The sequence below is a fragment of the Schistocerca piceifrons genome, chromosome X (genome assembly GCF_021461385.2).
Source record: "Schistocerca piceifrons isolate TAMUIC-IGC-003096 chromosome X, iqSchPice1.1, whole genome shotgun sequence".
NCBI classification, from domain to species: Eukaryota; Metazoa; Arthropoda; class Insecta; order Orthoptera; family Acrididae; genus Schistocerca; species Schistocerca piceifrons.
Genome location: NC_060149.1, coordinates 198,685,463 through 198,829,641, shown reverse-complemented (window position 1 = coordinate 198,829,641; position 144,179 = coordinate 198,685,463). Strand labels below are relative to the sequence as shown.

Here is a 144,179-nt window from a genome sequence, read left to right as displayed (position 1 = left end):
TCGTATGTTACCTTTGTGGTCCTTACACAAAATGTATGTCGGTGGCAGAAGAATCCTTCTGCAGTCTGCTTCAAATGTTGATTCTGAATAATATTCCTTGAAAAGAACATCGCCTTCCCTCCAGAGATTCCGATTTGATTCACCTGGCGATTGTAATACCACTGCAGGAAGATAAAAATTATATTGATTAGCGACTCCATAGTGTCCTGTGCACTACGACCAGATAATGGGTATACTTGGAAGGAGAGACAGCATTGGTCGTATATTTTTGTTTATTATCGCAAAATCGATTTTCGGTCACTTAGTGACCATCTTCAGTGCTGTAATATATAACTTAAATTAGTAAGCACTGGTGTCAATAAGCTTACGGCGATCACATAGACTTATTGACACCAGTGCTTACTAATTTAAGTTATATATTACAGCACTGAAGATGGTCACTAAGTGACCGAAAATCGATTTTGCGATAATAAACAAAAATATACGACCAATGCTGTCTCTCCTTCCAAGATAAAAATTACTCACCATGCAAAAAGCGACTCTCATAATCAGTTTAAATAATTATTCAGTTTGATATCAATGACGTGCCGCCGGGCGGGTGGAGCGAGGACGAGAATGCCGCGCATATGATTCGCGAGTTGGAGTGGTAATCAGACGTTTTTCCGTTCCAGCGAGGTCTTTTAACTAAATTTAAATCTCCCAACTACATAGGGAGAAATGATCATCTTAATAAAATCTTCTATATAACCGAATTTATAAAGTGATACGAAGTATTAACCTGATATTTACCACTCCTCTGTGCTGCTATTTGGCCACCTTCAGAGACGTCATAGGTGACGAGGTATTTGACTACCTTAAGAGAGGCCTCCGGTGATAGAGCTTGCTCTTTGCATTCCATCACGAGCCAAAAATGAGTTTAATATTCTCGTCCTGCAGAATGTAACAGATATTAAGCTGATATAAACAGATTTTTTTTAACAGATGGGAGAACACTTGGAAGAAATATAGCCTATGCCATATTATGTAAAACATTCTCTGTTTTCCTGCGGCGACAATTGACGTGGTAAGAAAACCGGGGATGTTTAACATATCAGTGCCGTCGCGAAAGACTTCGTTCTCCTACGCCATACTATTGTACAGGATTTTCACACTAAGAACGATACTTAAGCGATGTGAAAACGCATGTCTCCTCTAGTTTCTTTTGTCTTTCAAAAAAATAACGTGCATAAAAGGCAGGACTCTACATTCCACGTGACAAATTCGAAGTGTATGGACAACAACATATCCGTCTTGGATTGGATAAAGAGGATTTTTTTAAACTGTGGAGTCTATATCGGGGGTGGAATTGCAGATACAGTTGCTTGTCTCGCAGTGTCTGCAGCCAGTGGCAGGCATGGTCACAGAGGCTTGACGACCGGGAGTCGCGGCTTAGCCTCTCGTGACCAACAGGTACAAAGGAAGGATCCGAATTCCACAATGTTATATAAATAGCCTCACAGATTTCAACTGGCAACGGGCCTTTGTGAGGTGAGGGAAGGGGGAAAACCCATGATGCCACAATTTCGAGCGCCGTCTAGTGGCGATAGTGCGAAGTAGGTCAGTTCATCTACATCTACATTTATTCTCCGCAAGGCACCCAACGGTGTGTGGCGGAGGGCACTTTACGTTCCACTGTCATTACCTCCCTTTCCTGTTCCAGTCGCGTATGGTTCGCGGGAAGAACGACTGCCGGAAAGCTTTCGTGCGCGCTCGAATCTCTCTATCTCTCTAATTTTACATTCGTGATCTCCTCGGCAGGTATAAAAAGGGGGAAGCAATATATTCGATACCTCATCCAGAAACGCACCCTCTCGAAACCTGGACAGCAAGCTACACCGCGATGCAGAGCGCCTCTCTTGCAGAGGATGCCACTTGAGTTTGCTAAACATCTCCATAAGGCTATCACGCTTACCAAATAACCCTGTGACGAAATGCGCCGCTCTTCTTTTGATCTTGTCTATCTCCTCTGTCAACCCGACCTGGTACGGATTCCACACTGGTGAGCAATACTCAAGTATAGGCCGAACGAGTGTTTTGTAAGCCACCTCCTTTGTTGATGGACAACATTTTCTAAGGACCCTCCCAATGAATCTCAACCTGGCACCCGCCTTACCAACAATTAATTTTATATGATCATTCCACTTCAAATCGTTCCGCACGCATACTCCCAGATATTTTACAGAAGTAACTGCTACCAGTGTTTGTTCCGCTATCATATAATCATACAATAAAGGATCCTTCTTTCTATGTATTCGCAATACATTAAATTTGTCTATGTTAAGGGTCAGTTGCCACTCCCTGCACCAAGTGCCTATCCGCTGCAGATCTTCCTGCATTTCGCTGCAATTTTCTAATGCTGCAACTTCTCTGTGTACTACAGCATCATCCGCGAAAAGCCGCATGGAACTTCCGAACCTATCTACTAGGTCATTTATATATATTGTGAAAAGCAATGGTCCCATAACTCTCCCCTGTGGTACACCAGAGGTTACTTTAATGTCTGTAGACGTCTCTCCATTGAGAACAACATGCTGTGTTCTGTTTGCTAAAAACTCTTCAATCCAGCCACACAGCTGGTCTGATATTCCGTAAGCTCTTACTTTGTTTATCAGGCGACAGTGCAGAACTGTATCGAACGCCTTCCGGAAGTCAAGGAAAATGACATCTACATGGGAGCCTGTATCTAATATTTTCTGGGTCTCATGAACAAATAAAGCGAGTTGGGTCTCACACGATCGCTGTTTCCGGAATCCATGTTGATTCCCACAGAGTAGATTCTGGGTTTCCAGAAATGACATGATATGCGAGCAAAATACATGTTCTAAAATTCTACAACAGATCAATGTCAGAGATATAGGCCTACAGTTTTACGCATCTGCTCGACGACCCTTCTTGAAAACTGGGACTACCTGTGCTCTTTTCCAATCATTTGGAACCTTCCGTTCCTCTAGAGACTTGTGGTACATGGCTGTTAGAAGGGGGCAAGTTCTTTCGCGTACTCTGTGTAGAATCGAATTGGTATCCCGTCATGTCCAGTGGACTTTCCTCTGTTGAGTGATTTCAGTTACTTTTCTATTCCTTGGACACTTACTTCTATGTCAGCCATTTTTTCGTTCGTGCGAGGATTTAGAGAACGAACTGCAGTGCGGTCTTCCTCTGTGAAACAGCTTTGGAAAAAGGTGTTTAGTATTTCAGCTTTACGCGTGTCATCCTCTGTTTCAATGCCATTATCATCCCAGAATGTCTGGATATGCTGTTTCGATCCACTTACTGATTTAACGTAAGACCAGATCTTCCTAGGGTTTTCTGTCAAGTCGGTACATAGAATTTTACTTTCGAATTCACTGAACGCTTCACGCATAGCCCTCCTTACGCTAACTTTGACATCGTTTAGCTTCTGTTTGTCTGAGAGGTTTTGGCTGCGTTTAAACTTGCAGTGAAGCCCTCTTTGCATTCGCAGTAGTTTCCTAATTTTGTTGTTGAACCACGGTGGGTTTTTTCCGTCCCTCACAGTTTTACTCGGCACGTACCTGTCTAAAACGCATTTTACGATTGCCTTGAACTTTTTCCATAAACACTCAACATTGTCAGTGTCGGAACAGAAATTTTCTTTTTGATCTGGTAGGTAGTCTCAAATCTGCTTCCTATTACTCTTGGTAAACAGATAAACCTTCTTCCCCTTTTTTATATTCCTATATACTTCCATATTCAGAGATGCTGCAGCGGCCTTATGCTCACTGATTCCCTGTTCTGCGCTTACAGAGTCGAAAAGTTCGGGTCTGTTTGTCATCAGTAGGTCCAAGATGTTGGTCTAGGGTTGTGGAAGAGGACAGATCGCACAATCCCATATGTTTGACTACTGGGAGAATCATTAGTTGTTCAGCATATTACTACTTCTGGTGTGCTGTCCACCACCCAATGTAGTACCTAAGAATAATATTACTTACCTGCCGGATTGGTGGCAATCGCCTCTCCCGCCACCAGACCCACGTCGGCTACCGCAGGTGGGGAGCAACCCTGCGGTAACCTGTCAGTGGTACTGGTAATGGTGTTTCTGCTCAAGAGCTGTCAGCAGTCCCAGCACTTGGCGCAGTGCAGTAATGGTGTTTCTCTTCAGAGCTGTCAGTGGACAGTGTAGGTGCAGTGCATGTTTGCGGTATGTTTAGATCTTTATCAGCAATGTTTCTGGACATTCATAGACACGGTTTTTCGCAATATGTTATTCCCACCGATCTGTAAGAGTGTAATTAGAGCAGGACATCTTCCCAACAATTTTGAAGCATTTTCCGCCAGGGTAACACCAGTTTTGGTGCTGTGTATTGAATCATGTCTGTAGTTAGGGTATAGACAAGTATTTCCCACAAAAAATTTGAATTTCGAGTGGTATTGTGAATTGTCACACACCTAGGCTGTAGGAATTTACCACCAATTTTAATCCCAAATCCGACGAAATAAATAATTTTTCAACAGGATAACACAAATAGTAAAGAAAATAAATTACTCAATGTCCTTCTGTACCAACAGTTCAGAAGGGACTGAGCGATATCCCAACAATTTCTATATGGGGGAGAAGAGCGTAGATGGGGGAGGGACTGAGCTTTTCCCACAAATTTCCAATAAGATAACGCCCAAAATAAAATAAAAAATTAACTACCCTATGTACTGTCACAGACTGAGTGATTTTTCCACCAATTCCAAGTGGGGAGGGGTGGAAGTGGAGGCAGAGGAGATGAAGTGGGGCAGGGAAGGTCGGGGTGAGGGAAGCCCATGATGTCATCCAGTAACATCATCAGTGTGATGGTGCCACAGCTACACCAGGGGACAGTGGTAAGGGAGGGCTGGGGATTTCTCAGAGGGTTAGGGGAGATGGGTCTGCCATCCTGAAACTGTCCCAGTAACCCCCTTACCCCACTATTCAGGCCTTCACTTCCTAAGTAACATGTTACTGATATAGACATAAAGGCCATCTGCGAAAGCAGTTTCATCAACTGGAGTGCTATTATTGCGATCGAGATGGTCATAAGGCATGAGAGTGCAGGAGCAGGAAGTAAGGAAACAGGAACTGAAAAAGCGTCCATTAAACGCAAATGGGAATGCATCATCTGTCGGAAAGCATTCCCAGTAGAACATAATACTAGACAGACGTATGCAGGGACAGAATACTGCTTATGAGGCTTAGTACTGGGTAAGAAACGTAAATTTTTAGTAGACACAGATGTCCACGTGTCAGTTGTTAATCTGGACCTCTCACACAGGAAGAGACTCGTGTCTTCACATTACAGGTGACAATTACGTTAGGTCATTAGGAAAACCGCAGCTCGACTTTAGCGCTGGAGCTAAAAGTTTTCATGAGCAAACGGAAGTATTGCCTCACGTTGGTGAAGGGCATTCTGCAATTCTCAGACTGTACTTCCTTGATAACCATCATACTAAAATCGATATTTTGTTGCATATAACTGAACTCAGAGGAACTTTACTTCCACTGGGGCCATCAACTACAAGTGAAGCAATATCACGAGATGCACAGATCATGAGGGGATTGCCAATTGCACTGTGAACACATATGCTAAGGATTGATTCCTACAATACTGTAAAGCCAGGTACAGGGAAGTTAGTTTGGTGTCTTGTAGATATCGATTTGCCACAAGAGGTATTGTATGTGGTGGAACCGCTAGAGAGTAATCCAGAATGGATAAAATGCATTGTTTTGTGCACAGAAGTGTGACATAAATTAGTAATATAAATGGTGAATTTATGGTTCCTGTTAGCAAAGATAATTTTGGCATGGATGAGATTAATCTGACAACGGGCCTAACGATTTCCACATTAAGTTTCTGGATGTGGAAGATACTAAAAGGTAATGTGGTGACCAAAGCTGTAAGCAATCTGTTAGTGTGTCTGCATTATGCAAAAAACTGGATCACTTACTAGTGAGTGATCATCAAGAGATGGAAGCTTAACTATGATAACTCGTGGATTTGTTTAATACAAATAGTCTATTACTAGCAACACATTTATTAACACATTACCATACACTGAGGTGACAAAAGTCATGGGACACCTCCCATTATCGAGTTGGACATCCTTTTGACTGACATAGCGCAGCGATTAGATGTGCCATGGACTCAACAAGTCGTGGGAAGTCCCCTGCAGATATACTGAGCCATGCTGCCTCTATAACCGTCCGTAATTACGAAAGTGTTGGCAATGCAGGATTCTTTGCATTAACTGGTCTCCCTATTATATACCATAAAAGTTCGATGGGATGCATTTTGGGCAGTCTGATGAACAAATCATTCACTCAAACTGTCCAGAATGCTCTTCAAACAAATAATTAACAATTTTGGCCTGATGACTTGGCGCATCGTCATCCATAAAAATTCCATTGTTGTTTGAGAACATGATGTCCATGAATGGCTGCAAATGGTCTCCAAGTAGCTGAACATAATCATTTCGACTCAATGATCGCTTCAGTTACACGTAAACACAGCCCACACACCTTTATGGTGCCACCACCAGCTTGCACAATGCCTTGTTGACAACTTGGTTCCATGGCTTTGTGGGGTCTGTACCACACTCAAACCATACCATCACGCTGGCCGGAGTGGCCGAGCGGTTCTAGGTGCTACAGTCTGGACCCGCGCGACCACTACAGCCACAGGTTCTAATCCTGCCTTGGGCATGAATGTGTGTGATGTCCTTAAGTTAGTTAGGTTTAACTAGTTCTATGTTCTAGGGGACTGATGACCTCAGAAGTTAAGTCCCATAGTGCTCAGAGCCATTTGAACCATTTTTAACCATACCATCAGGACTTACCAAGCGAATTCAGAACTCACCTCATCAGACCTTGGTTTTCCAGTCACCTATAGTCCAACTGATATGGTCTCGAGCCTATGAGTGGCACTGCAGGTGATGTCGTGCTGTTAGCAAAGGCATGTGCTTCAGTCGTCCGCTGCCATAGCTCATTAACGCCAAATTTCGCCACACTGTCCAAACAGTGTCTCACATTGATTTCGTCGTTAATTCACCCACTGCTGCTTGTCTGTTGGCACTGAAACCCTATGCAAACGCTGCTGCTCTCAGATGTTAAGTGAAGGCCATCAGCCCCTACATTGTCCATGGTCAGAGGTAATGCCTGAAATTTGGTATTCTCGACACGCTCTTGACACTGTGGATCTTGGAATATTGAGTTCCCCAACGCTTTCCAAAATGGAATCTCACATGCATCTAGCTCTAACTAACATTCCACATTCAATGTCTGTTAATTCTCGTTGTGTGGCCACAACCACATTAGCAACCTTTTTACATGAATCACTGGAATACCAGTGACAGCTCTGCCAATACACTGCCCTTTTATACCTCGTGCATGCGATACTACTGCCATGTGTATATGTGCATATCGCTATCCCATGACTCTCGTCACCTCAGTGTATACCCAAGGGTAACAATACACCAGTCTATAGAAAACCATACCACGTTCTAAGTCATCTGCAACCCAAGGGGGGGGGGGGGATAAGTATCTTCATTGTCACAAAAAAATCAACAGATGATACTAACAAGTATAGACACTACGATACAGAATGCAAAAGCGACTACTGACGCATATCACGTCTTTGTGAGGAAAAGATGAAATGCAGCCAATCATTTTCTGAAACTAATTGGCTGCATTTCACTTTTTCCTCTATAAGATTCCGTTCTACAGTTGCTGCATCCAGCGATGTTCAAGATTTTAAAGTATACTGCTCAACAAAAGTTTGGAATACTATCGTACAGTGTAGTCTACGATACTAGAGGTCTCATTGACCTAGGAACTTCATGCATTATCCAGTTAGAGATCATATACTGGACAGTGTTTACTGCTGGCCATTTGCCAGTCACGTAATCATACCGCTGCCGCAGTGGCACACCGCGAACAGTCCAGTTTCAACAATAGCTTCATTCAGGTTGTGTTCAGCACTGCAGTAACATGCCACGTAGAGGCATACAACGCATTGATAGAGTCAGGATAGTGGCTTTACTTTCAGCAGGTCATACATAGCAAGATGTTGCCGATTGGTTACATGTCACCCAAAGTGGGGTGTCTAAGGTCTGGAGAAAGTTCAGAGAGATGGGAAATGTGAACAACAGACCTCACAATAGTTGTCCTTGTATAATAACACCAATGCAGAATCGAACTATTGGCTCACAGGCGCCGATCATCAACTGCCAGAAATATTGGAAACGACTTCTCCTAGGCAACAGGTATTCGTATCTCAGACCAAACATGCATAGAAGATTGCATCAGAGTGGTCTTCATTCCAGAAGACCAATGAGAAGTTTTGCGTTGAACCAATGGAACCGTTCCAATCGAAGTACCTGGCCTCTTGCACATCAACAGCGGACCATAGCAGAATGGAGTAATGTCATGTTTGTTGACGAGACCAGGATTGATTTGTGGCTGAACATTATATGTGTTAGTGTTTGGAGAAGCGCTACATAACACCAGGAATGCCGATACATCCAGGAAGTCCATCCACTTGCAAGTGGAAGTGTAAGGTTCTGGGTGGGAATAATGATGGGACAGCAATTTGACTGGTCCGCAATACCTCCAGGAGGTTCTACAAACGATCGTAAGGCCCTACAGACCTGAAGTCGGCGACAACTTCATCCTGGTCGATGACAGTGCAAGGCTGCACAATACTCTAGCAATGTCTTGGTATCTTCAAAGATGCAACATCAACCGAATGCATTGGCCAGCACAGTCCACAGACATGAATGCAACTGAGCATGCATGTTGAAGGTGGCTGCTTTGTTTTGTAATGAATTTTGTAGCTAAGCAAAATCATTCTTTTTTCAGAAGGAATTACATTTACTTTGTTAATAAGGTATTGTACATATCTCAATGGCTGTACTGTAAAAAGTCACTGTAGTAAACTCCATGGTATGCCAAAATTTTGTTGAGGTGTGTATATCCCATCCCCAGTGTTAATGAGAGATTGGCAATTTAGGCTAATGTTGATATTTTTTAATGATGAATCTGAGAAATGGATATCATCTCAGAAGATAGGCCAAACAATGTCTTCATGGTACCATGGATCATTGTCAGTATTGTACAATCCCATTTGCACTCAAGACTAAACCAGCTTCATTTCAGAGCTTATTGGACTGATTACTTCATTGATTAAAGAGTGTATGGTCTACTTACTTGACATCAGAGTATTTTCGATAGGTATGGAGGAAGACACGAGCCATTTAGAAGTAATATTCAACAGATTACGAACAGCATGTCTGGCGCTCAGTTTGGATAACTGTGATTTTGCACTGACTGAAGTTAATTACCTCACACATATAATTAGTGGAGGTGTAAAAACTAATCCCAAATTAATATCAGCAGTATGTGACTTCATCCTTTCATTTGATGCCAGCAATGGTGTGATTAGTAGAATTTTGAGTGAAAATATAAATGGTAAAGAATACCCAGTGGCTTATGTGTCTTCACAACTAAACAAGGCAGAACAGAACTACACTACCGAAAAAGATATATTAACAACTATTTGTGGGATCACCTATTTTTGCTGGTATTTCTATGGGCAAAAATTTAAAGTGGTAAGACATCATGCATCGCTAAAATGGTTGTTGGGATGGAAAAATCCCTCTAGTAGACTGAAAAGATGAGCACTCTGACCAAATGAATTTCATTATGAAGTTATTCATAAACCAGGAAAGAGGCATACAAATGCTGGTCCTGAAAGTAGAAACATCACAGCCCAACAAGCATTAAGCAGAAGCGTGGCTGAATGCACAAGAATCTGATGAATGCTGTCAGGCATTCAAGTCACAGCCACAGTTTGTGATGCACGATGGATTGTTTTGCAGATTGAAAAGGTGTGGACCATGCCTGATGGTTCCCGTGGCTATCAGAAACATGTTTTACAACAAGTTCATGACCACATGTTAGGAGGTCATGGCAGTCACAGAACGTTGTAAAAAGGAGTTGCAGCGAAGTTCTGGTGGAGAACTAGGAGATGTTATGTGGAACAATATGTGAAAAACTGCATACATTGTGTGCAGAGGGTTGACCTTAGTTGTAACAAAATTCCATTACGAAGGTTATCAGTGATATCTAAACCTTTCAAACTAGTTGGGTTATGACCAGTTAATAGGACACCAGTAGAAGTAAGTATATACTAACGACAACAGACCATTTTTTCATAAGGCGTAGCAATGATCATCAAGCTAACACAGTAGCACAAGCCATGGTAAATAGCCGTATCTTTCAGTTTGGTGTACCAGATACCATAATTACTGATCAGCGTCAAGATTTCACATCAGATTTATCAAAGCGTTGTTTCGTTTCCTTCACATTCATCTTTACATCTGCAAGCAAATGGTTGAGCAGGGAGGGTGAATAGAACCACTTCTAGGTTGTTAAGCCAGTACGTTAATAGCCTAATAACGATCGGGATATGTATCTTGAATTCATAGCCTTGGCATACAACTCCAAAGTCCATACAAGTAGCAGTCTTTCGCCATACGAGGTGGTTTACAGCAGAAATATGTCATCTCCCTTTGATAAGACAAAGCCTGAACTTGCAAAATGTCCGTGTGAAGTCATGAAACGTCACGAACAAAGGGGGCAACATTTAGGCAAACTGTTGCAGTACAGAATTGGTCAGTGGGCTGTGCTAACAAACCCGTATACTGCTCAAGGTAAAAGTAAAAAGTTTTCAGCCAAGTACCACAGTCCATACCAAGTCACTGAAATGACTTTGCCAATGAATGTCAAATTACAATTGCCCACCGCTGCTAGCAATCACGTACAGTGGCTACATTCCTGCTGAGTCTTTCTGCAATATCGCAGAAGGAATATCCAGCTTCTCGCAGCTCTGTTACACGACCTCTTTCAAACTTAGTGAGGTGTGGAAAACGGCGTCTTCCCTGCTTTAAAGGCTGTCTTGACTAACATCCACTCACTACGTTCAATCTCAAAAGTAGCTAACACTCACGACTGTTACAGTGTGTAGTTACAGCAAACCTGATTTCCGTCCTCATAGTGGCGCCCCCAGCGCCTCTAATGCAACTGACACGAAATTTGAACAGACTTCACGTTTCAGATGCAGAAACACACCTACCAACTTCCGTTTATGTCGCACAACTCCTGCTTTGTGTTGAGACATTTTCTGTTAGAGTATTTAACATATTAACTCACACGTAACGTGCATAGACGTTTGATGCTGTTTTATACGTGTGAGTTAGATTCCTTAAAGACTTCGGGGTTTACTGGTGAACTGCTTACTGGTAAGAAGTCTACAAATCTGAGCGTTTACTGAAATTTCAGAATTGAACTGACATGAGTTTGAAGGAGAAACGGAAATTAGTCTTAGAAAGGCTGGCAGAAAAAGGAGCATCTCGGAAAGCTAGGTATGACAAAATTATTCCAGAAGGATAAGTGGTAAGAGATAGAATTCTAATTATAACACATGGGTAGTCATCAAAGATAATTGTCGAGCTAAAGATATTTTGTAAGACTTTCGATGGTCCACATTGGTTAGCAGTGTTACAGCGTAACCACAAGCGCCGGCACAAAGATAAAGAATGCAAGAGTAGAGAAGGCTGTGAGAAGATGTCGGCCAATGTTGTGCTCATTAGGACTGCACCACGATAGGGGCGGCCTCTACTCGAAGAAAATATAAATCCATAGAGAATGTAAATCCAAAGTTAAGTATTGTCAATCTTCTTTAATGTAATAAAAATTATTGCTTGTGTTGTTGTATAGCTATCTAAGAAGGCAGCATCCCTTAGGCACCCTGTAAGGCTGGTATTACACTATCAAATTTCTTTGTCAAAAATTTGACCAAAGATGTGATCAAATTTTCGTCAAATATATTTGACAAAGATCTTTGATGTGGCGCTAAAAAGGGGTATTACACTGTCATCACATTTTTCGTCAAAGTTCAAGATGGCTGACAACAACAACTTGTTATTAACCTCAATAGTTGCATGTACCACAATTGCACTGTGTGCACATGTGGAACAGAAGCGGGGGAAGAAAGGAAACATTCCTGGGTGAAGCTGTGGATTTTATGACACTATAAAAACATTCAACAAAACTTGTTATGTGAGCTTATAGTGCAGGACGTTAAGTCGTACATCAATTACTTAAAAATGGATGAGCATACATTTCTGTATGTGCTCAGTGAAGTGTATCCTCTTATCACAAAGCACAATACTCACTTAAGAACTGCTCTATCTGCAGAAGACAGGCTCACTGAAGCACTCTGATTCCTTGCTACAGGAGAGAGTTAGGTTAGGTTAGGTTAGGTCTCCAATCTTCTTAATCTATTTTTGTATTCAGGATACCTCACGTTGTAAAGCACCTCATCAGCTTCATACATCTCTATTAATTTTGTAGTTGTCGGTACACACCAATTGTATTTACCGGCAATGTTCATAAAAACACTACAGATGACAGAACGCTGCATGTTCCACATGGTAACATGTCACATTGCAGTGAACAGAAGACAAGCGACTTCTTTGATCAAATCTACAATGAGGCCCTAGATTTGATCAAATATTTGACATTTGACAAAGTTCCCTATTACACCATCAAATTTCTTTGACAAATAAATTTGATAGTGTAATACCTGCCTAAGAGATGAGTGGGCAGGACCCCACATTGGCGACGAGTTCTACACCAAACCCACTGCCTGGAGCCCACACAAAATTTCCTTCTTCTTCTTTTTTTTTTTGGCTGGACCCTTAATTCCCTCTTGTCTTTACTTTGCAGGGGCGTTTATTTGCTTTAACAATTTCTTGTCGTTTTTGCTAATCAGCGTTTTCAGGTGGGTGTTGCAGATATTTTCTTTGCTTTTGTCATTTTGCTTGCTTGCCTTGTCTGTTTGTTTGTTGCATTTGTCACTTCCAACATAACCAACCCACCTATGCCGCCCCCTGCTCAGGCACCAGAGCCGCAAGTGTTAGATGCCACACAGCTAATGCAGATGTTTCAGTTCCAGACACAGCAGATATCTACTCTACTCAACACAGTGCAGTATGCCCTGATAGCTGAATGCTCAGTGTGACGGGCTGCCATCCTAAGGGGCCCAGGTTCGATTCCTCAGGGACTGGGTGTTTTCTTCATCACCATTTCATCCCCATCCGGTATGCAGGTCGCCCAATATGGCGTCGAATGTAATAAGACCTGCACCAAGGCAGCCGGACCTGCCCCGTAAGGGGCCTCCCGGTCAATGACCGCAAACACTCATTTCCATTTCCAACATGGTGCAACAGCTACTGACCAACGCTGCACGCTCGATGGAACAAGCACCACCTACAGCTGCTATACCACCTTTTCAACAGTTTCACGAACAAGAGGAATGGCTTGAGTGGTTGTCACAGTTCAGGGTCCACCTACTAGCTCACAGCGCACCAGGTACTGTGAAACTTTCCAATCTATTATCAACAGTAGTAAGTGCCGTGTTTAGGCTCCTACAAAAACTGTTCCATAACGCCACTCTGAGTGAACTTGAGCATGAACAAGTTATCACTTTGTTAACTAACTATTACGGCCAACAAGTAAATGTGGTAGCAGCTCGGTATCAATTCTTTAATTGCAAAAAACGGTCAGAACACAGGCAACAAGAATTAAGTCTTGCCATCAGCGTTATTCACAGCACAAACGCCAGGACTGCCACTTCTGACAAACTCAGTGTTGCACTTGCGGTAGCAAAACGTGTGCAATCCGTATGTTTACAACGGAACAAACATAAGAATTCAGCCCACCCACAAAAATCTGGTCACAAGGCCCATGAAATATATTCCAAGTCTACAACAGGCATTAGTAAAAGTAGCAACCGTGCAGTTTCTTCGGTGACACACCAGTCAAACAACCTTTTGGTTCATTTACTTCATTGTGGGAAACGTGTGGAATTTCCGTTGGACATGGGTGCCTCTGCCACATTGATAAATCGTCACACATACGAACTGTTAGGCTCCCCTCGCCTGCCTAAAACTAGCACGCAACTGACGGCTTATAATGGACAAGACATTCCCGTTCTCGGAAAATGTACTTTGCCTGCCACGCATCGCTCACATATGCGAACAGTGACTTTTACAGTGCTACTCTCATGCGAGTGTGGAAACATATTTGGTCTTAATTCTTTCGATTTGTTTGGCTTTAACATTCAGGACAATGTGTTGTCAGTGTCTTCATTCAATGCAAAAGACAGTGCAGCTAGCTTGCTAAAGGAATTCCCAGAACTATTTTTTCTGAAGGTTTAGACAACACTAACAATTTTGTTGCACATATTACTCTGAAAGACAATGCTGAACCAAAATTTTTCCAGGCCAGAACTGTTCCCATTGCATTACGAGACAACGTTGCGGCTGAACTTAAGGAATTGGAAGGTAGGAGAGTTATTGCGCCCATACGAGCTAGTCAATTGGCAAGTCCACTGGTTTTGCTGCCCAAACCTTCAAGTCGCATTCACCTCTGTGCTGACTTCAAGTCTACAGTCAATCTGCAAACTGTCATTGATACTTATCCATTGCCACGCCCAGAGGATCTCATGTACAAAATAGGCACTGAACGCTACTTTACAAAAATTGATTTGTGCGACGTGTATCTTCAGATACTGCTCGATGAAGAATCTCAAAAAGTATGTGTAGTAAATACTCATTTGGGTTTGTTTTAATATTTGCGTTTGTCTTTTGGCAGTGCTTCCGCACCCGCCATTTTCCAATGGCATCTGGAACAGCTGACTGCACAAGTGCCAAACTGTTAAAACTCTTTGGACGATTTGTAGTAGCAGGTCGTACACCTGAAGAACATATTGCAAATTTGTGTGCTTTGTTTCGCATGTTATCTGATGCAGGACTGAAGTGTAGACTGGACAAGTGTAATTTTTTTAAGCCTGAGTTGCAGTATCTTAGGTCGTATCATAAAGAGTCAAGGTGTACATCCTCTCCAGTCGCATTTGTTAGCCATAAGAGATTTGTCTAGTACCTTCCGCCGCGGAAGTCGAACACGCGCCACAACAAATGGACGTGGTCAGCCCATAGAGGGCTCCGCCTCCACGGCGGCTATTCCGCACAGCGGCTCTCGCACAGCGAGGGCGCCACCGCTAAGCCACGTGCAGACAGCGGCCAATAGCCGCTCCCTCTGGTTTCGTATATAGGGACCCGCTCTGCCCTAGTCCAGGGCTCCGTCTTCTCCCCCCTTCTGTGCCTTTTGTACACGGCGGACATGCCGCCGCCGTCGCCCCCCGTCCACCTTCTCCAGTTTGCCGATGACACCGCCTTCCTTGCCATTGCCCCCACCCTGCAGCGCTCCCAACACCTTCTCCAATCCCATCTTCAGCAGTTCACCGCTTGGTGCAACCAGTGGTTGCTCAAGGTCAATCCCTCCAAAACCCAGGCGATCATTGTAGGCAAAACCACCCCTTGCTTCCGCCTCCTTGATTTCTATCTCACCATCTATGGCCGTCCTATCGCCCTCACTCCCACCCTTAAGTACCTTGGCGTCACCCTCGACCGTCGCCTCTCCTGGACTCCCCATCTCCGGACAATCCAAGCCAAGGCACACTCCCGACTCCATCTCCTCAAGCTCCTTTCCGGCTGTACGTGGGGTCTGGACCCCTCCACCATCCTCCACACCTATAAATCCCTCATCCACCCTATCCTTTGTTACGCCCATCCGCCCTGGATCTCCGCCCCCCTACCTTTTATAAATCACTACAAATCCTTGAACGCCATGCTCTCCGCCTCGCCTATCGCATCCGTCTCCCCTCCCCCACGTGGATCCTGTATGATCTCATCCCCTTCCCCCACCTCCTCCTTTTCCTTGAAAGGATACGGATCCTGTACACCTCCCGCAAACTCGATCCTCCTCATCTGCTTGTCTCACCCATCCTCTCCCACCCCCGCCCACTGCCGCACCTGTATTCCCACGTCCCACCCGGTCTCCATCACTCCACCCTCCTTACCCTCTCCCAAGGTGGCTTCCGCCAGCTCCCCCTACCTCATGATGTCCTCCTCCCCTCCATCTACCCCTCCTACCAACTTTGATCCTCCCTCCCTCTTCCTGTGTCTGTTCCTTTGGGCACTCTCCCTCCCTCCTCCCTTTCTCCCCACTCCTGCCCCAGGCCTCCCATCCCCTATCCCTCTACTCCTCCTCCCATCTCCTCAGCCATTGGCATCATTGTTCTCCTCTCTCCACCCTCTCCACCCCCCCTCACCCCTCTTGACAGGTCCCCGGACTCGCACACGCTACGTGGACTTTCGCGCGCCGGAGATCATCGCCATCAGTGTCTCGTGCGTGTGACGTCGTTTTGTGTTTTTAGTGTCCGCCGTCACGCTTCTACGTTCACTTGTGCCGTCGGATTCATCAGTGTTATGTGCGCCGTGCCAACGTGTTTTCAGTGTCGTTATCATCGAGTGTGAACGGCTCCGTGTTTTTTGTGTATCTGTGACCACTATTTTTTGCCCGTCACTATGTTAATTCTAATTCTCCCTTCTTGTACTGTTATTGTTAACACTATGGCTGAAGAGCGGCGTAGCATGCCGCTGACAGCCTACCTGATTGTTCAGGTATTCAAATAACAATAAAGGGAAAAAAAAACCCTAGTCCAGCCAGTGTGGTACTCGCTCTGGATTTCGTTTCTATCTCGGCGGTACTGCGTTCTGGTCGTTGCTCGTTAGCTCTTCCTTGTTGTGTCGCTCATAGTCGGTCGTGGTCGGTTGTTGTCAGTTGTCGTTGTTCTGTCGTCCGACTCGTCCTGTGTTTACCCGGTGGTGCGTGCTCCACCGCCGGCGGCTTCCCCGCCTGACGGCTCCAATCCGCAGCCCAAGTCGTTCCCGCTGTTGGTTGTGGTTGCTACAATTTGCCAGTTCCTTGTTATGTCACAGAACTGCAGCCAGTCCTAGGAAAAATGAACTACGAGGGCTATTCAGAAAGTAGGGAACGTTTTGGCATTACAAAAAAAAAACTAAGTAAAAAAACTAAGTACAAGAAATGCATTTTATGTACATCTGAAAGAGCAACTGCCATACTGCTTTTCCACATAGTCATAAAACACATTCACACACTTATCATAGCGATGTACAAGATTTGACATACATGACATAAAATTCATCCACCTGAGACTTCAGCCAGTGAGTCACACCTGCCTGGAGTTCCGCGTCGTCATCAAAGTGCTGCATTGCAAGCCAGTTCTTCATCTTGGGAAACAAGTGGAAGTCGTGTGATCCTCCGATTTCTCCATGCATATTTCATGACGAAATAAATAGCCTGGTGTGAGAGTACAAAGGACATTTCGGCAAACGACCTTATTGCCATCATCAGGTGTGCTGATGTACTGCCAAGGGACGGCAGGCGTGAGGTGTATATCAGATTTTCCCTTCCCCCTCCCTCGGGCGCTCTCACTGCGCCGGGATTCAACGCCCGACTTGTGGCACAGCGTCTGGGTGTTCCCTCATAGGTCCGCGCCCAGGGAAGTTTGCCGGCTACGTTTCGGAGGTTCCTCCCCCTGCCCTCGAAGTCAGTATATTCTGGGATATTTCTATCTTCTCCTTAATCCGGGTAATGGCTGGTTCCCAAGCTTGGTTAAGGGAATAGCCGCTGTCACGATTGAGTTCAGGTTTTCTTACTCTGATCTCTATACCTTCTTTGATGATACAATCCCAATATTACGAAGTCTGTGTTAGAACCTCGGTCTTGTCATAAACCATGCCGTGAAGTTCTGACAGCCAATGCTCGGCGATTGCAGACTTATTAGGCTATTGCAATCTCGTGTGCCACTGATGTTCACATCATTCTTACCCCTGATTTATGTAAACCAAGGTCGTCCTTAACACTGCGAAGAAGTGCTCTGGTTTTAGTTCATCTACATCTACATTTATACTCCGCAAGCCACCCAATGGTGTGTGGCGGAGGGCACTTTACGTTCCAATGTCATTACCTCCCTTTCCTGTTCCAGTCGCGTATGGTTCACAGGAAGAACGACTGCCGGAAAGCATCCGTGCGCGCTGAAATCTCTCTAATTTTACATTCGTGATCTCCTCGGGAGGTATAAGTAGGGGGAAGCAATATATTCGATACCTCATCCAGAAACGCACCCTCTAGAAACCTGGACAGCAAGTTACGTCACGATGCAGAGCGCCTCTCTTGCAGAGTCTGCCACTTGAGTTTGCTAAACATCTCCGTAAGGCTATCACGCTTACCATATAACCCTTTGACGAAACGCGCCGCTCTTCTTTGGATCTTCTCTACCTCCTCTGTCAACCCGACCTGGTACGGATCCCACACTGATGAGCAATACTCAAGTATAGGTCGAACGAGTATTTTGTAAGCCACCTCCTTTGTTGATGGACTACATTTTCTAAGGACTCGCCCAATGAAACTCGACCCGGCACCCGCCTTACCAACAATTAATTTTATATGATCATTCCACTTCAAATCGTTCCATACGCATACTCCCAGATATTTTACAGATGTAACTGCTACCAGTGTTTTTTCCGCTATCATACACTCCTGGAAATGGAAAAAAGAACACATTGACACCGGTGTGTCAGACCCACCATACTTGCTCCGGACACTGCGAGAGGGCTGTACAAGCAATGATCACACGCACGGCACAGCGGACACACCAGGAACCGCAGTGTTGGCCGTCGAATGGCGCTAGCTGCGCAGCATTTGTGCACCGCCGCCGTCAGTGTCAGCCAGTTTGCCGTGGCATACGGAGCTCCATCGCAGTCTTTAACACTGGTAGCATGCCGCGACAGCGTGGACGTGAACCGTATGTGCAGTTGACGGACTTTGAGCGAGGGCGTATAGTGGGCATGCGGGAGGCCGGGTGGACGTACCGCCGAATTGCTCAACACATGGGGCGTGAGGTCTCCACAGTACATCGATGTTGTCGCCAGTGGTCGGCGGAAGGTGCACGTGCCCGTCGACCTGGGACCGGACCGCAGCGACGCACGGATGCACGCCAAGACCGTAGGATCCTACGCAGTGCCGTAGGGGACCGCACCGCCACTTCCCAGCAAATTAGGGACACTGTTGCCCCTGGGGTATCAGCGAGGACCATTCGCAACCGTCTCCATGAAGCTGGGCTACGGTCCCGCGCATCGTTAGGCGGTCTTCCGCTCACGCCCCAACATCGTGCAGCCCGCCTCCAGTGGTGTCGCGACAGGCGTGAATGGAGGGACGAATGGAGACGTGTCGTCTTCAGCGATGAGAGTCGCTTCTGCCTTGGTGCCAATGATGGTCGTATGCGTGTTTGGCGCCGTGCAGGCGAGCGCTACAATCAGGACTGCATACGACCGAGGCACACAGGGCCAACACCCGGCATCATGGTGTGAGGAGCGATCTCCTACACTCGCCGTACACCACTGGTGATCGTCGAGGGGACACTGAATAGTGCACGGTACATCCAAACCGTCATCGAACCCATCGTTCTACCTTTCCTAGACCAGCAAGGGAACTTGCTGTTCCAACAGGACAATGCACGTCCGCATGTATCCCGTGCCACCCAACGTGCTCTAGAAGGTGTAAGTCAACTACCCTGGCCAGCAAGATCTCCGGATCTGTCCCCCATTGAGCATGTCTGGGACTGGATGAAGCGTCGTCTCACGCGGTCTGCACGTCCAGCACGATCGCTGGTCCAACTGAGGCGCCAGGTGGAAATGGCGTGGCAAGCCGTTCCACAGGACTACATCCAGCATCTCTACGATCGTCTCCATGGGAGAATAGCAACCTGCATTGCTGCGAAAGGTGGATATACACTGTACTAGTGCCTACATTGTGCATGCTCTGTTGCCTGTGTCTATGTGCCTGTGGTTCTGTCAGTGTGATCATGTGATGTATTTGACCCCAGGAATGTGTCAATAAAGTTTCCCCTTCCTGGGACAATGAATTCACGGTGTTCTTATTTCAATTTCCAGGAGTGTATAATCATACGACAAAGTATCCTTTCTATGTATGCGCAATACATTACATTTGTCTATGTTAAGGGTCAGTCGCCACTCCCTGTACCAAGTGCCTATCCGCTGCAGATCTTCCTGCATTTCGCTGCAATTTTCTAATGCTGCAACTTCTCTGTATACTACAGCATCATCCGCGAAAAACCGCATGGATTCAAATGGTTCAAATGGCTCTGAGCACCATGCGACTTAACTTCTGAGGTCATCAGTCGCCTAGAACTTAGAACTAATTAAACCTAACTAACCTAAGGACATCACACACATCCATGCCCGAGGCAGGATTCGAACCTGCGACCGTAGCGGTCACTCGGCTCCAGACTGTAGCGCCTAGAACCGCACGGCCACTCCGGCCGGCAAAACCGCATGGAACTTCCGACAGTGTCTACTATGTCATTTATATATATTGTGAAAAGCAATGGTCCCATAACACTCTCCTGTTGCACGCCAGAAGTTACTTTAAGGTCTGTAGACGTCTCTCCATTGAGAACAACATGCTGTGTTCTGTTTGCTAAAAACTCTTCAATCCAGCCACACATCTGATCTGATATTCCGTAGGCTCTTACTTTGTTTATCAGGCGACAGTGCAGAACTGTATCGAACGCCTTCCGGAAATCCAGGAACGTACATCTACCTGGGAGCCTGTATCTAATATTTTCTGGGTCTCATGAACAAATAAAGCGAGTTGGGTCTCACACTTCGCTGCTTCCGGAATCCATGTTGATTCCTACACAGTAGATTCTGGGTTTCCAGAAATGACATGATACGCGAGCAAAAAACATGTTCTAAAATTCTACAAGAGATCGATGTCAGAGATATAGGCCTATAGTTTTGTGCATCTGCTCGACGACCCTTCTTGAAAAGTGGAACTACCTGTACTCTTTTCCAATCATTTGGAACTTTCCGTTCCTCTAGAGACTTGCGGTAAACGGTTGTTAGAAGGGGAGCAAGTTCTTTCGCATACTCTGGGTAGAATCGAATTGGTGTCCCGTCAGGTCCAGTGGACTTTCCTCTGTTGAGTGATTTCAGTTACTTTTCTATTCCTTTGACACTTATTTCTATGTCAGCCATTTTTTCTTTCGTGCGAGGATTTAGATAACGAACCGCAGTGCGGTCTTCCTCTGTAAAAGAGTTTTGGAAAAAGGTGTTTAGTATTTCAGCTTTACGTTTGTCATCCTCTGTTTCAGTGCCATTATCATCCCAGAGTGTCTGGATATGCTGTTTCGATCCACTTACTGATTTAACGTAAGACCAGAACTTTCTAGGGTTTTCTGTCAAGTCGGTACATAGAATTTTACTTTCGAATTCACTGAACGCTTTACGCATAGCCCTCCTTACGCAAACTTTGACATCGTTTAGCTTCTGTTTGAGAGGTTCTGGCTGCGTTTAAATTTGTAGTGGAGTTGTCTTTGCTTTCGCGGTAGTTTCCTAACTTTGTTGTTGAACCACGGTGGGTTTTTTCCGTCCCTCACAGTTTTACTTGGTACGTACCTGTCTAAAACGCATTTTACGATTGCCTTGAACTTTTTCCATAAACACTCAACATTGTCAGTGTCGGAACACAAATTTTCGTTTTGCTCTGTTAGGTAGTCTGAAATCTGCCTCCTATTTCTCTTGCTTAACAGATAAACCTTCCTCCCTTTTTTATATTCCTATTTACTTCCATATTCAAGGATGCTGCAACGGCCTTGTGATCACTGATTCCCTGTTCTGCGCATACAGGGTCGAAAAGTTCGGGTCTCTCTGTTATCAGTAGGTCCAAGACGTTATCGCCGAGTCGGTTCTCTGTTTAATTGCTCGAGGTAATTTTCGGATTGGAGGCAGAAGACGGTTTTTACTTGATATTTGCTTAAAATGCATTCAACATGCGAGGATAACCATATTCTCAAGAAGATTAAAAGTGGTTTAAAAGGAAAAAAATTCTCAGTGGCACGTGTTCTAAAATAATGGCTGTACAGTCTTAAGTGCTTCATGAAAGAGCTGTGTTTAATTCCAGTGAGCTGGAATACAGTGAAAAGAAAAGTTTCCCATGTATTGTTTGTACGTGTGTCATGAACGGCGATAAGCCGGAATTAAAAGCATCATAACTTGTATTTAAATTTGTGTATAGATAGTATACTTGTGCAACTTACTATCAGATGATAACCGGATGTAGAACATGTAAATCTAAAGGTACGTTTACACTGGGATACATGTATCGCGACATGTCAATTTGACATGTCGCGATACATCACCTCATACAAAAATTCACGGAACGTGTATGCGGACCCTCGAGCTCATACATGTCGCGTATATATTTTGTATATCGCTTTTTGGCCATATACGCGACATGTATGAGCGACATTTGAAGAACTCGCGCATGCGCAGTACTATCATTTCCTGTCGTCTTGTCGACTGCCGCTTATTTCGACGATTGGCGCATGCGTAGTACCAGGCTCTTTGGCGGCTGTTTGAGTTTTGAAGGTGCCGACTGTCGTTTCGACGTTAATGTATCTGCATAGAATATCAAAAAGTGCCATATGCAAGATTATTCTTCGTGTTTGCGAGGCCATTGTGCAAGTTTTATCCCAAGAAGTGAAGGTAAAAGTTTTATATAGGAGTATGTAATACATTATATAATTTTTTCATGCATCTGGCACGTATATCAATGTTTTGCTGTTATTCCGGCGGCCTCGCGTGATAATGGTGACAGTGGATGCCGATAATCGTGTGTGAGACGTTGGCATTAGCAATCGCGCGACAATGCAAATGTTTTGTCATGAAATCTTCGTTTTACGAGGAATCCCCAGTGGCTAAAAAACGGAGTGTTACTGCCAACTGATCCTCTGGTGGAATCGCTTCCCGAAAGTTTGTGTTGGTTTTGAACACAAGAGGAGCCACAAGTGATAACAAACCGCGGAAATCCTCCATACTCATCCTAACAAATTCTAAAATATGCGCCATCCTCTAGCGTTAATTCGCGAGAAACACTCTGTGCCACCATCTACGCTTCCTCCGCCTTTTCTTCCTATCATCTTCCAAAAGAGCAAGTGTATCAGCACATAAAAATGTGAAAACTTCCAAATCGTCGTCGGAAGCTATCGCACAGTGATACATATCAACCAGTGTAAACGCACGCTCATACATGTATGAGGTTGATACTTGTCAACTCATACAAGTCGCGATACATGTCGCAAAGTCGCATATTCATGTATCTCGTATATGTGCCGATACAAATCGCAGTGTAAAACGCACCTTAATGACTATCTTAGTGTGTACAGAACAGTGTAAAAATGAGATTTTCGTAATGATTATTTTCAAAACTTCATTTAGCAAGAATAGTAGACAATTTGGAAAGAAATTTATTACAGATGAACTACCTGGTTTTGTTCTGCATGGAAAAAGCAGCTCATTTTGATAAATAGATTTCTTATCTTATAGGACTGATTTGAGATAGTTGAGATAGTTAACATAGCGCATAGTCTCTTATTGTTTATGAAACTAAAAATGGTAATGAATATTAGTATTGCAAGAACATGGCAAATAGGATAGATGGCATCCATGTATATATGTTATCAGTCGCTATCACAAATTAATTCTTGAAGCTGCTACAGGTATTATATGAAATTCTGCCTCCGAACTATTAAAAATGAAATGTTAAATACGTGCTTTTGCAAGTAGGGACTAATGTACGCTATACTGTAGGCAACATTCGAAGCTTAGTTTCTGGCGCTGTCCACTTACTGAAGTAAGTGTAGGGCCATGAAGTAAAACACAAAAATAAACGTAACTCGATAAATCCATTTACTCCATTGCAAGTACAATCAATTTGAGAAAATTGAGAATATGGTAATAAAGTCTCTGTTCATCTATCATCGACAGGGGACATCAGCTGATCAAGTAATTATCAATGAAATTTGCCAACAGCCGTATAATTGAGATGTTATTTTATTTTGACGACCAGTTTTGGCATTCTACTATGCTATCTTCAGGCCCCAAATGTATCGCTCAGAACCAAACGATATTGTCATATTCCTGGATGTCATGAATTCAAAACAGTTTCCTACGTGCCAAAACAGTTTCCTACGTGCTTCATTCGAAGACTCGATTGCAAGAGTTGCTATTGAGTCATTTGAAAAACTGTTCAATTTCTTCGGCTGCCGACAGGGTCTTTTATTTTTAGTGTGAGAATGACTGATTACATTTCTTCAAGCCCTCAGAGTGTAGTGTATCTCTTACATTTCGCATTATTTATAAGACTTTTTAAAACGGACTAAAAAGTATAAAATAATTTCTCCTAGTCCCATACAGATTCCTAACCCCACAAACATAGTCCTAAAAATATGTTCTTGTGGATTTTTAATAGGTATGACACTACTTATAAAAATAAAGAGAAGATCGTATGGTACATGTGATTGATAACTGAATAATCTACTTAAGTCACTAACAATTTTATAGTACTGCAAATATAAATTGTTATGCGATTTTTCTCAGTGACAGCTACACACTACTCTCCTTGCTATTGTCTACTGCATATGCTCCACATTTTTCCACTTTAAATTTTAGGAATACTGTCGTAGCTATCAACAATTCACAAGCATAGATTTTCAGGATTATCTCTATGAGGTTAGGAATCTCTAAGAGCCTAAGACAAATTATTTTATACTTTTAGTCCGTTTTAAAAACGTATAGTCATAAGCTTTTTATTTAAATCATTATTTTCTGTATTTTTGTCTTCCGTGTGTGAAATTTTTCAATCTATTTCAAACATTTTGATGACTTCGCAACAGATACTTTTGGTAACAGGCTTATTTATTTTCGCTTCATCTGAGTCAACTAATATATTGCTTCCTACTGCGTATTATCATATCGTGAAAAGACGTGAAGGTAAAAATTAGACAGATTCGAGGTAACTCGGAGGCTTACCAACAATTGTTCTTACTACAAAACATCCGCGACTGGATCAGGAAAAAGGGGGAAATAGCAGTGGTACACAAACTACCCACCGCCACACACCAGACAGTAAAGCGAGTTAATACTGCATTGTCATCCGCTTCTGAATTATGTTTGAGAGTTTCAAGTCTCTAGCTCATTGGGAAGTTGATCTGAAATTGGCTGCGTGGAACCCCCTGACAGCCGACGGTTATTTCCTTAGAACGAAAATAAAGGTTTCGCTCCAATATCTGTTCTCTGGAAATATCATCGTCAGTTATTGACATCCAGGTTACCTGTAGTCAAGGTTACCCCAAGAGAAAAAGAACTGAGTGAGAAGTAACTGGAACAGAAAAATAGCTTATAGATATACTCGTCAACTGACGGTTATTTCCATAGATGACGCTCGGTCCGACAGTTCTAACTGCCTCAACATAACAACTTATACTCATCTACCGAAGGCTATTTCCATAGTCGCACGAATTCCTTATTTTCACTCTACCTAGTTAGATACAACTAAACCGAAGTACACTCTTCGATAAACATTGGCCATTCCCTCAACCCTTTTCTATTATCCACAGTCTTGCCTCATGACGCGAAAGCACAGTACGCACTTTAGTAAGCAAAAGTCATGCGCTATTTGCAGTAATTTTTGTCACATGTAGTTAACTATACTTTGAAGACATCTTGGTCACAGTATACTTGTTCACAACTAAGGCATACGTTTACCTCAAAATAATATAGTTTGAGAAGTTTTGGATGCTTGCAAGGATTTTCGCAATTTACGTGTGTTTCGTATAACCTATTTCGTAATAAATAGGTAATTGTGATTCTAGTGTGAATAAGTAATTTACCGCATCATATAAATTCTGTCTAAATAAGAGTGAATATTGTCTACATTTAACGTAAAGTACTTACTGTCTAACTTCCTTAGTAACAACAACCAGAAAAACGTTCTATAGAAGTACTACAATAAAACTTATACCAATTTTTGTTGAGGTAATAGATGTCTCTCTTTCTTGCTAGCAATTACCGAAATTCGAAAAGACTGTTGACAGTATTTGTAGCATATCAAACTTTTAAATTAACAGAGAATCAGCAAGCTTAGTTTAAAGTTAGTTGTTTACTATTCTGTAAAATACTGCACCAGGCATAATGCAGCCCCACTGTGCTGTTCTCAGGCACGGAGAGCGTTGGTTACTACTTGTAAGCAACAGTAAATTGCCCTTAACTGCTGTCAAGTGACTGGAGACTGCTGTGAATGGGTCTGCTGGAAGGGCTACCAAGAGTTGTGTACCAGAGGTACCGAAGACTCCTCAAATACTATGCTCTCCTGTGGACACTTTTCTCCTGCAGGAAATGAAAGCCCCCTTATTACCCCCTCCACTTGACTGTGAGCAACTTGTCAATGTTGGGTCCAGGAATCCTCTAAGAGGTAGACAGCGACAGAGGACTCTTGAGTGCTGTATGAATCCCTCAAACAAGTTCGAGGTTCTGTCTTTCACTGAAACTGAGCCAGTGGGACCCATTTCACCTATTTTGGAGAAACCTACTTTGTCCCGTGTCAAGAGGAGGCAAACACAAAAGGGTAGGGTCTATTAATCATCAACAGTTCAATTTTACAGCAAATAATGGTACCACTTAGGGAAATGGTAACAAGGGATTGGAAGCAACACTAGGTACGCTCAGTTCGTATGCCTGGAGGCCTCATTCAGCATGCTGAAAGGGAACAGGGTACAACCAACTACAGATTTTGGCACACGTTGGAACAAACAAAGCCTGTCGTCTGGGCTCTTAGGTCATACTTGGATCATTCTAGTGACTAGCACAGAGGGTTGAGAATACCAGCCTCACTCATGGAGTTTCAACGAAGCTCACAATATGCAGCAATTTCCCCAGATCAGATTGTGGATGGAGCATCATTGACAGATGTAGCACTAACTACATGTGTAACCCAGGGAAGTGTGTTGGGGTTCCTTTCTGTTCATGTAGTATGTTATGATCTTGTGGACAATATTAATAGTAAATTCAGATTTTTCGCAGATGATGCATTTATCTACAACGAAGTACAGTCTGAACAAAGCTGTGCAAGTATTCAGTCAGACCTCCATAAGATTTCAAAGCAGTGCAATGATTGGCAGCCTGCTTTCAGTGTTCAAAAATGCAAAACTGCGCACTTCACAAAACAAAGGAACATAGTATCCTATCAATACATAAGTGTATTACAGCTGGAATCTGTAAACTCATATAAACCTGAGGTGACAAAATTCATGGGGTAGTGATATGTACATATACAGATTGTAGTAGTATCGCGTATGCAAGGTATAAAAGGACTGCATTTTGGTGGGGCTGTTATTTGTACTCAGGTGATTCATGGGAAAAGGTTTTTAACATGATTATGGCCACACAACGGGAATTGACATACTTTGAATGCAGAGTGGTAGTTGGAGCCAGATGCATCGGACAATCTGTTTCGGTAATTGTCACGGAATTCAATATTCTGAGGTCCACGGTCTCAAGAGTGTGCTGAGAATACCAAATTTCATGCATTACCTCTCACCACAGACACTGCAGTGGCTGATGGCCTTCACTTAACGACCAAGAGAAGCGACATTTGGGTAGAGTTGTCAGTGTTAACAGACAAGCATCACTGCACGAAATAACCACAGAAGTCAATGTGTGATGTACAATAAACATATCTGTCATGACAGTGTGGCAAAATTTGTCGTTAATGGGTTACGGCAGCAGACGACTAATGGGCCTTTGCTAACAGCACATTGCCTACAGCTTCTCCTGGGGTCGTGACCATATCAGTTGGACTCTAGATAACTGGAAAACTGTGTTCTGGTCAGAAACTGTGTTCTGGTCAGATGAGTCCTGATTTCAGTTAGAAAGAGTTGATGATAGGGTTTGAGTGTGGAGCAGACCTATGAAGTTGTCAACAAGGCACTGAGCAAACTTGTGGAGATTCCATAATGGTGTGGGCTGTGTTTACTTGTAATGGACTGGGTCCTCCTGTCCAAATGAACTGATCATTAACTGGAAATGGTTATATTTGACTACTTGGAGACCATTTACACCCATTCATGGACTTTATGTTCCAAACAATTATGGAATTTTTATGGGTAACAATGCACCATATCACTGGGCCACAACTTTTTGCAATTGGTTTGAAGAGCATTCTGGACAATTCGAGTGAATGCTTTGGCTACCCATCAAACATTTATAGGACATAATCTAGAGGTGAGTTCACACAATATCCTGCACCTGCAACACTTTAGCAATTGCGGGGAGCTACAGAGGCATCATGGCTCAATATTTCTTCAGGGGACTTCCAGCGACCTGTTGAGTCCATGCCACGCCAATTTGCTGCTCTGTGCTGGGCAAAAAGAGGTCCAACACGTTATTAAGAGGTGTCCCATGACTTTTGTCAGCTGAGCATACATACTTTAGCGTAACATTTACTAGGGACATGAAGTGGAACAACCACATAGGCTCAGTTGTGGGTTAAGTAGGTAGCAGACTTTGGTTCATTTGTAGAATACCAAGCAAACTGCTTGCCTATCACTCACGCAACCTATCCTAGGATATTGCTCTCGTATGTTGCACCCATACTAAATAGGACTGGCAGGGGATATTTAATGTATATAGAAAAGGGTAGCACATATGGTCACAGGTTTGTTTGACACATGGGAGAGAGTCATGGAGATGTTCAAAGAACTGTACTTTCAGACACACTAAGATAGACAGAAAGTCTACAGAGGAAGTTACATAAACCAACTCTAAATGATGACTCTACAAATATACTACAATCCTGCACATATCGCTCCCAGAGGGATGATGGGGATAAGATTAGATTAATTACAGCATGGTTCAAATGGCTCTGAGCACTATGGGACTTAACTTCTGAGGTCATCAGTCCCCTAGAACTTAGAACTACTTAAACCTAACTAACCTAAGGACATCACACACATCCATGCCCGAGGCAGGATTCGAACCTGCGACCGTAGCGGTCGCGCGGTTCCAGACTGTAGCGCCTAGAACCGCTCGGCCACTCCGGCTGGCATTACAGCACGCACATAGGGGTTTAAACGATCATTTTTCTTGCACTCAACATGTGAGTGGAACGGGGAAAAAGCCCCAATACCAGGTACAGTGGGCTGTATCCTCTGCCATGCACTTCACCCGTTATAGTTGTAGATGTATTTGGTCCAACCACCTGTATTCAGGAAACTTCAATCCAGGTATGACTTCATACTCTTCATAAAGCCTTTTGTTAGGCAAAATATTTGAGACACTTTTGAGCAGAGTGCACAATCACAAATAGCAAAACAGTAAGATCAAGTGAAAGCAGTCTTCATGGTTGGTTGGTTGTTTCGGGGAAGGAGACCAGACAGCGAGGTCATCGGACTCATCGGATTAGGGAAGGACGGAGAAGGAAGTTGGCCGTGCCCTTTGAAAGGAACAATCCCAGCATTTGCCTGGAGCGATTTAGGGAAATCGCGGAAAACCTAAATCAGGGTGGCCGGACACGGAATTGAACAGTCGTCCTCCCGAATGTGAGTCCAGTGTCTAACCACTGCGCCACAAAGCAGTCTTCATCTCCCATTTTAGGAATTTTATACTATCACATCATATCAAATGTGTATTCAGACTGTCAGCGACTGCAGAAGCCATTCTGCTCAGCACAGGGTACAAACTACAACAACTTTAGAACTGAGTGTAACGTATTTTACCATAGCAGAAAAAAGAATTCAGCCGAACATTCTGAACAGTAGACATAGTGTTCAGAAATTAATGCAGACATTGGGCTCCAGAAAGTTACACGAGCTACTATTGTGAAACACTGTACTGTTAAGGACATCTAACGAATTACACAGAACCTCAAACATGAAATGTCTGTTGAATAAAAGAAGTCATAGGAACCAAGCCACAAGTCTCATTGGTAGAGGAACACTTTCTAGGCAAAGCACAGGCTGATTTTGAGACTAGTGTAGAGGCAGCACAAGTTGAAGAACACCTCTGTAAACTTCAAAATCAGTAGGCAAATCAAAATTACAAATCAATTTTAGTTTTGGAATTCAGAAAATGTTAGTTTAAGTAATTGTATGCTGTATCTTTCTTCACTATTTATCACAAAATTTTTCTCTATTTCTAATACCTGATAGTTACGAAGGTTCTTTTCTGTGCATTTCTGGAATCCCCCTCACTTTAATTTCAAACAGGATAGAGATTTATGGTTTTCTTTTCAGCAAAATTACTAATCCTTTCTACAGCAAACTTCTGTTTCTTTCTCAGACTACAGGCCACAAACTCAATTTACAATAAAGAAATTTCACATTCTTGTAAAAACAGCCGTATCATTTAGTTGTTACCAAACTACCTTTGTCATCAAACATTCAAGAAATCAAATTTTTCTGGTTGAAACTGAGAAAATAACCAATAAAAAGTAATTTCAATGATGATTAAAACTGCATAGTGGACTCAGAGATGAAGCTGGATCACTTTACAAGTATTACTTTTTCAGTTCAGCTCAGTGAACGTACTTCTGAGACAATCTTTTGGCATTCCACTGTTCTACAGTTGCAAACTGCATAGCAGCTGTCCTGTGATGATGTGGGAACAACAAGATACAAAAGAAAAAGACCTGGTCCCATTTCACTTACACAGGCAGAAGCAGAAATCTGTTGACAAACTTTCAGAGGTTGTTCAGGGATACCTTCTGAGTATTCTGGTGGAAGTTACCTACAGCCTCCAGTGGCCCATCACAAAGTAATAATAAAACAGTCATCTATTCTGTTTGTTACCCCAATTATCTTTCTTTCTGTGCAACTACCGTCACAACAATGAAAAAGAATGTAACGCACAACCAACACATCTCATTTCTCATAGAAACCTACGTACAGATGCAAAAGGACTGTGATGCAGTTATCACTCCATGACCAGTTCAGTGTAGGTCTCGTGCCATTCGTCCACTGCATTTGGTGAAACTGTGCATGAAGTGCTTATCAGTCACCTCCATCAGTAAACCTATCCACAATGCTATGTATCACTATTAACATACAACTAACACTGCAAGAAAAACAAACACTAGACAGAACAATGTAGTACTGAAAGCAAGTTTGAGGGCGTAGAGTAAAACGAGCATTTTTGTTGTGAACAGTGAGTATCACGAGCGAATGGAACAAGTTTTTGTTTCCGAGACACACAGTGTACATGAATATCTGCTCTGCTATGTACAATAAAGATACAAAACTAGTGGTGGCATTAAACCAAATGAAATGCAATAACTCTGTAATGGGCCACCACAGACTGGGTCCCCAATACCAAAATACTCAGATGGTCTCCCTGAATGGCCTCCAAACGTTTGACAGAAGAGGTCTGGTTTACCTTGTACGTCCATATAAAATAACTTGTCACTGGGCCAAAGAGACACTCCACTATGTATCTCACCATGTACAATAAAATTATATAAATTGTGATAACAGTAGAATTCTGTAAAACAGAATAAAAACAGAAACCAACAAATGGGAGATACAATATCATAGTGCTGCGAAGAAAAGATACCACTGTTACGGTTGACTTAATATTATCAATTTATGAAATCTACTGCAACGAAAATCTTCAAGAAACTAACTTAATACACTACACAGCTTTTAGTTCAAGGTGTCACAATAGACAGTAAAAAATCATTATGTAAAATAATCATTTTCTGTATAAGGAAGCTGACTTTGGAACAATCTTCCTGAAACTATTAGAGAAATTAAAATCCCTTCAAATTTAAAAAGACAGCTAATGGCCCACCTTCTGTCACAATAGCTCTCTCTTCTTGCAGCTCACTCTCATCAACCCGCCCTCCCCCACCACTTTTCCCTCCCACTGTCTACCAAGTTCTCTATTCAGATTCTCTTCTTTCCTAGCAACCACTGTCACTTTCATTCTCTCTCCCACTTTTTTTTAAATACAAAACAAGGCTTCACAAATGCTAAAGAAGTCTAAATCATTCTTAAAAACTCCATTATTTTACTACTACTACTACTAATAATAATAATAAATTAGTGTCACTTTATTATCATTGCAAATTATTGTTATTATTATTGAGTTTGTTGTGTAGTAACTAATAAATATCATTCTTAATTTCTCCATTATTTTATCACCATTATTAGTGTTATTATTATTGCCAATTACTTTTTATTAATAATGCAAATTATAATTATTGTGACTTATGTAATATTTTTTGTGTGTGTTGTTCCTGGTCAGGCTAAATAAGCAACTCAAATAAAAGTCAAAAGTGTGACTGAGTGTAATGTCACAATAAAAGTGCATAGGTTAAGGCTTCAATACTCAGTCAGTCATTGGATTTTTTTCCTGTCAGTTATTACTTTCTTCACCCCTAGCAATGATAAGTTAATGTGAAAAACTCTGAGTTTCTTAGTGGTTTGGTGTCCATGTTAAACAGTAGGTCACTCAATAACTGGCATGGAAAGATAGTTTATAGGCCAGAGGAAGGCAAGGGCATGCCGCCTACGACAGCACCATGGCTAATGTTGGTACATTCTTCTGGCTGAAATGACCACCACCACCACCACCACCACCACCACCACCACCACCACCTCCTCTTCCTCCTCCTCCTCCGCCTCCTGCACCCTGTCATGCAATTTCGTTTTGTTCATTTCCATCCCTAATTTTTATGTCAGCTCACAAATTTCTATTGCACTAATATTGGACTGAGTAGACCACCTCAATACTATTTTCTGTTAGTACCTCAGTAATTTTACTAATACTTTGTCTTTTGTACATCAAATTAAACAACTATCCCCAGCATCAATACTCCTTTCATATTCCCTTGCAATGATAAAATATATACGCATATTTATTTTCACAGATATGATCTAGGCCAGCCTCCAATCTATTAACATGTAACATTTCTCTGTACAGAAATCACATTTCTATCTTTCAGCTTGTCCACATTATTAATTGTCACAACAGCCCAGTAACAGAAATTTAAGTAATTTAGGAGTAAAGGAGACAACTTGCCAAACACCAGAAGCTATTGACAGGCATGCGCGCGCGCGTGTACACACACACACACACACACACACACACACACACACACACACACACACACACACACAGAGAGAGAGAGAGAGAGAGAGAGAGAGAGAGAGAGAGAGAGAGATTGCTTTTGGAATAAATGCTCTCTCTTCTGTGTGTGCCCTCTGACAACTCTACACTCCTGCTGTTCAGTGAGTGATCTCCTTTACTCTTAAATTATTCATGTTCTACCAGAACTACATTTTTATACAGCAAGAGTGTTACTTAGTTTCAGTATTCTTTCATATGCAGGTTAGTTATATTAGTCCATGCATCTCGTTAGAATGAAATTACAATGAAATGAACACCCTTAGCTGCTTACAGGCGTTGACATACGTCAACAGGGACAGATGAAAATGTGTGCCCCCACTGGGACTCGAAACAGGGATCTCCTGCTTACATGGCAGACGCTCTATCCATCTGAGCGGGGGTACTACAAATGTTGTACGGGACAATATGTTGAGAATGTGGGTTTTGCAGGAGGCGTGCCAGAGATAAATCCCTGCAGTCACGCTATCGTCTGTGTCCTCAGTGGCTCAGATGGATAGAGCATCTGCCATGTAAGCAGGAGATCCCGGGTTCGAGTCCCGGTCGGGGTACACATTTCCATCTGTCCCCGTTGACATATGTCAACGCCTGTAAGCAGCTAAGGGTGCTCATTTCATTGTAGGTTCTTTGTCAGTTGCGCATTTAAAAGTCACTATTTAAATCTCAGACCTCCCTCACAGTCTCCTGTAAAATGTCTATCCTGCAGCTATTCCTACTGCCAAGTTCTAATATGTCACCTCAGTGTACAATAAATCTGTGACAATTGTTTCCCACAGGTATAACAACACAATCATATTTGGCCGATTGCAAATAACTTAACAGTCCATGCCTTATGTTAGTAGCATATTTCCACATTCTTTACTGCTCTATAAACTCTAAATTTACTTCAGCACACATTCACATTTAAATTCTTAACCTTCATTTTAGTCTAAGTGTGCCTCACTCACACTCCACATCTGGTGTATCTGCAGCATTTTAGGTCTCTCTGCACCTTCTTCCAGTTTCAAATTGAATTTAGTTCTTTGACAACTTCATAAGTTCCTTCTCCCTAGTATTAATCTGCCACATGCTGTCATCATCATAGCAGTCTCCCTGCTGTGTATTCTTAATTTGCGTAACTGCACATACCACTTCTTGTTTTTGGACTTTTGTGCAGTATCATTCTCTGGAATAAGGTGGTTTCTGAAGGAAATAGTTAAAACATATTCTGCAATCAGGTAATCAATTAACAACTTTGGGATTTGCTGCTTGCACAGTAATTTTGCAATATACAAAAGAGTAGAGGGTAGCATTGAAGGATGACTTCCAAATGTGAAAGTGCAAAACAACCATCACTCCATTTTCTGCCAAACTGTAACAAGTACATCAAACACTCTGAAAATGCTCCAATTTGCCTACCAATTTTATCATTCAGATGACAGAGCTACAAACTTTCTTCCCTCCTCATCATTCCACAATTATCTGCACTTCAGCAGTTTACAACATTCAAGCTCTCTTTAGGCTGGAAGCACATACAAAAATTCAAAATTGCCAAAAGCTTTTCTTGCATATCTGATTATGGATGGTGTCAGTTAAATTGGTACAATATGTAGTAAAATAATGATTGTGTGCATAAAAGCCCTTTAATACACCACTACCCACAAAACAACTAATATTGGCGTATCTTCATAATTGGCACGGGTAACCAAGTGCTTTCAATTTTTCACTACCAGATAAGGTATAAAGTTAATAGTCAATTCATTCTGTACTATAATAAGCAGTGTGTAAAATCAAGCAGAAAATTATGTTCCTATATACAGCAACTTACCATGGCTACAGCATAGCTGGTGAAATTCTGTCGTGCTACCTTAACTGATATAACTGTGCAATTAAGTGTCTGTAAAGATAGTCGAGATGGAATGTGTAATAAGCAGAAAGATCTGGTATTATGCCACATGCATTTATTAGCCATACATCAGACTGTTAGCAAATTTCAAACTGGCAAAGAAAACAAAATTATAGGGATAAAAACCACATGTAAGCCAGTGGTCATATTTACATGATATCACAGTCTTTATGAACTCTGAAAATTCAGAGTAGGTAGGTACTTGCAATTACACTGCTGCACAGAATTTTATGGTGTCCAACTCTCAATGTTTTTATGCAACAATTTATGGATTTACACAATGAACATAAGTGCTAAGCCAGTGTTTGAGGGGGATGCAGGTGGGGCTAGGGGAGGTGGAAAAATAATCTACTGTTATGAGATGAGTTATCTTCAGAGTAGCAGCTAAACAAAATCTCTCACTTTAAAATGTCTTGTTTTGCTTCTCAGTTTACATACACAATGAACATAAAAAACTTGTCACCACAATATTTAGGCAGAGATGGCAACTTGCCTACATATTCCAAGGCATCTTAAAACGAATATATCTGATTACACTGTCCTTAAGCAGACTGCAGACACACTCTCACAAAAATGGCATACTGCAACAAAGGACAGTGTACTCATGAAAACATAGAAATATCACAAAAAGTTTCAAACATACCTATTAAAAAATTCTGAAATGTTATAGCACCTTCTACAGTTTCAGGAAGGCACGACTGGGCCAAGAATTGGTGTTTTCCACAAAACAGATAAAGCTGGTAAACACTCTTACTGATTGTAACACACACACACACACACACACACACACACACACACACACACACATTTTTTTTTTTTAGCTGGTAAACACTCTTACTGATTGTAACACACACACACACACACACACACACACACACACACACACACACACACACACACCTCTTTACCTAGTCTTTTATTAATTAAAAATCGTGTCAAACAATACGTGAATGGTCTACATCTAAATTGTAATGGCAGTAATCTATCACACAGGCAGTATACATTTACAAATTTATTGTATATGCAAAAGTAAGTATTTATTGCAGTATTTAGAAATTCAATGGAGGCAGTTCTGTTCCACTAATTTTTCAACCATGTTTACACATGTATGTGATCTTAAAGTTCTAGATTTTTTTTGTAAATAAATAAAGTAAAACAAAAGATTTAATATTAACATTGCAGCAGACTGCAATATAACATTTTTAGCAGAATAATGGCAACACATTTATGCCTCTGTCCTTCTGAAGACTATCTACTGCCTGTTAAATATCTCTAAAAGAAAACGATAAATACACAAAAACGAAAGCACAAACAGATTAGGCATAACAAAACTTTAATCAATATAACTATAAAAATATACAACTAAATATGCATAATTTTGGAAAGGAAAGAACAGATTTATAACATAAGGTCACTATATGATAAACAAACAGAAAACTGAAGCATGAACATATTAACAAAAGTGTATGGTGTTTGTGTTTTACTCAGAGCACATACTGTTTGTCAACATAACTTTATCAACAATATCTCTTTTAAAATATCACAGAGTGGGTCACTGAATATAAAAACTTACAAATTCCAGTAGAATATTACAGCAGAATATAATTGTAATAAATCAACTGCAGTACTGAAATGAAAGGAAGAAGCAGAAGCTTATCTTCAAGCAGCTTGAAAAAATTATATAAGTGCTGAAATTTAATTTCAACTGAACTCAAGAAAATCAAATAATGCTCTCACTAATTAAAAAATACAATCAACTTTTTCTTATACCCCTCACTTCACACTTTTCAGAGGTATATAATTCAGAGTGTCTTCGATGTTCTGTTTCATTGGGTGAAATTTGAAATTACACACACATGATAAACAAATTTAAAATACAAGTATCAGAAATTTATACATTATTATGCTGTTCATATTAATCTGATTACAAAATGATATGTCACACAACTCCACGAATACAGTAGAAACAATGCTGGTGACTGAATTCGTAACTTGTTTCCATGTTTTGTTAGATAGTTATTACAAAAAAAAGTTGACAGACAACAATGTATTTTCTGCCAAATTTAACAACTTTTAAGTCACTTTTTTCTGTTTGAATGCACTTCACTCCACAAAATGATTCTAAACTGATGTCTTCCCTATAACACAGAACCTGAAAATTGACAGGCAATCCTGAAAATTGACAGGCAATTTCATGCTTTGCCAAAATGTTACACCCTTAATTTTAAGAAAAGCTAAGCAAATATTATGCCTATAATTTGGCTGCAAGTCATAGCTAATTACAATTGTTGTTAACCAGTATTTACAAATGATTACCTTAAGAAAATTTTAAAAAATTAACATTCAATTTGCAAATCTTACATAATATCATTATGTACAAAAAGTATGACAAAATTATATCTGTGCCACAAAAAAAGATTAAAATGGTCTTTTTTACCACAGTGATGATTATATCTTATACATATCCACACACGATAGATGCCTTGCTTCAACTTTATGAATTTTCAAAATTTTCCATTAAGCTGAAATATATCACAGAAACTGATAAATAGAGGAAGATCCATATAACACACACACACACACACACACACACACACACACACACACACACACACACACACTAATAATAAACCAACTGTAATCCAGAACACCTTGAAACTGAAGGAATGTTTAAGAATTAATAAAAAAAATCGAGGAAGTACCAAAAATAAAAGTAATACACGACTGATACCTGTCAGAAGCAACTGAAGTGAGCAATATTCTGCTACAAAAATAGTGTAAAAATAAATGCGAGGTTTTTAAGTTTGCTGTCTAGGTCATTAGAGCCTTAGTGGAAGCTCAAATTAGACAAGAATGAGAAGGAATTGTTCATGGTTAAGGAATCACACCAGCATTCCCCTGGAGTTGGGTGAGGGAGTCTCTGAAAAACCTGCATCAGACTGGTTGGATAAGAATATGGACACAATCTCTCTCAAATACAAGTGAAGGTGTGTGTGTGTGTGGGGGGGGGGGGGGGGGGGAGGGAGATACAGGGACCATTAAGAGTAAGAACAAATTAAATGTGTCACTCTGTGCAGGAAGTGACAAAACTAGTTACGTGTAGAACAAATATAATTTTTATAATATTTTGATGAAATCTTTCCACAAAACACTCTAATCATTTGAAACTGTCCCCATAAGACCCACAGCTTCAGGTGATTGAGAAGAGAAAATATAAGAAAATGCTGTTTGACAATAGAGTGTATAGCAATGAGATCACAGGATAGCATAATTTCAACTGATACAAAACTGTGCTCTTGGAAAAGACAAAGACGACAGGGATGTATAATTACCACTGATGGAAGCAAGTACAGTAATTGTACAGAAAAATGCTAACTGACACGTTAATGAAACAGAAAGTCCCCTAAAATCATCCAGCTCATACAAAAACGAACTGAGAACAGTAGTGTGAAATAAGTGACTATAGCTGTGGCAATATTCACTTTAGCACAAAGCTAAAAGGAAACAGAACTCTATATAAAGTCTAGAACCATGAAATCTTACCTCTGTTCTCGGAAGTAGTCTTTATAAACAATATGAGGCAACTCATCCATAAATGGATATAGTATGAAGCTGTTACATCCACAAAGCTGCAACAACATTTCAGGAAACTGGGGAACTGCTTGTACAGATGTCAACGCTGGTTGCCATATTCCCACAACTTTTTTTTTTTTTTTTTTTTTTGTGGTGTTGGGGAGGCACTCCCACCCTCTCGCCCACAGCTTGTCCAACCTTCATCACTAAACAATATCCCACCTCAATTGCAGCACCAAATTCTGTATCTTAGATGGTGCTCAAGAATAAACAGAAGGCTTAAAGATTGTTTCATCACACACTGACCTTCGAATTCTGTAACCTATGAATGTAATCGGCAAAACCATGTATCTCATTAACAATGTCAGTCTCTCAAATACACAGACACAGCAATAGAATTAGGAACAGATCAATCTGATAATGACATATGCTGTTTACCTGTAAACAGACACTGACACAAGAATGTAGAATGTAAATTAACCACAGCACTTTTTGAATGCTGTACTTTTACAATTAGATAAACAAATTTAACTTAGATCAAACTTTACCAAACCACAATAATTAAAAACCGATATATATTTTTCAAATCGATGCTATTGCAAGGCATGTATACCAGTTAAAAGTGATACATTACAGCCAACTAGTGCCAAGAAATTGTGTTAAACAGTTTGAAATCCAAAAAACTTAATTGAATCACTGTATTATGATTACATTTCATTCTTCTTGTGACAAAATACGTAGAGAAAATATTATAAAAGACCAAATGGGAAAATACAGATAAGCATACAAAAAGGTAACTAAAGCATGTGTAAGGAACATTTACACCAATAATGGATATACTGTAACGGAACAGATGTAAATATCCAAAGACATCTGATAGACTGAATTACAAGACCTCATACCCAAGCACAATGTATAAGATTTTGAACTATTTACAGCAAACGAATGTCCCTAAGAAAGATTTAATTTAGTTGGGTAGCAAAGTTGTGGCCTAATATATCATGGCCCGATTGTCTCAGCACTACTGTGTGGAGTTAAAATGGTCAGAGGACCAATAAGCTATTAATATTTTGGGGAACCAGCCAGTAATTAACAAGACAATGATATAACAGAATCTGCAAAAACTCATCTAAAATCCTGGGCGAAGAATTCTGAATGTTGACAGTGCCCAACATAACAATACAGTAAGGGCTTAGCACCAAACATGGGAACTTCGAAAACCCAACACGAAATTTTGATAGATACCGGTGAATCATTACAGTGAGTTTTTTCAAAAATAAAGTAATTCCAGATTCTCTAGTATAACTGCCTAAACTTATTACTGCTCCACAGCACACATTAACTGAAGAGTGTTTAAAACATGTCCTACAAAATTCAACACTACTTATGAGAAACAATCAACCTGTTGTTAGTACTGTACACTTACCTATTCCTAATGATAACAACAAGCAAAGCACAATATTATATCAATTTATATTCCATTTTCTTCCTTCCTATCTTGGTGTCTATCTTCACATCATTCGATTACAAGATTCTTTCAGCAATAATTCTGAGTACTACATTCTTACCACCTGCCTGCTGTCATAAGCCTACCTACTTGTTTTACCCCTCTTTACTGGTTAAACTTTAAATTCACAGAAGTGATTGTGATGGTCAGTCACCTTCAATTACAGAAATACAGCCTGCACGTCTGAGTTTGTCAAAATTTTCTTTATTGCATTTCTTAAAAAGTAAATAGCTGATACTGATTTTTCATCACTGTGATTCGTAACTGCCAGAGTATGTAAATGAAACTTATGACAACAACATAAATAGCTTCTAGTACTGACAAATATTAGCAATTTTATTAATCTGTGACTATTGCTTTTGAATGTATGTATTTATGTAAGTAAGGTTTGCTTGGTACTTGAGTGACACTTTTATCACAAAATTTTCTAATCATTATCTGGTAAACATGATTGAAAATTGCAGGATAATATGTGATCACAACCACAATGCTTTCTAAGCTTCCTCCAGACCTTTTGAATAACCCCTAGGGGTTTACTCAAAAGTTGATTCCTCAATCATGGCTAATTCATAATGATCAGATGATTATTTTCACAAATTATTCCTCTTATTTGAAAAGATAGCAAACTCTAAATGCAACTAATCGTTGCAGCATGATTATTGTACAATAAAGTTATTAGTCTTATACTGATTAGTGTAACCATTACTTCATATGAAATGATATGAAAGACTGGAATTGATGGATCTTCTTAAATGTCTGAAAGGGACTGGCTATCCCAGTACATCACAGTGACAAATTGTTTAAATCCAGAACACAAACCTATTACAATGCAAGTGATGAAAAAATGGTGATGTCTCACATTTCACTTAATTTGATCTGTTATTTTATGCATGTCACAACTCCTTGCAGGTTTTGTGCTCTGTTTCCGGAACTATCTACACTTTTGCACTATGCTTATCTGCAAAAACTTTTGCTAATATATTTTAATAAGGCAGCTGCTTTTTCAATTAGTTTTAAGTAAATGATTGAAGAATACTTGTCTTTCTGCCACAACACACTTTCACATGCATGCACACACGCATGCTCACTGCTGACACTCTTACAATATGCTGAATTATTTGTTACCGTGATGTCGATGGTCGGTTACTGTCTATAGACTCTTGATCATTCATCTCTTCTGGCCCTCGTTGTTTCTTTAAGTTATCCATGTATTCCTGCTGTGAAGTAGCTAATACTTGTGCCAAAATGTCAGCATCTTCCCATTCAGTCAGCCCTGTAACATATCAGTTGAATAAAGTAAAAAAGATCTGATATCAGATTAATAATAGTGATGAATAATTCAGACAACCATTATAGACAATACTTTGAACACCCTACATGATGTAACATGCTTTTGCCTCCATATATTCTCAGGCATATGAGCCACCGTCATCCACTCCCCCTCCCCCCCCCCCTTTTCACACACACACACACACACACACACACACACACACACACACACACACACACACACACACACCTTTTCTAACATTTCACTTTTATGATCACACATATTCATAATTGAATTACACACAATCTCCATTTTTACAAACCAAAAAGCTCAGGCGACAGATGATTCATGAACGATGCTGTCTCCAACAGCTGAAACCCTTGGTAATGTGCAGCTCGCTTGTGGTCACCACATGAGTTATTGCTCTCAGATGAAGATGCTACTGCTGCATCTAAATGAGTTTCACCAGTCTTTGGAGAATTGCGTGTTAAGTCTGAACGCGGTGGTGATCCGTGTCCTGGAAATCTGCCTCTAGGAGATGACCTCAGTTCTGATGAAGTTACAGTTGCCGAGCTGCCAGTCTCTGTAACTGGAAGCTGCAACAGATATGTTCAATTATATACACAATTTTTTTTAAAAATTGTGTAATGTTACACTAGAAGACATATTTCTATACCAGAAGAAGTTTAGAACAGAAAAAACAATTACCTTTGATTTGTTTCTTTTCTCATTGTCTCGTAACCATTGTAAATAGCTCTCCCTAGCCACCTGCTCCTCTATAGCTTCATTTGTGGCTTCCCAGTCAGTAGCTCTTAGTTTATCCTCCAACATTGTCTGCAAATAAAAATTCATTAACATCTGTCTAGCAACAGTTAGATATATATTGTGAATATTAAATTCCATACCTGCTCAATGTGAAAATCTTCACTAACACTCACAGCTTCCTTCATTAAATTTTTTTCTGCTAGTCCTGGTGTGTAGCTAGGTAAACCCAAGCCAACACCTATTGTTGCTTTATAAGGATCAACAATGCTGTTATAGTGACTTCCACGGTGGTATGACAATCTTATAGGCTCATTATCTGTCTTGTGTTTTCCATGGAAGATATTTATGGGTTCTGAAAATGTTATTAAAGTTACGAGTTAATTTGTGAAAGCCTGTGTTAAAATTGATTTTTTGTGTGCGTGTGCATGCGCGCATGTGTGTTACACTTTTTAATATATCAATTAAAATTTGAATCTTATTACCTACTCCAAGTCAAAGTGAAATTTATACCTAACAGACAAATCAAGAGAACCAACAGAATTTTAAGAACATATCCAGAGTATATAGAGTAAAAGAACAAAGAAACTATAGAAAAAAAAAATCAAGAAAATCTAGAGTAATGACAGGGCAGAACTGTCAAAATATGAAAGACCTGATAAAACTGGAGCAACCACCACAAAAAAAGGAAACACACATGGTGTAAAGTGATGTGTGACAAAGCCACAGAATAAAGGATAAAAGCCTGTAAAAAATTTTAACAGCCAAAAAATTTGAAAAATGGGAAGAAATCATCAAGTTACGAAAGACTTCTTTGAAAATAATCTGCAGAGAAAAAAAAAAAAAGACATTAGGAAAATAATAGGTTTAAGGAGATGGAAGAGGATTTCAATAGAAACACAACAAAACTTAACAGAGCAGTCAGAGAAAATATTACAGGACTAGCGAACCAGGTAATGCTTCGTAACTGCTAAATCAGTGATATATCCTCATTTTCCTGTCTCTGCCCCTCTCCCTGTTATCCTTCCTCCTCCTCCCGCTCTCTCTTCCCACTTTACATTCATTTCCTTCTCCTGCCCACCCCAGTCTCTCTCTTCCCCGTCTTGCCCCCCCCCCCCCCCCCTTTGCATAATTTTAATCTGCAAACAGGTAGGATTACAAAGTCAGCCACAAGTAGAACTTTTCTGTTTTCTGTTACAACCAACCATGAGGAAGAAAATGAAACAACATATTGTTTTGCATATAACTTTAGTGTAAAATTATTTATAAATAAAAAAATATAGATGGGAGAAGCTATATGTCTAATAGTTTAAATGCCCTACTATTATAATTAAAACTCACTGAGAAAGAAAACAAAACTGCACATATCCAAAGCACAGAACAGCATTTTCTTTCTCACAGTGGGTTTTAACAGAAAACCTGTACATTGTTGTTTAAAAACTGTAGTCTATGTCTCTCTGAATGTCTGTTAGAGTATTATGTAAAAATTTGAAGCAAACTGGTCAAGAACTATGAGATTTTTGGTAACAACATTAAAACAACAACTTACCTTTATATAGTAGTATAGACACTACTGAGATTATGCTTCAAAAGGACAAGATGGAACACCGGATATGAATGTGAAAAAGAACTGAGATATTGGCACAGTACTTTTATACAGTACTCAACAGTGATATGCCGACATATATGGCTCAAAATGGCTCTGAGCACTATGGGACTTAACATCTGTGGTCATCAGTCCCCTGGAACTTAGAACTACTTAAACCTACTAACTAACCTAAGGACATCACACACATCCATGCCCAAGGCAGGATTCGAACCTGCAACTGTAGTGGTCGCGCGGTTCCAGACTGAAGCGCCTAGAACTACTCGGCCACACCGGCCGATGTCGACATATACTAACAGATTGAAAAACCAAAAACCTAACCTGGATTTCAAACCCCAACACACAAAGAAATCCAGAAGGTAATAAAATCATTGAAAAATAACAGAGCACATGGAGAAGATGAACCCATTTCAAAAATCTGAAAATCAGGCCATGAAAACATTACGCCCATAATACACAGTCATCAAAAATACCTAGGAAACAGGAAAGATAACAAAAGAATGAATGTCAGCCCCAATTCAATCCCCTCCAGAAGAAAGATAAAACAGACACCAATAAATACAGAGGAACTTCACTGCTACTCGTCACACACAAAATTCTGCCCAAAGCCCTGATAAATTGGCTACAGTCTCAGATAGATCCACAGAAAAAAGAATATCAAGGAGGGTTCAGGAAGGGAAGATCACGCAGTCCCGGAACACCACACAAACTTTATGACCTGGGTTTTCAGCACAGTCATAACTACACCTCTAAGCGGACTATGCCTGTCAGTTTGGGCTAGCTGTTTTGTGCCACACTTCCAAAACCTGACCTGCTGCCCAGGGAAAAATAAGCACTAATAGCTTGTTCTTGCTATATGTGCTTGGAAGTGCTAATCAACCTAAAAACATACTACTACTAATGGATATTATTGTTAGTCTGCAAATGAAGTAAATACTGCTATAATTTGTTCAGTGCACTGTCCTCTATCACCAATAAAAATATCTGCACTTATAACCCATGTAAGCTAAGGATAGCTACAGGGATTCAAATGTCCTGAAAGAAGGAAAGTGAAATTTATATAAAGGTCAGGATCTGACATTGCAGTGTACAAAAAATACTGTATCATTTTAAAGAAAGTCATTAAAATGAGAGGAATCTGCACATCCTGACAAATTAATACTGCAGAGGGTAAGATTAAAACAAAGGAGAGGACAACCAGTCTCCATCACAAACTACACAACAAGGTTGTGACACATTCACAAGTTGCAAGTATTTTTAAGAATCACTTTCTAAACATAGCAAAAAAGGATTAAATTGTTCAGTTAAAAAAGCAACAGAATATGCAATGCCTACTTCTCATGTTGGCAGCTGTTCTCAATTCAAATTCTGGAATATTTACTTCGCCTTCTTTGGTGGAGTAGTTTTGGAAGGCTTTGTTTAGTAACTCTGCTTTGGCAGCACTGTCACCAATAGCATTTCTATTGCTATTGCACAGAGAAGGCATTGACTGCGTCTTGCTGCCTGCATATTTTAATATATCGCCAGAATCCCTCTGTATTATCTGTCAGGTTTCAAGACAAAGTTTCATTGTGGAAACTATTATAAGCAACTCACATTAAAGTCCACGCTAAATTTAGAGTTTCTGTAAGAGATCATCAATCTTGGGGATTTTCAGTGCATTTCAATTTGGCATGCTTTTTTTGTTGTTTCTGCAACTGTGTTCCGACCCGTTTTGTGAACTAAGGGGGGTCAACTTCACCATTTGTTAATTTATTTGGTATAAATCTCTCAATTGCTGTTGATAATATTTCTTTGAATTCACGCCACATCTGGTCTACACTTTCACTGTTATTTTGGAAGGCATGGAGATTGTCTCTCAGGAAGGCATCAAGCAAATTTTTATCTGCTTCTTTTGAATAGGTTTTTTTTTTGTTAATTTATGGAGGATTTAGGAATTACGGTATTCAGACTTGCTACAACAATCATGTGTTCACTACTCCCGGTACCTGTTTTGATGCTCATTACTAGCTCAGGATTATTTGCTGCTAAGAGATCAATGTGTTTTCACAACACATGAATGGATCGCTAGAAATTATTTCTAGAGAATGCATTTAGCACAATTCTGGATGATGTTTTATGCATAACTTCAGTTTTAAACATGTATTTTCGCCAATGTATCAATGGTAAATTGAAGTCACCGCCAACTATAATTATATGAGTTGGGTACGTGTTTGAAATTAAGACTCGGATTTTCTTTGAACATTTCAGCAATTTTATCATTCGAGTTGGGAGGTTGGTAAAAGGATCTGATTATTATTTTATTCTGGTTGTCAAGAATGACCTCTACCCATATTAACTAACAGGAACTATCTACATCAATTTCACTCCAAGATAAACTACTTCTAACAGCAACAAACACTCCACCACTAGCTGTGGTTTAGCCTATCCCTTCTGAACACGTGAGGTCTTCACAAAAATTTCGGCTGAACTTATCTCTGGCTTTAGCCAGCTTTCAGTGCCTGTAACAATTTGAGTATCATTGCTTTCTATTAGGGCTTGGAGCTCTGGTACTTTCTCAAAACAGCTACAACAATTTGCAACTGTCATACTGATGGTTCCTACATCTACGTTCTTCCTTTGTTCGACCTACACCCTTTGAGGCTGAAACCCTTTCTGTGTTTCCCCAAGACCCTCTAACCTAAAAAACTGCCCAGTCCATACCACACAGCACCAGCTATCCGTGTAGCCAGCTCCTGCATGTAATTGACTCCTGACCTATTTGGCAGAACTCTAAATCCAACCACCCTATTGTGCACATGGAGGAATCTGCAGCCTACATGGTAGCACAACCATCTAAGTCTCTGATTCAGACCCTTCACTTGGCTCTGTACCAGAGGTCTACAATCGGGCCTGTTGACTATGCTGCAAATGGTGAGCTCTGCTTTCATCTCACAAGCAAGACTGGCAGCCTTTACCACTTCTGATAGCCGCTTGAAACCAGAAATAATCTCTTCCATTCCAAAGCGACACACATCACTGGTACCGACATGAGCCACCACCTGCAGTTGGCTGCATCCTGTGCTCTTCGTGGCATCTGGAAGGACCCGTTTCACATGGAATGATTCCACTGTGTACGTACAGGGAATGCAAATTGGCTTTCTTCCCCTGCTGTTGCTGTATAATGATATCCATACCTACAACACTAAAGCAAAAAGATCTTTATTACACATTATCAAAGCTATCACTGGCTAGGAAAGGAGTACTTTTCAAGTGTAGTTGCATATGAATAGGGCTGACAAATATACTCATTAACATTGAAACTAATCATGTATACACATCCTGTAAAGTGACTTCTTCCACACCAGTCTGATAAAAGAATCATTCAAATGATGCATGGGTCATTAACTAATCTAAATCACTATCACAGCAACAAGTGCCATCCTATGCTCTGACTTATATTCATGCTACGTGTGGCTGGAGGCTTGTTTCTCATACATTGTATGTATTATTGAGGTTGCTACCTTCTCCAAAATCCAACCAGTTACATGAAGTGCACCTTTCTGCAGAAAACATCAGTTTCAATCTTTGCTCTCAACTGGTATTGGTTAAGCACAAGCAAAGTTACTAATGATAAACAGCAGGCAGTGTTTACTATTCTCCAGCTCAGGAACCCTGGATAAATGAAACCAAGGTAGAAATAACTGGTCTTTCAAACATGTTCATAATTTAGCATCTCTCTCACCCAAACCTCCAGATGTCAGACAGACAGACTGATACAAAATGTTGTATACCAACAGAGTATCAACCAAAACTCCGATATAGTTTGTGCTACGTGCTGTCATCCAGGAGCATGTATGTAAATGATAAATAAATAGTAACACCTGACATAAGGAGCACAGGAAAGGCATAACTACAAGCATTTATCACCTATAGTTCCTGTGAGAAAGTCAGTAGAGCATTAGTTTGCTGTACAAAGGGTAACGAGTTTGAGTTTTACTGTAGTACATGTGAAACTGTTACATGGGACAACATGTTCCTGACATGTAAAAGCAATGTTTTATTGGAAGTCCACTTTCCCTTTATTTATTTGAAAAGAGCGAACCTATAGAGTACATTTGTAGTTTCACAGAATAAACAAACAAATGGAACAGAAAAATAAAGAAACAATTGCATCACATATGTGAATTATTATTATTATTATTATTATTATTTCTTTTCTTTCTCAGACATTATTATTATTATTAATACTTCCACACGTGATGTAACTGTTTCTTTATTCTTCTGTTTTGATTGTTTACGTTTATTCTGTGGAACTGTAAGTGTACTCTGTATGTTTCCTACTTTCAAATAAATTAAGTGAAAGTGGACAGCCAATAAAACATTGCTATGAACTCCAAACAGGCCTTTTACATGTCAGGAACATGTTGCCCCACACAACAGATTCACACCTACTACAGCGCAGAAACTGTCATGATGAGGGCTCAAACTCAGGACCCTGGGTATGACGATCTAATGCTCCACAGATTTCCCCACAAGAGCTCTACACAACATATGCTCACAATTATGCATTTCCTGTGCTCTGTACTTCAGATGTTACTTATTAGTTACTGTTTATGCATATTCTCCTGGACGACAGCACATAGCACCAACTATATCGGAGATTTGGTTGATACTCTGTCAATATGTGACATTTGCTACCAATCTGACTGTTTGACATCTGAAGGATTGGGTGTCAGAGGCACAAGCAGTGTAAGGGATACTACGGACATGATGAACATTACATCATCATAGTTTCACGAGTGATAAAGATATGCCCAGGATAAGTTTTACAGAGGGTGTTACCAAAAATCACAGTTCAAGGACATTGGTAGAGGAGAGGGTAAAAGGCTTGTTAAATTAATGAACTACTTTACATCCTCCCACGTGTTCACTTGTTATTCAAGTGCAGAATTACTTTACTAGTTTGTGTCAACTTTAGTAGATGTTATCTCTCTGCTGAGTAGAAGCTTTTGCTGTCATTATTTGATTGTAACTATATTTAGATTCTGTGCAGAGATCCATATTTCCAGGAACATAAAAATTCACAGGACAAAATAAAATAATCCCAATAAAGAGAAAAGCCAACAGCCATCAAGCTTCAACTTCCATTTACTATGTGGAGCCACTAACTACCTCTGTCGACAGTTTCAGAGAAAGAATAGTAATTATGCTACAGTACTTCTTGTGAAAAGGAAAGTTTAAGCAGCCAGGTCTTCCATCAGTAGAATGGCACAATAAATCATTCTGCGGATTGAGACTTTAGACAGAAATTACTCTGTTAATTTTAAAGAGCTGTTGGTGTCTTACCTGTTCCATAACAGAATACTTCGACAGTACGATTGTACATCTCACTCATTGCTTGCATCTCTATGTGATTTCCATGAACATAATCACGTCTCTTCCTGTTAACGTACCTGTCAAAATCCTCTGTGACGTAATGAGAGAAATAATCTCCGTTAGCAGCCTGGAAAAGAAAAAAAGGGGAAATTACTCTCTCTCTCTCTCTCTCTCTCTCTCTCTCTCTCTCTCTCTCTCTGTGTGTGTGTGTGTGTGTGTGTGTGTGTGTGTGTGTGTGTGTGTGTGTGTGTGTGTGGGGGGGGGGGGGGGGGGGGGGGGGGGGGGGCGGCAGCACTAGTTTGCGCGCATGACCAGCACTGCAAGTGAGAATTTCAAAAACAGTGTTTAAAGATTACAGTTTAAGGAGTGCTGAAGATCAAAACAAAACGGTATACCTGAGCTGTTCTCCTCGCATATTGCCTTACTCAAATCCTTGGTGCACTGCCAGCTTTTCATAGAAAAAATTATTTAAGCTGAACTGGTACGTTTGTAAGCTATCTTGTTGTGACAATAGCAGAGAAATAAAAGTACAAACAAAACTATGGATGCTAAAACAAATTACTTATAAGTCATACAAAGAAATTGGCTCTAACCAATGGTTCCATTGACTCGAAAAGCAAAGGCTACTCAGAAAGTGAACTAAAATCAGTGAAATCACTTCACTTCTTTAAATTAACTTACACCACTCTCAGTTAATTCCACCATCTGCAACCATGATTCTTTTCTTACCATGCTCTACATGTTCATCATCCAACAACTGTAGGACCTGTTCACTAGTATAAAATTGCACTCTTTTTGAACTTCAGTTGCAGAAACAAGAAGAACATTATGTCGAACAAGGTCAAAAAATAATTTTATGTTGCCTGACACTGATATTTAACGTTTTGAGGAGAACACAACTTTGCACCTTCTACATCCATATCCTTGTTTACAGCTACGCTTACATCTACCTCTACTCATATACTCCATAAACCACCTTATGGTGTGTCACTTCCGTCCTCTCCTGCTCCAGTTGCAGCTCTAATTTTACTTTCATGATCTTTTTGCTAAATGTAAGTGGGAAGAAGCATTATGTTGACTGATTTTTATACGAAAATACACTCCTGGAACTTCACAATGCCAAATGCCTCTCTTTCTGTGTCTGCCACTGGAATTGGCCGAGCCCATCCATGACCCTTTCAAACTTAATAAGTGAACAAAGTAACACAATGTGCTGCTCTTCTTTGGATCGCTTCTATTTCCTCCATAAATACTATGTGGCACGGATCCCAAACTGATGAGCAATATTCAAGTAACAGTCAAATGAGGGTTTTGGAAGATACCTCCTTTCTGGCTGGACTACACTTCCTGACAAATATTCCAGTGAATCTCTGTCTGCTACTTGCCTTATCTGCAATTAGTTTTATGTGATCATTCCACTTTAAATCACCTCATATGCATACTCTTAGATATTTTATAGATGTGACTGATTCCAGTAACTGTTCTGCATTAGTGTAATGATACAATAATGGGTCTTCCACATATTTATGCCCCAAATATTACATTTATGTTAAGGGTCAACTACCAATTTGTGTCCAAGCACTGACGATACTCTGCAGGTCTTCCTGCATTTCACTACCGTTAGCTTGTGCTGCGACTTCTTTGTACACAACAGCATCATCCACAGAGAGCCTTGTGGAACTTCCAGTGTTATCCACTAACTCATTTATGTATACACATTCCAGTCACATCAGCGTGGCCACCAACTGATGTTCTATGTCAGTGTGCAATAATCACTCACAGGTTGGAGGTGGCAGCACTACCAGTGGAGGGTATACAAAGCATGTCATGGAGATGCAGAAAACAGTGCAGTCATTCTGAAATTTAAAACTTTTTTGGTGTATACTTTCTATAAAATGTCAGGAGGACTGCCAGGTGCCTATAACTTACTGGTACAACATTTCGGCACTGTCTTCTGGCCACCTTCTGGCAAATACTGACGAGCAATACACTAAGATTCCCTATTTAAAATCCAGCTGGCACATGAGTGGTGTCCTAGTTGGTAATGCGCACATTGCTCAAGCACATGTACTTCTGCTGTAAATCTGTGCACTGCTCTGCGGATCTTCTGTGGTGGAAGCTTGCCTCTTTGATATCAAAACGACTGTCTTCACATAATAAGATCTCAGGATGAAGCCAATTATGCAGAGCACCATGTTTTTATATAATCAGGTTCTGTGCAGAATTTAACTGGAAACTGCCATCTTGATACATAAGGGATTCAGACAGTCTTATTTCCTCAGCTGTTTGACGTATGGAGCACAATTTTTGTTCCATTATATTTAATTGAATGACCAGTGGAAACACAGTGTTCAGCGATAGCAGACTTATTTGCGCGAAGAGGACGCATATGCCACTGATGTACTGTAATGCAAACCTGCAAAGAGTGTGTTGTTTGCCCTATGTAAGATCTGCTGCATCTACACAGAATCCTGTAAACACCTGCTCTGAGCAACTCTACATAATCTTTAACAGTTCCCAAAAGCACTGATATTTTGGAATGAGGTCGAAAGATTACTTTAATTTTGTATCTTCTTAATATTCTGCATATTTTAGCTGATACATTCTCAATATACAATAAACAAGCAGTTGTTTTGAAGGCCTCATTCTCTTCCTTGTTACGTTGTTTGTAGCTCTCTCTGTACTTGTTGACAATTATCGGTTGTTCAGGAACACAGTTTACAGGTGTTCCAATTCACTTTCCAGGCTATATACATCTGAAATAGTATGTGTTCATTGGTTCAAGGTCTTTAGAATTCCCATCATGTTTTGTGCATAATGGTGGCAACCAGTAGATTTAAATAAAGGTCAATATGAGTGGCCTTTCTAAACACTGAACGCCAAATTGTGCCCTCACTCTTACGTCACACCAAGACGTCTAAAAATGGCAAGCAACCATCTTTCTCCAGCTCCACAGTAAATCTCACTTTTTTCCAAGTATGGAGTTCAGAAAATGAAGGAACTCATGGAAACTGTCCATGTGGCCAAACTATAAAACTGTCATCAACATATCGCCAAAGTACTGTCGGTTTTGAAATAGCCAAGACAAATGTTGGGTTCTCCAGTTCTTCCATGGAAGATTTGGGGCTCAGTTATCAGTGGAAATACGACTGTGTGAATCCCTTATGAATCGAGACAGCAGTTTCCAGTTAAATACTGCATGGGAGCCGATTACAGAAATGCTTTGCGCTCTGCATAATCGGCGCTGTCCTGTGATCTTACTGTGCGAAGACAATCATTTTGATATCGAAGAGACAAGCTTTCACTATGGAGGGCATGCAGAGTGGCACACAGATTTACAGCAGAAGCACATGTGCTCAAACAATGCATGTGCAATGCCAACTAAGATACCATGCATGTGCCAGTGGGATTTTAAATAGGGGAGCTTAGTATTGCTCATCAGTATTCACCTGAGGATGGCCAGAACACTCTGCTCCAAAATATCATACTAGCAAGCTACAGACATTCAGCCATTCTCCCAAAATTTTATAGAAAAGTGCAGTCATCATCATAATGCGTAAACAGTGTGCGTCATCTGGCATCCAAATAGGCATGATCTTGGGCTATCGGGCCAAGAGTGGAAGCATTTCCAAAATAGCTAACTTATCTGCTGAGCCCGAGTTTGAATAAGGTCATGATATATTACCATCTTTATATTTTTAATTCAATTAGCTACAATTTTTTTTATTTCTTGTTGATGGTTCACAACAAGCTTGTTTTGCCACATGTGCCATTTTCAAGTGTTCCTGTTGACATTACATTTATATATATTTTTATTCTATGTCTATTTAATAGTACTATGAGTTTCTATCTTACATAACATTTGTGTCTAGATGGGGTTACATCCATAAAACATCTTGCAACATAAGTTATTTTAGGTACTACATTGTTAACATAGGTCACTTATTTACTTTCTATAGAAATTTGTTTTTGACAGTTATCCATTTACTTTTTCTATTATGTCAATAAAGTTTTCCAGATAATTTTTGTGTTTGTTTAGGGTGTCATTTGGATCTACCTCTGTGTGTGCATAAATTTCTAGATCTTCCAAAATGTTCACGGTTTGACCTTTCGGTAACCAGTGTAGAATTTTCAAAGCACTTTTGATTGTGTTCATTCTATGATTTTTGTTTTGTAAGTGTACGTAAAAACTGGATTGATCACTTTCACAAGCTTTTGTGTGGTCTTCAGATCTACATCTACATCTACACACTGCAAACCACCGGGAGGTGCACGGCAGAGAGCATGTCCCACTGTACCAGTTATTAGTGTTTCTTCCTGTTTCATTCTTGTATGGAGTGCGAGAAGAATGACTGACTGAATGTCATTGTGTGTGTAGTAATCATTGTAATCTTATCCTCATGATCTCTATGTGAGCGATACATAAGGGTTGTTGTACATTCCTAGAGTGCTCATTTAAAGACAGTTCTTGGAACTTTGTTAACAGACTTTTGTGGGATAGTTTATGTCTATCTTCAAGAGTCTTCCAGTTGAATTCCTTCAGTGTTTCTGACACACACTCCCATGGATCAAACAAATCTGTGACCATTTGTGCTGGCTTTCTCTGATACTAAAACTTCTCCCTGTTAGTCCAACGTAAAAACTGTTGCAGTCACCACAGGAAATGCTGTATGCACCTGAATTAGAAAAGATAGGGATGTTCCTCTTTCCTGATCTCATCTTTCTTTGTAAGTTATTGATAGAGTGAAATGCTAGTTGTACTTCTTTGTATTCCTTAACAATTTGTTTATTTTGTGAGATATGTTGGCTATATATGTTGTTGGTACATATGTCAATCTGGCTTTGGTTTTGCCCAATCTTTTCAATGTTACATCTTTATGTATGTTGTCTGCTTTAGGTTTAGTATGGTCTTTGTAGATTTTGAGTAGTATAGCTGGCTCGAAATTTTTTTTTGTGCTAAATATTGTAGTGATGTAATTTCATTTTTTATTGTGTGTTCTTCAAGCGGTAAATTTACGATTCTATTGATCATCAATTTAAAATATGCATACTTACGCAACCTGGGGTGTCAAGAATTTTTATTGATGATGCCTGTAGTTTTGGGTTTTCTGTAACTTTCAAATTTGTACTGATTATCATCATTGGTTATTTCTACATACAAACAAAGTTGAGATCAGGAAAGGGCAACATCCTTATCTAATCCATGTGTACACAAAATTTCCTATAATGACTGCAATAGTTTTCACATTGGACAAACAGGAAGAAGTTTTAGTATCAGATTTAAAGAAGACACAAGAGATCATGAAAGCAACCAATCAAGTTTTTACCTACACTAAGTAAACAGAAACCATAGTGAAACATAATCGAAAACACTTTCAAAATTCTACATAGGATATCAAAAGATAAAGGTTTAACAGTCTGGAGGAACTAGAAATTTATCCACACAGAAATACGTATCAGAATGACATTCTAAACAGACGGACATCAAACGTAAAAAATATCTGTAAAACTTTATTGGCATAATAGGCAAAGAAAAGGGATGAACACTACACAAAAAACAACAAACAACATTATGATTGCACATCTACATAATACACAATATCTCTAGCAGAAAATATTTCTGACTACTTAAGATATAACTTACTAGTTAACATAAAACATCATTGGAATGCTCTGTCATTTTACAGCTGTCAAAAATTTCTACAGAATTTAAGTGTGTGTCCAATGTTAACAGTAAAAGAACTGGCTTCCCAAGATGTTTTAGGTTTTGTTTTGGTATAAGGTACAAAAACAACTAAGACCATACACGCCATTGTGAGAACCATAGAACACAAACACGAAGGAGGAGTTACAAGTGACTACATGGTAAGCCTAATCGACAGAAGGAAAGACAGCTGAAAACAGGGACTTTCTCTTGGAAAAAAGTCCATAAAATACACCATAGAGACAACAGAGGTCCTGAACTGAAGATTAAATGTCCTTCGCGATATTGTTATGATGGATAAAAAGTAAAACGAGGCTGATATCTGTGTATCCTTGCTAAAATGGCTGATAACTCAAACAGCAGACATAAATAAGAACCCACTGACAGACAGCAACACAGAGATTGGAAGGAATGGAAGAAGTAACGGGTCGAGGTAGGAGGACTGCAGCCGTGTCAGTGGCCTCGTTTACCATCAGACCAATGTGATTAGGGACCCACATAAACATCACAGTGGCGCCATCAAGAGTGGGCAAGTGAAAGTTCTCTTGGACCCATTGCATTAAGGGATGGACGGTGTACAGCACACAGGGTGTTAGGGCAAATGACAAAATTGGAAAATACTTAGCAGTGTTCCGGAAGCCAATATCAAAAATCGTCGGTGCCAATGACGAAGGCACACCCAACACCACGGTCAGTTGGAGAGCTATCAGTGTACACAAAGGTACTATCATGACGTTCAGTACGAAGGTTGAGAAACTTACAGGGATAGAGTGAGTCTGGAGTAGTGTTCTTAGGAAGTGAATAAAGTCCAAGGAACACAGGCCGCCGTACGAAGCCAATGTGGGGAAGGGTTCACACCCATCAGGAAAGTGGCAGGTAGCATGAAGTTAAGCTTCTGGAGCAATAGCCGAAAGTGAACTCGAGGAGGTAACAGAAGAGAGATGCGCCCCATACTGGTGGTCAAAGGAGTCATCAAAGGAGGTGGCATAAGACAGGTGGACAGGCATGGCAGACCAACGGCATGCATATCTGCTGAGGAGAACATCACGTTCGTATGACAGCAGTAGTTCGGCAGCTTCTGCATATCGACTCTCAACCGGGCTAGTGTAAAGATGCCAGTGGCCAAACACATGTCACAATGGTGGACTGTATTGAGATGGCATAAGGTGGACAGACGTGCAGACGTATAAATGAAACACTGGCGGAAGAGCAACAGGCCCAAGATGTAGAGACTGTGGAAGAAACCCACTGCACTGAAAGAAATTCATACAAGCAATTCTGTCAGTGGAAAAGCAAAAACCATTGTTGATGCTCCATGAGTAAAAACTATCAAGACAACACTAAAGACACTGCTCACAGACATAAGTCTGTGGAGAGCTGCAACAGATGGCAAAATCGTCAATGAAAGGGGAGCCGGAGATGCCAGCAGGAAACAGGCCACAAGAGGGTTTACAGCGATACCAAATACGATGACCCTCTGGATGAGGCATTGAGGCATACCGTTTTCCTGGATAAAGGTGTCCAACAAGGCAGAACCCACTCATACCTTGAAAACACGGTCTTTTAAAAATTCCTTAAGGAAATGGGGCAGGCAGCCTCAGAAGCCCACATGTGAAGAGTACGGAGGATACTAGTCCTCCAGCAGGTGTCGTAGGCTTTCTCCAATCAAGAAACATGGCCACAGTCTGGTATTTCCGCAGAAAACCATTCATGACATTGGTTGACAAAGTAACATGCACAGTGCTGTGCTCGAAATCCACGTTGTGCAGTGGTTAGTAAATTGCGAGACTCAAGCCAGCATACCAGGTGGGCATGAATCATACATTCCATCACCTCACAAAACCAGCTGGTGGGAGAAATGGGGCAGTAGCTAGATGGAAGGTGTTTGTCCTTACTGGGCTTAGGTATGGGTATGACAACAGCTTCACTCCAGCATCTGGGAAATGTGCCCTCTGCCCAGGTGCGATTGCATGTATGAAGGAGAAAGTGATGGCCCGCAAGAAGAATGTGCTGCAATATTGGAATGTGAACATTGTCCGGTCCTGGGGCAGAGGATTGCGATGGAGTGAGAGCATTGTGATCTAGGTCCCTAATAATAAAAGCGGCATTGTAGCACTCACAATTATGAGAAAAGAAGGGAATTTCCCAAGCCTCCTCCACTTGTTTCCAATGGAGGGAGGCAGAGTGATAGTGGGTGGAGCTCAAAACCTTCGCAAAATAGTAGCCCAAGGTGTTGGAGATAGTAATAGAGTCCACTATGAAATCATCTGCTACGGTCAGGCCGGAAAGTGGGGAATCGATCTTGGTCCCAGAGAGCCATTCGAGTTTGGCCCACATGAAGGAAGAGGGAGTGGAACTGTTAAAAGAACCAGCCAATGAAAACCAGCTAGCATTTTTGCTATCCCGAAGAATGCAACAACACTGCACATGTAACTGTTTATGATGAATACAGTTTGCCATCATAGAATGATGGTTAAAAATGTGGAGAGTACATCTCCATGTGTGAATTGTGTGGCACATCTCAGTCCACAAAGGGACCGGGACACGGGATGGTAAAGATGAAGTGCAAAGAATGGAACATACTGCGGCGGTAAGGATAATGTTTGTAAGGTATTCTACTTGTCCATCACAACTGGCGAAAAGTTGTTTGTTATAGGCTGCCAGAGAGGGGTAAAGCCTCCAGTCGGCGTTAAAAAGCTGCCATTTGGGTTTGCACAAATGTAAGGTAGGAATCAGCAAATGGATAGCACATAGGAAATGGTCACTCAAGTATGTGTCAGAGAACAGACAACTCAAGATGATGGGCATGCTGGGCAGTGCAGAATGAGGGGCCAAATGGGAATGGGTGTACGTGGAGTCTGAAAGGAACATGGGTGCTCCAGTGTTAAGGCACATGAGGACGAGTTGATCGAGACGGTAAGCTCAGAGGACACCTCTCTGTCAGGTTCTGGGAGAGCCCCAAAGGGGATGGTACACATTAAAGTCACTGAGCAGCAAAAAGGGATGAGGGAATTGATCAATAAGCTGGAGAAAGTCTGCCCTGATGACAACGAATGACAGAGGAATGTAAATGGTACAAAAAGAAAAGGTGAAACGAGGAAGGAAAATGCAGACTGCAACAGCTTGTAGCTGGGTGTTCAGGAAGATGATTTGATTACAAATGTCATCCTGAATGAGCTGCATGGCTCCCCCATGCTGTTCTCGAGGGGAAGATCAAAGCGGACAAAGAAATGTGAGAGGTGAAAGTGATTTTCAGGATGCAATTTTGTTTCCTGGAGGCAGAGAACAACTGGATGCTGTGATTCCAAGAGCAGCTAGAATTCCTCCGTATTGGATCTAAGGCCACGAATGTTCCATTCATTGGAGGTGAATCATGACGGGGAAAGGCAAGGGGGAAAAAATGAAGGGGTGTCACCTTGGTGGCTACACAGTGACAGCCTTCAAAGACACACTGCTGCAGGGCACAGAGGATGGAGGGTCTGGGTTCATGAAATCTATAGAGGTATTGGCATTCTCACCTGGTCAGTCTGTGTTGTCCTGGGCAGAAAAACTGTTGGCAGTGCGCACTGGTGATACTGAAGAGGGCCAGGAGACGTCATCACATGGTGACACCACTGAAAAGGACCTCTGACTTGGCAAAAAAGAATACCGTTTGCCTTTGTTTGAATATTTTGAGCCTTTACAGCTGGCACATGAAGATTCAGATGTTTGTTGGCTGGAGGGATGTAAAAAGTCTTTGTGGGAGTCTTCTTTCCATCCTGACCAACCTGCTGGTTGGGTAGCAGGTGATTTTGCTGTGCAAGGCAAAAATTTGGTGGCTTCTTCACAGCATGATCTCCTCTGAGGAGGAGACAGGGATGCTAATGTAACACTGGGCAATTTTACAACTGCGGTGCTGAACATGAGGACGAAAGTCTGTGTGGCCGTGTCCTTTGTGGATGGAGATGTAGCAAGAACAGTACTGTAAGTGCCAGATGGCAAAATGCAGGGTTTCCAACTAGCCAACAACTTGTGAGCAACAGGGTAAATCACTTTTTCCTTCACCCAGATCTCCTGGACAGCCCACTCGTCAAGATACACAGGACATTCAGGTTACACATTTCGCCAGGTGTCAACAGGACATTTGAATGTGGTTGTAACAATGACACTGGTAGCAGCACATCGGGTTTGGAATGTACAGTCAGACTTTGATGACTTCAAAACCTGCTTTTACCTTTTCACGGTAGCACTACTGTATCACACACGAGAAAAAGAGTGCATGTGGGCACTAAGGATGCATCTACCTTTTTCATCACCCAATGGACTGCAGTGACACACTGATCGGAGGGGTAAGTTAGGATTTCTGCCTCAGTCAGACCATCAAGCAGCCTAGTGTAAATAACACCACCTGAAGAATTCCACATTTGATGGGCCTCAACAAACAGGATAGCCGTGGAGGAGCAAAGCTGCAAGTAGTCGTTGGGCTTGAGACAAGTTGTCTCCAAAAGCAAAGTGTCATTGGGTAAAAGAGCAAGATTCCACAGGACCGGCAACTGCATCAACAACTTTCTGAATAATAAATGAATTTACCGTAGCAAAAGTCTGACCTCCTTTGTACGTGAAACCATGTGGAACCAACATGCAGCTGGCAGGGTCTTTGAATCATTAGCCTCAGCCTGTTCACATTAAATAGACATATACTGAGATGATGATGATTGGCTCATTCCAAGAAAATCCCCCACGATTGTCAGTGTCTCCGATGGCATGCTCCTTCCAACGCCTCCGCCCACCCCCTCTCCCCCAGATGGGGGCTAGGAATAACGCAGTACCTAGTCACCCGTTACATGTCAGATGCATGGGCTGGCCTTCAGGAATGCATAGGAGGAAGAAGAAAAAGAGTACCCTCAAATACCGAAGTGGAGGAAGGCTAGGAAAAGTAGAACGAAGAAAGAAAAAAACAAACAAAAAACAATGGAGAGGCCGTTCAGATGTCAGGCTACTGAAAAATCAGGAATATTCACAAAAAATATCCCAGCCATGTTCCCCAAGGGAGGGAAAAAAGAATAGCAGGATGACAGACATGCAGCATGGAAGGGAAAAGTGCTGCAAAGGCTGGGTCTCCATGGTACCAAGCATGAACTCACCACGAAGAGGTGAGCCCACTGGCGGGAAGATGATTTATGTGCATCACTCCTCCTTGATATTAGTGTTATATAAAAAAATCTAATAGTACTACACATAGACATAGAATAAAACAATATATAAATGTAATGTCAACAGGTATATTTGAAAATGGCACATATGCCAAAAGAAGCTTGTTATGAACCTATGTAATCAACAAGAAATAAATAATTTGCAGCTAATTTTGTCAGAGGCATGAAGAAGTTTGTAAACTGTTCATGAGCTGCCATAATTGAAGTATTCTGTGCACAGTGAAATGCTGCTATCCTAAACTGGCACTGCCGCAACTATGATGCACCGTGGGCCATACGTGACAGGGATGAACAACGGCTTAGAGATTCGCAGGGGCAAAGAGACGTGCAACTGGAGAGCAACTGACTGCTCAGATGAACTGAGGGGTTACCACAGTGTCTCCTCAATGACCATTCAGTGCGTGTGGGCCCTTGCAGTAGGCGCACGGTTCACGCACCCGTGCTTACTGATATTCATCAATGATGAAGGGTGGAATTTGCTCACCAATACTGCTACTGGATGTCCACCAAATGGCAACAGAAGGATCTTTTGAGATGAATCACGTTTCATGCTCCATCAGCATCTGAAAGCAAACACTCTGCAAAAATTGTCGAAAGGGTCCAGGCCAGATGAGGAAGCATAATGATCTTTGGAATTTTTTTGCGTCATTCCCCTGGCAATCTTCTCATTTTGGAAGGCACAGTGGATCAACCGAAGTATGCACCTATCCTTGGGGACCATGTCCACTCCCACATGCACTTTGCTTTTCCTCAGCACAATGGTGTCTACCAGCAGGGCAATTCAATGTGTCACACAGCTCGCAGTATACATGCGTGGTTCATAGAGCATCAGAGGGAGTTTACTGTACTCCCCTGCCCACTAAACTTCCTGAATTTAAAGCCAGTCGAAAGTCTGTGGGACCACCTTGATCAGGCTGTTCATACCACAGCTCTTCAACAGGAAAACCTAGCACAACTGGCCATGGCAATGGAGTCTGTATCCTTGCTGGTACCTTCCAGAACCTCACTAACACACTTCCTGCATGTCTCGCAGCAGTCTGTGCTGCAAAAGGTAGTTATTCAGGCTTTTGAGAAGTGGGCACAATAATGAGACTGGACAGCGTATATTTTGGAAAATAATGGTCCTATAACACCACTATGGGGTACAATTGAAGTTATTTTTATGCCTTATGATTTTTCTCAGTTGAGAATGATAGGCTCTGTTTTTTTAAAAAACTGTTAAGGCTTTCGTAGTCACTTGTTGAAAAATTGCCTGTTGGCTTCTGTCTCAGGTTCCTTGGCCAATGCTCATTTGACGATTTTTGATATTTTGCCAGCACAAGTGGCTGACTTTGTCAAAGTTTTAACCTTCATTGCTGGTGACACACTGGAGTCAAGCTCATGGCCGTAGGTTGTATGTACCTGTTACACCAAAGCCCCAGGGATTTTTTGTGGTAATTACTGATGTGATTCTCTCCTTGTTACCTACAATAGCCATTTGCTGAAGCACACGAATCCAGGATCCGTTCACCTTCAGGCTTTCCACTTTCTTGTTGAAACTATTGTCACATTTATGGATTTCTATAGCTTCATGGAACTAGCAGATGTTCAGTGATCCTAGTGTTGACTGATTGTCCAGTCATTCCAACATAGACTTTTTTACATGTACATGGTATGTGATACATTCCCGACATTGCAAGTAGGTCCCTTTGGTCCTTCACCAATGAGAGAAACACTTTGATCACCTTTGTCAGTTTATAAATAGTTTTTATGCCATGTTTGCACAAGACATGGGTGATTCTGTCCATCACTCTGGGAATGTATGGCAGAAAGGCCATACCCAACATTTCTTCTTCAAATGTGTCTCCTTGCCAAGAGTTTGAATTTGTGATACTTCTTATGTAGCTGATGAAGTACCCACTGCTCCTCAGAACACTTTCCAAATGCTGCATCTCGCGTCTAAGGTGCTGTGGCTCATATACTCACCTTGGGTGCGTTATGAGTATATTAATCATCCCTTTTTTCTGGTTCACATGGTGATTTGACCGTTTGTGCAAGCATCGGTCCTTGTGTGTCAATTTTTGATACACGATGTGCCTCAGGTTTTCACCATTCCTTGTAGCCAGAACATCAAGAAAGTATATCTGTTCATCCTTTTCTACCTCCACAGTCAATTTTATGTTGGCATGTAGCCGGCTAGGTGTCTTAGGAAGTCACTGAGCTGTTCCCCACCATGGCTCCACATAGGTCTCATCACATCTGTGCTACACCTTAGGTTTACAAGGTGCCAAGTCCAACATGTGTTTCAAAATGTTTGCCACTACCGGACTACGTGGACTACCCACAGCAACACTTCCCAACTGTTCACAGAAGTTGCCATTCGGCATCTAATAGCGTGTGGTGAGCCATGCACTAAAAAAGTGCTGTTTGCTTCAAACTCTTCAATTCCGTCTCTCAGCTGGTCTGATGTTTCATAATCTCTTACTTTTGTTCATTAGGTGGCATTCTGGAGCTGCATCTAATACTTTCCAGAAGTCAAGGAACAGAGCATCAACCTGGGTGCTGGCATCTACTGCTTTCTGGATCAAGTGGACATACACGATGAACTAGATTTCACACACCTGTTGTTTTTCGAACTGTTGTTAATATCTACAGAGGAGATTTTTCTCTATAAATGTCATAATATGTTTATACAACATGTTCCAAAATTCTACAGCAGACTGATACCACAGATATATGCGTCTATAGTTTGGAGCTTCTGTTCAATGACCTTTCTGGAAAACAGGAATGACCTGGGCTGTTTACCAGTCACCAGAAATGCTTCACTCCTCCAGCCACCTATGGTACATGGCTGTTAGAAGATATCTAGCTCTTCACATACTCTACGTAGAATCGCGACTGGTACCGCAGCAGGTGGTTTCAGTTGCTTTTCTATCACAAGGTTACAATTTTGATATATGTCATTTTGACATTTGTGCAAAGATTTAGAGGAGGAACTACAGTACAATATTCCTCTGTGAAGCAGTTTTGGAAAAAGATGTTTAGTATTGTGGCCCTCTCTGTATCATCCTCCCTTTTCGATGCCATTACAGTCACAGCATGTCTGGACAGATGGCTTCTATCTGTTAACTGGAACATAAGACCAAGACTTCTTAAGCTTTCCTGTCAAGTCAGTGGATAATATTCCTTTTGAATATGCCGAACACAGCACACAAGACCTGCCCTGATGCTAATTTTGGTTTTGTTCAATTTTTGTTTATCTGTGTGGATTTGGCTACATTTAAATTCACAGTGAAGCTCTCTCTACTTTCGTAGCAGCTTTCTAACATGGCTGTCAAGCCATAGTGGGTCATTTCCATCCATCAAGTTTGCTCGGCACATACCTCTTTGAGACCTGTTATGCAATACTGTTGACCTTTGTCCACTGATACTCAACACTGTCAGTGTTGTAGGTGAAATTTTCATTCTGACTACTCTACTCCTCTTCAGCCCCCTCCCCCTTTACACATCTGCCACCCAATCCTGCCTCCCCAACCTCCTCTCAACTCCCACCTGTCTGCCTACTCCTCTCCCCTCTCTCTATCCTCCTCCTCCTCCCCCCCCCCCCTCCTTTTCTCTTTCCAGGTCATCATACTTAGCAGAACAGGAGGTTGTTGGTTCTTTCCTTCACAGTATTTCTTTCCACACAGTAAGTAGTATGGGTACCAAGTTGGGATTTTTTTTTTACCTCTGGCTTTGTTCATGTACACACAATTCATTCGGGAATTTAACTTCTCTCTCAGTACACATGCTGCCTTCTAATCTCTTCCAGAGACTAACAAGATGAATTGTTCAAGTCCTTCGAGTAGTTGATGGCACAGGAGCATGAACAAATTGCACTGCACCTACATGGCTACTCTGAAAATCACACTCGAGTGCCTGGCAGAAGGTTCATCAAATCACCTTAACAATAATTCTCTGTTATTCCACTCTCGAACAGGATGCAGAAAAAACAAAATCTTTCTGTGCGAGCTCTTATTTCCCTTGTTTGCTTATGATTCTCATTTCTCCCTATGTCGGTTGGTGTCAACAAAATATTTTCACATTCAGAGGATGAAGTCGGTGACAAACTTTGTTAGAAGCTCCCAGTACAATGAAAATGTCTGTTTTAATTATGTCCACCCCACATTCTGTATCATTTCCATGACACTCTCCCCTATTTTCTAATAATACAAAATGTGCTGCCCTTTTCTGAACTTTCTCTATGTACTCTGTTAATCCTATCTGATAAGGATCCCACACAGTGGAGCAGTACTCCAAAAGAGAATGGACAAGTGTAGTGTAGGCAGTACCTTTTGTAGATATGCTGAATCTTCTAAATGTTCTGCCAATAAATTGCGGTCTTTGGTTTTCCTCCTAACACATTTTGTGCGTGTTCTTTCTAAATTAAGTTGACTGTAGTTGTAATTCCTAGATATTTAGTAGAATTAACAGACTTTAGATTCAACTTATTTATCGTGTAACCAAAGTTTAGTGGATTCCTTTTTGCACTCAAGTGGTTGCCCTCACATTTTTCATTATTTAGGGTCAACTGTCAATTGTCATACCATACAGATAGCTATCTAAATTTGTTTGCAGTTAGTTTTGATCGCATGATTACTTGACTAGATGATAAATGACAGCATCACCTGCAAATGAAGACATCTGCTCAGATTGTGTCTTAAATCATTTTTAGAGATAATGAACAACAGAGGGCCTGTAACATTATCTTGGGGAATGCCAGAAATAACTTCTGTTTTACTCGATCACTCCCCATCAATTACTAAGAACTGTGACCTCTCTGAACGAAATCACAAATCAGTCGGATATCTGAGACAATATTCCACAAGCATGCAACTTGATTGCAAGCCGCTGCGGTGTCAAAAGCCTTCCATAAGTCTAGAAATATAAAATCATTTTCAAATCCTTTGTCGATAGCACTCAACACTTCGTCTGAGTATAGAGCTAGTTGTGCTCCACAAGAATTATGTTTTCTAAATCCGTGTTGACTGTGTCAAAAGACCATTCTCTCTGATGTAATTCATTATGTTTGAATACAATTTGTGTTCCAATATCCTCTTTGTATCTACGTTAATGATATGAGCTTGTAATTTAGTGGATTACTCCTATTGCCTTTCTTGAACAGTGGTATTACCTGTGCATTTTTCCAGTCTTTGGGCACAGATCTTTCGTCGACTGAGTGGTTGTATATGATTGTTAAGTATGGGGCTATTGCATCAGCATACTCTCAAAGGAACCTTAACTGGTATACAATCTGGGCCAGAATACTTGCTTTTATTAAGTGATTTAAACTACTTCACTAGTCCGAGGATAACTTGGCAGCTGCTCTTGATTCGAGTTCTGGAATATTTACAACTGTCTCTTTGGCGAGGGAATTTTGGAAAGCTGTGTTTAGTAATTCTGCTTTAGCAGTACTGTCATTAATAGTATTTCCACTGCTATCGGACACAGAAGGCATTGATTGTGTCTTGTGGCTAGCATACTATACATACAACCAGTATCTCTTTGGGTTTCCTCTGCCAGATTTTGAGACAAAAGTTTCATTGTGGAAACTATCATAAGCATTTCATATTTATGTCTATGCTAAATTTCAAGCTTCTGTAAAAGATCGCCAATCTTGAGGTTTTTGCATTCATTTAAATTCGGCATGCTTTTTTCCGTTGTTTCTGCACCAGTGTTCTGACCTGTGTTGTATGTCATGGGAAATCATCTCTGTGTCCTTTGTTAATTTATTTGTTATAAATCTCTCAATTGTTGCTGTACTATTTCTTTGAATTCAAGTCACGTCTGGCCTACACTTACATTGTTAATTTGGAAGGAGTCAAGATTGTCTATCAGTAAGGCATCAACCGAATTTTTATCCACTGTTTTGAATAGATATCTTTTTCATTCATTTTTGGTGGATTTGGGAGTTGTGGTATTGAGTCTCACTATAACAACCCTGTATTCATTAATCACTGTGTCCAGTTTGATGTGCATTATTAGCTCAGGAAAGTGTGATTTCACAACTGTTTACTATTCAAGTGTACTCATGAAATAATTGCTCAAAATAGTGTTCAGAGAAAGCGTTTGGCATAATTTCAGATGATTTTTTATGCATACCTTCGGATTTTAACATGTATTTTCTCCAACATATCGTGGGAAAATTAAAGCTGTCAACAACTTATAAAATTAAAGTCAGATATGTGTTTGAAATTAGAGTCAAGTTTTCTTTGAATGTTTCAGCAATTTTATCACCTGAGTTGGTAGGTCGATAAAAGGATTCAATTATTATTGTATTCTGGTTGTCAACAATGACCTCTACCCATATTAACTCATGGTATTGAGCTGACACCATATTACAGCATTCTACCATATTCTCCTTAATATAACTGTTCCTGCAGTGACTCTCACCCTGCTTGCTATTCCAATACTGAGCGTGACTATATACTGATGTTTCACACACAATTTATATAGTAGAAGACATACAGCCACCCCAGCTATGTGCCCTGTCCATGTTCCAGTGCATAAATTAATGACAACTTATATTTCTACTGTGATGAACTGTAATTTTTTAATCTCACTTGGGATTGTTTTATTTTAATTAAAAGAATTACTTTGCAATTGTCTTATGAATTGTTTACTTTTGTGACTTACAAACAGAACTATTTTATTATTGTGTCTATTTGGTCATTTGATGTCATTTTGTTGTCATGGGTTGTTTTTACAATCTTTCTATTCCGTTAACTGAACTTAATTAACTCGCTTGTGCAATCACGTTAATTTTGGTCACAGGATTCACCCTTCAGGTGTCTGTTGTAAATGATTCAATGCAGTGAGAAGCTTCATGTTTTGTAGTTGTCAATTTAAACTTTCATTTGATGTATCTATTTAATTTCATACTTGTTGACGCTCAGCTATAACCAATCTGTAATTGACTTGGTACCTTCCACACGCTAATATATTTTCAATGTTGCAACTTTTCTTTGGTCAGTTGAATAGTTACAATATTACTTATAGGATGTAATTTGTGGTGTTAACAAATTCTAAATAAATTCTAGATTACAATGCTTCCATCCTTCCTGATTACGGTTAAAAAAAAAATTGTGTTTCAAAACTCTGTCCTGTGGTTTCAACCTGCTTATCATCAGGTTAGCAACCAAATGATGCCACCCTGGTGGTTACCCGGTCACCATAAGGATGTTCGCCACTGCCTGCACATGTGGTCTTAGAAAGGCAGTCTGACAAGGAGGCCATTCAACATCACATGACCCCTATTCTATTACAAATCACATTGGATCTGTTACCTCCTTTAATAACGCTACACATCAATCATTCATTGACTTTATTAATAAAAAAATAAAAACCCATAAATGTGGCATTGTTCAAAGAACACAGTGCTGTAACTAAATTGGCAAAGCCACACCCTATCTCAACTTCGCAGAGCCACCACACAGAGACACTGAAATACGGCTGAGCAGATGAACACATACCCCCAGTTCATGATCAACAAGTAAGATGATGGCATCATCATGTAGGGCACTAGTGAATATTGTGTCTCATTTTAAACTTTAATTGTGAGCATTATGTCTATGTACTCCAAATGAAGAGCCTTGTAAATGTGTGTATCAAACAATACTTTTTGTAAATACTCAGAACATTCCAGTGAAAATGGATTATATGAACACAAGTACATCTTCATACCTACATTAGAATAACGTGAACTAATATTTTACATGTTCTTCTTTCCACTCCTCCTCTAGGAACAAGTAACGAACCTACTGTTGTAATGACGACTGCATTTTCGTCAGGTACAACAGTAAACATGTATTGGTTATTTTTATGTCATATCCTTATCCTTGTCGTACAAGTCTTTCAGTTGCTTGTACTCCTCAAAGCTGTCTCTGAAGCCAGCTTCATATGCCTTTATAACTCTGCTGCTGTCGCAGTCCTGTTCTGACAATTATAGCACTGTCACCATCACGGTCCTTTGTCGACAACTGTAGTCACCACATAGAAACTTAACAGTTACACTCACATTCCAAGATTTGAATTGTGTGTGTGTTCTGCACAGTTGTGTACTCTGTTTAGACTGAAATAGTGAAAATTTACAGCAGTCACATACATGGGTATAGAAGGCTGAAAGTCATTCCCAGCCCAGCAAGATGACATAAAACTGTTGCCAACAGATGTGAAGGTCTGGCTTACACATGCGACAAATGGACTTTACGATATTCTCAAAAACTAAAACATAGTGATGTATGATACAAAACAAAGAATCAGCAACTCACAATGTAATCCATACAGTGATTTCTCACGACTGCATGCATGTCTTGGTCACCATAAACTTGGTCAGCTACTGCACGAAACAAACATGCCCCATCTTCTTCCATTTTCTTGATGATGAAGCCTTTCCTCTTGATAATTTTTTCAAACCAACGGTCACGCTGTAATTATGTTATACCATTGAGTAAATGATTTATTAATTTATCTCAGAGCAGTTTAAACAGATAACAAATATGTGAACAAGTTAGCTGTTTAGGTGCGTAGAAATGACAAGAGGAACTTCAATTGTATTTTCGTATGAAAATATAGGGTGTGTCATGCCATTGGAGTAAAAAATCATACAGACAGTAAAGCATCATAAACTGATTGAGATATGAGGAACCAATAGTCGGAAATGAGTATTTCAGATGACGTGATGTCTTGAATGAGCTATCCATGTGGGGTTACACATTTGTATAGAGCTTAGGTTTATGCACTGACGTTGGTGGCACAACCTTGAAAAGCAACACACAGTTTTCTGTAATGAAATGACTGAAAAAAATTGTAACAAAAAAATAATTAATGCACAGTAATGAAATTTCAGGAATATATTTGTCTAGGTGACATATTTAAGTGATTAACACTGCAAGATCACACGTTAATCTATGTGCAAGATAAGCCGTTACAATTTGAAATGTTGGTACACCAATAACCAGCACAGCTGCTAAAATGTTGAATGCCAGCATACAAACATGCATGCATTGTGTTGTACAGGAGTCAGATGTCAGTCTGTGGGATTGAATTCCACGTCTACTGCACTTGGTCAGTCAATACATGCACCGTTATTGCTGGTTGTGGGTGATGCTGGAGTTGTTGTCCAATGTGTCCCACATGTGCTACATTGGAGACAGATCTTGTGATCAAGTAGGCCAAGGGAACATGTCAACACACTGTAGAGCATGTCGGGTTACATCAGTGGTATGTGGGTGACCATTATCCTGTTGGAAAACAACCTTTCGAATGCCCTTGATGAATGGTGACAAGAGGTCAAATCACCAGACTGATGCACACACTTGCAGTCAAAGTGCATGGGATAACTACAGGAGTGCTTCTGCTGTCATAGGAGATCACACTCCAAATCAAAGCTGCAGGTGTAGGTGTAGGTAAAGTGTGTCTAGCAAGCAGACAGGTTGTTTTCACACCCTCAACTGGCCTCCTCCTAACCAACGCAAGGCCATTACTGGCACAGAGCAGAATCACCTTTCATCATAAAATGCAAAACACTTTCATTCTGCCCTCCAATGAACTCTTGCTTGACACCACTGAAGTCACAAATGGCTGTGGTTTGGGGTCAGTGGAATGCATGCTGCAAGGCATCTGGCTGGGAGCTGTCCTTGAAGTAACTGATTTTTAACAGTTCGTTGTATCACTGTGGTGCCAAAAGCTGCTGAAATTGCTTTTGCAGATGCAACAGGATGCACCAGAGCCATACTCTGAACACAATGGTGTTCCCTCTTGGTAGTCCCATGTGGCCATTTGAAGTCTGCTCTTTCTACGACTGTATGGTCTCATACCCACTGCTGCCAGCAATCGTGTACAGTGGCTACAATCCTGCCAAATTATTCTGCAATATCACAGAAGGAACATCCAGCTTCTTGTAGCCCTATTACTTGACCTTGTTCAAACTCGGCGAGGTGATGATAATGATGTCTTTGTCCGTTAAAGATATTCTTGACTAACATCAGCTCACCACATCTGATTTCAAAGGTAACTGATGCTCACAACTATTACAGTGTATATTTAAAGCAAATCTGAGTTGCATCCTTATAGTGACAGTACTAAGGCTACTCTTATTCAACTGGTGTGAAATTTAAATAGACATCATGTAGAAACATTCGTAACAACATTTGTTTGTCACACAACTCCTCCTTGGTGTTGCAATTTTTTCCCCCATCAGTGTATGTCCATAGAGGAGCACTGTTCATTAGGGGAACTTCGCCTATGTGGTTAACAGATGGTACAGCAGGTGGTAGCACCCAGAATGCCAAACAAATGTACAGATTTAAGTTTTGTGATGGACATGATACTAAGTGAAAGAAATTGATCACCATGATCAGAAATAGGCAAAAAATTAGGATGTTATAGCCAAAGAGATCTGGCTAAGGTTTTTTCACACAGGAGAATTTGAGATCATATGGGAGAAATCTGATCAATAAGTACATGTCAACTTGCACCTGAAACACCCACGTTAAAAAATATAGTGTGGAGCAATAATTACAAACTCAGCACTAACAATGTGTGCAAGCATTGGGAGTCAGTAGAGCTTAGTTCTGTCAATGCATGCGTTATAATATATGCATTAAGACTGATGGTAACCACTCTTGATGAGCTTAAGTTGTACGAGGTGTAAGTTGCTTACGTAAAAAAATGTAAATATTCACTTCTGTCCACGTGCTCATGATCTGAACACACTTCTGATACAGGTTTAATTTTGACCCTTGAGGTATGGAACATCCTGTGTATTACAGATATTATATATAATTGGTAGACCCATAAGTTCACAGTGTTTTTCCATTAGTTTAATAAATACCACAGATACAAGTAACACACACTTCAGTCATCAATAACATACTCTCTTTCACTATTTACAACAGTCTCCCAATGCTGGTGTAACTTTTTGATACTGCGACTGTAGAAACTGCATGGTTTTGAGGTGGTGAACTCTTTGAGCCATATTCAAAACCCATTTTCATCTGGAATGTGAGTTCCTTGAAGGTCCCAGAATGAAATTTTTTCTCTGTAGTGGAGTATACACTGATATGAAACTTCCTGGCAGATTAAAACTGCGTGCCAGATGGAGACTCAGACTCTGGACTTTGCCTATCGCGGGCAAGTGGTCTACCGACTGAGCATCTGAAGCAGGGCTCGTGACCCGTCTTCACAGGTTTACTTCCACCAGTACCTCTATCTGTAAAGCACCTGCCAACGAAAGGCAAAGATCCTGAGTTCGAGTCTCAGTCCAGCACACACTTTTAATCTCCCAGGAAGTTTCTTTGATGGTTGTTCAATAGCGTGGAAAAGGTGAAACTCTGAGGGCACAAGTTCAGTTGAATAAGGTGGTTACGGAGTGACTTCCCAACCCAACTTCTGTATAGCATTTTTAGTCGGTCTAGCAGAATGCGGGCAGGCCTTATTGTGGAACAGCATCATTTCACGCAGTCTTCTTGTTCATTGTTCTTGAATTGTATCTGAAAGATGTTTCAATTGTTGACAATGAATGTCAGCAGTGATGATTACACCTCAGGGAAGCAATTTGTAGTACACCACCCTGTCACTGTTCCACCAGATGTGTAACATTATCTTTTGCGGATGTGTGAAGTCCCTGTACAGGGAGTTGCTCCTTTGTTTGGGCTCAACCATACTTTCATTTTACTTATGTTATCATAAAGGTATGATACAGGATAGGAATGGTCAGTGTTGTTCATGAGCCAACTGATGACGAGCAAGCAGAGATGCGCATATGGCCGCCCACTGATTTCTGTGATTTTGGCTTAGAGGCCGTGGTACCCATACACCCCAATCTTTGTTGCAAGCAAACATCGCATAATAGTGGAATGATCACAGTTCATCACATTTGCCAGTTCTCCAGTACACTGATGTAGATCATTGTGGATTAATGCACTTAAAAAATCTTCTTCGAACCCTGAAGGACTTCCTGAACACAAGAGTCACTATGCCAAAAAGAATCTTCTCAAAACGAGAAAACCATTTTTCTTGCCATGCTCCATCCAATGGCATTATCTGTACACACGGTGGAAATGTTTCTGGCTGCCTGCACTGCTATCACCCCTCAATGGAATTCAAACAGAAGAATACGTCAGAAATGTCCCGCTTTCTCCACTTAGCACGGAATTTTCTAGTGTCCACAGCTCCTCTCACGATCCCCACATGAAAAAATGACAATATGTACCCTCAAATTGTGGCAGTGAACTACAAATAAAAAATGGCAATTGATAAGTAAACCCAGAGCAACCAGAACAGCAATGTGCAAATGATCATTTGTGCCAGGTTAAAATTGTGATTGGAAAAAAGCTACATTCCTTCTATGTATATAAGAAACCGACATGCCTTGTGCAATTACTTTTATTTCTTTCTGAAATTTACAGAAGATGATTTTATACATTAAAATCTTTAAACTTTTGCCAGTTCTACTCCAAAGTTTTGTAAAGTAAAATTAAAAAATGGTATGGTTCATTACATCGCTGTAGAACCTAGCAAATCTTCAGGATAACAGCATCAAATAGTGTTTCAAACTTTCTTCATTTTCTGTTCTACTGTTCTTTCATTTATACACAACCTTTTTTTTTTTTAAATCATCAAATAATTTATAATATTCCTCACAGCAATTAATAAGTGCTAACAACTTGTTATCTATTCCATATTCAAATAGTGTGTGTACCATAACAGTAATAAAAATATACTTAAAACAGTGCAAGGGCTTTGTATACAATAATAAGAAAGAAGGAAATATCAAGTTAATTGGTATATATTGCCAACAACTGCTGAACCTATACTCTAATTTTGAGGTGTTTACATCATAGACACTATAAATTTTTTATATTTAATGATTATAGTGTCAGTTTTGTTTTAGTTCCCGAAGACGGGTAATGAACATGCAATTGGTAAAAGTGAAATCCCTATTTCTGTGTAAAAAGAAGAAAGAGAATTGATTAAAGCTGTGTGTTGGATCACGAGAAGCTTGGACCCTGTACTTTCACAAACAGAATATTACCAATTATGCTATCTGAGTAATGACTCAAAAGTTTCAACTTTGATATCATAGAGAGGAAACAGTGGCAAGTAGTGAGGGTGTCTACAAGGCTTATTTACACTTACTCATTTCAAATGGAAGTAAGGCTATGGTTGTGACAATACATACAATAAGATAGTTTGACTCAAGCACACTGATTTAATGACAGAAATAAGGTTTCATTGGCATGTTTCGAGATAAACATAATTCCTATCACTAAATGTATGCTCAGGGCAAATTATATTAGTTCACAAACCATATGATGCATTCAGAAACTGCAAATGATAGTTCACTGTCTGTGGAAAAAAGGCAGCCAAGTTTGAAGTCCTGCCTCCAACACAATTTTAACTCTTGACAAATTTAGTTACACTCATGATAAGCTTTGATAATTCAAAGAGAAATGTAACCCTGGAGCTGAAGCAAGTGAGTTAAGGAATTAGCCTGATATTAATTTAAATAGCTAACATTCTAAAGTGTGTTTATAATACTAATGGCTGAGCCCACATACTTCTGACTACATCCACTATGGAATTCTGGAGATATCAAAACCACATAACTTTTACAATCTTTATCAGTGTGGCTATTTCTAGTTACTGAGAGTTATTCTTAGGGTCTTCATAACAGAAATTTCACTGGCAACCCCAAGATTAGGCCATACAAAACTTTATACATGATAGTGAATATTATAGCTCAGTATATGCCCAAGGTCTTACCTCCAACCAGTCAGTCTCACTCAGGGCTTGGTCATCACACGGTCCATACTCATCACCGCTGTTGTAACCATTAGCATGGTCATCAGCAGACTGAGATGGACCTGCTTTTGGTGAAGTGACAACAACTCCACTACAACCAGCAAAACTTGGTGGGGAGGCTGCATTTCTTTCGCGTAGCTTACTTCGACTGCTTCTGAAAATATCAAACCGAGTACATCTCATATTTCCAAACTTAGCAAAACTTGTTTGCTGAACAGGAAAATTTCCACTATGGAAAATGAAAAATTTTGATAATGTTATGTACCCAGGTACCTCAAAGCAAAAACTAATATTGCAGTGTAGATGTCACTCTCAGCAAGTACCAGTCTATGATTTACTGTAAGATGTGCTAACACTATTAACACAGAAAATGCATACACAAAATGCACGGTGCTGTGCTGAACATTACTTATTGTCAATTAAGTTTACACTTGACAATGCAAAACACTGACCCCAGCCGAAAATTCTAAAACGCCTGAAATTCTTAACAGATTTTGTTAAATTGTTGAATTTACTGTCTTTGTACTTGTTGGTGATTCATCATTCCTATAATAGAATATTCGCAGTCATGTTTTGTATGAACATTATGTGTTCACTTACAACTACCTGCAGATGATCTGTTGCTTTAGCAAGAAAATGCACAATCTTGCTGCTTACAAACTGTAGACATGAGAGTGCTGATATACAGCTGCCCCCCCCCCCCCAAATACTACTGCGCATATTTTAGATGCAATATAGGGAGATTATGAGCCTTGAGTGCAGGTCAGCAAATTGTGGGAAGTAGTTGAGCAGTCCGGGATAGGGATGCAACACATTCAGTATCTCATGCACTACACACAACTAGATGGATGTATGCAATACAACTGCCCAAAGAACACATTTTATTTGTTCTTAATTATAACTTCACACACATTCTGTTATAAGATACTAAATGACATCAAAATCACAAGGAATTAGTTGTGTTCTTCACATAATTATCTAGCTTATACATAAAAAATTTCAAAACCCAAAATATTAATATTGGCAAAGAAGAAGCTGAGTAGCACTGTGGTGTAGTGGTTATGATACTAAACTGTCGCATGGAGGGTTGTGAGTTCAAAACTCACCTGGACTGTACAATTTTAATTTCTATATTTGGTTCGAGTACATTCTCGAAGTATTCACAAGTGCCAAGAATCATTGTACTGGAATGCTCTGTAGCTGTATATATACTGTATGTGTACTGGCCAGAGGCAGTTCGCTCCTTGCACGTGCACGTGCTGAATAAACCTTCGTTAAGTGAAGTTAGTGTTTGTCAATCATCTAATTCCACCTTCTTCTACGTGACAATATATTTCTTCATTGGTATACTATTTGTAAGTGTCTTAAAGGAACACGCATTTTCTTCTTGTTGCTACTACTGAAGACTGAAGAAGTGATGCTAAGCATGAGAAAGTTTCTTAAAAATACTTGCTTTATTACAAATGAAGATTAATCATTGAACTTGAGTGTAATTTTATTTGGATGGCTATACAAAACAATACTTGGATTATTCTATAAATTTAAACTTAAGTGCTTCAGAATTGACTTACAGTCCCAAAATACTATATAACCCCAAACTTTTTGAGTTAAGGGAAACTGAACTTTAATCAGAATTTAATACTAATATTCATGTTAAAGTCTATAGTGAAAAATTAAAGAAATGCAAAGTTCACTTTGCTGTTGAAACATCTGACGAGTTCCAAGATTATTACTGAATGCTGACACTAACCTCATCTAACAAAGCCATTCTACTTGCTAGTAAATAAACATTATAAAAGGGTTCAAGTTTGTGTGTGTTTAATGGAAGCAGTGGAATAAGGTTTGAATACAATCATGTGATTTGATGCATTTTTCAATCTAGCATTGGGCCATTTTATGGTTTTTACAATGTTGTAAATGGAAAATTTTAAGATAATCTGAAGATGCCCTATGAAACCAAAATGTGTTGTCAATGAAATAATAAATTTCAACAAAGACCATTTTTACTTCAAATATCCTACATATTGTTGCTGTACCAGACAACCTAATGGAGTGGAAGATATTTTAAGGAAATATTTCACTATGAAAGCATTTTTAAAGCTAAATCAATGAAAATTTGTATTTGACTTGCAAGTTAAAAATACAGACATATGTGTCAGGGGATGAAAGTTTCTATCAAAATGTCACCACAAGAAATCAAAAGGCAAGATTAACAAACACCACTGACTATAGTCACCAGCATCACTTTTTGGTCACACACACATTTGCAAAAGACCATTGCTGCAATGGCCTTAGTGTGAAAAGTTTAGAAGGTGTTGCAATTTGCGAACTAAATCAAAGAAAGCTATTTAACAGTCACCATGACAAATTGGTTCCGTCAGAATCACATACAAAAAGAAATGGCTCATTAATACATTAAATTTTCAATAAACCTAATATATAGTCATAAAATTATTTTTGTTGTAATTACTCCACAAACTAATCATTACTGATGACAAAATAGATACCATGTTCGAATGTAATTCCACATACAGGAATATCCATTTGAGATGACTAGGTGCACTGTTTCTAGATTGTTGATTTGTACACGTACAATGTGTATTTAAATTAAAATTTTTATAACAATTCCAAATCTTGTAGGAAGAATTGCTTTATTAAATTTTAATAGCCTATTTGAAGCTTAAGTTGCATAGACTAGATACACTATTTGCACTGTGTGTAGATTAACAGATGAGCAACGGGTGTAACATACAAAATCTGATTTTAAAAAATCTATGGAGGCCACACAGTCTATGCGAGCGAAGCAGCAGATGCTAAGCTAGTATATATAGTTGTGGTTCTGAAATCAGTACCTGTGAGGACTGGAACGGTGTCGACGTTTTGTTGCTCCATGGCTTGGGCCACTATCATGTTCATAGTCATCATAATGTGGACTTCGTTTCTCTTCCCTTGACCAGCACGATGGTGAGTTTAGTCTTTCATGACTCTCACTGGCCTACAGGAATAAATTTTGAGTTGTTAAAAAAATTGATCCATAAGATGACATAAATATGGTGCTGAAGCTTTGTAATCAAGTTTCAGAACAGCTTAAGATAAAGGGGTAGTCTATCAGTTCAGAGTCTCATCAAATGAATCATGAAAAATACAAATACAATTTGCACAAAGGAGAGATACCAAGTCCTTACCAACAATCTGAATGTACTGAGATGTAATTCTATTTATAATTCTTGATATGAATGATTCCTATAATGTCATACAGCTCAAGGGTATTAAAACAAGAGCACTAATCTTGCATTGTTAATGGTGGCAGAAACCACTTCACTTGTCCTCCTGTCCAATTCTTCTGAACAGTTTATTCAACTTCTCAACTTCTGATAGACCAAAGTTTAAAAGCAAATTCTGAGACTTATTGTCAAATCATTGGTCTCATAATGACATCAAAACAAACAATGAATTCATGTCATGCCACGATATGCCATGCACGGCAGTGTACGTAAATAATTTAGTTTGTTTTCAATTTGAGGAGGCATTACTGAAGATCATTTTTAACAATCCACACTAATTTAGTGATTCACATTTGGTATGAAAAACAATTTGAAAGGTCAAACATGACTCTGGTGATGGCTATGACTAAGACTGACTACAGGTGAAATTCACTGAGCGGTTAGGATTTTTTAAGGACGCACAAGCCTGAAGGAGAACCTGCTAGTATTTACGCTGACTTTTTATAACTTTTTCTGCATGTGATAATGTGACTAAATTTTTACTATTTTTTGTTAGTGGTGAGTTATATCACATTTGTAATTTGATCAGTGTCTTGTTCATGCCAGACATTGCCATAAGAGAACTAGGTAACTCCCATTTTTAACACAGCTTAGGAGTCAACTGCAACAAACTGCACTACTTCCCAAAATTAACAACTGTCACTTATAATCATCCAGTTGTGTAATCCCCAAATGTTCCACAGACAATGTCACTTAAGAACAGATGAAAATACAAAAACTATCAGTATAGCTTTGGAAGCTTAATACTTTCAGTTAGCACGAAGACATATAACATCACAACAGACAATTATTGCAAAACAGTGCATCATTTTGTGGCAGGCCAAAAACATAGAATAATCCGCCATTATTTAGATTGCAACAATAGGCACTTAGCAATAACTACTCCATTGATTTACAGCTTACAAACACCCTTATCTTAAGGCACATATCCATCTAAGTAATGTGGAGATATTTATGAGGGACAAGAGGAATTCATCATTTTGTCTGTGTTTCACAGTGGCAAAATTGTATTTATTGTGGACTCCACTATTCACATTGTATTCCCAACTTTGGTGTAATATGCCTCACATTTTGATGTAGGCACCATTATTTAATCAGTACAACTTTGTTCACTCAATGGTCAATGATTATTATAAACACAGTCGGGGGCAATATTCACTTTTAGGTTATTTCAAAACAAGCTACACTTTCTTTGCATGAATGTATCACATCTTGTAGCATACTGTTCTCAAGCATAAAATTAACTGGTTAGCTTTGATTCGCATATTTCAATGGTGAATGTCTGTTGTCATTATTGCACTTATCATATAGTGTGTTTTACACAATGTCACTTTCTTGCAATTCTTAATGACAAGTAGCAAGGAGCCATCACTTTCAGTTGGAACTCCATGGTCTTTTCCATTCAATCCCACCAACACTTTAAAGATGAAATTTTTCTGGAACTTTCTAGCAGATTAAAACTGTGTTCCAGACCGAGACTCGAGCTCGGAACCTTTGCCTTTTGTAAACATGTACTCTACCAATTGAGCTACCCAAACACAACTCATGACCTGTGCTCACAGCTTTACTCCTGCCAGTACCTTGTCTCTTATCTTTCAAACCTCACAGAAGTCGTCCTGCAAACCTAACATGCCTGGGAGGAAGCGGTGAGGATGGGTCATGAGTTCTGCTCAAGCAGCTCTGTTGGTAGAGCACTTGACCACAAAAGGTAAAGGAGACGTGTTCGAGTCTCGGTCCAGCAAACTGTTTTAATCTGCCAGGGAATTTCATAGCAGCACACACTCCACTGCAGAGTGGAAATTTCATTCTGACTTTTTTCCCCTATTGGTTGCTTGTGCAATGATTATTTTACAAATTCAACTTAATCACTAGAATAATTACATTAATTCAAAATATAACCTTTTGTTAGGAACAGACTACCGAGTCATCCTCTATTCCCTTTGTATGAGTAAGTCAAATGCTCAAATAGTATCATAATTTATTCATTATTGCTGCTTGTGCTTTAAGTAGGTTCTAAGTGTTCAAACATTTTATTCATATTATAATAGGAGATCTCTGTTTATCTCAACCCTGTCAAGTCTGGCAGTTTAACAGTGAAGTGCATTGCCAGAAACCGAAAGGTCGTGGGATCGAATTTCGGTTGTATCACTGATTTTTCAGTCTGTCTTTAATCTAGCATTCACCTCTCAACAGTAGGGACATCTCTCAGAAACAAATCAAGATTCTGATTTCCTGCTCAGATAACTGAGATAGGTCAGAGAGAGAAACATCGCCGAAGTGACATTTGATTGAAATACTTGCACCGGGCCACTGAACCACACAAAAATCATCATATGTATCTCGATTCTTCGTTTTTCGTGAACTATAATTTTAAAAAATTCTCCATGTGTGAATTGGCATTATTAACTGTTGTAACACATGATAATTGACAGAACCTTAGAACTGACAGATCGTAGGACTATCTACATTATTTTCGATAATGCCAATGCTTTCTAGACACAGGCATCCATAGTTGATGTACAAACCTTTATTGCTGCTGTTACTACAATTTTATACTACTACAGAAAATCTTTCCAAACAGAACACACCGAAAGCTTCATTTCATATCAGGATAATTACTTCTTATGAAATAATTTCCTGGGTACTTTGAAAAGATACATTTAGAAACATTATAAAGTCAACATTTTCATTCCACACAGAAAATTGTTTGATAACTTTTCACTTATTGTTTTCTCAATAGAGTGAGCAAGTGAATGAGCGATTCAGTTACTCCCTTCACTTCATTTTCCCTTATATATGTATCGTAGCCAACACTTCTTTTCATACTTCATTTCTCCATTTCAGTTCACGCAATTACATACCAGTGCAAAATATTTCTATTGGAGCAAAAAAAAAGAAAATGGCAAATATGTTCCCATTTATTAAGAGATCGTCTGAAAAGCGGAGTATCATTTGCCTCATTCTGCCTTCCTCGGCACCTTTAAAAATTTGCACACAAATTTGTGAATACTCACATATTAATGTTATTTTTAACATGCAACTCACCTCCCACTCCCACAAGATCCTATTCAGCTGTAACTCATTCACATTCACTAGTCCAACACTGTAAGTTGCTCACCCACCCATTCCCACTTGCCTATTCTCACTCGTCCACTCAGCCAAATTCATTGTCAGTCTCTCTTTGTGACTCTGTCACTGTCCGGTCTCGTAGCCACAGTCTCCTTTGTTCTGTCCTCCTAATACTGTCTCCTCTCACTGTCACGTTCCCCTCTTGCTCTCTCCACCACCACCACCACCACCACCACCACCACCACCACCACCATCACTACTACTATCTTAGTCATTCCTTCCCACTGCTGCTGTCTCTCTCTCTCTCTCTCTCTCTCTCTCTCTCTCTCTCTCTCTCTCTCTTTGTCTCCCTTCCTCCCTCCTTCACTGCCATTGACTGTCTCTCATTATCACTGCCTCTCACCTACGTCCACCTTTTCTTTATTCCTCTCCCACTGGCACTATCTTCTTCCCTCTTTTCATAGCACTGTTCTGTCACTGTCAACTATGTTCCACTGCTACTGTGTCCCTCCTTCTCACAAAATACCACTGTTTCCATCACTCTTCCTATACCACAACAAGTGTCTACTACCTTCCACTATTTATTACTTATCTGTCTCTTTCCCACTGCCACTGTATCCTCCTCCTTCAGTATAAAAAGTGTGAATATGTTTGCAAGCGAAAATTATTGGGACAGTTTTCAAAGGTGCTCAGAAAGACAGAATGAGGCAGCTGGGACCCACTTTTTTCAGTCAGACTTTTAACAAACAGGAGCATATTCACATTTTTGCACTCTGATAGGAGCATTTTTCTGTCGGTTGCCTTTCCCTGCTACAGCAGGGCACGTCACTCATACGAAAAGAAAGTTTAAGGGTCACTACAATATTTATAGTTTACTTATGCAATGTTGAAATATCACAAAACTGTACAATTTTACACCTCAGACCGGATTTTATGTGCACAAAAATTTTGCGTGGGCTTCAGTACAACAACATATGGTTCCCTGAATCCTTCCGATGATAGAAGTGACACTTTATAGCGTATCTCTCTGTGCTACATCACTTTATAAAAGTTTGTGCTTCACCCTGAATTTTACGTGTAAAAGTAAGGTAAGTTTGAACCACTGTATTTCAGAAACGGATAAAGATTCAAGAAAATTTTCACAGTTCTGCAAGATTGGGATCTTAGGGATACCTCATACAAATTTCAGCCATTTCTCATGAGCTAAATGGTGCCTCCATAAACCCCTAATGTGCACTGATAAACCACATCTAATGCAAAAGTAACCAGCTGATTTGCCCCATTTGCCTAAGCTGGAGGAAGACCCTGTACTGTAGGTTATTTACTGTAAGATGATCCTTCTGTTAGGTATGCAGATGGTCCCTACAGAAAAAAGGTGTGGTGCAACGCAACATATTAGGTAGTCCATGCTGTTGCGTGTGTGTACAGACAAGCACGGAACTGTGATAGTTAAGCTACAAATTAGTAATAGAAAAGATTTTAATCCAATTACCTAGTTGTCACAGGTGTTTTTTTCTTTTCCTGGCACTGGATGCGACTTTCTCCTGAACGCGTTAATTTAGTTTGATACGAAAGTCATAATTCAGACACATTCAAACAACTGCCTGGACAATATATGTGACTGTGTCAATACTAAGCCTCAACTGCTTATTATTTAGCTAAACAAATGCAAAACAGAAATGAACAATTAAAACAGAATACAGTATTTAAGGATGTTACTATGAAAATAAACAAAATAAACAAGTAATTTTTGCAGACTGAATCTTTCATTCTATAGCAGAGTACACACTACTGTGAAACTTGCTAACAGATAAGAACTGTGAGCCAGACCAGGCTCAAATGTGGAACCTAACTCTCTCACATGTAATGCAGGAGACAAGCTGTGTAGTTTGAAAAGGAGAGGCATAGTGATAGAATTGACATTGTGAAAGTAGATCCTGGGTTGTAATTGGATATCTCAGCATGTACAAGAATTTCCTGCAAAAAACAATATTTCAGGTTCAAGTCCCAGCCTGGCACACAGTTTTACATTTGTCAAAATGTTTCTTGTCATTATATGACGAGTTTCGTCTGGACATAATTAATCCTGTTTCGTCACTGATAAAACATCAGAACTCCTATTAGAGAAAGTAAATGAAACCCTCAAGGGTATTTACACTAATAGTTCTATATGTAATCATGGAACGAGAGCCAGTTTGGAGTTACATTTATCCAGAAAAAAATAAAGAAAAATTCAAAACCGCATTTTATAGCAGGGGATAAAACTGTATAATAAAGTGCCACAGGAAGTGAAAAACCTCACTGAAGCACATTTGTTTAAAAAAGTCAGCTAAAATGATCGTAATACTGCATATTACACAAAGTTTACTCAAGAGGACTCAGAGTACTGGATAGTAATGAAAGAGTATAACTACAGCACCTTGTCACATTTCAGTACATGATGTGCTTACAGATTTAATATGTAAGAAACTATCAGCCCCGACTGCGGTAATGAAACAAACCTTTACCTGGGTTTCTGCCCAAGTAATTGAGCCTTCTTTACAATATAAACCTGATTCTATAATATGTCTACGAGGGCATAGTCTAGAAATAAAACTAAAACAGCCTGAATAGGTGTACTCATATTTTAAAAATGCAGTACATAGGTACTAAGTCACCACCAAGACTTGACTTAAGCTCCAGCGAGTGCCTCGTCTCCACGGACACCATGCACTGGGCCTCGGGAGCTCACGTGAAACTCAATTTGACTATGCCTATTCAGGCTGTTTTAGTTTTATTTCTAGACCATGCCCTCACAGAAATATTATAGAATCAGGTTTATATTCTTCAGAAGGATCAATTACTTGGGCTGAAACATAGGTAAAGGTTTGATCCATTACCGCAATCGAGGCTGATACTTTAATAGAGAATCACGATTGGTGACTGGGCTGCAATGTTGAAAGTACTAAGATGTTTACAGATTTCACAAAGATCATCTGACAAGATGTATAATACACAATAGCAATGCCTGTCTGCTTAATTTTTTAGTTGCGCAGTAGCACATAGTTAAATATGGATTCCAGAACTGAGGCAAGGGGCACAGCAGCAACTTCTCAGTCCGGGACCATTGGCGGGTGTCTTAGGGCGAGCATCAGTGAACAGTGGAACAGTGTTTTACATTACAAGTGACTGGAAATAGTCCAGGATTCTCCAGTGGGTGACCTCAGTGTGTGGACACTATGTTTTATATTGCAAGTTATCTGAAACAATGTGTGTGTAAATGAAGAAACATTAAACAGCAGAGAATTACTGAATCAGCCAGTGCAGCTGTTAGAACACTGTCCTCATATTCGGAAGGATGGAGCTGCCCTGTCCGGCCATCCTAATTTGGGTGTTCTGTGGTTTTCCTAGGTTGCTAAGGCAAATGTCAGAACAGTTCCTTAACAAAGGCCACAGCCGACCACCTGTGCTATACCCATAGGCTAACTGTCCTATCCTCTTAAAGCATGTTATAAATGCTGTGTGTTAATTTTGTCCCAGTGGCTGGCATCCTATTTAATCGATCACTTGACTGTGAAATGAGAGTAGGGTATTGCTACTAGATGAAATTTTTGTTTTGTTACTTTAACAAGGTCTTCCATTTGTTTTCCAATCTGTTGTAAGCTGTTTGCTAAAGCTATTTCAGCACTGATACTTATCACCTTATCTACATTACAAAATTTACTTCAGATAAGCTTAAGCCATTCATATAACAATGAGAACCACACTTTCTTCAATGAGATATACTTAAGCAGTAATGTATTTTAAAGAAATTGACAAAGATTAACAAGGCTAATATGTAACTACTATGAGCACACTTCTATTTTTGAATTTCTGTTTGAGGCATAGTCCCGCCAGAGTTCCTAACACGATTAGATTTGGATAACAGGCTGTACATAATTTATATTTTGGCATGTCCCCTCTAAAGCAACTGCCAATTAACGTGAACAACATTTGAAAAAGAACACAGTGATTTTTAGACAATTCACAAGGCAATAAGGCCAGGCATAAGGCTTTGCAGTCAATTTGAAAACAATAGTGCCTGTGGAAATTTAGCTTAGTAGCAATACATTTATTTTCTCCCCCCCCCCCCCCCCCCTCCTCTGCCCCTCTCCCTGCAACTAACAATACTAGTGTAGCAGGAATTTACACTTGAATTTTGAAATGGTGTCCATCTGTTCTCATTATGTGCAATGCCACTCTCTCTCGATCAGCTTCTCTGCGTATGGAGATGCATTTCAGTAAATTCTTGATAAAACCCTTTGTGCTGCATTTTCTTTTTCAGTATTAACTATTTTATTGTTGCCACCCAATGCTTGAAATAGTACCACGAGGAAATTAAAACCATACTTCTGATTAAAATTCAGTGCCATTCCATTCTTAATGCTTAGATTCTCCACAAGTGAAGACGCGCAACATATTCTGACAACAATTGCACTGACAGCTGGCCATTATGTTGTTAGACAGAAACAAATGTGTGATTTGCAAGTATGTGGGCACTCACTGTGAACTTGCACTCATAAAGTTAACGCATTTCATCCATGACTGCTCATGTATAAACCATTAACATTTTATTTTTCATAAAAGAAATATATATTTTACCCAATATTGGATAGAGATATAGGAGATTTATTTTCCATATGTGAGCATGTAACATCAGTAAGACAACGATCTGGACGAATGGCGACACAAATAGTTTGAAATACCCAGAAGAATAAAAAAAAATCATCACATGTAAAATCTTGAAAATTGTTTGCACTTTGTCATACTAACAATATCAAGCACCACTTACAATGATTAAATGATGCTGAAAGTTTAAAGATCTGCACAACTGAAAATTTCATTGCATTATAAATTAAGCCACGTACACTGAAATCATTTGATGGGGTATCTTAACTCATTAACACGCGAAAAACTTTAATGTTACGTACGCATTAACTTACGTGTACTTTACAAGACACATGTCGATTTGACACTTTGAACTTAAGTTATCATCATGCTTTATTTACAAAACAAGTATCGAGCATGTCCCATCTTCACTGGCACTTAAGAATTTTTCCCGATCTGGGGCTTAATATACGCAAACTGCAGAGCGCCCGCGACAAAAAAATTTTCACTTCGGCGGACAAGCAGTTCGCGATAGAAATGAATGTAAAAGATACCAGTGAATGTGGGGTCATTTTCGATACTGATTTGGAAAATAAAGTGTAATCGTTAACAAAGCTAGTCGAACACTAGGTATTTCGCACAGTACAAAGACGGAAGATATGGTAGGAATTGAACTGTGTCCTTTATGTACCGTCCCTACTGATGCTTGGAAGATTTAGTGGAACATATGGGAACCGAAGTCAGGATAAGCAAACAGAACTCCAGAGTTCTTTTAGTTGCTATATCGCTCAGGGTCCTGGCACCTATCTCGTCTTAAAATTCCGTAGGAATACGTCGAAGCATAACAAATGTAGCTAGTGTCGAGGTGAATACACATCGCGTCTGACCTTAAGACATAGAGTAATCAAGGCGCTTGAAAAAGAACGCCATCTTTTCGAAAGGTTTCACACAGGAAAGAATTGTGCGACATCACGTGACGACTAGATGCGCGGCAAGGTCGCACACTGCACGACGCAACAGGGCACACATGTCACAACATTTACACGCGACACGTGTTACGGAAGACGGAAACTGAATTTCGATGTAGTGGGCCTGAACAGGTATTGCTAGCGCGATCAAATCTCTGTTTTCCGAGTGTTAGTAGTTGTACACAGACATTGTTTGTAGATCAGCTGTTTCAGACTTCTTCAGCATCATGAAAGGAAGTTTGTCACTACCTTCGTAATAGTTTTTAATAAAGATGTAGTTAAACCCCCCATACAAATGTCCGTGAACTCTAAAGTGAGAGAGGGAGGAGGGGAGATCGTTCAAAAACGATTTTTAAAAATGTTATCCATGCCAATTAAAGCGCGCGAAACTGTTACTGTAATACACCAATCCCAATAACGCACATTGGGGAAAAATGCACAAAGTGATCCATGGTGGCACATCAATGCACTCCAACATTTGGAGATTTTAAATGCCTAGAAAACTTACGAATGATTAAAGAAACATACCTATTCCTGTGCTCAGAGTTAGCGAATGTTTTAACGCCAGCCACTACCTGTGGACGAGAATCTTCTCACAAAAAGATATAGCGCGTACAGCAGTTTACAAATTAGCCACCAACGCAGGAAAAGTGTGGTTTCCATACAACTCACTTTTGATAATTCAGCAAATATTTCATGATTTATATGCAAATCTGAAGTTAATCATGACGAAAGTGGTTTCTTCATTTAAATAAAGGAAACAACTTACTCGTCAGTCCAACACATCTGCTTTCCCTTCACTCCACATGGATCACTTAGTCTACGACTTTACGTGAACCATCATTTTAAAAAGTAATTAACAGCCTAACAACCTAATCAGGATTTAAATACGTAAGAGTGAATACATGGAGCATCCATCTACTGGAAGCGAAACCCGCATTTCTAGACACTGTTTAACCCGTACTACATGTAAACGCCCTTCACTATGTTTGCCTGCATTTGTTTCTAGCAAGGTAACCTCCCCATCGCGCCCCCCTCAGATTTAGTTATAAGTTGGCACAGTGGATAGGCCTTGAAAAACTGAATACAGATCAATTGAGAAAACAGGAAGAAGTTGTGTGGAACTGTGAAAAAATAAGCAAAATTTACAAACTGAGTAGTTCATGGGAAGATAGGCAACATCAAGGACTCTAGGGCCGCAGGAGCGCCGTGGTCTCGTGGTAACGTGAGTAGCTGAACGAAAGGTCCTTGGTTCAAATCTTCCATCGAGTGAAAAGTTTAATTTTTTATTTTCAGTTTATGTGACAAACTCTTATGTTTTCATCACTTTTTTGGGAGTGATTATCACATCCACAAGAAAACCTAAATCGGGCAAGGTAGAAGAATCTTTTCACCCATTCACCAAGTGTACAAGTTAGGTGGGTCGACAACATATTCCTGTCATGTGACGCACATGCCGTCACCAGTGTCGTATAGAATATATCAGATGTGTTTTCCTGTGGAGGAATCGGTTGCCCCATGACCTTGCGATCAAACGTTTTCGGTTCCCATTGGAGAGGCACGTCCTTTCGTCTACTAATCGCACGGTTTTGCGATGCGGTCGCAAAACACAGACACTAAACTTATTACAGTGAACAGAGACATCAATGAACGAACGGACAGATAATAAATATGCAAAAATAAAGAAAGTAAAATTTTCACTCGAGGGAAGGACCTCTCGTTCTGCAGCTGCTCACGCTACCACGGGACCACGGCGCTCCTGAGCTCATACTGTCCATGATGTTGCCTATGTCGCCCATGGACTACTCAGTTTGTATATTTTGCTTATTTTTTCACAGTTCCACACAACTTCTTCCTGTTTTCTCAATTGATCTGTGTTCAGTTTATCAAGGCCTATCCACTGTGCCAACTTATAACTAAATCTGAGGGGGGTGCGATGGGGAGGTTCCCTTGTAAGGAGTTCTAACCAAAAGGTAAAGAGAGCGGTTGGAGCCGTAGCCGCGAACCGAGACCATCAAATGTAGGTCACAATTCGACAGCAAAAAATGTTCCATCGTCGAAAAAAAGACGGTGGCCTGTTAACTTTTGACACTTCCGAATTTTTGAGAATATCGACGTAGGATTTGTGTGTTGCCTTAGTCATAATGAGCACGAATTCGCCGTGCAAGTCCCGTGGGTAGGCACCAGACTTGTGCACTAGCCTTCCGCCTCTTTGACGTCTTACGTAAAACCTTCTTCCGGGGGAAAAAAATCAGTAATTCAGTATTACAAATAATTTTATTCATTTCGTGTGGAAGAGCAACAAACTTTTACATTTTTATTTTGGGTTAATATTCATTTCACTTCAACATTATATGTTATAAAGAACCCGAATTGGCATTTCATAATGACGCTTATTCGAGGCATGCAGCCACGGGATGGTAGTTCCGCTACTGTTCAGTACCGAGGAAATTGGATACTTTTTTATTTCGTCCATCTCAGTTGCACTGATATAAAAATTCAGCTGTAGTGGTTCACGGTTTCGGGCTGACATGCCCATTTTCAAACCACGCACCTTGCTATTAACCGTAATTATTCACACAATATGGTGGCAAAAGGCACGAACAGCTTCTGTACAACGAAGTATACAATGGACAAGTCCCGTTTCTTCCTACAGTCACTCAATTAAGACAATATCTGTACACATATGTTGGGATTTGTCGAGGAAATAACATAAATACATGATTTTTCTGCACCAAGGGCTGGAAATGAATAGACTACATGGGCAGTACTTCCATATCAAATAAATTAACAACAACATTTAAATACTAAATACTATAGGGCATTTTTTTGCCAAAAGGTGCATTTTATACGAAAAATTGTGTATGTCAGCATAAACGCATGTCTTATTAAAGCAGCTCACTAAGAGCAGATACGCGTATTGTACATAATACGGATGACATCTTGGGGCCAAACAAAACGTCCATTACAGAATGAGCATAAAATTGTGAGTGCAGTTCCCAGAAAGACAAGCCTTATGAACAGACTCATCCCATGAATTTAACCAACGTGAAACGACAACATCGTTAACTAAGTGAACTAAATGGTTCAAATGGCTCTGAGCACTATGGGACTCAACTGCTGAGGTCATTAGTCCCCTAGAACTTAGAACTAGTTAAACCTAACTAACCTAAGGACATCACAAACATCCATGCCCGAGGCAGGATTCGAACCTGCGACCGTAGCGGTCTTGCGGTTCCAGACTGTAGCGCCTTTAACCGCACGGCCACTTCGGCCGGCAACTAAGTGAACTGTCAAATCAGAATTATAACATGGTATTTTTCAAGAAAACCACGTTTACAAGAAGGTCGGAGAATAAATTCTAGGTGAGGTTTCGAATCAGCACTTGACTGAAATGTAAGGTAAATGCTAGAATCGTGAACCACTCCTTCAGACACCATAAACAAGAAAAATTTGCCATCCCAAATTTCATAAAACTGAGTGTGACCCAACAGAATAACAGTACTAGAAAATTTTTAAAAATGCTTTTACGGTCGCTACCATAAGCCAACGCGCTGAGTGTGAACTCATTTTGCGTGGACATGAGCTAAGGAAACAACTACGATTGGCTGGCGGTTGGTCCCAACAACTCAATCCACTAGAAAGTCAGTAACGAGGTTATTTTAACCGAGACTTAACAGTATGATGCTGTGTCGTTTGAGTAACTGTGCTGACACGATTAGGTGACTAAATTTATTCCATTTTACGTCCTTTTTCCCACGGGGCTGTTCGTTTAAAATGAAGCGATTTCTGCAGCATTGTGTGAAAATATAGCGTTGTAATCGCTGTTGTTATACAGGGGAAGAGTGTTATTTATCACTGCCCACCGGGCTTTCCTTTATGCTACTGTGTTTCCACAGGTTTCCGGTAGGATTAACGAATGAAAGTGTCACTATTCCGCAGAAAACTTTCGTGACGATGATTACGATTCTCCACAGACGCACTTCACTTCAGGCTAGTTTCACATAATATTTTACAGTCATAATTACGCGGGCAGTGCAAAAAGGCCATAATATTTTCATTACTGATTAGTATGATACATTTGAGACGAATAGGCGTTCCTTCAGAGTTACTCTTCCCACCCAAAAATTCAAGCATTATCGGTGATCAATATTAACTAAACTGCTAATATGATACTTCCGACGCGTGCGGGGCTAAGACGGGGAGCAGTGACACGATATGCACTGTGTCCCTTCGATGAAGGAAGAAAGTGACCGTGAGAAAAATCGTGCTTAAGGATGTCATCGATCCGAAAGTTCATTGACCACCAACGTTCTGTTCTCAAATGTGACTTGTTTTTGTATTTATTTGGCCTCGAGCTGCCCATACCTTCCTTGGGCCTAACTCACCCACACAGCCGTAGAGGGACTCTCGCATTGTGAAGGCCGTTCACGAAAACTAGACAAAATGGAACAAGAGGGAACAGCCGTGGGTGTACAGTTTATAGCCTGACAACCACATCATACGTTCCTTAATCCTTTAATTGACAACGATTTCTAACATATGGTATAAGCACTAAGAGACCTAGTACATTTTATGTAGCAGTGTTGTATCCAGTTATCCACTGGCTACGCACAGTTGGCAACACCAATCAGTTGTGTGCCACTAGATGACAACTGTGAGCTGCCGTGCGTAGTTTGATTATAGATGCGAAAACGCGTTCAAGCAAGCGTTATCAATTCATTTTTATGAAACTCATATAGGTAAATTAATACCTACTTACAAAACAATGAAGCGTGTACTGGAAAGACAATTTCTTAAAGCAACATCCGATATTTTTTACACAAATTAGTGTAAATGCTCTATTGCGTTCAGGAAGCCCCTTTTATTCGAAACAACGCTACAATAATTATTTTCTGAAAACTTTAAAACAGTGTCAAATAAGGGGTAAATTATTAAACTTGCCTCAGCTGAAGTGCAGACAACGCACTACACAGCAAATGCATAAAGACACATCGTATTTCCCCTTATGGCAGCTCTCTCTAAATATGGATAATGAGAAAGAACCCTATTACAATATCTGTGGCGAACTGTTTGAGCTCGTCATAACATTTAAAAGTTTATAGGTAATACTTCAAAGCGATAATGAAACAGTATGAACACGTAAAGTCTAGTGCAAAATTTAAATTATTGGAAGGGCTGTGGGAAAGTGCATTGCATACGTAACAGGACCAGTATATTTTAAGTTAGTTTCGACAATTCTAGAGTCCTTACACAGCCGACAGCAAATACCAAACGAATGAAGATTCTCGTTAACAGAATCGTAAGCTGAGATGTACATTATGTGAAATACTTGTATTTGAAATGCAAATACAAAATGGAAAATACCTATTTTCATTTTTTCGAAAAGCATTTTCTATTTTATTTGAAATCTTTAAAATACTGATATTTTGTATTCATAAAATACAAAATGCTTCTCTCGTTTTTTTTTTATTTCATACTTCGTTTTCATTCATTTAAGGAGCCATTTGTTTATAAACAGACGTAGGCCCACGACGGCTACAATGGCGCAAAAAGCGCCAACGGTGTCCCTGTCAAGTGAATATGACCATAACCCTGGCTTAAGTACATACTATATGTTCACCATTATTGTTTGTTTAACGTAAAACGTACCGAAACCATCTGATAATTGGAATTGAATGGAGGAGGGAGCGAGGTCACACATATTACATTTAATAGTTTCAAGAGATACCACGTATAAAGCCAGATCTCAAAGTAATTCACACAAAAAATTTTATGATGCAGCCATGTCAAAATAACAAGCACTTCGCAATCTGTGTTCAAGGTCTCATAGAGCTTACGAAACCTATTTAGAATCAACTGGAAAATCCCCTACTCACACATGTCCAACACGATGCAATTTATACTATAATTCTTGTCAAGATCTACTCGCTGTCAAGGACACGCCAAAAGAAACATAAGTAAACTCGTATCAGCAGCTTTTAAAATAATTGAAATACCTTTTCTTCATGAATACATAAGCTGTTCAAAACCTACTGCTGACAGCATAACAAGTTTAGGAGGGAAAAGGGTACCTACTATGCATGTCTTCTGCCACAAATACTGAGAACGTAAGGACTGCTAAGCAGTTTGCAAATGGACAAACCTACATAACGTGGTGTGCTGATCGAACTTGAATCTTATTATATGTTTGTTGAGGACTTACTCTTCTGTAGCCTGCGATAGTGGCAACACTACAATAGCTCTGGAAACATTACAATATTTAAAATATAATGATATTAGTCTAGATTCCTTGAAGAGATATCCAACTGCATAAAAAATTTCCTTAAATATAATACTTGTTTAGCAAGCTGAAATAGAAAAAATAACCAACTATTTGTATTTTGAATTTAAATACTTTTAATAAACTCTCTTTTACATCTCTGGTCATAGCAAATCTGTTGCATACATCGCGAATATGGGAATAAGGTAAGATAACTGGTGTACGTATTCACGTTATTTTCCGCTCGCACCCATATGCTGATGTAATCACGACAGAAAGTCAGCGTGCAGCATACAATGGTTATTACTTTTTATCTGATTTAAAACATTCCTAAAGCTTGCTTAACTACAATAAGTATTGTTCCTGATACCATTTTTGTCAGTGCTTTCAATAATAAACAGACAACAATCGACTGTCAACAGTATCTGACCAAGGAAGGAAGGTGAGGATTTGAAGTCCCGTCGACATCGAGGTCATTAGAGATGGAACACAATCTCAGAATGTTTTCAAGGATAGGAAAAGAAATTGGCGGTGGCCTTCGCAAGGAATAATCCCGGAATTTGCCTGAAGCGATTTAGGGAAATCACGGAAAACCTAAATCTGGATGGGCGGACGCGGATTTGAACCGTCGTCGTCTCGAATGCGAGCCCACCTCGCTCGGTCTGTGTCCGACCACAGTATATATCACCCACGAAATGTTCCACGCCACTGCAGATTTTAATACAGTCCTGTTAAATTATATGTTCGACTGTGCTTGCTTTCACGAATAATTAATATCTCGTGAGTGTGTCCGCGGAAAAAAAACAACACATAACAGAATATTAACACTTTCTTTTTCAGGAAAAAATGTAAGAAAGACACGAAGAAAAGTTAACAGCTGATAAACTGAAGGGTGTACAGACTTTTCACAGTCTTACTTTGCAATCACGTCACCGAATGCATCATATGCTGTGGGTATACAAAAGCAGTTCCCTGGCACCCAAAGAGAGCGAGACTAGAAGACGGAGTTACAAGCTAGTGTATTACGTAAGTACGTGACGGGCACGTGTGTGACCTCCATATCCGTTTTCAATGCGTCGCATCGCAGATTCATTCTTAGTAGTTCTCTGCCACTAACAGCTGTGCTACAAAAGCTCTAACGGCTAAAACCGAATATAATTATATTAAAATACTGACGTGTGTTATATTATCAAGGTCGTTTCTTTAAAATTCAGCATTTGTGTATTATCGATGTTTGAAAGTTAACGCATGTAAGAGACTACAACAGAAGCGTTAGTCAGTGAATACATGATGTCGTGTGACGTGTTGATGACCAACAGATTCACAAGAGGTGTAATTTGGCAGAAGGCTAAACGTTTGCCTGAGACAATACATGCAGTAGTTACAGAATCATATTTCCCAAAATAAAAGTTTAGAAGTTGCTGCGTTGTCCTACGTTCTTCCTCTATTCCCCGCTGTAGTGAAAATATGGAGTTTCAACGAAGTGATTACAGCACAATCAAATAGAACAGCCCAGGGGAATATGCGATCACTGTGACTATTGCACTGTGGACACATCGAAAATGCTGTACGAATAGAATGGCCACATGTTGCCCTTGTCAAGCGCACACAACTTCATTTCACTGTGTTTTAATCATTTCAAATCCCATAGTGCTCAGAGCCATTTGAACCGATCATTTCAAACTTCACATTTGCTCTTCGATAACGAATAAGGGAAGAATATACGACAACACAACAACTTCTGTGTTTAATATATGACTTTATAATTACTGCAAGACACAGCATGTATTATTTATGGCTATTTCAGGCAAATGTTTAACTTTTTACCAAATAATGCTTCACTTGTGCCTTGTTCATCAGCTGATCATAACTGTGTTATACGGTAATCTAAGGGGAGTTAGAACAGAATATTTCTTTCACATTTTCGGATTTTTTTCCGAATAAAATGATTATATATATAATCACTTATAAACTCACATGGGAAGAATTTTATTTTATTTTTTAAATATAATCTACCCAGCTTGAAAATGTTAAAATTTTTACGTGTATTACTTCAACATCTAATAAAATCGTTATTTTTTTTATATCGAAGGCTGGGGATTGCTGCGTTATAAAGGTTAAATTACGTGTTTGTATCGGTCATGCCCTGAAGAGGATGGGCACCAGGTTGAGGAAGTTGAAACAAAGTTTGAGAGACAAGAAACTTTCTGATGGTAAAACCGAAAGAGGCAGGCTGACAGACAAAATGATTGATGAACTACATCAGTATTATGGGATGGCCATTAGAAATAATGGTGAGGATTTGTTGAAAATGAAGCAGGCAGTATTGGTTACCCCCTTCCATAGACTGACAGCTGATGAAAAACCAGTACACCACCTTTGCCCGCCTGGACCTAATTCACGGTGCAATTACCGCAATGCCTAGTACTCCATCAGTTCATACAGCAGCATCCCAGCAGCAGTCATGGATATAAAACCTATTTACAGAGACCTGGCAAATCCTGAACTGAAGCAGTGTCTGCATGATCAGACTCAAAATCCCAATGAGTCATTCAATAATCTTATATGGACTCGCTTACCAAAAAATGTTTTTTGTTGGAATGAAGACACTGCAGTGGGGGGTCAGTGATGCTGTTATTGCCCTTAATGATGGCAACATTGGTAGGGTGAAAGTGCTACAGCAGATGGGAATTAATCCTGGAGCAAACTGCATCAAAGAACTTGAACGGATGGACAAGGTTCGCTTTGATAAAGCAGAGTATGCTGCACAGTTGGTCACTAAGGAGTCCAGAAAGAAGAAAAGAAGAAAAAACTTGAAAAAGATAAAGAGGATGATATACAGTATGGTGCAAAGTGCTTCTGACTAAAAATAAAAAATTAAGCAATTATTGAGTTACAGTCTTTTGAAACTTTAGAAACCGTTCCTGAAAATTTACATATTCTGTTGCATTTTTCACCACATCTCAGAAACCACTTCGAGTACAGTATTCAAATTCTCAGGGAGTAATTACATATCCTGAGTCTACTGAACTAAAAGAAAAACATTTATTTAGGATAACGTACGAAAAAAGTACACAATTTTAACTGTGTGATTAAGAAATTATATTTCCGAAAGCAGTGACTGAAATGCAATAATTGTAGTTCAGTAGACTCAGAACATACAGTTTAATGTCCTCAAAGTTTCACGTCAATGGCTACAGTGGCTCCTGAAGCTACAGTGGCTCCTGAAATACAGGGAAGCCAAATCACTAAATTTAACATTGTCGGGATGGGACGTTCCTACTCGCCTTAAATTCTCGAATACACTGTATTAATGTTCCACAATAACATTTATTTAGTAGTTCGTTATGAACCGGCTTTCGGCTTCCTAGGGCATCGTCAGGTAACTTAATACTAAAACATGTAATCTACACAACTTCAGCGAGAGTTCGCCGGCCGCGGTGGTCTAGCGGTTCAGGCGCTCAGTCCGGAACTGCGGGACTGCTACGGTCGCAGGTTCGAATCCTGCCTCGGGCATGGATGTGTGTGATGTCCTTAGGTTAGTTGGTTTAAGTAGTTCTAAGTTCTAGGGGACTGATGACCACAGACGTTAAGTCCCATAGTGCTCAGAGCCATTTGAACCATTTATTCAGCGAGAGTTCATAGTTGTAAAAAAAAAAAAAAGTTTTCGAAAGTATGGGACATTTTAGAGTATGTGCTTTTATATCTACAATCATATTGTAAGATCCGAAGAAACTCTGAACAAATAACGCAACACATGCAGTCCGGCTACAGGTGCCGGAGATAGCTTTCATGTGTGAATGTGTGAATGTGTGTATTTTCCGTTCTTTTCTGAAGAAGGCTTTGGTCCAAAGCTTACTGTGTAACAGTCTTTTCGTTGTGCCTGTCTGCAATTCAATGTGCATATTACAAGTGCAGCAGTCTATCCTTTTTATAACTGTAAATGTTAACTACAGGTATATCCAAAAGATTGAAAGTATAGGAACGTAAAGCCAGAGTGTTTAGTCCTACAAGTGAGTAGTGGCACAGAAAATTATGTTATATGGGCGAAAATATTATACAGTATTGTTTCTTCGTCGACCTGTCTTCAACCTTGACGTATCGGTTGTACAGAAATGCAAAGTCTTGTACGAAAATGGCCTTGTTGGATAGCAGAACAGACGCTTCCATATTTTTAATTTTTTTTAGCATTTCGAGCTGGGATACTTCCCGGATAATTTGCGCTCCACCTACACTATGGAACATTTCCAGAAAAATTTATACACAAATTAACACACGGCACGGTACATCGGAACAACATGATGCTTCTGTAAGAATATTTCTATTCATGACAATGCTACTGGATAAAAATACCAATAAATTTGTCAAAATTACTCCTATTGACAATACCCGGCGTAATTTCAGTCCTCAGAATCTGAGCCTCTGCCGACGTGAAAAATGTCTATTCTGAGTATAGGAAACTACGCTAGCGGGGCGGTCAAAGTTAATTATTTTCCGAAGAGTAACATTAAACGAATGCACAACTAATATGGCAGAATTCAAAACGTCACAAACGTGTAGTCAGCAGTAAAACTCATCCGACGTTTCGTGCTCATATTTTTATTATATTGTTTAGATGCTACTGTTCTGAAATGAAGCTCCTCAACACCATTACAAGTGCTACAAACGTAGGGTGTTTTCACAAGGGAACATGCGTACTCTAAGCGTGTGCTGTGGACAATTCTCAAGAGAGCCTACCAAAAATATTTCCTCTATTCTCGTCTACTTCTAGATGCAGTTATGGTAAATTGTCGAGGATGCAACTGGATCAGGCAAGGGTAACTTACGAATGGTTGTGTATTTTATTTTTAAAATTCCATACACCTTGGGTTCTAAACGCTACCATTACTTGAATAGGAATGCATTTTTCAGTTCGTGTGTGTGTGTGTGTGTGTGTGTGTGTGTGTGTGTGAAGAGTGCCGAAGGTAAAAAGCTGTACTTTGAAGGCCGGCCTGAGTGGCCGAGCGGTTCTAGGCGCTACACTCTGGAACCGCGCGACCGCTCCGGTCGCAGGTTCGAATCCTGCATCGGGCATGGATGTGTGTGATGTCCTTAGGTTAGTTAGGTATAAGTTGTTCTAAGTTCTAGGGGACTGATGACCTCAGAAGTTAAGTCCCATAGTGCTCAGAGACATTTCAACCATTTTATTTGTACTCCGAAAGCCATTGAAGTCAAAATGGCGTTTTTACTTGTGAACAGTATACAGCCCGGCGGAGGTTCGAGTCCTCCCTCGGGTGTGTGTGTGTGTGTGTGTGTGTGTGTGTGTGTGTGTGTGTGTGTGTGTCCTTAGGATAATTTAGATTAAATAGTGTGTAAGCTTAGGGACTGATGACCTTAGCAGTCAAGTCCCATAAGATTTCACACACATTTGAACATTTTTTTGATTTCGCCCAGTTTTCGAATGCCCAAGTAAAGATTACTGCCACGACTGTAATGAATACACTAAGACAAGAAAAACGACGCACCACGAAGGAATGTACCGTATGGAACGGAAACAGGTAGATGCGATGTACATATACAAGCGAACACGTGATTACAATTTCAGGAAAATTGCACGATTTATTCAAGAAAAAGAGCTTGACAAATTGAGCAAATCAATAACGCGTTGGTCCGCCTCTGGCCTTATGCAAGCAGCTATTCGGCTCGGAATTGATTGATAGCGCTATTTGACGTCTTCCTGAGGGGTATCGAGCCAAATTCTGCCCTACTGACGCGCCAGATCTTCAAAATCCCACGATGGATGGAGGGACATGCGACCTTGCTGGCCAATGTAGAGTTTGGCAAGCAGTAGAAACTTTCGCTGTGCGTGGGCGCGGATTATCTTGCTGAAATGTAAGCCTAGGATGGCCTGCCATGAAGGGCAACTAAACGGGGCGTAGAAAATCGTCAACTTGCCGCTGTGCTGTGAGGTGCCGTAGATGATACCCAAAGGAAAAAGGAATGGCACCCCAGACCATGACTCCTGGTTGTCGGGCCGTATGGCGGACAACCGTCAGCTGCTGTCTGGGACGTCTCTGGCCGAGAAGCTCATTGACTGTGGTAGAATTGTCTTCAGTGAAGAGTCCCGCTTCGAGCTGAGTCCTGACGACCTGCGAAGACACTCTGGAGACGTCCCGGACAGCGGTGGGATACCAAGGTGATTGTCGCCAACCATACGGCTGGACAACCAGCTGTGATGGTCTCGGGTGCCATTTCATTTCGAAGCAGGACACCTCTGGTTGTCAAACGCGCCGTCCTTACAGCACAGCGGTATGTCGACAATATTCTATGCCTCATTTTGTTGCCCTTCATGGCAAGCCATCCTGGGCTTACATTTCAGTAAGATAATGCCCGCTAGGCACACGGCGAGTGTTCTACTGCTTGTCTTCGTGCTTGCCAAACCCTAACTTGGCCAGCAAGGTCACCGGATATTTCCCCAGCTGATAATGTCTGGAACATTATGGGCAGTGCCTTCCATCCAGCTGGGGATTTTGACGCTCTAGCAAGCCAATTGGATAAAATTTAACACGATATCCCTCACGAGGACATCCAACAACTATCAACCAATGCCAAGCCGAGTAACTGCTTGCGTAAGGGCCAGCAGTGGACCAACGCGTTGTTAACTTGCTCATTTTGTGAAGCTCTTTCTCTTGAGTAAATACTCTACTCTTTCTGGAACTGTAATCATTAGTATATTTGCACATGTACACCACATCTACCGATTTCCGTCCCATTGGCTAATTCCTTCATGGTGTCTGTCTCTTCTTCTTCTTCTTCTTCTTCTTCTTCTTAGGGTGTATTTCAGCGGGAGCAACTTAGCTTCCGCAAGCTGTAGATACGAAGGCGAGTCAAATGAAAATCTTAAATTTTTTTAAAAATATTATTTATTGTGCAGAAGTGGTAAGCTGTATCACTTTTCAACATAATCTCCCCCACGCTCAATGCAAGTCCTCCAGCGCTTAAAAAGTGCATAAATTCCTTTAGAAAAAAATTCTTTTGGTAGTTCGCGCAATCACTCGTGCACCGTGTGGCGCACACCTTCATCAGAACGTAACATCTTTCCTCCCACTGTGTCTTTGAGTGGTCCAAATATATGGAAATAACCTGGGGGCAAGGTCTGGTGAGTATGGTGGATGAGGAAGACACTCAGAATGCAGGTCTGTGATTGTTGCAACTGTTGTACGGGCAGTGTGGGGCCTTGCATTGTCATGTTGCAAAAGGACGCCTGCTGACAGCAATCCACGTCGCTTTGATTTGATTGCAGGCCGCAGATGATATTGTAGGAGATCTGTGTACGATGCACTGGTGACGGTGGTCCTCTAGGCATATTTCGTCCCAAAAGAGTCAGCATAACCTTCCCTGCTGATGGTTCTGTTCGAAACTTCTTTGGTTTTGGTGATGCTCGCTCTCTTCGTTTCCAGTTGATGGAAGTAAACCCAGGTTTCGTCTTCAGTTACGATTCTTGCAAGGAAGCTATCACCTTCTCGTTCAAAGCGCCGAAGTAGTTCTTCACAAGCATCAACACGTCGTTCTTTCATTTCAGGAGTCCGCTGCCGTGGCACCCATCTTGCAGACACTTTGTAAAATTAGAGCACATCATGCACAATGTGGTCTGCTGGCCCATGACTAATCTGTAAACATGCTGCAATGTCATTCAGTGTAACTCGGTGGTTTTCCTTCACTATATGGCTTCAACTGCTCAATGTTCTGTGGAGTCACAACTCGTTGTGCCTGACCTGAACGAGGAGCATCATCCACTGAAGTCACACCATTAGCGAACTTCCTACTCAATTCGTAGACTTGCTGCTGTGACAAACATGCATCACCGTACTGAACCTTCATTCGTCGATGAATTTCAACAGGTTTCACACGTTCACTACGCAAAAACCGAATAACTTCCCTGGTGCAAGTCATAAGTGGGGCGGCCATCTTTATACTGATACTGCGACGTATGTGTGCATCTACACTATGCTGCCACCTACAGGCCATTCTGCACGCTGTTTGTAGCACGCTTACCAACTTACAGGATAACGGCGCGAAATTTCGATTTGTTATAACAAATTTAAGGTTTTCATTTGACGCACCCTGATACTAAACAGTGAATACTTATTTTGCGCCACGCAGCACCTACATCTCGCAGCCGCGTCATACTGACAGGAGGAAGACAGATTCATCAACGTTAGTCGTCGACAGCGCTGCCAAGCTGACACCAAAAAGGATCATCTGCTTTCTCATGAATTTTGATTCTTATAAAGCTAAAGCGCAAGTTTCCTACTTTCCGTTAAATGATTATCACCATGTTTCATTGACAGTTTACATGTATCCTGTGTTTTAAAATCGACAGACAAGTACGTTTGCGAAAAAAAGAAGGAATACTAAGGTTTAACGTCCCACCGACAACAGCGTCATTTAGAGACAGGACACAAGGTCGTGTTTGGGAAAGACGGAATGGAAATCGGCCGCGCACTTTTCAAAAGAACCATCCTGGCTTCTGCACTGAGCGATTTAGAGAAATCACCTAAATATGGATGGCTGAAAAGGGATTTGAACTGCCGTCTTCCGAAATGCAGATCGCGTTTCTTACCACTGCGTCACTTCATTGGGTGTATATATATGAGAGGGATGAGGACGCCAATCCTTTCAAATCTAAATCATTTTTCTACACAAACCCCGTTTGTGTTGTATACTTTTTCCACCCTCCTAGCTCTCCGAAAATAGAAATTGTCACGGTCTTTTAAAATACGCCTCTGACTCGTAAGATGTTCACCTTATTTGAGCAGCCCCTCTGTTTTATCAGCGAGCCATGTCTTTGTGTTTGAGGATAAGAAGATACGGTAGGGAGCGAGACTGCATCATAAATGCGGAGAGTGCGGCGAAAATGCATCAACTCCTGCTGAATGTACAGGGGCGTTGTCGTGCTAAGACAGCACTTTCTCCTTTACCAAAAGTTGCAATATTTCCTTCCTTGACTAGGCGGTCCAGTATATCTTTTTAGTATTGTTGAGTGATCATTTCTCCATTTTCTTAGAAATGTACTCAAGGCTTAGACAGATGCGTATACTCGCAGTAGTAATTACTTTGCAGATAAAAACCCGTGCAAATGCCTAGGTCTGGGTGATTCCGGTTTCGTTTGCAGTAACAGCTGTCAGTTACGTAATTACAAAAAGCTGCACAAAGTAAGATATAGGCTACTGTAGGATACTCAAATCTTTGGAACCCTTCGCTCCACAATCTGGCTACTGTTTATTTTGCACATACGACAAATAATGGACAGTATACAAACATTCAATCAATATGTATTTACAAGTACACAATGCAACGCTTATTACATTGAGCAGCAGGAAACATTTACACGTTTAACATTACGGTGAATTAACGTACATTTGATAAACGAACAACACTAAAAACATTTTACAGTATGTATTATGCGACTACTTGTGGCGATTTCATTTGACTTTCAAATATTACGGAAATACTTCTCAGAAAAATTTGAAACCTCAGTTTCAGTAATTACGACAGGGAACTGCAATTTACATTACGTATCAAAAATATGAGTCAATGATTTATTATTTGTGGTCAATGGAATGTAAATTACGAGGTCAGACTGTCAGTAGACGAAAATTAGGACTAAGTGCAAGCTCAAGCGTAAAGAACAGATTACAGGGGTTTAAAACTTTTAATATCCGCTCAGGCTTGCGTTTACGAGTACAGCGCCTTCGCATTCCGCTGACGGGACGGTCTTCGCCTTCTCTCGAGCAGATTCAACAGGAGCAACGAATTGTTTTGACTGTTCCTCTCTGGGGTACAGTGGTGTATCCAGATCTCATCTTCGGTGAAAACGTGGCGCAAAAGTTCCTCGGAGTTCGCTTAGATGGATGCAATGACGGCTTCAATACTGCGTCAGCAATACTGGCACACATCAGACCGACATATTTTGCACCCTCACCTTATGTAAAACTAGCTATACGCCCGAGCTTCGCAACGGAAGTTAAAGAAGGGTTTTTGTATACAGTCACTTTTTAGGGATCATTACACCAGTCGGTAAAAACGAAACCTTTACAAGATTATTTTGTCAATAAATTCGCTTTTCCTAGCCAAGAAGTCAAATATGAAACATATCGAAAGATTTTAAGCAATCTGGTTTAGGTTTCGAAATCCCCTTCCAAACGCTAAACAGCACTTTTTCCTTTTACGCGAAGACGAAGTAGCCCAACTTACTGAAAAGGCTGCCAAATTGAAACCAAACTATGAATACCATCATTTCTTAGCGCCATCTAACATACAGCAGCAGACTTGCGCTAGCAGTATTCAAACGTGGGTACTTCCTCTTGCAACGGCATGTAACGGACTGACCCACTTCTATTTTCTTCGTGCTTGTAACGAATTTGAAGGTCGTTTCCCTGGCACGAATTTGCTGTAGCAGTGCGACTCACTTCTCAGAACATTCGAAAAAATTCACTATGAAGTGTTACGAAGAGTAATAACTGTAAGGCACTCCAAATGTCTAAATGGAGTCGCGTCCACGGTGTAGTGTTCTTGTCTTGCAATCACGTATTCGCTGTTTTGATTGTCAATAACAACATTTTTTTATTTCTTCCATAGTATCAAACTGGAATGTTAACAAATTTTCGATGATATATTTTAATAAAAATATGATCTTTTCATTAGCATTAGAGGTCAAAAAGGGCACAGCTGTAAGTACTGTATGGGCACTTCTCGCCAAGGGGTCATGGGGAGGTGATACAGACCGGCGTCCAGGACTTCAAACTCTAGGTACCTTTTGTGAATGACAACGTTTAATCGAGCGAACGAGCCCGCAGAAAGAACTTCCTGTCTCCTCCCCCTCCCCCAACCAATCACAAAGCAAAGAAACGATTACACTGCCTGCCCTACTGGTGGCTCACGCTGCGGGGCATTCTTCAGTATTCTCTCACACTGGGAAGCTAAGAGTGAGAAATTAGTTATGTTATAAATGATTAACAGTTCTAGAGAACGTGGTACTACGAAAATGAGAAACAATGAAAGAAACAACGAAACTTGTGTATGTTGGAGGGGAACAAAAAACCAGTCTTCATTTAACACGTTTATAAGATAAGGTGCTACTACTAAATGCTACTTTTCTACTAACATGTATGAGTGGACACTGAAAAAGCTAGACTGAAAGGAAACAGTAATTCATTAAGTCCCCCAGTGGGTAACTGCATAATATTTACGGTATTCACAAATTGTTAACAAAACGTTAGGTTATACACCATCTGATCAAAAGTATCCGGACAGCTGTTAGTGAACATTAATATGAGCTGTACCCACGATCCAGGAGACTTTCACTGATGTGTTAATCTCTGCGGGGGGAATGGCAGTCCACTCTTCCTCGAGATCCGAAACCGGAGAAGGTGGTGATGTAGGACGCTTGGGTCTCGAGCGAAGTCCACGTTCTATGCCAAGGGGCAGTCCAGATCATTAATGTGTTTGTCCACAAATCTCTGTCTTACAGATGTTACTTAATGACAGAGTGCTTTGTCATGCTGATACGTGTTGTTGTTGTTGTTGTTGTTGTTGTTGTCGTCGTCGTCTTCAGTCCAGAGACTGGTTTGATGCGGCCCTCCATGCTACTCTATCCTGTGCAAGCTGCTTCATCTCCAAGTAACTACTGCAATCTACATCCTTCTGAATCTGCTTAGTGTATTCATCTCTTGGTCGCCCTCTATAGTTTTTACCCTCCACGCTGCCCTCCAATACTAGATTGGTGATCCCTTGATGCCTCAGAACATGTCCCACCAACCGATCCTTTCTTCTAGTCAAGTTGTTCCACAAATTCCTCTTCTCCCCAATTCTATTCAGTACCTCCTCATTAGTTACGTGATCTACACACATAACCTTCATCATTCTTCTGTAGCACCACATTTCGAAAGCTTCTATTCTCTAATTGTCTAAAATAGTTATCGTCCACATTTCACTTTCATACATGGCTACACTCCATACAAATGCTTTCAGAAATGACTTTCTCACACTTAAATCTACACTCGGTGTTAACAAATTTCTCTTCTTCAGAAACGCTTTCCTTGCCATTGCCAGTCTACATTTTATATCCTCTCTACTTCGACCATCATCAGTTATTTTGCTCCCCAAACAGAAAAACTCATCTACTACTGTAAGTGTCCCGTTTCTTAATCTAATTCCCTCAGCATCACGTGATTTAATTCGACTAAATTCAATTATCCTCGTTTTGATTTTGCTGATGTTCATTTCATATCCTCCTTTCAAGACACTGCCCATTCCGTTCAACTGCTCTTCCAGGTCCTTTGATGTCTCTGACATAATTACAATGTCATCGGCTAACCATAAAGTTTTTATTTCTTCTCCGTGGTTTTTAATTCCTACTCCAAATTTTTCTTTTGTTTCCTTTACTGCTTGCTCAATATACAGATCGAATAACATCAGGGATAGGCTACAATTCTGTCCCACTCCCTTCCCAACAACTGCTTCCCTTTCGTGCCCCTCAACTCATCTGCCATCTGGTTTCTATACAAACCGTGAATAGCCTTTCGGTGCCTGTATTTGACCCCTGCCACCTTCAGAATTTGAAAGAGTGTATTCCAATCAACATTGTCAAAAGCCTTCGCTAAGTCTACAAATGCTAGAAACGTAGGTTTTCCTTTCCTTAATCTATCTTCTAAGATAAGTCGTAGGATCAGTATTGCGATGGCTCTGAGCACTATGGGACTTAACATCTGTGGTCATCAGTCCCCTAGAACTTAGAACTACTTAAACCTAACTAACCTAAGGACATCACACACATCCATGCTCGAGGCAGGATTCGAACCTGCGACCGTAGCAGCCGCGCGGTTCCGGACTGCGCGCCTAGAACCGCTAGACCACCGCGGCCGGCGATCAGTATTGCCTCACGTGTTCCAACATTTCTACGGAACCCAAACTGATCCTCCCCGAGGTCGGCTTCTACCAGTTTTTCCATTCGTCTGTAAACAATTCATGTTAGTATTTTGCAGCCATGACTTATTAAACTGATAGTTCGGTAATTTTCACGCCTGCCAACACCTGCTTTCTTTGGGATTGGAATTATTGTATTCTTCTTGAAGTCTGAGGGTATTTCGCCTGTCTCATACATATTGATCACCAGATGGTAAAGTTTTGACATTATTCTCTCTCCAAAGGCTATCAGTAGTTCTAATGGAATGTTGTATACTCCCGGAGCCTTGTTTCGACTTAGATCTTTCAGTGCTCTGTCAAATTCTTCACGCATTATCATATATCCCATTTCATCTTCATCTACGTCCTCTTCCATTTCCATCATATCGCCCTCAAGTACATCGCCCTTGTATAAACCCTCTATATACTCCTTCCACATTTCTGTTTTCCCTTCTTTGCGTAGAACTGGTTGTCCATCTGAGCTCTTGATATTCATACAAGTGGTTCTCTTTTCTCCAAAGGTCTCTAATTTTCCTGTAGGCAGTATATATCTTACTCCTAGTGATATATGCCTCTACATCCTTACATTTGTCCTGTAGTCATCCCTACGTAGCCATTTTGCACTTCCTGTCGGTCTCATTTTTGAGACGTTTGTATTCCTTTTTGCCTACTTCATTTACTGTATTTTTGTATATTCTCCTTTCATCAATTAAATTCAAATCTCTTCTGTTGCCCAAGGATTTCTACTAGCTCTCGTCTCTTTACCTACTTGATCATCTGCTGCCTTCACTATTTCATCTGTCAAAGCTATCCATTCCTCTTCTACTGCATTTGTTTTCCCCGTTCTTGTCAATCGTTCCCTAATGCTCTCTATGAAACTCCCTACAACCTCTGGTCCTTTCAGTTTATCCAGATCCCATCTCCTTAAATTCCCACTTTTTCGCAGTTTCTTCAGTTTTAATCTACAGTTCATAACCAATAGATTGTGGTCAGAGTCCGCATCTGCCCCTGGAAATGTCTAAGAATTTAAAACGTGGTTCCTAAATCTCTGTCTTACCGTTATATAATCTACTGGAAACCTTCCAATGTCTCTAGGCCTCTTCCATGCATACAACCTTCTTTCATGATTTTTAAATCAATTGTTAGTTATGGTTAAGTTATGCTTTGTGCAAAATTCTACCAGGCGGCTTCCTCTTTCATTCCTTACCCTTATTCCATATTCACCTACAACTTTTCCTTCTCTTCCTTTTCACACTATCGAATTCCAGTCCCCCATGACCATTAAATTTTCGTCTCCCTTCACTGCCTGAAGAAATGTATGATGAGATAAAAGAAATTATTCATCCTCTTCGTCATCTGCGGAGCTAGTTGGCATATAAACTTTTACTAATGTGGTAGGCGCAGGCTTCGTGTCTATGGTAGCTACAATAATGCGTTCACTATGCTGTTCGTAGTAGCTTACCCGCGCTCCTATTTTTTTTAAAATAATTACTAAAGCCACTTCTGCATTACCCCTATTTGATTTTATATTTGTAACCGTGTATTCATCAGACCAGAAGTCTTGTTCCTCCCGCCACCGAACGTCACAATTTCCCATCATATATAACTTTAACCTATCCATTTCCCTTTTTGTTTTCTAACCTTCCTACCCGATTAAGGGATCCGACATTCCACGCTCCGATCGGTAGAACGCCAGTATTCTTTGCCCTGATAACGACGTCCTCCTGAGTAGTCCCCGCCCGTAGATCCGAATGGGGGACTACTTACCTCCGGAATATTTTACCCAAGAGGACGCCATCATCATTTAAACATACAGGATAGCTGCATGCCCTCGGGAAAAACTATGGCTGTAGTTTCCCCTTGCCTTCAAGCGTTCGCAGTACCAGCACAGCAAGGCTGTTTTGGTTAATATTACAAGGCCAGATCAGTCAAGCATCCAGACTGTTGCCCTGTAGCTACTGAAAAGGCTGCTGCCTCTTCAGGAAGCACACCGTTTGTCCCCTACGTTGGTTGCACCTACGGTACGGCTATCTGTATCGCTGAGGCCAGCAAGCCTGCCTCCCCACCAGCGGCAAGGCCCATGGTTGATGGTCCATGCCGGCGGTTGGGGGGGGGGGGGGGGGGGGAAGCGAGCAGGGAGGCATCGGGATTGTTCCTCGACACTAGGCAGCACATAATTATGTACAATGTGTTCATATTCTTCCGCAGTTAGCGATTTCAAATCTTAACCACGGAAACAGCCTCATACCGTACGACCAGCTCCTCCGTACTACACACGTTCCTCTGGCATTCGCCGAATCTATACCCTTCCATCGGATTCTCAGAGGTATAGCGTGATTCGTCACTCCAAATAACTCGACAGTCTTGACTGCAGAAATGTGTGAAGCTGCTCAAACATTGTACGCCACTTTTACCTCCCCACGCACATTGTGCTAGCTGAGCTGCTGGTAGCAGTGCGAAACGCACGTGCGATTCCTTCTGCTGGTTTCACGTGATGATTTTGTAACGACCATCCTCAGTACTCGACGGTCCCTATCCGTCAGTACATAATGTTGTTTAGCTGTGATTGTTCCTTCGCATTTCTACTTCACAGTCACATCACCGAAAGTCGATTCGTGCAGCTTTAGAAGCGTCGGGGAGACATCCAGTGACACCTAGCCGTCAATTACACTGGGCTGTCCGAATACTTTTAAAGAGGTAGTGCACGGTTTTCTGATTGGTGCAACCTAACAGCGAGGTTATTACACCCTATAAAAGTTTTGGTTTCTAATCTTAACGAAACAAGTACTATCTGAATAAAAAGCACAACTTTTCCCGCAGATACACTCGGCTGGGTAGTCACGAATACAAAAGAACTGGAGAAAACCAGTAATAGCAAATTATCTGAGAGTAAGCATCCTATGAACCTAAAGCGTCCCATGAACCTAAAACGGAAAGTTATGATAGAAAGAATTAAGAGGAAAGTCAGATGCCAGACATTTATTTGACGAGACTTTTTTAATTTAATTCACCCAGGGAGATGGTGGTTCACTAAACCTTCGTTCGATTGATTCTCGAGTATTGTTCGTTAGTCAGACCCTCACATTTCGTGAAGGGGTTGTTCAGTAACGCAAAGAGCGCCACGGAGATGGCCACTAAACATCCTGATTTGCTGTTAAAATTCCGGAAACACGCGTTCGAAGAAGAGAGAATCGACGTATTACTATATCGCACACAAGTCTCGCGAAATTGTGATAGTAAAAAGAACAGATGCAGAATGTGGCACACATTAAAATCTGCGCTTAAAAAACCTAGGTAGGAGTCAAGATTCGTCACAAAATTTTGGAACTCGTGCCACAGCCGAGCAATGGCCTTTCCGAATAGAATAGAGGACATATCTTGACAAGCAGCCTCACGCCCTCTAGGCGGTATGCAAATACCTTGTCAACATATGGCCCTGGAAAGAGGTTGCGACACGCGTCACACCCTGGATCCTCTTCGTGAGACGGTAGGAAGTCGGGGGATAGGCAGTGCCCCTACACAAAGGCGAGCGACAATTATCTCGTTTCGTCTGAGTGGGTGGAGGTACTCCAGGGACAAGAGCTCAGTTTAACTGTTAAGTTTACTAACCATTCACTCTCACCCACGTCCCCATGACTGCCCTTAGCGCCGATGACGGGCGGGGCCAACGATATATACGGACCCGGTGGCGTACGTCACAGCGTGTGACAACGGGTTTTACGAGTTACAGCGACCGTCTCCAGCGGAGCGCAAGTTACTAATCGACATCACTTTAACACTTCGAAGCTGTGCATTTAAATAAACACACGCTATAAATAACATACGACAAAGTTAAGGGCTGATGGATACAGTTACACTGACATACAGATTTCCCGCCTGGCCCCGGACGTAGCCGAGCGTACGCCAGGAATGTCGGGCTAGTACTGTGACGTCACATGGTCGTTGCGGGGGCCCGTGTTTCCCGTGGGGAAGGCGATGTCGCCGCATTATCTCGAAAAGCCTGTTCGGCTGCTGCATCAGCGATCTCATTCCGTCGTGTCCCATCACCCAGAAACTTTTTACTCTGTCTCTGCAAATTCTTTGGATACTCTGAAGAGCACTCTGCGAGTAGTACCGGATGAAAATACTTGTATGGACACGTCACCTGCTTAAGGGGCTCCGGAAAGGCTCAAAATCATGAAAAGTTCAATTTTTACTTTTTTGCGTTTTCTGAATCTGCAGACTATTACCTTTTAATAGATATATAATTTATTCAATTCCGAAGACTACAACTATTTTTAAATTTTTTTTTGAAATGTGTTCTACATGGGCGTGACCCACTGTGGCGCTGTTAAACTGCTGTCAAATGGTGTTATTATTAACGTCCGTGTTCATCAGGTACATTTTAGTGATGTGAGATAAAGTATGTGTTGTGGCTAACCTGTGATGGTTCAATATATATCGCTGGTGTGATTGTCGATTGTTTCATGTTTATTTACTCTGTCGTTATCTCGAAAATATTCGTAATTAATTCTGTTTCTTGAGTCTCTGTTTTGTTGAAATATAATAATGAGTAAAAGTAAAGTTATTAGAAATCCTCTGAAGGCTTTTAAGAAAAAGAGAAATGTTGGAAAGCCAAAGGTATGTGTTATTACTGTAAACAATAAAGACGATAACCAAGTGAGTGAACCTAACCTCTCAAGTACACCTGCCCATAGCAGTCAAAGTGGGAAAGAAAATACTTCACAGAAGAAGCTTTGTTCAATGAGTGAAAACTATGAATGTTTTATGGGCGAATCGGATGTGAATGAAATATTTGATATGTCGGTTCTCAAAGGAATTTTTTCAAACTGTGTAACATGTATTCATTGTAGTGAAGTTGGTCTGGAACTCTCCATAATAAAGCACGTAGGACTTGCTAGTGAAATACAACTGAAATGTGATAAGTGTTCATACATGACCACCTTTTGGAACAGTGTTGCAGTAACTGCAACTGAAGAAAATGGTAGCAAAATCTACGAACACAACAACGAGCGATGCTTGCTTTAGACAAGGAACGCCTTCGGGCTGCAGACAGGGCTGTAAAGTGTCTAGAAATACAAGCAAGAGTAAACAGGAGGAGGAACAAGAGGAAGCTGGAGGAGGAGTTTGCAGAGGACGAAGATAATCCATCCTATGGACCTGGAATGCACTAAAAAGTTAATCCAATCTTTGTCGCTCGATTCCCAAAACTTTTATTTTCTCATACTAATTACATGTTTTCTAAGGATCTTCCAAACATATTTGTTTCAAACTTTCAGTAAATGTTACACAGTACCTTCTGCATAATTTAACACAGCCTTTTTCCAAAAAACTGTATATTTTTGAATATATAAATAAAAAATTGCAAAAAATGTGAATTTTCATTACAATTGAAAAAAAATCATCTTTAATAACTGAACTAAAATTTTGTAAAATCCCTGTGTTAAGTTGTAGCCCATATTCCAATAAATAATCTGTAAAAAGTTCAACTTCCTACCTCAAATACTTTGTGAGGAAAGATGTAATTTATAAGCGTTATTTTAACATTGCAAGTATAGGGCGTTCCGGAGCCCCTTAATAGGTGAGAGGGCCGGAGTGGCCGAGTGGTTCTAGGCGCTTCAGTCTGGAACCGCGCGACCGCTACGGTCGCAGGTTCGAATCCTGCCTCGGTCATGGATGTGTGTGTCGTCCTTAGGTTAGTTAGGTTTAAGTAGTTCTAAGTTCTAGGGGACTGATGACTTCAGATGTTAAGTCCCATAGTGCGCGGAGCCATTTTAATAGGTCAGAGGACTGTATATACTCGGCATCGACGACGCTTAAAGTCTGACAATAGAAGAGTCCTCAGGACCTTATCTGAGGAAAGGCGGAACAGGAACTGCTTTCTTATTGTGCCGGCATAAACTACTGTACCTTTACAGCGTGTGTTTAAAATCCGGCGGAATGTGTGCCATATTCGGCTTCTCATACGAAAGTAATTAAAAATTTATCCGAGGCCTCGTGATCAGTAAATGTGTGTGCTTGTTCCAACACTGCAGGAGATGTCATCTACCGTGCCTTGTTTCGCCCGGATTCCTAACAGCTTTGTTGCCGCTCTGCAGGACTGTTAGCAAAGGCGGACACTGGCCGATTTGGCTTCAAAGGCGTGTTGCACGGTCAAGAGTCGCCGCCGAATAGTACGAGGTGGTTCCAGTACACAGACAAGTACGTACGCCGTACTTGCTGAACAAGGACACTGAATAAAATATGTTCAAGCTTAAGCTGTTTTAAGGAGTTCCAGATACTTTTAGATTTTATTTGAGGCTGCTGTTCGAAGGTAACACCGGTTCCCGTCAGATCACCGAAGTTAAGCGCTGTCGGGCTTGACTGGCACTTGGATGGGATACCTTCCGGGCCTGCCGAGTATTGTTAGCAAGCGGGCTGCACTCAGCCCTGGTGAGGCCAACTGAGGACTCACTTGATTGAGAGGTAACGACACCTGTCACGAAAACTGATAACGGCCAGGAGAGCGGCGTGCTGACCACATGTCCCACCGTACCCGCATCCGATGACGCCTACGGTCTGAGGATGACACGGCGGCCGGTCAGTACCGTTGGGCCTTACGGGCTTGTTCGGACGGTGTTTGTTTACTGTTCGGAGGTACACCAAAGAAGAACGACTGTAGTTTATCTTTCAGTCGACAATTTCGCCAATAGAGACGAAGCTCCGGATATTACTGCTGGCTGCCACACATTTTATTTTAACGAGCAGATAAACCAAAAAGTTTTATAGCTGAGTATTGCATTACTCCTGCGTCAAATTTAGAAGGAAGTGCAGATCACTTTTTCCTTCTAGTATTCTATTGCTGCTTATCTCTATTACTCTCACAACGCAGTTGACGTAGGCAACGAATTTCGTGAGTGGATAAACGTACTGCAAAACTCTGGTTAATATTCCCAATAGTTTCCATATATGTCTGCAACATGTGTAAACTCCACATATAATCCTAATTGTTTTGTAGAATGAATAATTTATATCTAAGTGAGGAGTCACCCAATAATACTATATCAATCCGAAGGACATCAGATATAAATGTGTGTGAAATCTTATGGGACTTAACTGCTAAGGTCATCAGTCCCTAAGCTTACACACTACTTAACCTAAATTATCCTAAGGACAAACACACGCACCCATGCCCGAGGGAGGACTCGAACCTCCCCCGGGACCAGCCGCACAGTCCATGACTGCAGCGCCTTAGAACGCTCGGCTAATCCCGCGCGGCGAAGGACATCAGAGGATGGAAATATGTCAAGTATGTTTCTGTGTCTCCAAAGTTGGTGATTATTCTTTTGACAAAAGTATCTGAATCTAAAAGTTACAGTAGGTCTGCTCTCTTTCTCCAATTTACGTTTTCACCAATATGCACAACGCTTGTTGGAGGAAAAACAGAATTTGCCTGAAGAGATTCGGGAGAATCGAAAGCACGATGGCAGGATGGGCGATTCACTTTCTGAAGATCGTTCATTCGGAATAAGAACGGAAGGAAGAGTGGAGCTGAATTTCCCGTCGACAAAAATGTTATACAAACGGATGGGGTAATGTTCGAAAATCGGCCACGTCCTTTTCAAAGGCGCCTTTCCTACATTGGCTCTAATAGATTTTGGGCAACCTCGGAAAACTAAATCTGGATGACTGGACGGAGTTTTAAACCACGCTCTTCCCGTGCGACAAGTCACTGCTTTCAGAAATCAGTGTCTTAACCACTTAGCTAATTCGCATAGCTGTGCACAGAAAAGTGGACATATTCGCAGCATGTTCCCTCATCGTCAAAACACTGACCACCACGCTAGCCTATCCTGTGTGCAGGTCTCTACTGCTGCATAAATACTGCAACCTACATTCATTTGACGTCGTTACTTTCATCTCCGTCTGCAGCTTGTAACCTCACAATTATTACTCGATGGCTCAAGGACGTGTCCTTCGAGCTCATCCCTTCGATTACTCAGCTTGTGCTATACAGCAGTTTTCTCTCTAATTCGAGTTAGTTACTTCATTACTTGCAACTTTCTGACATATTAAAATTATGTGCCGGACTTGGACTCGAACCTGGGACCTTTTCCTTTCGTAAGAAAGTGAACGACTAACGTCACAGGTTCGAGTTCTAGTCCGGAATACAGTTTTAACCTGGCAGGAAGTTTCAAATCAGCACAAACTCCATTGTAAATTGAAAATTTATTCTGGATACTTCATTCCTAACTCGATCGGTATATCAATCTCCACTACATTACAAAGGCTATCCTCCTCTTGTATGTACATTCATGTTTCACTTCCATATATAGCTCAACTGCAGACAAATACTTTCCTGAAACACTTCCTAGCACATTTTTATTCGAAGTTAACAAGTTTCTGTTCTTCTGGAAAGCTATACTTGCTGTTCTAAGTTTACACCTCATATTTTCTTTACTTCCGCCGTCGTCAGTTATTTTTCTGCCCAAATATCAAAACTCGTCTGCCTCTCTCAGTACTCATTTTCTGATCTAATTCCCAAGCATCAGCTACAATGTACTATCCTTGTTTTACTTCTATTTCATAACCTATTTTTCAGGAACCTTTACCACGCAAAACGGATCTACATTTTTATTAATGATTGTGTGAGTCCACTGTAATGAATCAATGCGACATCAATGACGGAGATTCTTACCGGTCCCTGGGAGAGGTAACCACAGAATGACGTGAACTAAACAAGTACACCCCCTCCTCTCTCTCTCTCTCTCTCTCTCTCTCTCTCTCTCTCTTTTCCAGTTACCTGACTTATCACCACACAGACATTGTCAATACTTCGCCGACACTTATCTACAAAATAAGGCTTTGACCCTGGCATTACTTTATTGCAACGATATCATTGTGGAACGACCCAAAAGGTCAGATCATGTCTTAAATAATTAACAAAGATCATGTATTAGTTCACTGCGCAGCTGTAATTTGCTATGTTAAAGCGAGTTTTATGCGTTTGGCTTTTTAGTTTCAATAGCATCGGTGGCCTAGATATACCATACGCAAAGTATACGAACTGACTACACAGTACTCTATTTTGTACGAATGGGTTTCATATCCCTATCTAGCCACACACTTAGGTCCTCCAGTGGCTTCCTGAATTACTTTGAGCAAATTCTGGGAAGGCCCCTTCATCACGGGCGCACCTACTTGCTGTTCGATCTTTGTCCATCTGATGATTAAATAGGCAATAGGATGCTTACATACAATTTTCGTTTCAGCGTCGAAGTAATTAGGTGCATTAGTACAACTTTATAACTACGTATGTTCTGGGTTTCTATGCATGCACTTTTTCCTTCATTTCGTGGTGTTCTGTCCCTTACCATTGTACATCGATTAATCTCTACTACTATCACTGTTACTACAACCCTGTACCTTTTTCTTCTTTTTACACCTGGCGTTTATTTCCTTTTGTGTATTTTCTCTGATTGGTGCAAATAAACACAGCAAATATCAACCGCGGAATACGCAAGAACATAAACCTAGTGAATTAGTACAGAGCTAATTGACGAGCACAAAATTCAACACACGTCACAATATTTAATCCTTTGTGTAGGTGTTCGCTACGAAACAAATTGACATTCTCCTCCGGCATAATAATTGCGACAAGAATACCGGCTTCATGGGCCACCTCGAATCGTGAAACGTGCTAATTTCGAAGTATTTGCATTCTACATCTTTCGGGACAAACAGCTGAAGTGTCAGGGTCGCTGAGAACATTCAGATTCATTCCCGCGCCTTAGCTGCGATCGATCTCCTGCGAGTACGTGCCGCATAGGAGGAGGGTGAAGCTGGCCTAGAATAAAACGTCAGTTCAAGGGTGGAGCCATCTATGGAACAGTCCGTTGAATACACAATACTAAACCACAAACAGCGAAAGTATAGGGTGTACACGAAGTCCAGGAACTTTCAATTATTTATTGCACAAGAACCAAACATTGTACAGATATATGTCACATTGAAGAGAAACCTTGAAAGTTTTTTTTTTTTCCTTCCTCCATGTATACCGCCACAGCGTAGTTTGGTAATTCGCCGATAGTCAACGCTAGTGACAAAAATGGCGAGTTCAGGTGCGGAGCGAGCTTTCTGTGTGTTGGAGTTCGACAAAAACAAATGTGCAACAGCTGTTCAACGGATATTTAGAACCAAGTACGGTAAAAAGCCACCAACAAGGAAGGCCATTTACCGCTGTCACAAGAAATCCGTTACGACGGGTTGGTTGTGCCTGGCAAAGAGAAGCGGACGTCCCAGTGTGAGTGAAGTGGATGTGGAGCTCGTACGAGAGACATTCATAAAGAGTCCAAAGAAATCGGTGCATCGTGCATCCCGTGAACTCGAAATGACTCCAATGACAGTGTGAAAAGTCCTGCGACAGAAACTGTCTTTGGAACAATTCAAATTGGAGATCGTGCAGAAGCTCAATGACGACGACAAAGACAAGCGTTTTGAGTTTTGTGCGCGAGCAAGTGAATTTCGTCCTAGATAATAGCTGTCGATGGCTCAGAAAGAAGTTCAATACGAGCCACAAAAATCACAGGTCATTTGCTGAACAACATAAAACGTTGGGAAACAAACTGAAAGTCCAATCCGAAGTTGTTTCTTCCGGGGAACTCCTGTTCTACAGACGAATTTTTAATTAAAAACTACCACAATGTGTAGTACAGACGATAAAGTTGTTTAGTTTTGTTGTTAAATTGAAATATGTTGCACTAGGCATGGCAGCAATTGGAAAAAAAAAACGCTACGCTCATTTCTACTAAATTTAAGCCATTACGCTAATTAGTAACTTGTTAACGGCCAACATGTGGCCATACAAACAAAAATATGTATACATAGTAAGAAACCTTGCCAATGGTATATGAAACACAGAATTATGTGATACTCCTTTTTGTAAATGACCCCAATGCCAATGATTTCAGTTCATTTAAATTAATACCAGCGACCATTTTTACTCTGTGGACAGGCCAAAAAGGCTCAGACATGCAATTTTTCTCGGGACGAATCTTATGGTCAAGCCTTACCAACTGCTGCATCCACCCACACTTCCAGTTTACTTCAGTCGGACGAACGCACGTAGCTTAATGACGTTACAAATTTCATTCGTTTGGTTGTCTTGATTGCTGCTAGCACTAATCCGATTTTCGTTTTTATATTTTTAGACAAAGTCACATGAGAATTTCACAATGCTCTTACCAGTTCAGACAGACAGAATATGACTTCTGGCTGGTCGAAACCATTAGCGGCATTCTGAAATGCTCATGTGATTGTGTCGAATAATATACAAACAAAGTAAGCCAACTGCTTTACCTCCAAAACGTGCCACTAATCCAAATGTTGCACCTTAATTTCTGTTCATGTATTTCCGCCAAAGACCATTGACCATTTGTTACGCCCAACTTTCTTCACCTCTGGCAATGTTTGCCAATGTGAAAAATCCCGAACTACACCATCGTCGGAATCGACGGTAAACTACTGTTGTTGTTGGTATGATGCAGCTTTATCCTGTGCAAGCCTCGACGTCTCTGCATAAAACTGCAACCTACGTCCATTTGAGCCTGCTTACTGTATTCACGCTTTTGTCTACTACTATTTTTACCCCACACACTTATTTCCATTCCTCTTAGTCAAGTTATGCCGTATTCCTTTTTTCCAAATTCGATTCTGTACCACATTTGTTATTCGATCTAGCCATTTAATCTTCAGCATTCTTCTGTAGCACCGTACTTTAATAGCTTCTGTCTTCTTTCTGAATTGCCTGTCGTTCATGTTTCTCTTACGTAGAAACCACCACCTCCGTCAAATACCTTCAGAAAAGACTTCCTAACCCTTCAATTTATATTTGATGCTAACAAGTTCCTTTGTTCAGACACGAATTTCTTGCTATTGCCAGTCTGCATTTTATATCTTACCTACTTCAGCCAACATCTGTAATTTTGCTACCCAAATAACGAAACTCATTGACTCCTGTTAGTGTCTCATTTGCTAATCTAACTCCCTCAGCATCACTACAGTCGATTACCCTTGTTTTACTTTTTGTGTTGATCTTGTCATCTCTTTTCAAGACAATGTATGTTTCGATCAACTGCTTTGTCACGTCCGCGATCGTCTCACAGAATTACTATGTCATTGGCAAGCCACAGAGGTTTTATTTCTTCTCCCTGAACGTTCATTCCCTTTCCAAATTTCTCCTCGGTTTCCTTCACAGCGTGCTCTATATACAGATTGAATAACATGGGGTATAGGCTACAACCCTGTCTCACTCCCTTCTCAACTATGGCTTCCGTCTCGTGTGTTTCGACTCTTGTAGCTGCAGTATGGTTTCTGCGCAAGCCTCAAATAAACCTTCGGTCACTGTACTTTATTGCTGCTGCTTCAAAAATTTCAGAAAGTACAGTCCACATTGTCAAAAGCTTTCTCAAGATACGTCGTAGGGTCAGGATTACGTCGCGTGTTCTTACATTTGTCTGGAACCCAAACTGATAGTCCCAAGGACAGCTTCTACCAGTTTTCCAAATCTCCTGTATATGATTCGTGCCAATATTTTACAACCATAACTTATTAACTAATAGATCGTAATATTCACACCTTTCAACACCCGTCTTCTTTTGATTTGTAATTATTACGTTGTTTCTTAAGTCTGATAGTATTCTCGCCTGTTCCATATATCTTGCACAACAGGTGGAATAGTTTCGTCGTGGCTGGCTCTCCAACGGATTTCCTTCTCAAGGAGTGTCGTCTAATCCACGGGCCTTGTTTCGGCTTAGGTACTTCAGCGCGCTGTCAAATTCTATTTGCAAACCAACCTTCGAATAGTTGACAGTCTTTTCTTGTCTTATTCAACGTCCCGTTTGTACTGTAGTCATTTCTTCAAATACCCGATATATCTGGCAAAAACATCAACCATTCTCTCTCCCTTCTTAAAGTAGTATCTTACTTCCTACACTAACGACTCTCTTCGTTTACCATTTTTTAAGACACGAAATTTCACGGTCGTGAAAATAACAGATAAAACACACTCCCTTAAAATCAACATGAAAAATTTAAAAAACTATTGTCTGAATGCAGTCACTCATTCTCATACTGTCCAAAGTACCGAGACTATGGCCGCTGTGCGATACGGCGTCATGCTTCACGTAAAGATACCGAAAGTGAGTCAGCACTAATCAGCAGAATGCAGGAACTGTTAACGAAATCTGTCTATGCTCTGGCAAGTTCAGACACGCAGTTTTAGCATATTTACGAGTCTGGTCGTCTGCTCGCCAGAGGTAACAAGTCACTGACGACGAGTTACGTGTGTGTGTGTGTGTGTGTGTGTGTGTGTGTGTGTGTGTGTGTGTGTGAGAGAGAGAGAGAGAGATAGGAGGGAGGGGGGAGGTGGAGGTAAGTTAACTGACTCGAACCTACGAGAAATACGCGCTACATGAGAAAACGATAGCCTAAAACTGCACGTAAGACAATTTACCTTTAGAACTAGCTCTGAAGTACTGGGGTGTGAGAGTAGATGAGCCAAAGGAGCAGCCGTTAATTAGAAGGATGAATAGGGTTTACCTTCAAACTGACGAGCTCCATTATAAGCGAAACACAAACTCGGACTGGAAAGAGCTGGAAAAGAAAAATTATCCGTGTCCTCTGCCACGGAACGGAGACAGCATCCGACGGGACTTGTGTACGGTAACCACCCACGAAAGTACATTTAGTTGCCTTGACATGACTTCGAAGCCGGTCCTGCTGATTACGAGTCTAGGTCGCTAACCACTGATGACAAACACTAATAACAAACACGTTACTCCTCAGATCGCAAACCTTTTCCTAAGTTACACAAAATACACACGCAAAGGCGTCGCTATGCCGAACGCTAACAAATCGGTTAAAAGGCGCAGTCAATCTCCTACCGGAGACAAACGACTTCGTGTGACATGTTACTAGTCAGAGCGACTTTGAAAGCGTTAATAACATTACAGACTCTGAATATGTCTTAACATTTGCGCAGACGAAACACAAGAAATCATAGCTATTCTAAAATGAATGATTCTTAAATTTCAGCATCGGCAATATCTTGTGAAAATGCAAAGAACACAAAGGCAAAGTTGGTGGGTATGATGCCCCGTTTTATCTGTCACTTAGCACTTTCATCTATGGTAATATTCGTCGAGTTGTGCCGTGGTTCGGAGCGCACGTTAAACTGTAGTTTCCCCTTAAAACTGGCTGGCTGTCACATCAAAGGTTAAGCAATAGGACCATGCCTAGTACAGCAATGTCGTGTTCTTCATGAGCGCTTTATTTAGTCGCAAATTGCTTTGTATGAAAGATGTTACTTGACTAACATCTATATGTACGTGACTACACTGCAGTTTACAATTAGTGTCTGGCAGAGGATTCGTTGAACCACTTCACACTATTTCTCTGCCGTTCCACTCTCGAACAGCGCGCGGAAATGGACTTACGTCTTTCCGTGCGATCTCTAATTCCTCTTAATTTATTACAATGGTCATTTCTCCCTATGTAGGTAGGCGCCAACAAAATATATTCGCATTCGGAGGAGAAGGCTGGTTATTGAAATTTCGTGAGAAAATGCTGCCGCAACGAAAAACGGCTTTGTTTTAACGATTGACACCCCAATTCGCCCATATCCGTAGCACTCTCCCCCATTTTGCTATAATAGAAAACGAACTGCCTTTCTTTGGACTTTTTCGATGGTCGCCATCAATCTTGTCTGATGCGAACCCCACACCGCGATGCATTACTCCAGAAGAATACGCACACACGTAGTGTTGGCAGTTTCTTTAGTAGACCTGTTCACCTTCAGATAGACCGCAATTTGTTGTTTCCTTCCCCTACAGCATTATCTATGTGATCGTTCCAATTTAAGTAATTCAAAATTGTACTCCCAAAGTACTTAGCTGAGTTCACAGCATTTAGATTTTTGTTATTTATCGTGTAACCGAAATTTAGCTGATTCCTTTTAGTACTCGTGCGGATGACTTCACAATTTTCATTATTTACAATCAATTGTCACTTTTCGTACCTTACAGATACCTTGTCTAAATCATTTTGCAGTTGGTTTTGAATCAAAAATGGTTCACATGGCTCTGAGCACTATGGGACTTAACATCTGAGGTCAACAGTCCCCTAGAACTTAGAACTACTTAAACCGAACTAAGGACGTCACACACATCCATGCCCGAGGCATGATTCGAACCTGAGACGCAGCGGTCGCGCGGTTCCAGATTGAAGCGCCTAGAACCGCTCGGCCACTCGGGCCTGCCGGTTTTGAACCATCTGATGACTTTACGAGACGGTAAATGACAGCATTATCCACAAACAATTTAAGAGGACTGATCAGTTAGTTTCTTAAAACGCTTAGACAGAGCAGAAACAGCAGAGGGCCTATAACACTTACTTTGGGAACGCCAGGTATCACTTCATTTTTACTCGACTAGTTTCGGCCAGTTACTACGAACTGTGACCTTTCCGACTGGAAATCACGAGTCCAGTCGCACAACTGAAACTATATTCCACAGGCACGCAATTTGATTAGAAGTCATTTATGAGAAACGGTGTCAAAAAGCCTTCCGGAAATCTAAAAGTTTGGAATCAAGTTGAGATCCCCAGTCGATAGCACTCGTTACTTCGTGAGAATAAAGAGCCAGTTGTGTTGCACAAGAACGACATTTTCTGAATCTGTTCTGACGATTTGTCAATAGATCGTTTAATTCGAGGTAATTTACAATGTTGACACAGTATACGTTTCAAAATACTACTACAAATAGACGTCAGTTATTTGGGTCTGTAATTCAGCGGATTACTCTTATTTCCTTTGAGTGTTGGTGTGACCTGTGCAATTTTCGATACTTTCGACGAGTGACGGATTGTATATGATTGCTAAGTATGGAGCTTTGTATCGGCATAGGCCTACGCTAAAAGGAAACTAATAGGTCTACTGTCTGGACTGGAGGTCTTGCCTTTATTAAGCGATTTAAGCCGCATCGCTAAACTGTGGATATCTACTTCTAAGTTATTCATGTTGGCAGTTGTCCCAGATTCGAATTCTGGAATATTTACTGCGTCGTCTTTTGTGAAGGAATTTCGGAAACCCGTTTCGTAACACTGCTTTAGTGGCACCGTCATCAGTAACATTGCAGTTGTTATGGCGCAGTGAAGGTATTGATTGTTCCTTGCCGCTTGTGTACTTCCCATACGGCCAGAATACATACATATTTTTCATGTAAAATAAAGAGAAATTTGTTTCTCTCTTCGTCGTTATGATCAACTATAGAACACGCACATTTATCACTAATCAAGTGTTTTTTATTCGCAGGTTTTTAATTGCGTCTGCTTGATTTAACGCTTAGTTTTTAAGAAAACTTTTAAGCATTTTTTAATTGTAGTGTAAGAAAGATATTCGAATTTCCTGCAAAAATAAAACATGAGACTTAGGGAGGCTCTTTATTTTTCAAGTTTTGTTGGTAGGTAGGTTAGTTGTGGTACGCCTAGTTTGGTTGGTTGATTTTGGGGGCGAGAGTGGGGAGGTGACCAAACAGCGAGGTCATTGGTCCCATCGGATAAGAGAAGGAAGTCAGCCGTGACCTTTCAAAGGAACCATCCCGGCATTTGCCTGAAGCGATTTAGGTAAATCACGGAAAACCTAAATCAGGACGGCCGGACGCGGGCTTCAACCGTCGTCCTCCCGAATGCTAACCACTGCGCCCCCCCCCCCCCCCCGCTCCGTCCTAGCTTGGCTGTGCGTGATTTCGGCTCAGTAGGAAAAGGGGAAGGGGAGCCTCTCTATTTGAAAGACCACAGAATGGAACAGAATCACAAAATATTGTTCACAATTAGCTTTTAAACGAAACACTTTTTAACTTTCAACTTCACTATTAACACCGTACTGCCGGGTTAATTTTGATAATACCACTTGTAAACCTATTATTTATTAAGTGTGCGAGCCAAATATCAGGAGAAAATCAGATTTGAGTTTATACATGCTTATTTTTCAATAAAGCATATTTTTTCCTCTGGAATCTCATCGGAATACTCAGATACAGCCAGAAGTATATATAGCTTCTTACTTTTTTTAAAAAAAAAAAACTGTTTTGTTACAGTATTACAAGACCTTGACGCGTGCCTCAGACGGATAATTTAAAACTTTTGCTCAGTAACTAGGTGTCGAACGTTGACATCTTCATTTTCACGCCGCTGTGAAGAATCTGTATTAAAGAAACTCGCCACTCAAAATATGTTTAAAGATACTAATTTTATTAGTGACGAACTTTTCCATCCCATTAGTCGTAATTTTTGCGATTTGATCGATTCCTATTTGATTCCTTTTGTCTGTTGGTTCTGCCTCATGGGTCAGTGTACTCACTGATTCAGAAGATTAAGGCAACAGGAACCATAAACGATTTTTCAGTTTATATAAAGTTTTGAAAGAGTTCTGAAATCTAAATACGGTGCTATGCCTATATCGAAGCAGCACAAGTTCATGCTTCGACTAACATACTGATACGGAAACCGGCAATCTCTTCTTGTAGTAGTAATTCAGTTTCATCACAAAACGTAACTTTTTCAATAGATATAATATGGCTTTCGCCATCCACCTTGTATGATAGATCCCTTTGGAGCACGGAAAGGTACTCCAGGAGATGGTTCTTCGAGACGAGAGTTCGCAGTTGATTAAAAAACTATCATCTCATGTATCTTATGCCTGCAAGTTAAACACAGGAGTTCTTTTCCAAAAAGTTTTCAATCAAAACACAGGCACCACCGAAAGTGGTCGTATTTTAAGGTGTTTCGACAGAAACTAATGATTTAATTCAAAAGTCATTCTGTGCGAGTTTCATGTACATTCTCCTGCTCTTTTCCGTACCAAGTAAAATGATCGAAATATGCATAAAATTATCAGCATTGAACTAGAAGTGAACTTTAATTTTCTTTTGTTTTTAAATACATTTGTGTGTAAAATTTGGATTTTAAGTACACTAATACATATTTAATGAATTGTTGAATTTCATATTCGTTTCACTCCCGTCTGTTAATGGTTGCCTGTGCTGGCTCAGACGTTCCTTCCCAAATACCTGACGACTGATTCCGTGCACGAACCTCGGGGTTCCATTCACTTGATAACTGAACAAAAGTTGGTTATGTTTCTCATTGTGAATATCTTCAAAGCACTGATGTGTTCCATGACTTCAAGGTTGTGAAAAAAGAATCTTTTCTCTTTTCACTTAACGAAGTTCCGACGATTTCGCGGTATTTTCATGCAATTGCCCCCTTTAGTGATACAAAGTTGCTAATTATAGTACATAGTTTCTCAGCTACAGTGTCAAAAGTTGCGATTTTTCCAAACAAATCTGCACTTCACACACATGTGGTATTGCACTTTGATGCATACTTCATTTACACACACGCATATCGTAAAATAGTATTATGTTGGTATCATAGATTACTTGCAGTTATTTCATGCTAGTAACGCTCATGTACGTTTATATCATTTTCTTTAAACGAAGCGAAAACGAGTACATCGTACTTGCTACGATTATGTCCTCCTCTCGAAAGTGAATGACAAGTGGGGTGGTGCGCGCTGGGTCGTAAACAGTTCCATCTTCCGTAGAGCATGCGGTCACTGGCCCCGACAAGTATGATGCATGATGCTTTCTAAGGACGCATTCAGCTAAGTAAATAGAAGTAAACACTCTGCGCAAGGCAGTCAACGAATGTATCGTGCAGAAATAATTCTTGCGCGTACTTGGTATGTTTTGGAAATTTATCTAAAATCCACATAGAATGCAGAATTAAACAGAAAAGGTACGGCGAAGGGGTAACGATGAAGGATTCCCAAGAAGGAAGGATTACCAGTGAACTGTTTCCCACATATGAATGAGTTTGCTCATCTCTAGGTGCACTGAATGGCAGAGGATACTTCGTGCCAATATCAGTCACCCTGTCCTATTCTGCCCGCGTACAGAGTTTGGGGTAAATGAGTCTTATTCGATGGTCCTTACACAAGATGTATATGACACAGGTAGTGGAACTGCTGTACCGCCTACGTGTACACAAATCAAATTTGTGGCAACAACGGCTTCATGCAAACATCCCCCTTTAAGTTCTGTCAACATCACAGTATGGGATATAGTGCCATGTAACGAAGCCAGCGTTTGATGTCAAGTCTGCTTCAAACATTTCACTTTGAATGTCAGAGTTGTACCCTGCACCATCAGGAACAATCACTCTTAGGACAACTAACTAACAAAATCCACCGAAATTTTAACTATGGCGCCTTTTATCTGCAAAGTTTCTGGTTATCCATTTTGAGTTGCTGTACTAGACGAGGGGGTTACTGAAAAAGATACATCTGATCTGTCATCATCAAGGTCATTTGCGTGTAAAATTTTAGTTTTGTGTATAATCACATTCGAAATCTTTTTCACAAGCACAGAAACAATGCCGTGGAACAGACACAACAACCAAGAGCAAATGCTTCAAACAAGATATGTCCACACTTTCAATACTTCCAGAATATTTTCTGGGACTGAAGCTGGTGTATTTACGTTTTTTTTCCTTATTAGTACTAGACCCGCGAAACGAGTCTGATGTCACTTCCAGTGACTTACCTGTAACATCCCGTGCTGTGCTCTTCTATGTGGCTATACTTTTACTGGCAATTACTAGCTTTACTTCAACTCCAATGTTTTTAATATTAACTTCTCAATGAAGTATTTTACGTGGCGAGTACAGTATATCTCTTAAATTTGTTCGTCAACTAGGAAACCGAGGATTTTCTGATGAAGACACCCATAGTATGTGTCGAAACCTCGTATAAGTAAAATTTTGTTCCTTCCGGTTGGCTGTTTTATACCTATCCTATTCTTGTACGGTTGCTGTCTCATAGTCATATTTTAAATTGCGATTAAAACAGGCGCAATGAAACAGTTCATGGTAAAGACCTGAACAATGTGAACACTGTGGCTTTAGATACTGGACTATGTAGGGTGGCACACTAAAAATGATGGAACTGGCTGAATATTAGGGTGTAACATCCTGCTGACGACCATGTTAGTAGAGAACAGTCGAAGCTCGAATTAAGCAAGGATATGACAGAAAGCGACCACGACGTTTTCGAATGAACCAGCGCGACATTCGAATTTAGAACACTGCAAGCGTAAGTCTCGATGGCCCGTCGAATGTTTGAACCTCAGTCCTCCCGAATGCAGGTACAGGGGACGAACCGCTCTATCACGTCGCTGGATGGGAAAAAAAGCCATACTTTTTAAAGTACTATGATGTTCTAAACGACTACCGTAATAATCTCGTGAATATTTTGATACAATTCTGTAGTTTGAAACTAAACTCCGGAAACTTTTCCGAAAGTCATTATTTTCAGTGTCACCTTCATGGAAGTGAAACATGAACGATATACATTACACACAAGAAGAGGATAGCTGCTTTTGAAAAGCGGTGCTGCAGAACAATGCTTTACGTTAGATGGGTAGATCGAGTATCTAATAAAGAGGTACTGAAGAGAATTTTGAAGAAAAGAGTTTTATAGTACAACTTGGCTAAATGATGAGTGGCCTTGATAGCACAGAGACAGCCAGAGATACTGTGGAAAAGTTTAATAACGTATTGGAGCGAATGTGCCAAAAGGTATAGCAAAACGGTCTGTAATTTGTAGTGGCACTTTCGAATGTGCTGTGAAACGACATTTCCAATAAACACACGTCACCATCATCAGCTCAGTACTCATTTTTCTCGATCTGAAAGAGCTGTGTTGACAACAGAGCACATGTGACAACAGGGCACATGTTAACACGACGATTCCCACTCTGAATGACACATGGTATCAACTAACCCCTAATCAGCATGCCGGTTTCCTCTTGAAACGCACTGTACAAGCCTCTGTTAATTGAATAGCCAGTACACCCGGCAGTGTGTGAGAATTCGGCAGTATTTGGAAAGCGCACTGTGATGTACGAAGAAGAGTTTAAACTTGGCAGACATCCATTAAAACTATTTATTATTTTGGTTATACTACCAACGATAAGCTTTCTGGCATAAACAATTCAGTAATGATACCGCCAAACAACGTTTCGGCACGGTAATGTTTTACAAGCGCTCTGCCGTTGCCTTTAACCTGAGAATAGCTTTGCCAGCCAGTTCTGCATCATACTCTATACCGAATCTTTCCAAATAACTTCGGAAGAAAGCGTGCAAATGATCACTAGAACATAAAAAGGGGTAACACACAGATTGAAGCACGGACGTACCATTTTTTTCCGTATACACGAAATACCTTATTGCCAGATATTCAGCCAAGAAATAAATCCATAGAGGAACAGAGTTTAACCCCAGTACTTCTGATATGTAGTCTAAAAATCACATAGCCTAGTTAATACTAGTGGGTCTCTTTGCCTCCTTTAAGACAGAACAAGCTAATTACTATACATGTTTTGTTCCAGCGAAATAAGAAACGAGGTTTTCTGTCGTTAACTGGTAAAGCTTTCCTCAACGCGAAGTTTGGTTAGAAAGATATGATGCCTTACAAGACACTCCCTATTGCTGGTTTGACCTTGACTTCCTATTTTCGAAATGACTTACCAGCGAATTATAAAGGGGCACAAAGTTTAACGTGCACTCCGAATAATGGTACAGCTTATTTTTCGTATTTGTAATTACCTGATGTGATAAAAAACAAATGATTGGCCTTAAAAAAAATTTAAGGAACGACTGGGAATCGAACCCCGGACCCTAACGTTGGTAATCCTGCACTTATACACTACGCCACGATGCAACACCCGTGTTAAGGTACGCCAATGAAACCTACATTTCAGTTGTCGTACAAATTTCATGTTAGATAGTATCAGTGTGCTACTAGTGAACAATTCTCGATTTATATCCTGGTTCAAGTCTTCTCACATTGTATTTACGTGATGTCTTGCATTCTGTATCAATTGTTTCTTAATTTGAGGTTTTATTTGAGTGACAGTTTTCATCGACTTTCGTTAACAAAGCAGTTCAAGTTATCGCATTATTAAATTATTCATCTATACGACCATAATAAGTCGCAGTTGCATAAATGCTTTCAATACTACTGTAGTATACTACTTCCTATGGAACTACTTAATGCATTTTTTCACAACAGTCGTGTTTCGTGATTTCTCAGTTTCATTGACAGAACGCGTGTTAACACTTCTTAATTTCCATGTAGCCTTGGATTCCATCCACGCAAACCAAAAATATTCTTACTTGTACTCACATCGTTATATCTCACACAAAGAAGTTTCTCTTCAAGAACGAAGTGTGTTTACTAACCCTACTTGCTAATTTATTTGGTTTTCTCTAATGCGTTCACTACTGTTCTTAATCACAGGCCAACTAATAAAATCTGTAACATCTGCATCCATTTATTGTTTTCAGTAAGAACAATGATTTTCATCTCTAAGCTTTTAACATTGTTTGTCCTCTTCTAATGTACTCATGTTCAAGTTTCTTTCACTATAATCACTTTCAGGAACGGTGAACAGCAACAGTTATCTAACACTTCCAGTATTACTAAGATTTTTCTTTGTCTGAACAGACGTGATGCACACGCTAGCTTGCGTAGCAAATGCCACTGACGAAATCGTCTCCTGTTATCACCAACGCAACAGTTTCGCCATTTCGACGAGTTTGTAGTCGCAGCCGGATTTCTTCGGATAGTCAGCAAAGCTACTAATTAAAGTTTTTGTTTCAGGGCGCAAAAACAACTAGGGTCATACGCGCCCATTAATTCAACGTTTCCCATATTTGTTTACACTTGAAGAAACTACCGATGCATCAATCACCTAAGGGGTCAAATAAATAAATAAACAGCCCCCCCTCAAGTTACTTTTATTTATTCAGTGTCTATGGACATAAAAAATATTGAAGACGTACGCAAGTAATACAACGTAACACCTCCATATAACCAAAACACAAAGATGGCTGGAACAAATAATCAGCTGTTTCACTGTAAAACTATGGATGGCAGGCACGTTATTTAAGACACAATCATGGAATTTCAGAAAAAAGGCGACAATTAACTCGGCAAAGAAAGAAACGCAAAGAAACAAGAAAACTAAATACTGGTAAAAAGTTATCAAATTATGGCATTCATTATGTAAGGATAACAGATGATGACTGGAATAAATAAACAAAATTTTCAAAATTCAGCCACACACAGAATTTGTGTTGTTTACAGTAAAAAGGTTAAGTACCGCAATAAAAGCCAAAAGCAAACTCTGCAGAGAACAACAGATATAAATATTACATGCTAACAACATATACACAACTCTGATACAATCTGCTTTTCAAAAACTCTACAAAAAGCATAAATTAGATGTGCAGGCTGAAAAGAACTACACAAAACAAGACAGAAGAAACTTTTCTCGGGACCATATACCAAGAATTTCGAAATTTACTGGGACACAAACTATAAGTTTAATGAACTGCAGGCAAATTATATTAACTGTTAATAAGCTCAGCCCCGTTACTGCAACTGAAGCTAATATCACCTTAGATAGCAGAACAGCAAAACATTAAGATGAATTTAGAATTCACTGATCTCAGACTCCTTCACACGTCAATTTTGAACAAACTCTTATTACAATGGCCATATCTTTATTATTACGAAAACGAACTAGGAGAGAACGGGGGGGGGGGGGGGGGGGGGTTGACGAATAGTAAATCTAGGGAGGTAGCAAACAAAAAGTAATGTCATTCATAAACCAAATACTAGTATTTGGAATTGTTTAACGGCTAACAACAAGAGATACTGAAGCAATTACAATGTAAACTGATGGAAAACAAAAATCAAACTAAGCGTGGTTATTACACGACACAAAATAACTAAGATTATGGAGGAAAAAAGAGGCACAGTATTTTCAGGTCACGATTTTCAGTGTACTGTTTGTACATACAGCTAACTGTTGGTGCAACAGCATCCAAGCGCATGTGCAGCAAAATGTGATTTATATTAAAATCTTTGCCTTGACTCTTACGCTAACTATGTCAACTAATACGCTCAACAGCGAAGTTATCAGGATATACAACTATTATTACCAATCTCGTCAGTCAAGCAATAAACATACCTTACTTTTCAAAAACTTGTTGAGGAAACAAAGTTTGAAAAACAAGCTCCTGCCTCATAAGTGCGTCGGAATATATGACGTATTTCTGGGGCAGTCTGTCCAATTTTTGTCTATACGCAATACGATCCACTAACACATCATCGGAAAAGGGGAAAAAACAAGTCTCTCACGTAACTTCATGCGAGGCTATAGAATCTCATTTCTTGCTGTTCTCTACGTGTGAACCATTATTTAAAATAAAGCATTTGCATCTCACCTGAGAATGGCTCTGTATCGACGCCAGTGAAAGAGAATGAGTTCCTCCATGATGGTTCCCCGAGTCATTTTGATCTTCCGATTTTCCTGGTCCACTGGACTTCTTCTTGGATAAAATAGTCATATTTACAGAGACGGAATCTTCTCTGGATACTAAATCAAGAATCCGTCATGTACCACACGTAGCACCAGTTCAATAACCACAACAGCCCTCACTCGGTCACGCACACCAACACACACTACGCCAAACACATTAATAACTCTACCTCCCCTCCACCAGAGAGCAGCACTGTTGAGTCACTCCACGTCACATGGTTTCCTTCTCTGAAACACATTGACCAGAGAATATCCTAGTGGCCACGCCCGTCTGTCGTCTAAAAATGTCCCAACAAAATTTTATTTGGCTTCGGAAAAGATATCTACAGTAAAAGACACTCTGTCTTAGTTCCCTTTTGCCTGCGGGAAAGGTATAAGAACTAAAATCTGTTGCGTCACAGTGCTTTTTCACCTGCGGGAAAGATATAAACAGTAAAAGATCTTACGTCACCTTTCGCTTTCGTTTACGGAAAAGATATACACATTAAAATATGCCAATTGTTGTAGCAGTAGAATACAGAGTTCAAAGCGCCACGGTGCTATGCTCTAGTTTTCTATTTCACATATTTCAATTGTAACACATTTTCTTACGCCGTGCTTTCGTCATATTTGTAAAGTGTAGATTCCACAGTGTAGCCACCGATTTCAGTAGCTTTCGCTTTTCCCTTTCGCCTGCGGGAAAGATATAAGCACTAAAAGCTGTTGCGTCACAGTTCTTTTTCACCTGCGAGAAAGATATAAACAGTAAAAGATTTTACGTCACCCTTTGCTTTCGTTTACGGAAAAGATATACACATTAAAATATGCCAATTGTTGTAGCAGTAGAATACAGAGTTCAAAGCGCCACGGTGCTATGCTCTAGTTTTCTATTTCACATATTTCAATTGTAACACATTTTCTTACGCCGTGCTTTCGTCATATTTGTAAAGTGTAGATTCCACAGTGTAGCCACCGATTTCAGTAGCTTTCGCTTTTCCCTTTCGCCTGCGGGAAAGACATAAGCACTAAAAGCTGTTGCGTCACAGTTCTTTTTCACCTGCGAGAAAGATATAAACAGTAAAAGATTTTACGTCACCTTTTGCTTTCGCTTACGGAAAAGATATACACATTAAAATATGCCAATTGTTGTAGCAGTAGAATACAGAGTTCAAAGCGCCACGGTGCTATGCTCTAGTTTTCTATTTCACATATTTCAATTTTAGTACATTTTCTTGACGCCGTGCATTCGTCATATTTGTAAAGTGTAGATTCCACAGTGTAGCCACCGATTTCAGTAGCTTTCGCTTTTCCCTTTCGCCTGCGGGAAAGATATAAGCACTAAAAGCTGTTGCGTCACAGTTCTTTTTCACCTGCGAGAAAGATATAATCAGTAAAAGATCTTACGTCACCTTTTGCTTTCGTTTACGGAAAAGATGCCACGGATTTCAGTAGCTTCCGCTTTTTTCATTCCCATGAGAAAATCGATTAAAAGTCTTTCACATTTTCTAATAACTAGCACTCGAAACTTTACATATTAAATTCCGTTTCATCTTAAATGAAGGTAAGCATCAAAAGGTCAAACGTGGCAATCAAATGCCTCTACAGACCACCTGCTACAGGAGTTGTACTCGCAGAAAGCTTCAGAAAAACTTGAGAGAATTTCGTGAGTTACGTTTTCTGACCATGCAGTTAAAATCTGGAGAGACTTCAGTTTTCGAACTATACATTGGCAGTGTCGTGCGATTGAAACTGGTTCTAGAGACAAGGCTTCAGTTATAATTTTTGTCAACGTTTTTCCCCGACAAGTAGTCGGGGCTCTTAGAGGATCGACTCGTGAGGGCGTCTTACACTTCCCAGTAAATAACGTACCCGGACTTTTTAAATCAATTAACGTAGAAAATGATGTTACCGGATCAATGACTACAACTGCTACCAGGAATGTGGAGAAAGCTAACTTTTACTTAGCAAATTGCACAGTATCCGAGTAGCCAAAATCAAATATTCATCTCTGCGGACGAAGATGTGGAACACATATGGATATTATTGGAAAGATTATACAATACGCCTTATATGCTGAGCATTGTTCTGAGTGGTATGGAGTCCCAAAGTGATTCAATAGCCTTGTTAGAAAGTTGTCACGAAAGCAAAGACAGCGTGTTCATAGATTTAAGTGAAGTCAAAATCTTTTTGACAAACGAAATCTAACGAAGCCGAAATGAACGGAAGAAGAAAAATACAGGAAGCGATCAATGAATCCGAAAGTAAAATTTTGCCAACCTAAATGATCAGAAGTCTTAAGAAGTTAGGGTTTAACGTAAAGTCAGTAAGCTTTAGCGGTCAGTTATTGAGTCACTCAGTGACCATACAGGAACCAGAACGAATAATGTCAGAGAGAAGGTCGGAATATTGAATTCAATCTTCGGTAATTGTTTTACTGAGGAAGATCGTAATACGATTCTTGCGTTCAATTGTGGCACGAATGGCGAAATAACAGCTATAGAGGTAGGCGATCACGGAATAGAAAATCGACTAACATTGCTCAACAGAAGAAAGGCATCTGGATCGGGTAAATTCTTGTAAGATTCTACCCAGATTGTCCAAAAGAACTTTCCCTGCTCGAGACAGCAGTTTATCGTAGGCCATTGAAGCAACGCCGAGTACCACGGCGTTCGAAAAAAAGTTCATATCTTCCCCATTTTCAAGAAGTGTCACTAGACGAATACACGTAATTATAGGCCTATATCGCTGATGTCAATGTGTTGCAGAATTGTGGAACGTATTTAATGCTCATGCATTACGACTTTTTAAAAAAATGAAAATCTTCTCCATAAAAATCAATACGGATTCCGAAAACAGAGATCTTACCGAACTCAGCTCTCCCTGTACGTCGATGAGATTCAGAGCGTCGCAGGCAACGACGCCCAAGCCGATGACGTGTTCCTAGAATTCTGGAAGGCATTCAATACAATCCAGGTATGTCGTTTAGTGAACAATATACAAGTCTGTCTAATATTCGGATTAGATATGTTACTGGTTTCTTGACTTTCTAGATTGTAGAACTCAATACGTCGTTGTTAACACGAGAAACCAACAGATATAAAAACTGTTTCTGCAACCCCAAAGGAGTTTTAATATCTTGCTCTTTACAATATATAGGGTTAAGCCGTGATGATATTACAGATTTTCAGGTACGGTGGAGAATGGTAAATGTATCAATTTGAGGTAAAGGGCCCTGGACCAGAAACGACTAAGTGAAAATTTGCGAGCTAAAATCGTTCTTATACTTGTGACAGTGGAATACATGTACCGGCACTACTGTTGCTAAGATAGTACGGTAGGCAACTGCCAAAAGTGGTAGTACGGACTAAACAAGAAAAATCTGTCTAGTAAAAATCGGCTCTAAGATGCATACCTTAAGAGCTATGAGCACTTGTTCATCTTTGCCATTGTGAAACACATCTCTTCTACTGAACAAGTGCCCATAGCTCTCAACGTAAGCATTTTAGAGCCCATATTTACTGGACATTTTTTTCTTATTTTTATTCGTAGTGCCACCCAGGAAAGTTGCCTACCATGCAGTCTCAGCAACAAAAGTGCCGCTACACAAACATTCCGCTGTCAGAGGAATTAGAACAATTAAATTTTCTCTCATAACTTTCGACTCGGTCTTTCCCGGATGAGGGTTCTGTGCCTCATATTGATTCATTTGCCCTTCTTCATCATCATTGAAAGTTTTTAACGTCACCACAGAATTATGGTCACCACTGCTCCAGAATCTAGATCATTTAGTTTAGATTTCTGGACGTGAGTTATCGGGTAAGGATTTGTAGAACTCCCCCTGATAGGTCTGGGGTGCACTACACAAAGGAAGCAGCTACTCGTGTAGCAAGGTAGCTGTGAGTGCACAAAGGGGCTTTTTAGGCTAGGCGGTAGTTTGAGGTACTCTCAAGAACACTCGCCAGTCGATAGGCATATAGGGAAATCAGACCGCGTTCAGAGTAAAGACAGTTCATCTGTCAAAATTTTATCACTAAATTGTCGAAGTATTCGTAACAGAGTTTCAGAATTTACTGCCCTCCAGGAAAGTTCTCAACCTCAAGTTATTCTTGGGACTGAGAGCTGGCTAAAACCAGAAGTAAAATGCTCCAAGATATTTAGGGACTCTTGGAATGTTTACCGGAAAGACAAAAATGGTTCAAATGGCTCTGAGACTATGGGACTTAACTTCTGAGGTCAGACCGGACTAAACAAGAAAAATCTGTCTAGTAAAAATCGGCTCTAAGATGCATACCTTAAGAGCTATGAGCATTTGTTCATCTTTGCCATTGTGAAATCATCTCTTCTACTGAACAAGTGCCCATAGCTCTCAACGTAAGCATTTTAGAGCCCATATTTACTGGACATTTTTTTCTTATTTTTATTCGCAGTGCCACCCAGGAAAGTTGCCTACCATGCAGTCTCAGCAACAAAAGTGCCGCTACACAAACATTCCGCTGTCAGAGGAATTAGAACAATTAAATTTTCTCTCATAACTTTCGACTCGGTCTTTCCCGGATGAGGGAAACTTAGAACTACTTAAACCTAACTAACCTAAGGACATCACACACATCCATGCCCGAGGCAGGATTCGAACCTGCGACCGTAGCGCCTAGAACCGCTCGGCCACAACGGCTGGCCCGGAAAGACAGATTAGACGCCTAGGAGGAGGACTGTTCATTGCAGTCGACAAAAATATTGCCCCTACTGAGGTTGAAATTGAGTGACAGTGAAGTTATATGGTCGCGCATAACAGGTCTAGGTGAAGCCAAATTAATTGTTGGATTTTTTACCGACCACCCGATTCCGCTGTGACAGTTCTAGAGTCGTTCAAAGAAAGTCTATGGTCAGTTGTTCATAAATACCCAGATCATACAACACTAGTTGGTGGTGACTTTAACCTGCCGAGTATAGACTGGTACGTGTATGGATTCGTTGCAGAGGATACAGACAGACAGTCTTGTGAAGTACTTTTGAACACGTTTTCCGAAAACAGTCTTGAGCAGCTAGTTTCGCAGCCAACACGCAATGGAAGTGTCTTGGATCTTGTAGCTACAATCAGGCCAGACCTTATCGACGGCGTCAGTGTGCAGACGGGAATTAGTGATCATGATGTCATCATAACGACTATGGTTGCGAAAGTTGATAAATCAGTCAAGAGGGCTAGGAGAGTCTTTCTGCTAGAAAGGGCAGATAAGCTGTTGTTAGTTCCAGAATGATGGCCATAGAGAAATTATGGGCAAAGTTTAACCAGATTGTAAATCGTGTTCTGAAAAAGTATGTTCCTAGTAAGTGGATTAAGGAGGGATAAGACCAAACGTGGTTTAATAACGAAATTCGGAAAATTCTGAGGAAGCAAAGGCTGTTGCACTCTTGGTTGGAAAGAGGACGCGCAAATGACGACAGGGAAAGATTAGTAGAGATTCGTGCGTCTGAGAAAAGATATATGCGCGAAATATACAACGGCTACCACCATCATATCTTGGCTAAAGATCTGACAGAGAACCTGAAAAAATTCTGGTCCTGTGTTTAATCTTTAAGTGGGTCCAAGGCTTCCATTCAGTCCCTCGTTGACCAGTCTGGTTTGGCAATAGAAGACAGCGAAAGGAAGACTGAATTTTTAAATTTCACATTTAAGAAATCGTTCACGCAGAAGAATCGTACAAATGCATCGTCATTTGACCATCGCACAGAGTTCCATGTGGATTATATAGTAATAACCACCCCTGGCATAGAGAGACAACTGAAAGAGTTGAAAACAAATAAGTCGCCAGGTCCGGATGGAATCCCAATTGGGTCCCTCAAAGACTACTCTACGTCACTTAGTTTGCAATTATCGCGGATCTCTCGATCAGAGCAAAGTGCCAAGCGACTGGACATAAGTGCAGGTAACTCCTGTGTATGTTGTTGTTGTTGTTGTGGTCTTCAGTCCTGAGACTGGTTTGATACAGCTCTCCATGCTACTCTATCCTGTGCAAGCTACTTCATCTCCCAGAACCTACTGCAACCTACATTCTTCTGAATCTGCTTAGTGTATTCATCTCTTGGTCTCCCTCTACGATTTTTACCCTCCACGCTGCCCTCCAATACTAAATTGGTGATCCCTTGATGCCTCATAACATGTCCTACCAACCGATCCCTTCTTCTGGTCAAGTTGTGCTACAAACTTCTCTTCTCCCCAATCCTATTCAATACCTCCTCATTAGTTATGTGACCTACCCATCTAATCTTCAGCATTCTTCTGTAGCACACATTTCGAAAGCTTCTATTCTCTTCTTGTCCAAACTATTTATCGTCCATGTTTCACTTCCATACATGGCTACACTCCATACAGATACTTTCAGAAATGACTTCCTGATACTTAAATCTATACTCGATGTTAACAAATTTCTATTCTTCAGAAACGCTTTCCTTCCCATTGCCAGTCTACATTTAATATCCTTTCTACTTCGACCATCATCGGTTACTTTGCTCCTCAAACAGCAAAACTCCTTTACTACTTTAAGTGTCTCATTTCCTAATCTAATTCCCTCAGCATCACCCGACTTAATTCGACTACATTCCATTATCCTCGTTTTGCTTTTGCTGATGTTCATCTTATATCCTCCTTTCAAGACACTATCCATTCCGTTCAACTGCTCTTCCAAGTCCTTTGCTGTCTCTGACAGCATTACAATGTCATCGGCGAACCTCAAAGTTTTTATTTCTTCTCCATGGATTTTAATACCTACTCCGATTTTTTCTTTTGTTTCCTTCACTGCTTGCTCAATATACAGATTGAATAACATCGGGGAGAGACTACAACCCCGTCTCACTCCCTTCCCAACCACTGCTTCCCTTTCAAGCCCCTCGACTCTTATAACTGCCATCTGGTTTCTGTAGAAATTGTAAATAGCCTTTCGCTCCCTGTATTTTACCCCTGCCACCTTCAGAATTTGAAAGAGGGTATTCCAGTCAACATTGTCATAAGCTTTCTCTAGGTCTACAAATGCTAGAAACGTAGGTTTGCCCTTCCTTAATCTAGCTTCTAAGATAAGTCGTAGGGTCAGTATTGCCTCAGGTGTTCCATGTTTTAAGAAGCGTAAAGAACAGACCCGCAAATTACAGACCAATAACCGGCCGGGGTGGCCTGCGGTTCTAGGCGCTACAGTCTGGAACCGCGAGACCGCTACGGTCGCAGGTTCGAATCCTGCCTCGGGCATGGATGTGTGTGATGGCCTTAGGTAAGTTAGGTTAAGTAGTTCTAAGTTCTAGGGGACTGATGACCTCAGAAGTTAAGTCCCATAGTGCTCAGAGCCACTTTTACAGACCAATATGCTGCAGAATTCTACAGCATATTCTAAGTTCGAATACAATAAATTTGTTAGAGACCGAAAAAATCATGTCCTCGAATCGCTCGAGCGAAACCCGTCTTGCTTTTTTTGCGAACTATGCATGAAGGGCAACAGGCAGATTTAATCTTTCTACATTTCTGAAAAACATTCGGCACAGCACTCCACTGCAGACTGTTAACGCAGGTAAGTGCATACGGAATAGGCTTCCAGATATGTGACTGGCTCTAAGACTTCTTAATAGAACCCAGTATGCTGCCATCGACGGCGCGCGTTAATTGGAGACACGGGTAATATCAGGAGTGCCCCAGGGAAGTGTGACTGGAGGGTTGCTATTTTCTGTATGCGTAAATGATCTGGCAGACAGGGTGATTGTTCTAGAATGAAATTTTCACTCTACAGCGGAGTGTGCGCTGATATGAAACTTCCTGGCAGATTAAAACTGTGTGCCCGACCGAGACTCCAGCTCGGGACCTTTGCCTTTCGCGGGCAAGTGCCCTACCACTGAGCTACCCAAGCACGACTCCCACCCTGTCCTCACAGCTTTACTTCTGCCAGTACCCCGTCTCCTACCTTCCAAACTTTACAGAAGCTCTCCTGCGAACCTTGGAGAACTAGCAGTGCTAAAAGAGTCCGCACCTGGTAGCTTAGTGGTCAGCGCGACAGACTGTCAATCCTAAGGGCCTGGGTTCGATTCCCGGCTGGGTAGGAGATTTTCTTCGCTCAGAGACTGGGTGCTGTGTTGTCCTAGTCATTATCATTTCATTCCCATCGACGCGCAAGTCACCGAAGTGGCGTCAAATCGAAAGACTTTCACCAGGCGAGCGGTCTACCTGACGGGAGGCCCTCGTTACACGCCATTATTATTGTTATTACTCATGAAAGAAAGGATATTGCGGAGACATGGCTTAGCCACAGCCTGGGGTATGTTTCTAGAATGAAATTTTCACTCAACAGCGGAGTGAGCGCTGATATGAAACTTTCTGGCGGATTAAAACTGTATGCCGCACCGAGACTCGAACTCGGGACCTTTGCCTTTCGCGGGCAAATGCTGTACCAGGCAAATGTCCCGAGTTCGAGTCTCGGTCCGGCACACAGTTTTAATCTGCCAGGAAGTTTCATTTCAGCGTACACTCCGCTATAGAGTGAAAATTTCATTCTAGAAACATCCCCCAGGCTGTGGCTAAGCCATGTCTCCGCAATATCCTTTCTTTCAGGAGTGCTAGTTCTGCCAGGTTCGCAGGAGAGCTTCTGTAAAGTTTGGAAGGTAGGAGACGAGGTGCTGGCAGAAGTAAAGCTGTGAGGACGGGGCGTGGGTCGTGCTTGGGTAGCTCAGTTGGTAGAGCACTTGCCCGCGAAAGGCAAAGGTCCCGAGTTCGAGTCTCGGCCCGGCACACAGTTTTAATATGCCACGAAGTTTCAGGGTGGTTGTTCGCTGATGATACTGTGACGTACAAGAAGGTGTCGAAGATAAGTTGGTTGATGAATGGCAGCTTGCTCTTACTGTAGTAAAATGTAAGTTAATGCGGATGAGTAGGAAAAATGAACCCCTAATATTCGGATACAGTATTAGTAGTGTCCTGTTTGACACAGTCACGTCGTTTAAATATCTGGGCGTAACTTTGCGAAGCTATATGAAATGGAAGGGGCACATGAGGATTGTGGTAACGAAGGCGAATGGTTGACTTCGGTTTATTGGGAGAATTTTAGGAAAGTGTGTTTCATCTGTAAAGGAGACCGCATACAGGACGCTAGAGCGACCTATTCTTGAGTACTGCTCCGCACCAAGTCAAATTGAAAGAAGACATCGAAGTAATTCAGATGCGAGAGCTAGATTTGTTACCGGTAGGTTCGATCAGCATGCAAGTGTTACAGATATGCTTCGGGGGCTCAAGTGTGAACCCTGGAGGGAAGAAGTTCATTTCGAGGAACACTACTGAGAGGGCTTAGAGAACCGTCACTTGAGGCTGACTGCACAACAATCCTACTGCTGCCAACATGCACTACACGTTGGGACCGCGAAGATAAGATACGAAAAATTACGTCTCATACGGAGGCATACAGCCAGTCGTTTCTCCCTCGCTCTATATGCGAGTGGAACAGGTACTAGACTACTAGTTTTGGTAAAGGGTACCCTCTGCCACGCACTGTACGATGGCTTGCGGGGTATGTAAGTAGATCGAAATCTACATACATCTACATATATACTCCGCTAGCCACCAAGCGGTGTGTGGCGGAGGGCACAATTCGCGCCAAAGTCATATTTCCCCCCCTCTGTTCCACTCGCGGATCGCACGATGGAAAAACGACTGTCTGAACGCCTCAGTACGAGCTCTTATTTCACTTATCTTTGAATGATGATAATTACGCGATTTGATAGTTGGTATTAATAATACAGGGTGTTTCAAAAATGACCGGTATATTTGAAACGGCAATAAAAACTAAACGAGCAGCGATAGAAATACACCGTTTGTTGCAATATGCTAGGGACAACAGTACATTTTCAGGCAGACAAACTTTCGAAATTACAGTAGTTACAATTTTCAACAACAGATGGCGCTGCGGTCTGGGAAACTCTATAGTACGATATTTTCCACGTATCCACCATGCGTAGCAATAATATGGCGTAGTCTCTGAATGAAATTACCCGAAACCTTTGACAACGTGTCTGGCGGAATGGCTTCACATGCAGATGAGATGTACTGCTTCAGCTGTTCAATTGTTTCTGGATTCTGGTGGTACACCTGGTCTTTCCAGTGTCCCCACAGAAAGAAGTCACAGGGGTTCATGTCTGGCGAATAGGGAGGCCAATTCATGCCGCTTCCTGTATGTTTCGGATAGCCCAAAGCAATCACACGATCATCGAAATATTCATTCAGGAAATTAAAGATGTCGGCCGTGCGATGTGGCCGGGCACCATCTTGCATAAACCACGAGGTGTTCGCAGTGTCGTCTAAGGCAGTTTGTACCGCCACAAATTCACGAAGAATGTCCCGATAGCGTGATGCAGTAATCGTTTCGGATCTGAAAAATGGGCCAATGATTCCTTTGGAAGAAATGGCGGCCCAGACCAGTACTTTTTGAGGATGCAGGGACGATGGGACTGCAACATGGGGCTTTTCGGTTCCCCATATGCGCCAGTTCTATTTATTGACGAAGCCGTCCAGGTAAAAATAAGCTTCGTCGGTAAACCAAATGCTGCCCACATGCATATCGCCGTTATCAATCCTGTGCACTATATCGTTAGCGAATGTCTCTCGTGCAGCAATAGTAGCGGCGCTGAGGGGTTGCTGCGTTTGAATTTTGTATGGATAGAGGTGTAAACTCTGGCGCATGAGACGATACGTGGACGTTGGCGTCATTTGGACCGCAGCTGCAACTCGGCGAACGGAAACCCGAGGCTGCTGTTGGATCACTTGCTGCACTAGCTGCGCGTTGCCCTCTGTGGTTGCCGTACGTGGTCGCCCTACCTTTCCAGCACGTTCATCCGTCACGTTCCCAGTCCGTTGAAATTTTTCAAACAGATCCTTTATTGTATCGCTTTTCGGTCCTTTGGTTACATTAAACCTCCGTTGAAAACTTCGTCTTGTTGCAACAACACTGTGTTCTAGGCGGTGGAATTCCAACACCAGAAAAATCCTCTGTTCTAAGGAATAAACCATGTTGTCTATAGCACACTTGCACGTTGTGAACAGCACACGCTTACAGCAGAAAGACGACGTACAGGATGGCGCACCCACAGACTGCGTTGTCTTCTATATCTTTCACATCACTTGCAGCGCCATCTGTTTTTGAAAATTGTAACTACTGTAATTTCGAAAGTTTGTCCGCCTGAAAATGTACTGTTGTCCCAAGCATATTGCAACAAACGGTGTATTTCTATCGCTGCTCGTTTAGTTTTTATTGCCGTTTCAAATATACCGGTCATTTTTGAAACACCCTGTATATACTCTACATCCTCGGTGAAGATTGGATTTTGGAATTTAGTGAGCAGCCCCTTCTGTTTAGCACGTCGTCTATCTGCAAGTGTGTCCCACTTCAAACTTTCTACGAGATTTGTAACTCTCTCGCGATGGCTAAATGTACCAGTCACGAATCTTGCCGCTCTTCTTTGGACCTTCTCAATTTCTTGAATCAGACCCAACTGGTAAGGGTCCCATACAGACGAACAATACTCTAAGACTGGACGAACTAACGTATTGCAAGCTACTTCTTTTGTTGAAGGACTGCATCGCTTCAGGATTCTACCAATAAAGCACAATCTAGAATTCGCCTTACCCGTTACTTGTGCAATCTGATCATTCCATTTGAGATCATTTCGAATAGTCACAGCCAGATACCTGACTGATGTTACGGCTTCCAAAGACTGTTCCTTTATTTTGTACTCATACATTAATGGGGATTTTCGCCTTGTTATACGCAGTAGGTTACACTTACTAACATTGAGAGATAACTGCCAGTCATTATGCCACGCATTTATTTTCTGCAAATCCTCATTGATTTAAAAAATTGTTAAGGCTTTCGTGGCCACTTGTTGACAAACTGCCTATTGGCTTCTGTCTCGGGTTCTTCGGCCGACGTTCATCTAATGATTTTTCTGACGTTTCGCCAGCACGAGTGGCTGGCATTGTCAAAGCTTCACCACCGGCAATGGAGGGTGAAGCTTTGACAATGCCAGCCACTCGTGCTGGCGAAACGTCAGAAAAATCATTAGATGAACGTCGGCCGAAGAACCCGAGACAGAAGCCAATAGGCAGTTTGCCTCATTGATTTGTTCACAACTTCCGTGTGATACTACTTTCCAGTAGACTACAGCATCATCAGCAAACAGTCTAAGGCCGCTGTCAATACCATCAACCAGATCGTTTATGTAAATCGTAAAAAGCAGAGGACCTATTACGCTGCCCTGGGGCACACCTGAAGTTACTCTTGTTTCTGTTGAAGTTACCCCGTTCAGGACGACATACTGCTCCCTGTCTGTTAGAAAACTTTCTATCCAACCGCATATGTCACTGGATGGAACGTAAGCGCGCACTTTTTGTAGCAAGCGACAGTGCGGAAGTGAGTCGAGAAATATGGCATCAACCTGGGAGCCGGTGTCTAGAGCCTGCTGTATATCATGCACAAAGAGGGCCAGCTGTGTCTCGCATGGCCGCTGTTTCCTAAAACCGTGCTGGTTTCTGCAGATGAGCTTCTCAGAGTCTTGAAAGGTCATTATGTCTGAGCACAAAATATGTTCCATGATTCTACAACAAATCGATGTCAGTGAAATTGGCCGGTAATTATGTGCATCCGATATTCTACCCTTTTTATAGATTGCTACGACCTGGGCCTTCTTCCAGTCCCGTTGAACTTTCCGCCATTCCAATGATCTCCGATAGATGACGGATAAGAATGGTGCTATAATTGTAGCATAGTCAACATAAAATCTTACGGGGATACCATCTGGGCCAGATGCCTTTCTGGCGTCTAAGGATCTTAACTGTTTTACAATCCCAGATACACTAAACACTATGTCAGCCATCCTTTCGTTTGTTAGATAATTGAAAGGGGGAATGGTGCTGCAGTCCTCTATCGTAAACGAGTTTTTGAAAGCTGTGGCTGTATTCTTTCACATTTCGCATCAACGTAGGTCAAAACCAAAAAAATTTCAGTGTTATTTAATTATTTTTGCCGCGCTGACGGCGTAATACGAGTTTTATCTGTTACAAACTGTCGGCAGACGGACAGACGCAGACATTTCCGTACTCTAATTACCACGTAATCGTGAATTATTTAGTTTCATAATCGAAAAAAGGTCTTTCATACAAATGTGTCGATCGAAATATGGAGCCCTGGAAATTCTGTCTGAGGGAAGCAGTGTAGACGTCCTGGACAGTTTTACTGCAAAAGAATTTGCAATTAAAACGGGAACTGCCTTTCACGTCAATCAGCTACGCTTGCACATGCAAAGCGGCGCTTTCAACTGAAACGGCAAACAGCCTCGAAGATACACACATTAAAAAAAAGTTTTGCATCACCTCGGTTCCGAGATTTCCGGAACCTGTATAGAAAATTGGAATAAAAATCAACATAAACATCATTTCCACCCTTTTTATTGCTCATGAAAACCACACATTGCATGTTGTGCCACCATACAGCGAGACCTTTAGAGGTGGTGGTGCAGATTGCTGTACGCACCGGTACCTCTAATACCCAGTAGCACGTCCTCTTGCGTTGATGCATGCCTGTATTCGTCGTGACATACAATCCATAAGTTCATCAAGGCAATGTTGGTCCAGATTGTCCCACTCCTCAACGGCGATTCGGCGTAGATCCCTCAGAGTGGTTAGTGGGTTACGTCGTCCATAAACAGCCGTTTTCAATCTATCCCAGGCATGTTCGATAGGGTTCATGTCTGTAGAACATGCTGGCCACTAGTCGAGCGATGTCGTTATCCTGAAGGAAGTCATTCATAAGATGTACACGATGGATGCCCGAATTGTCGTCCATGAAGACGAATGCCTTGCCAATACGTTGCCGATATGGTTGCACTATCGGTCGGAGGATGGCATTCATGTATCGTACAGCCGTTACGGCGCCTTCCATGACCACCAGCGGCGTACGTTGGCCCCACATAATGCCATCCCAAAACAGCATGGAACCTCCACCTTGCTGCACTCGCTGGACAGTGTGTCTAAGGCGTTCAGCCTGACTGGGGTGCCTCCAAACACGTCTCCGACGATTGTGTGATTGAAGGCATATGCGACACTCATAGATAAAGAGAACGTGATGCCAATCCTGAGCGGTCCATTCGGCGTGTTGTTGGGCCCATCTGTACCGCGTTGCATGGTGTCGTGGTTGCAAAGATGGACCTCGCCATGGACGTCGGGAGTGAATTTGCGCTTCATGCAGACTATTGCGCACAGTTTGAGGCGTAACACGAAGTCCTGTGGCTGCACGAAAAGCATTATTCAACATGGTGGCGTTGCTTTCAGAGTTCCTCCGAGCCATAATCCGTAGGTAGAGGTCATTAACTGCAGTAGTAGCCCTTAGGCGGCCTGGGCGAGGCATGTCATCGGCAGTTCCTGTCTTTCTGTATCTCCTCCACGTCCGAACAACATCGCTTTGGTTCACTCCCTTGTTGAGAGCCCTTCCTGGCATAAAGTAACAATGCGGACGCGGCGGGTTTAGTGAATCTCTGAACAGTCAAAGGGAGTGTGTATGTGATACAATATCCACAGTCAACGTCTATCTTCAGGAGTTCTGGGAACAGGGGTGATGCAAAACTGTTTTTGATGTGTGTAGCTCGAAAATAGATGTAGGATTGGTAGCGTCCTCAAATCGTTTAGGAAACTACCCTTGTAATTCTTTCAAGGCCACACTGAATTCTTCGAACCTAGCGTTTTCCTTAACGGCAGTGAGCTTAGGAAACTAAACTAAACTGTGTTTGTGAGAATGTGTCATTTCCATAATGCGATTTTAT

At 40.8% G+C, this 144,179-nt stretch overlaps 1 protein-coding gene and 1 non-coding gene across 3 annotated transcripts; one reads left to right on the top strand and one right to left on the bottom strand.

The window, feature by feature from the left end:
- Positions 1-35,331: 35,331 nt before the first annotated feature.
- Positions 35,332-129,527, bottom strand: LOC124721125 (OTU domain-containing protein 5-like). 2 transcript variants are annotated; one of them, XM_047245941.1, is made up of 10 exons: positions 129,274-129,527; positions 76,582-76,724; positions 73,691-73,883; positions 68,194-68,349; positions 48,980-49,136; positions 42,189-42,400; positions 41,992-42,117; positions 41,606-41,879; positions 41,139-41,286; positions 35,332-37,085 (listed from the first exon to the last, which is right to left on the bottom strand). In XM_047245941.1, the coding sequence occupies exons 1-10, from the start codon at positions 129,394-129,396 to the stop codon at positions 37,055-37,057; spliced, it is 1,563 nt and encodes a 520-aa protein (XP_047101897.1). In that variant the 5' UTR covers positions 129,397-129,527; the 3' UTR covers positions 35,332-37,054. The 2 variants fall into 2 exon arrangements, with proteins under 2 accessions (XP_047101897.1, XP_047101898.1); XM_047245942.1 differs by having other exon boundaries at positions 73,691-73,880.
- Positions 129,528-138,034: 8,507 nt separating this feature from the next.
- Positions 138,035-138,109, top strand: Trnas-cga. The gene has a single exon. It is a non-coding gene; the product is annotated as a tRNA-Ser (tRNA).
- The last annotated feature ends 6,070 nt before the right edge of the window (positions 138,110-144,179 follow it).

Coding starts and splice junctions, on each gene's coding strand:
- LOC124721125 (XM_047245941.1), bottom strand. CDS start 129,396: ATGACTATTTTATCCAAGAAGAAGTCCAGTGGACCAGGAAAATCGGAA. Junction 68,350..73,690: donor GTGAGACTGACTGGTTGGAG/GTAAGACCTTGG, acceptor ACATAATTACAG/CGTGACCGTTGGTTTGAAAA. Junction 41,880..41,991: donor AGAAAAGAAACAAATCAAAG/GTAATTGTTTTT, acceptor TATCTGTTGCAG/CTTCCAGTTACAGAGACTGG.